At 37.7% G+C, this 144179-nt stretch overlaps 3 protein-coding genes and 2 long non-coding RNA genes across 14 annotated transcripts in view; 3 read left to right on the top strand and 2 right to left on the bottom strand.

Annotated features, from left to right (window-relative positions):
* The window catches only part of HEATR5A (HEAT repeat containing 5A), a 66703-nt gene extending 43740 nt beyond the window's left edge, over positions 1 to 22963 (bottom strand). For 3 of the 7 annotated variants that reach the window (XM_085061937.1, XM_085061939.1, XM_085061940.1), the window contains exons 1-10: positions 22851 to 22963; positions 13852 to 13935; positions 12094 to 12340; positions 10865 to 11076; positions 7243 to 7351; positions 6565 to 6714; positions 6131 to 6302; positions 3961 to 4121; positions 1188 to 1443; positions 1 to 61 (exon numbers count right to left, since the gene is read on the bottom strand). The exon at positions 1 to 61 is cut by the window's left edge and continues 95 nt beyond it. In XM_085061937.1, the coding sequence (XP_084918063.1) occupies positions 1 to 61; positions 1188 to 1443; positions 3961 to 4121; positions 6131 to 6302; positions 6565 to 6714; positions 7243 to 7351; positions 10865 to 11076; positions 12094 to 12219 (1247 nt within the window). In that variant the 5' untranslated portion in view covers positions 12220 to 12340; positions 13852 to 13935; positions 22851 to 22963. Of the gene's footprint in view, positions 62 to 1187; positions 1444 to 3960; positions 4122 to 6130; positions 6303 to 6564; positions 6715 to 7242; positions 7352 to 10864; positions 11077 to 12093; positions 12341 to 13851; positions 13936 to 22850 lie in introns of those variants that run through there. The other 4 variants (XM_085061938.1, XM_085061942.1, XM_085061941.1 and 1 more) reach the window with 4 other exon arrangements.
* A 52-nt stretch (positions 22964 to 23015) lies between these two features.
* On the top strand, positions 23016 to 28212 carry LOC146436213 (uncharacterized). Its single transcript, XR_014852575.1, has 3 exons — positions 23016 to 23288; positions 26932 to 27243; positions 27296 to 28212. It is a non-coding gene; the product is annotated as an uncharacterized LOC146436213 (long non-coding RNA).
* Positions 28213 to 30914: 2702 nt separating this feature from the next.
* On the bottom strand, positions 30915 to 40325 carry DTD2 (D-aminoacyl-tRNA deacylase 2). Of its 2 annotated transcripts, none has more exons than XM_085061935.1 (3): positions 40172 to 40325; positions 33214 to 33283; positions 30915 to 31268 (listed from the first exon to the last, which is right to left on the bottom strand). In XM_085061935.1, the coding sequence occupies exons 1-3, from the start codon at positions 40274 to 40276 to the stop codon at positions 30943 to 30945; spliced, it is 501 nt and encodes a 166-aa protein (XP_084918061.1). In that variant the 5' UTR covers positions 40277 to 40325; the 3' UTR covers positions 30915 to 30942. The 2 variants fall into 2 exon arrangements, with proteins under 2 accessions (XP_084918061.1, XP_084918062.1); XM_085061936.1 differs by having other exon boundaries at positions 40214 to 40309.
* Positions 40326 to 40343: 18 nt separating this feature from the next.
* On the top strand, positions 40344 to 46987 carry LOC146436211 (uncharacterized). The gene is made up of 3 exons (XR_014852574.1): positions 40344 to 42719; positions 45666 to 45738; positions 45858 to 46987. It is a non-coding gene; the product is annotated as an uncharacterized LOC146436211 (long non-coding RNA).
* A 6849-nt stretch (positions 46988 to 53836) lies between these two features.
* Positions 53837 to 136386, top strand: NUBPL (NUBP iron-sulfur cluster assembly factor, mitochondrial). 3 transcript variants are annotated; one of them, XM_085061931.1, is made up of 11 exons: positions 53839 to 54036; positions 54928 to 55075; positions 59361 to 59395; positions 70276 to 70366; positions 82499 to 82538; positions 82629 to 82719; positions 103907 to 104000; positions 116791 to 116876; positions 122378 to 122498; positions 126432 to 126514; positions 135366 to 136386. In XM_085061931.1, the coding sequence occupies exons 1-11, from the start codon at positions 53896 to 53898 to the stop codon at positions 135426 to 135428; spliced, it is 993 nt and encodes a 330-aa protein (XP_084918057.1). In that variant the 5' UTR covers positions 53839 to 53895; the 3' UTR covers positions 135429 to 136386. The 3 variants fall into 3 exon arrangements, with proteins under 3 accessions (XP_084918060.1, XP_084918059.1, XP_084918057.1); XM_085061934.1 differs by lacking the exon at positions 126432 to 126514 and having other exon boundaries at positions 53837 to 54036; XM_085061933.1 differs by lacking the exons at positions 59361 to 59395; positions 70276 to 70366 and having other exon boundaries at positions 53838 to 54036.
* Positions 136387 to 144179: the final 7793 nt, after the last annotated feature.

The raw sequence follows: 144179 nt of genomic DNA, 5'->3' as shown, positions 1-144179 counted from the left end.
CTCGCTGTTACATCTGTTGTATTAATTTTTGTTTCCAAGTTACTGTCACTCATTGCAGCATCTGATAACACAAGAAAATCACTATGAAATAATTACCAAAATCAAACAAACAGATGGGAAAAAGGCTTTTGCCAAGAGAAGTTGTTTATATTACTAAATGAGCTTTTACCGTTACCATTTTTATTACTGAACCATTTTTATTATTGTTTTCATGAAGGGTTACCTTCACTGACACAAGTACATTTCTTTTACTGACAGGATGGTGCAGTAAGATCTGTGAGGGAAGGAATGTAGATAAATAGAAACTATCAAATTGCTTATCTTTACGTGATGGGGAACAATAGCTAGCAAGAAGCATGCTATCATCTGCCCCACCAAAAGTGACTTGAAGAAGACATGCTTTGATACAACTTGCCAGATTTTACTGCATCATAGGAAAAAGAAAGTGAAGAACACAATGAAATTTTGCAAGAGCAAGCAAGTGAGAAGGTGGAGACAAGGAATGAAGAGTAAGGCAAAAATATGATGTTTTTTGAAAGTTCATCTTTTGAGATACAAATGATTACGTCCGTTTAGACATAAAACATTTAGATATTTAAATCAGATACAACATGCAGCTGTACACCAGAGGACAACTGTCCAGGGTTCTCTTTCTTCTCCTCCACAAGGACAATGCTGAAAGATCAAAAGTTTTTTCTGGATGCAGTGTACACGACCTTATCATGCAACAGATCTATTTTCTCCGGGAGAAATGCTCATTTTTTGATTAAGAACAAATGCTTTTTTTTGACCTTCAGTAGTGTCAGCTGCTCCAAACAGGAATGCAGGATCTGACTAGACATCCATTACCTGCCAATCTAAATTACTTTACAACACTGCCTGTATATTATTACTGCATATATTTATTATTTTATTTGTTAATGGTTAAAATCACATTTGCTGGGAATGGAGTTTTACAAAATCTGTTTATACTTGTGTGGGTACACACATACAAAAACACAGACACACACAAGTAAATAACCAGCCCAAGCTAAAAACAAAGCAGTCCATCAAAAGCCCTCTACATTATCATGGTAATAAATCGGCACTATATATTCTATTTCTGCAGTCTCTGGATTAGGTAGTTAGACAATCACTTAAAAAGACAAAAACAGAGGCCCAAATGGATAATCTTGTTAGACCCATACCCACAACTTTCTTCAGTTTCCAGATGGCCTGACAAATCTCCTTGGCAGCTGCAATCTGAGCCTTTTCCCCAAGCAGGCCTCCTACTGTAGCTCGAAGGATGAATGAAACACAGCGGCGACAGCCGATAGCATCCATCGGACTCTGAACAGCCTTCGGGTGAGACTGAGACACAAGATCTAGAATGTGGGATAGGAAGGCAGAGAAGTTCCTTTCAAGCCATTGTGCTCCTAATGTAGAGACAAATATCACATATGCCTGAAAGAGATTTGAAAGGAAATGTATTTTAGAGCAAAATATCTGGAAGGTCACTGCTAACTAACCTACATTGCCACAACTAGAACAGTAAACTGAAATCACTTATACAATTATGCATCCATAAATCACATACATTCTCACTTTTAGGTATCTGCAATTATATATTGCAAATACATATATATTATATATATAAAATGTATATAAATGTATAAAAAATGTATATATATATCTATATACATTTTAAAAAAAAATTTAAACTACTACCAAAACTGTTATGGGTCCCTTCCAACTCAGCATATTCTGTGATTCTGCACTAGTAATACTGCAGCCTGCTTTGACTGTAAGTTATTTTGCTTGCCCATGTCATTTCATTCCAGAGTGTGAGAAATGGCAGTTTACCCTGCACCGGCACTTGTTATGTAAAACATTGTGTTTGGTCTCACTGAACAACAGCTTCCAGCTATTTAACATTCTGCACATGGAACCCAAATTTAATGTATGAATGCATTTTAAGAACTACTGTGTTACAAAACTATAACCCATAACCCAGAGAAAATGTGGTTATTAAAGGGTTTGAATCAGGGAATATTTGCAGCCCCCAAGCACTGTTCTTCAACTCAATGAATTTTAATTGTTTGCTTTGCAATGGAGGTACCATAAAAAGACTATGTTTGTCATCACAAAGAGAAAGAATGCAGAATCACTTTACAAATCTAATCACCACAAGACCATTTATTTTGCCACATAAGCTCCCCTACAATTGCCTTTCATGTGTATGTATAGGATTTTTTTAATGAATAGATCAAGAAAATGGAATAAAAAAATCAGTATATGCAAATAAACACAAAAAATTCCTCATAAGAAAGTTCACAACTACTACTTATAGCAACCAATTTCTGTATTTGCCTCATACATACTTTGTCTTGTGTCTAACATTAACAAAATTACTCATGTAAAAGGAAGTGAACTACTGTAGACAAAATAATTACACTATTAGATCCTGTTAGCAGCTTATTGTCCTTGACAAATACTACTTCGGCTTCAAAATGCAGCAGTACATTACCCTGGTTTTACAGATTTGAAAACTGAGGAATTTAACAGGATAAAGACTTGTGAAGAGTGATACTGCTACAGCTTCATTTTAAACTCTGTCTTGAACGAATGTAAGATCTTCCATATGTAAGAAGTCACCTTCAGTGACTTTCTTATTTTTTAATTCATAATAAGCTGCAACTCACTTACTGATCAATACATTTTATAACTGCAAGTGTTTTCTATTCACAACTACTGATAAATTCACAATTTTCCAAGCTTTGCTTAGAGAAACATTGCATTATTTTAACTGTTCTGGTACAGCCTGAGAGTACCATCTAGCACAGGTAGTATCATTTTAACATAGAAGTGCATGAAAAAGGAAACAAATTCCAAAACCCAGTACAATAGTTAAAACATTGAACTGAGATATCTGATATAGTCCTGGAAATCTAATAAAACTACCATGTATATAGAACACCCTAGGAATCTCTGGCATGCATTTTCTAGGCAAATAGCTGTCAAGCTGTAATTGTTCCCCAGCTTTTCTGTTCTCTCTGCCAAAAGTTAATGTTTCCACTCAGCATGACTCGAGCACAGAAGACAATTTGTGAGCACCTTCTAGCTGTTTCAGTGCAAAATCTGGCAGCTTGTATCAGTAATTCAAGCTAGTTTGAAGATCTTTTGCCCTGCAGAAGTTGAAATGTACTGAAAAACTGCCTTGCTGGCAAAGGAGGTTATGGTATAGCTGTGGGACTGTAACATATTAAAACAATCACAGCTGTTTTGATACATAGATGTCCATCGTGACTTTTAGTCTTGATTCACAGGTTTCATATTTGAATAACTACAACTTAGCATGTTTACATTTAAGATAATATTTACAGGATTAAGCCAACCTGATATTATCTGAAAAATTTATACTGTTTTTACCAGCATGCACTAACTATATGGTCTGACTTCAGTCCTGTTCCGTTAACAAAATTCTACACTTTGAGCATCCTGGAACATAGCAAAACAGATGCTGGGATTTTTCCACTGAATTCTGTTTTCCATACTTTTCATGCACTTACTCAAAGCAGAACCATTCTTTCAGAACTAGACTTGTAACTCCCTATAGAGCAGGAAACTATTCCAAGTTCAAAGATGTTTTGTAACTTCCCTTTTAATTTTCAGACATAATGAAGTAAGTTTTAAATTAAAAATTTGAGGAATTTATTTGTATCACTCATTTGAAATCCATATCATGTGAAGCTTTCACAAGTAGTACATATTTAATTTTTAAAATTTCAAACTCTCAGGTAAACAATAAGTAACATGTAACCTTTTTTTCTTACATGTCTCAAGAGATGTAAATCCTTATTTTCAAGTATATATATTTTACCACAGATACAAAAAAAGGATGAAAGAAGAGATATATGCAGATCAAAGCAATTACACAAATGTTTAGCAATCTCAGAAAATCATAACTAATGTAATCCAAACCTGGGTGACTCCAACTCTAACATCTCTGCTGACTGAACTGGTCCCTTTCAACATATCACCACTGGCTCGTAGAAATCCACAACTTCCACGCAGAAATCCAGTTCCCAATAGCTCCATCACATCTTCCAAAGAGATTCTTCGAAAGTTGTGCTTGGTGTACACTAAGAACAGATGTAAATCTTTAGAGAAATAGCACTAACATTTTGCCATATTTTAGAAGTAGAGTTTCAACTCTCTTAATTTTGGAAAAAATAATTTGCACAAATTCAGTAGCACAATCAAATCCAAATACTGTTTGAACATTACTTCACAATAGACACTAAGACATTTTAGCACACAGTGCTCCAGCACAGCACAATATTTCTCAAGTTTTTTTACTCTAGCTACCTTTAAGTAGTTTAAGCCATTACTTAATAGGCATACTTACATTTACCCTCTCAGTATTTACCATCTATGCTTTGCAAAAATGTCTGTAAGGTCTACTCCTACCACCAACAGCTTCATGAAAGCCCTGGCTCTTACATATTACAGCTTACCAGCAAAGACAAACTCTATTCCAAACTTCAGACAGGGCAGATACCCTTCTGCTACACTTAGCCATGTAACAACACAGCTACAGGTTTTCTTAGAAAAAAACAATATACCTTAGCATTAAGATAGCTCTCTAAAAGAGTGAGAATAAATATGCTTACAATTGTCTAGGAAAATTATTTATCTCCAATTCCTATTCCAACGCTTTATTTCTTGATAAAAAGTTCATTTAAAATACATGCTGGGACTTGTATGTGTAAACTTAGCACGATGACAGAACACTGTGCAAACTAAGTGACCTAAAATTTTCACTACATTTTTCATTCTCTTTCAAGGATTGAAACGCGAAAAGGAAGGAGAAGATTTGAGATAAAGATGTCCAGAAAAAAAAAATTTAAAAAACCCTCAACATCAGCAGGTTATCAGATACAATGCACAAATTTCAGGATTACAAATTTCTTCATGTACTGCTACCTCCGCCTCTCCCTCAACCCCGTCTAGTCCCCACCTAGCTTCCATCCCACTTAGCTCTAACTTCTTTTTAACTAAAAATAACCAAAATAAGGACAAAAATCCTTGAAATAACCAACCAAATAATTTATAAGCTTCTTATATAACCTCATCTTAGTGCTTTAGAAATAACAAGTACATTGCTTACATAGATTAAAGAAAACTAATGAGTCTATAAAGAGGTCAGAATATTATTTTTTTATTTCATTGAGAAAAGGCAAGTGTTGATTTTATTTCTGTAGCACAGTAATTCTCTCCAAAAGATTTGAAGGGAAATACTTTATAAACCAAGTCTTCAGCATCTACAATGCAAATACACAGCCTCAAGTATTTTGAAAAATGGTAAGTTGGGCTTAAAGGCATGTCATTTTGTCATTTGCTGCTTACTGCACTGAAAGTCTTCTCTGCTGCCATTAAAAGCAGTACCAACAGTCTGAATCACACTTACCTTGCATCCTGTTATGTTTTGTTTAGATTACAGTTAGATATTTAGATTGGGGATTTTAAGATTGGACTAAAACCACTCAGTCTGAATCACACAAAGTATTGGAGACTATAACTTTGTGCCAAGATGCTTCATTTAGTTCAAGTACTGTCTGAGCAAAAACTTACATGGCTGTTGTGTGAACAAAACTGTCTGCTAATTTCTGCTTCTGATCATATTTATTCTATCCACTGACAATCCAGATGTTGTATCAATTACTGCAGAAAAACAGCTTGAAGGTCTCCTCAACTTTTCAGTTTGACAGAGACACTGCCTCAAATCTTAGTTATTTCTACACTGCTAAATTAACCTTGCTTTTATATTCCCAGGGTTACTAATTTCTCTCCATACAATAACAATCTTATAGTGGAGAAAAAGTTTTACCAAATACTTCTCCTAGTCCATTATTTTATATAGATAGACAGATATGTAAATAGACAGACAGACAGATAGATAGACAGATAGACACAACCAAAAGCAAAGCACTTCACAAGAAAAAAGTCACAAAAAAGATCAAACCAGAGATATGAACAGTTGGAAGAAGCTTCAACGTGATTTTACTTCAGGCTTCAACAGAACTTGAGTTTCTTATCATCTGAAAGATTTTTACAGATGAGGAATCAGAAAAGAAAGTACACACTTTACCTGTTGTCTGCTTAGATGTTAGAGCTCTCGCCAATATTGTGCCTAGAAGTTTTGAAACCGCTAATCGTACATCATAATTGGAACCTTCAAAGGATTTAAAACATAAGGTCACAACACTGTCCAGGTCTGTACTCCACATAAATACTGCTTCATTCTGAAGTTCAAGAAGACACTAGACAAAAAAACGGAAATAAAAGTGTTTTGACATGAAAAAGCACTCAGTAAAAATTTTAGTTTGCTACATAATACACTGAATTCTCCCTAATAAAACAAGCACCTTGCTTCATGCTAAAATTACTTTAATTTTTTCTGCTGAGTTAATATCAAAGAAATAAAGATAAGCAAACAATGTATTTACTTCTGTGTTCATTATTCATTCAAACAGAACTTTATGTTTAAAGGAGCTAACTAAAACAGCTATTGGAGTAGTTTACCTTTGCAGCAGCACAGCGGACAGCCATGGATCGATCTGTCAAACACGATCGGGCAGCTTTGTAAATATCTCTATGACAGGGGATAGCAGCAGCTCCTAAACCATTTAATATATTTTGCAAACTAAGCATAATTTCATAACGACCTTGAGACTGAAAGATGAAAAAAAGGAATGTTAAACTGTTGTAACCCTAAGTTCTTTGGAAATACAAAATGCCAACAACTGAAATAGGTAAAAAATGGGTGGATCTTTTAGAGATCTATTTATGCTGAAATAAGTTAAAGCAGATAACTTGCCCTAAAACTCTGCAAGCAAATGAAAATAGTAATTCTGTGTTCTGTTGAAAAGTAATAATCACAAGTGTAACACTCAAAACATAAAGTATGAAGTATAGAAAAAATGCTTTCATTAGTAATGAAATTAAATTTTCTAATTTATCAAGAAATAATACTTTTACTTTCATGAAATCAGATTAAAAAGGCTGTGATCCATCCTTTTGTAGTCATAATCCATTCACTCTCTAGTACTTCTTTAGAATTTAGACACTGATTTTTATATGACTTTTTACAATTTTTTTTCATAATTTGGTATCATGCATTTTCTTATTCATTGGTCCAGCTACCAACAGTAAAAATCCTTTTATTTTTCCAATCATTTTTTAAACATGCTGTTCCAATACCTCTGCATTCTTCATTGCTTTAAGCACATTCCCAACGGTGTCAGTAAAACTGTTTCCCAAAATTCTTCCCAATTTTTTGTATAAATAGCCCAAGCATACCACCGCAGCACTAAAACAAAAGCAAATCCAAAGTTGCATGAAAATGGATGCAGTAAGAGATGAAAGGGATTAAGACACCTGAAGTAATTAATGGGCAAACAGTAAAGTAAGTAAATAGGATGTCCCACAAACGTAAGTGGATGATCAAAAGGGAAAAAAAAATGGTCTGTATGTAGCACATACACTCTAGAAGAAATGCAGATAAAGGGTTGCGAAAATAACTTGGATAATACAAGTATTCAGGTAATACAGTCTTCCAGTACATTTTAAAATATGAACACAATTTTCATATCCAGCTTTAAACCTTCACATTAATTTCTTACTAAGCATGCTCTGTGTGGTGCTACAGCAGATGCTGCCAGAACTAGTCAAGGACAGGTTTACTTACAGCTTGATGGTTGACAGTAGACTGCAAATGGTCTAGTTACTACAATTCCGCCATTTATGTATAGCAATAAAATAAAACTATAATCCTATGTAATTTTTATTGCAGACAGATTCCAAATTTAGGATTCAGGTGAAATACCTGGACAGCTGGACTCTGTGCGCTCATTTGCCTCGGCTATAGCAAAAGCAAAAAATGCTAATATTGAGAAAAAAAAAAAGAAATAAAGAGTTGCCTAAAGAAAAAGCAATTTCCTTTGAATAACTAGTTAATGAAACACTTAGTTTTTGTATTGATTGATCAATAACTAAACCAGTTAATCTCATGAATACAAGGAGAAAAGGAATTATATCTTTAATCAGCTTCCAGCTCTTTTCCAGACCTACTTAAATATGCAGACATTGCTCAGCGTCCTGTTCAATAAAACATTTTGCTTATTCCCCAACCAAATGCAAGTTCTACATATATAATTTTAAATTCTCACACTGAATATATTCTTGATTAGAAAAACATATTTTATATTTACAGTAATTCTCTAAATGCACAATAAGAAAAACCAAGCCAGTATTCTTTATGTCTTATCATACCAAAATACTACTTTTGTTTAAATCCCATTTTTTGTTATTGCTTTTATCCAACTCAGTACACACAAAAAGTTTGGATTTAAATTTTGTTCATGGTGTGCTCCGGCATAAAATTACAATTTTTTCATTTCACTTCTAAATTGAGCATGTGATAGTCAAAGGTACTCTCCTTAATTAGGTTCAAGACTAAATAATATTTATTTTGCATCATAATCTGAAGAAGGAATATTTAACAAACATATACAAACCACACAAATTAGAACTACCTTATTACATTATGGAATAACCTGCAAAATGTTGTACAGGTTTGGCTATAATGCTCTGTGCTTAAGCATTCTATGAAAGATTCAGTGTTGAACAGTGATTTCTAGCAACAAAGTGGCCATATCTGTTGATAAGTAACATCTAGTCTACCAAAAATGAGAATCCAGTTACTTCTGCACATCAACATTCAAGTTTTTATGACAGTTCAAAGCATAGGACTGAGGGACCTCTTCTACATGCCTTCTGGGATTGTATCGTGGCTCTAGATGTCCATTGTCTTTTTTCACAAATGCTTCTTCCCTAAGTCCAAACGGTATTAATTATGAAACCACTTTAACTGTCAAATTGCAAACAACAGCCAGAAGTTTCCAAGGAAATCTGTAAATTCATACAAGCTTTGCAGGTAAAAGCCTCTCTGCCCATGTTTTACCTCCCTGGCAGCACACCTCCATCTTGATATACAATTCCCTATAAAAGATATATCTAAACTGTTTACTCACACATTTTTCCTTAATAATTGTACTTGGATAAGTTCCAAGGAAAATCCAGAGCTGAAGTACTTAAACATGCTGCAAAATAACAGCTACGAACGTTTGAAGACCAGGCAAATACTTGTAGTTTAAAAGCAGACCATGTGACTATTTTAATAACTTTGTAATTTACAAGTAGTAAGGTGCATTCATGCTGCATGACTTGTTTATCTGATCTGGTATAGCATTCACATCACACTGAATGTTAGTAGCAGATGAGCACCTAACTAAAGTTGTGCTTGAAATGCTTGCCTAAAACATTTCCATCTTCCACCTATATGAAAGAAGAAAAATTACAATTTATGAGATAAGAGACCAGTTCACTGGAATCTATATTTAAAGGAGTTCCCAGGTGTATCAACATATTTTGAACACTGACGGTGAAGTGTTGCTATGAGACAACATGGGCATGCATGCTGAACAAGGACAGATGGCAAACAAAGACAACACTTTAATCAAGATGGAAAAAAAAAGCAGTTTTTCTACACTGAACACCATGTATTTCATATACTTGCAGCCCAGGATGAAAGATTTTACTCAACAAACCATTCTGTAGTTCCAATTATTTTCTGTAACCTGTTGTCTCCATGTCAGTTCTATCACAAATCCCTTTACCAAAACTTTTTTGAGGTAAATAATATTTTATGGTTCCCTTTTTCTCCATGTCTTTTTTCCTCTCCTCACCACTGCTTACATAGCCAGGAACATTCTGAACACTGCCACCTCTCTCTCTCTCCCCCAGCTACTACTCTGCATTCTGGCTTTGGTTATCTCCGATTTCTGCTTTCCTGCCAACCCCCATCCCTCCTTGCTGAGCTGACATCTTTCCACTTCCTCCAGTGTGGCATATTGCAGCTGAAGCAAAGAACACCTGCAGAGCTCTGTTCCACACTACAACTCAACTATAATGTTAATGCATATCACTGTTAAGAATGTAGTATATAGTATATAAGTTACTTAGCAAGACTAAGAGCTTTTATAGTAAACTTATTCTTAACTCAAAAGACTGCACAAGAGGGCAGCTGGAACAAGAGTGAAACAAAAAAAAATGGTATTAGCAAATACAACTGACTCTTTGCAAAATCTGTTTCCAGGAATCTTTACTTGGATTGTCAGAAACAGGTTTAGCATGCAAAGTAAAGGAGGAAGACAGATTCTGCTCTGCTTTTGATACCATATCATTAATGCACAAGGATGTTTTACTATCTCATCTTCACTACTTCATCTTTAATTTGCTTTACTATACTGAGAGATGTGCATAATTTCAGGAATGATGGTTATTCATAACATTTCCGCACCAAAGAAAGATTTGGTTTCATTCTGAAGTAACAGTCCATGTTTCTCTGCTCTGTTGGTTAGGCTTCATATATTTAGTTACAAACATTTCTGATGTTTCTAACTATGTTCAGTTTCCCAGCTGGATTAAGAAATGTAATCAGTAACTCCCTCTTGTCCCTGGAGTTATATATTTTACAGCTCTTCCTAGCACTATTATTACCTTCCCCTAGTTTTTCAAGCACATACCCTTTCATAACTGTTATCCATTGTTGGTATTCTCCCTGGCCTGATTTTCACTTGTCTGGCTGGAGACCACCAGGGGTCTTCTACCCTTTTGTTTCCTGATGCACACATACAACATGCAGTACTAGCACAATCTTTGTTTTATTACGTATTTTGTGGCAGTGAACTCCGATGCACTTCACCACTTAAATCTGTCTCATTATTACTGGATTTGAAGCTTGAGGGTAAAACACACTTACAGTTTTGTAGGCAGATAACTTGGTGAGTCATCTTTACTCCGAATGAGTTCATTGCATTTGTCAATTGTTTGGTAAACAGAAAAAGTGTCTCCAGTGCTATAAAGTACAGCTAAATTCTTGGCAAGAAGCCGTCTGGTAGGAGGTCCTGGTGAATTGTTTAATAAAGAAGTCAATTGTTCAACCAGTTTCTTCTGGTTTTCCCTTATATCAGCCTGGAAATCAAAGGAGTTACCAGTTAAAATTCAGTTAAATTTAGAAATTAGTTACACATAATTAATGTAAATCACCTTTAATTTTCATTATTACTATTCTGAAAATGACATTCTGAATTACAAATTAATATTTTATTGCATTTGTATACTTAAGACATTTAAAGTCCGTGACTAATTTGTTCCTCTTAAAAAACCCAACACTTTTTTGAGAGCATGATTATTTCTAGTAGCATTTCAAGTGTATTATCCCTGTGGTATTTCTACACTTACATCTTTCTAAAACAAAGTTGCCTTTTCTTGCCTTTTTTATGCCTGTTTTAAAATAAAAGAATTCATAGATATATAGTAAGTTTAGTAGCCAAGAAGAAATTTAGCTGAGTTTCAAGAACTTGAGCATTAGTAAAGAAAGAACTATCCTTAAAACCATCATCTAGTCTTATATAAACTTTTTTAATACTTTTTTTTAAAAAACAAGAACCTGGCACTGTATTTAATTTACATATTTTCATCACAAATAACAACCCTTAAATAGCATTATTTTGGTTTGTTTACTCTTACATGTCTACATAACCTATTTAATATACACTAAACAGTGAATCAAACAATTGGAGAGTTGGCTGGAAACAGATCTTCTGTCATTTGACTAGGAAAATTAAAAAAGAAACAACAAAGAGAAAGATGTTACATTCCTGCTTGGTAGAGAAGCATCAAATAATTGTGCAACGCTAGGTGGAAGCATGACTGACATTCTTCTTAATAGGGCTAATAATATGAGTTAATTGCACTAATAATATGAGTTAAAAATAATTAAAATTCCTTTCATTGGACAAGTGGCTCTGTCACTAGAAGGGCTGTGACCAAGATTTTATAACATTTAAAAAGCTGCCGCTAACACTGAATATACTTTCATTCCATGTACGTGCAAGACATAAGGCAAACGACATTGCATACTGCTCTTTGATTTTAAACAAAATAACAAAAATGCATAATTTTCTTCTGAAGTCTCATGACACTTACTCTGCTAGTCACTGGTAAAAGTTTTTCCAAAAACTGTAACCATTCAAAAATGAACTCTGCTTTTTGAAATTCACCAAGCTGGTTATATGCTTCTTCATTAAGTAGTAAACTGTGAGCTAACTCCATTCCTTGGAGTTTTCCTCAAATCTCCCAACACTCCAGAATGAAAAAAATCCAACAAACTACCAAAACTATGTTAATCAGTGTTCTTCCTCATTAATATCTGGTGAATCAGAACTTTGAACACCTAAACAGAAAAAGGAGAAAAAAAAAAGTTAATAGAGAGTCAACAATCATACCATATATTATATTCATGCTTCATTTACTAAAAGGAAATTTTCAAAGGATAGCCTAATATAAAATATAAACTACAGCAGTTTTATTTAGATGTCTTTAGAAATATCTTATGTTTTTGAAAATGAGATAACAGTATTGATGTAATATGTCAGCTGAAGTTAAATATACTTCAGAATATATCAGAGGGGTTCCCACTGAAATGCTGGTTTTCCTTCGACTTGTTTTGTTCTACATGAACTGAGGTTTTCTAGTCCTTGATCACACATATACCTGAAAGTAATGACCAGCTGACCCCAAATATAATGACTTTGCTATCAAGAACAAAGTGCAGCAAAAGCCACAACCAACAATTAACAAACTCCCATTAATTATATTTGCAAATATAAATGCTAACATACTATTCAAATACTTTAGGTATCCTTAATGCCAAGCAAGGCATAGAAAAAACCCAGAATTTCATTGCTGAACAAACCTCTAATTACCTCTTTTAGAAAAAAACTGTCAAACCTAAATCTGAAAAAAGACTGTTTGAAAACTCAAAGTTCAAAAGAAGTCATGTTTTAGTTATGTCTCTAAGACTATTTTAGGAATTTCCACATTGTTGATAAGCAAATCAAGATGAAAAATACTTCTAATGATATCTGCCCCCCTCCAAATATTTAAATGCCATATAGCCTCAAAATACAGAATAGAATATTCTGTAGGCTTCACAAATAAAAACAGTCAGGAATATTCTGGTAAAATATCAACTGTATTTTAAACTCCCAAGCAAGTTATCCTTTCCAGAGGTCACTAAGACTGCTGAATATAGTTTTTCCTATGCAGTAATAATATTACAGTGTAAATGATCCGTCAAACAGTAAATGGGCAATATGAAGCATTGGTAAATAATTCAGTACTCATGTTGTCATCAAACACAGAGCACAAGGTTACCTTTACCACTTTCTACACATTTCTATGCAATATTTACTCACAAAAAAAATTAGTCACATTTAATTTACTATAATGAACTGTCACTTCAAATCTACTTGAAATATCAAGCAGCTTGACAAGGCACCATACTATAAAATGGCAAGCAGATATAAATATAGATAGCACATTGTACCTATACATATTTTGTCTGCCTAGATACACAGAACATTCACAATTTACCAGATACCTCACTCCTAGGACACTTGCAGAATTTAGCTCTATCCTCACTTTTTTTTTTTGAAACTTACAAAAAGAAGTAGGATTACGTATAGAGTTTCATCACTGCTCAGGATAAAAATTACATGTACACATCACAAACACTCCCTTTCTTCCTTACCCAAGGCCTGTTCTAATGTCTACTATCTCTAAACCACCTAATACCACAGCAGCTTATCCAACTTACATATCCATCTCAGGACTGCAACTCACAGTTGTTTTCCCTAGCCAGAAAGATCGTGGTTTGTTGCCAGACACTGGCACTTAACTTACCTAGCAGATAATTTCTTGTCATTGTAAAAACTGTCTCTCTGCTGCTCCAGTCTTTTGGATAAAGGATGTTAAGAACTCAATTTTCTAGGAAAACAATTAATACAAAGATCAATGTTAAGAAAGAAAGCACAGGAGATACAAGTGTCATTTCTACAGAAAACGAGAATTCCAGAGTCTTGCAATACCAACGATTTTTATTAAGCAATAGTTCACCCAAATAGACTGAAGCTCCATAAATGTTATTAGCTCCTTTTGTGCTACATTTAAATTTGGCACACCCACCATATACACCATACAACTGGGTTCATTTAACTACTGAAAAGACCTTTATTATAACTGTTTTGTTAACTCAGTTTAATTCTAAACCAGTAAAAAGTAAGTTCAAACAGCATAATATCATAATAATTTTCTAGAAAGATTATCCAACAACCAGGAGAACTGGCAAAGGTGATTCAACTGCTCTGAAAAATCCAGGTACAATGCTATAAATACAAGACATGAGGACTATCAATTCATTCTCTTAGCCCCCAGATATAGCTTTAATGTTAGAATTCATGGGCAAAATCATTTCCTTTCAAAACCCATTCAACTTGAACTGATTCTGGCAGGACAGGTTGCATGTTATTTCAAAAGTATTCACTTTTCAATCACTCTTCAAAAGACTGATGCTGAAAAAAACCAAAACCCAACATATAGATATAAGAGTATCCCAAACTTCTTTTAGCCTGGTGAACCAGTGTTCAGCCTGCTGAAGAGAAGGTTCAAAGTGACCTAACAGCCTTCACAAGGGAAGTTTACCAAGAAGATGAAGATGGATTATTTACTTCATAATTAAAACAAGGAAGCTTCCCTCTTGATAGGAGAAAAAAAAGGGGGAGACTTGTGTTGAGAAACTGCCGAACTTGCATCCTCAGGGGTTTCTAACACTTGACTGGACAAAGCCCTAAGCAACACCATCTGAAGTTATTGTAACTTGTTTCTAAATGAGACACTTCAACTGTATAAGCACACATTTGCAAAAACAATCTAAATTTATTTATTTATTTTTAACCTAAATTAAAGAAATAAAAAATGTTCTGGTGTGGTTGATCTTTATAATGAACACCTGCTAACACAGCAGGAAACACTAGCATTTCTCAAAAGAAAGACTTTTAGCACTGAATTGCAAAGGCTGACTACTTATGACTCAAGAATTAGTTCTGTAGAAACAGAACTGTCCATGCAGAGAAAAAAAAAATCCCAGACCTGATCTTTCCACTGCTGGTCAACAAGCAAACCTTGATTCCATGAACCTGTACAGAAAGCAATATACTCTCTACCCTATGCAAAAAACTTATCCCACACACTTATTGAGGCTCCCTTCAATAAGCTCTAAGCCTGCACACCAGGGATACTTATGAAGCTTCAAAAGTAATTATAGAAAAAGGGCACATGCATACAAACTTGGGAGAAGAAAGGCAAGAATGTAGGCCATTAAGTTCTACTGCAGCATATTGGTTTTGCAGAGAACAGAGCAAAAGGCACAATGCTCACAAGGCTCTGCAAAGCTGAACACAAGCACAGAACATGGGGATGAGCTGCATTTGATTAATAATTAACATGTCCTTGTTATGTACACAAGCTGTTCCCAGGCAATCTCTAAGTGCAGAAGAAAACATCAAACCCAAAGGCGCCTCTCCAGACACGGCATCCTAACTGGAGGTGCGGTACAGCCATGCAGTGGGCTGGGCAAGCACCGGGAAACACTGAATGTTATGTCAGCCACTGGAGCCGCTTGGCCATCATCACGCACCAGTAAATCGATGAAAGTACAACCTAAGCATGTAAAGCTGCACCTCTGTTGACATGAGACCCATGTTTAGAAATACTGAATTATTTGATAGTGCTTTTCCCTGGTGTAGTAATTTCGATGCTTCTAAATATGAAAGAGAAATCTGGGGAAAAAACCGTGAAATTTAATTAAAAGAGATGCATACAGTGCCATCAACCAAAATGAAAAGGCATACATGCCTGATGAAATCCTCATTTGCCAACCAGCATGATGCACTGTCCTTTTAGTATGGTCTTTGGGTAACTGAAGCAATTACAACAATTACTTTCCCATCAGTACTACAAGAACAGATCAATCAAAAAGCCCTCTTTTTTCCCTGTGAGGTAAGTTTAGCTTACATTTTTACTGTGCTACAAAACTGGCATGAAGATTTCTTGGATAAGACAGAAGTTGTTCCTACTCATCATTAACAAAAGAAATTTCATTTATCAATTGCCAATTTGACAAGCAGAACTCTTGAAGAGTGGTCAGAAAAGAGCTCAGGAAAGCTCTTGGAGCAAGCACTAGATGGAACACCACCCTGTAAATCGAAAGGAATATAGGGTAAATCAAGCATTAAAAGGCAATGGCAATTGAGTTTTTGAAGTTCCTGACAAACCACAATGAGAAAAAAGGGTCTTGTAGTCTTCTTTAAATAAAAGGTGATCTGAGTAGCTGCCTTTAGCAACTGTCTTTCAAATATGAAAACCAACAGACCACCCATGACAAAGTTATAACAGAGTAAAAAACCCAAATAGATCTGTTATGTGCATCAAGTTTGTTCCGAGCTAGGTAATCTCTTCAGGCTTTAAAAGCTGAGGGAAGCAGACCATAGACTGCTGTGTATCTTTCACATGGCAGTCTCAGTCAAAAATTATAACACTACCAATGAAAAAGCTATGAGCAATAATGGCAACTTAATGAATTTTACTTTTCCTCTTCCTTCCAAATCTTGGCATATTTTGCTTGTGCACAAAAAGAAAAAAAAAAAAGGTACAAAACCAAAAGTACTTTGCAATAAAGCAGACTCCCAACTGATCTCTCACTAAAAAAATCAACCTTTAAATTATGACTCATTATTTCAGTGAAGACCAATACAAGTAACGGAAACTACCACACTGATCAACTTTGTACTTACGAATTTATTTCTTTTAAAACTTTTCACATTTGATCTCTGTTTCAGCAGTTTGGTTCTCTTTGCCAGGAACAAGTGCTGCTCAAAAAACCTCAGTTCTCAAGCACGATGCTCAGGTGAGGATCTACTGCACCATCTACATGAGGGTCTAAGTTCTTTATACCTACTATGTACTGAAGAAAACAAAGTGCCATTGAACTTGCCTTAATAATTATTGACATTTTTCTAATTTCAAAACTAATAACATAACTCCACATTAAATCTGAGATAAGATAATAAACCTGTGGATTCAATTTTGTACCAATGACTAATGTAGCAGACATGCAAATGTCTATTATTCCTCTAAGAAATTACTGCTGTTACGCATTGACAGTAATGAGTAACAGTAAAAAAAGAATAATGAATAACAGTAATGATTAAGATGAAAAATGACCAGCAATAATAACAGCCAGCATTTTCATAACAGCTGCCATTGGGCTGACTACACAATCAATGCCATAGCCATCCCACTGCTGAAAAACAGAGCTGAAGCACATTTGTTAGCTTCCATCTGACCCTCACCGCACCACAGTGGTATTTTAACTGACTTCAAATCCACGACTTTTTCTTCAGAAAGCAAGATTTACTATAATCTGCCTAACAAGTGAACCAATACGTTTAAGAGAAAGCCTTCCAGCCTGACGCGTTTAGTTCTAGCCATTAACAGTTGAGATCGATGTTACTCCTGCAGCACTGTTTTAAAAGTTTAATGGGATGATCGTTAGCAGTGCATCTGAGCTGACTGCGTGGAGAGACAGCGACGCTCAAGCCTTTGTTGCACCCTTGCACGTACCTGTTTAGTGTCTCCCAAACGTAAACAGAACTCCTGCCCAGCTCCATTGGACTTATTTCCGACAAGAGAAACTGACTATGATGGTTTTTGCCGGCTGGGCGGAAAAACCTTAAAGCGCCAGCCAAATTCAGCTACTAATGAATGAAACATAGATCAAAATCCAATAGTTACAGTGCACTGTTTATGCTAGTAGGCAAACATAAACAGGCACCCAGGTCTGGAGAAGGCAAAAAGTGCAGGATGAAACTCCAGGGGCTTCAAACGGGAGATATGATTGCCCAGGAAATGAAGAATTCAGTTATCTTTAGCTGTAATCTGGCTAGAATTTACAGCACACACACAAATAATCTAATTTAAATAAACAACTATAGAATCTCAGTAATTTCATAAGGAATAACAAAGAACTACAACTCCAGCTTAAATGAGCTTGGAGTTTAGACACTGGGAATATACTGGAGAGAGAATATTCAACAGATAAAGGAATTTATAATTATTGGAAAGACAGGGCAGCCTTTGTTTACTTATTGACTTCTACAAACTACTACCAACTAACTCAAAGAAGCAAAGCCCGTCTCAAAATCTTCAGTTAGAGGAGGCAAAGCTAAATAAAAGCATCAGTGTAAGCGAATCAGTACTTCCACATCCCTTGTGTGGGAGGATCCCCATCATTCAGCCAACTTGTACCTTTTTTCTATATACACAAGCCTTAAATTTTTGCTCCACAGAGCTACATGAAGCAATAGCAGGTAACTGCTCGACCCAACCTAACAGTGACATACTTTATGTTCAACAGTACTAATCACTCTTGACCTTTCATTCAATCAAATGAAAAAACTGGGGATTTCATGTGCCCTTTTACTGCTTTCTTGTACGTTTTGTCAAAGAAACATACAAGCAAATGCAGGAAATTTCACCGGGACAAGAAGAAGAGAAGGGAGGAAGAGACAAAGAGAAAGTTAACCCCCCTGAAGATTGTTTCTTTAAGAGAAACACTGGTATGTTTGACTGATCAAATGAAGATGAAGAGAATTAAGAAATCATGAAACCAGAGCCCAGTCTTTCAATGCATACACACACATACTTCAATTTGTCACTGACTGGTCTCATCAATTTGAGCCAAATTACTCCTTGGCATCAAACTGACAAGGTCTTTTCATCCAAAATTAATACATGGCCATAAAAATCGCAGGTGTTTTTCAGAGTTACATTGGTCAGCAGTAGGGAAATTTGAAGCCAAGCACAGAGAAGATGGGACCAGCAGAGACGTTTGACAGCAGTTTGCAAGAACAAACCACAAGAGAAAGTCATCACAAGACAACAACTCAGAGCACATGGAAAAGAATACCAGGCCACAAAGGAGAAACTTTAAGGCCTTTAAATCGAGCAGAATTGCAACTCCTAAACCAAAATTTTGAGTGCATTAGCATGTGAAAACCACACCAAATAAATCTCACGGTCGAGTACTCATGTTTTGTTGTATATGCTATGCTATAAAAGGATTCAGTTTCCCTCACAAATCTTCCTTTTTAAATAAAAATATGTACACATATGCATCACATGCTTATCCCAAACAGCAAAAAGCAATGAAGACTCTGTCTGTCTGTGAGAAACAAAAAAATAACAGATGATTGCAAAACCATCCACTTCCTCTAGTTACTGCTGAAGATTTCAGACTAGGACAACTTCCACTTCTATTGTATTTTTGTATGCAATTATTCTGCTTAGAAAGATGATCCTGAAAGCATAGATGTTGAAACAAGACACTTTTCTTCACTCTTTCCTCTTAACAGTGCTCTGGATGAAGAAATTAACCACAGGAAAGCTATGTGTCTATTCTCTCACTGAAAATTTGGTAGCATTTATGCAGGTACTCGTTAAAGATTCACTCCAAGTGCATCTCCATATATTGCATCTCCACATATGTAGGTCTTGCAATGTTCTCACAGCGTTTCAGGCTGTAATAAAGAACAAATATCATTCAACCCAAACAGAATTCTTGCTACTTTCATTTGTGTTTCAAAACAAAGGGGTTGTATTTTGATGTTTTGTGAACAATGATGGTCATTCAAAGTACTTCTTTACTCCCACAGGAACAGTTCCAAATGACTCGTTTTCCTACCAAAATGCTTATCAAATGTTATTGATTTCCAAGTTTCAGAGGAATTACCTTGTATCTGAAAGAGCAATAAAGCTTAAAGGCAACAAAGACCCAAGTGAAATCTATCAGAATTCTTGCCCTGGGCTTCCTGGTTTTAAAAATATTCACTCCAAGAATGTGACCACCCACAACCCTCATACATAACAGTGACATTGATAAGAACTACAACACAATATACATTTGCTGAAGTGTGAAAGAACTGACAATACATATCTTCTAGGAATGTTGAATGATTTCTGTGAAATTTTGAGGACAAAGCTTGACATAATTAGAGAAAAATACCCTGAACAAAGTGCCTGAAAATGCAAAAGCTGTTTTAGCAATGTAAAATATTAAAGACTTCTAAAAAGATTTTTTGAAGACATTCAGTCATCATCTTAAAACATACATACACTTTGCTTGCATGTTTCTTATCATCACTTTAATTTTTATCTCCACATAAGAAGCATTATTCCAGGAAACCAAGAAACAGCAACATTCAGTTACTGAGAAATATAAACAGCCATTTCCTAGGCTTCACAGTGGGCACTACTGGCACAATCCGACCCCTCTGGCCCTCACAACTCTCAAATACTATTTAGGTTAATTTCTGAAAGTTTCAGTCAAAAGACAAAACTTGGCTCCATTGTAGGGACCTCAAAACTTTATTTTGTTTACAGTCAACCTGGCAAACTGCATATAAATAATTAAACAATGCTTCCAATAGTCAGAAAAATAGTCAGTGTAATATCTGGTACTGACAAAGTGAGTTGAAAACATTTTCTTTTTCCCCAAAACTGGACTAAGTAAATTTCAAAAAGCAACAACTTGCTTCAGTCTGAATAAAAATGCATAGAATGCTTTGGGTTTATTTCTTTGCAGATTTGAAACCTGGCATGATAGCAAGGCAAGTGCATGAAAACAACAGAAGCATAAACATCCATCTACAACAATTTCAATATATGACTGAACATAGCTTTAGTCCTGAGAATGTTGTAGACAATACTGTTTATCTAATACAGACAAAATATACCAAACTAAATATGCTGACAGGGTAGGTCTGTTGTTTGTTTGGGGGGGTTTTGTCACAATGACAGAAGTTTCAGGAAATGAAACTATTTGTTAAAATGTTAAATTGACTTACACTAGGTGATACATGCATAAAGATTATCCAAGGTGCAGGCTGATTTTTGCTACCAATTTTCCATCAAGGTAAATGCTGAATCCAGTCTAGCTTAGCATTAAAGTAGGCCACAGGGAATTTTTGTTGAACATATCCTGGAATCTGAGAATAGTATACCTATTTTTCCTGAAAATCATTATAGTTTTTACTACGATTAGCCTTCAACTGCACTGAAACACCAACACAGAAATTTAGCAGCAGCAGCAGAAGCCCTCACAGATGCAAACTCTGCAGGAGACTTGTTTGGTGGAACAGAGATCGCTATCCGGGCACAAATCACTGGCATAATTCACTGCAATGGTTCTTTCTGTAGGTATTTTACATGGCTGTTCCCCAAAGAAAACTCCAAAACAGCTCAAAAAATGTAACTGCACAGAGATTTCATGCCTTTTTGGTCTGCAATATAGATATAGACCTACTGTATGTCTTTTTAAATGTTCTACCACCTTAAACCCAGTAAAAACCACAAAGGCAAAAACTGAATACAACAAACATCCCAAACAGAACAAACAAACCTGAAAATGTTTTTGTGAGAAGGTGTTTCTAATCTCCCACCTCATTAGGATGTTCTGAATCTTAAAACAGAAGATCATCCTGCATTGATTAATAAAGTTTTTGATGTGTTGGCATACAACATTATAAACTAGTCAGTAAGTCAGATATTTTACTGACTACAAAAATAACCCTCTGTTAAATAATCAGCACAAGTTTTCAACGTATGGCTAGACTAGCGTAACATTAACCTGGCTTCCTCCCCCCCACCTCCTTTTTTCATTGTGTCAAACCGTCAGGAAAAGAAACCCAAGCTCCACGCAGCACACAACCAGAAGTAATCTATCTTCTGGGTATCAATTGTTATTTCATACATGAATTGAGAATATTACATATCATGTAGCAAAACACTAAAGCATACAATATAGTTTGACTATTTCTGAAGACAGGGAAAATATTTCTGGCATGTGAGACTAAAATAAATGCACAGTTTATAGTCACAACTGCAAACACCTAATACTATAAATCAAACCCCAAACTCAAGGAATCATTACAAACAATGAGTCCAAAATTCAAAAGATATCAAATTTCACTTACAGAAGCACAGAGCTGAACTCACCTTAACTTTTATCTGCCTTCCTCATCTCCTATCATCCTTCCACCCATATCTCAATAAACTTTACTCTTAACTAAACTTACGACACCCATTACTCTTTCCTTCATTCAAAAACGTCAACACTAATGCAACTTTACAGGCTCTACATCCCCGCGCAAGGGTTTTACCAGTTACATGGTGTAAACTCAATCGCTGTCCTATCCAGACAACCAGGAATTCAAACTGCAAAAGCTTAAAATAACATCTTCAGATACCAGAATGTCCAATATTCTGGACATTCCACCCCACCCCGAATATTCCTAATTACCAAGATTTATAAGCAAATATAAAACCAGACCCCAAAATCACGGAACCTCGGTGCAAGTGAATGGCAAAGCCCCGCGGCAGCCCCAGGATCGGTCTGGCCCCGCAGCAGGCAAACCCCGCTCGCCCAGCCCGACCCTCCGGCGGGCCGCCCCGCCGCTCCCCGTGACACCCGCCCTGCCGCCCCGCTTCCTTCCCTCCCTCCCTCCCTCCCTCGCGGGGCGAGACCTGCCCGCAGCGCCGGGAACGGGACGGCACGGCACGGGCTGGGCTGGGCTGGGCTGATGGAGCCCAGGAGCCGCCCGGCCGCCGGCTTTAGACCCGCTCGTGTGTGTGTCACCCGCCGACCCACCCGGCGGCTCCGGGGGTGATCGAGCACTTTCGGGCGCAGGCCTCGGGCGGGCACAGCCCCGCAGGACTGCCGGCTCCTCTCGGCCCCGCCACCCCTTCGCACAGCCCTGCTGCCCCCGGCCTCCCTCAGCCCGCGGTACCTGCGGCCGCCGCGCTCCCGCGCCGCTCTGCGGGCTCGGCCCGTCCGCCCGCCCTCCTCCGGCGCGGGGGGGCGGCGGTCCTGCGCCCGAGCTGCCGCCGCCCGCCGCCGGGGAGGGGGGAGGAAAAGGAGGAGGAGGAGGAGGGCGACTCCGGTGCTCAGGACTGTGCAATCGGGCCCGGAGCCATCGAGCGCCCGCGGCGGCCGGGAGGAGGGCGGGAGCGGCGCGGGGAGCGCGGAGCCCGGGGCGATGTGCCGAGGTGCCGGAGGGGACAGAGCCGCCGCCCCGGGGCGCTCCGAGGCTCTGGGCCGCTGCGAGTCTCCGCGGCTGCCGGGCGGTGAGCTGCTCTGCGCTAGCGGAGCACAGCCGGGGCTAGCGCGCAGCGCTCTCGCAGCGAAAACGGCAATAAAAAATTCCTCTCGGTGATGTTTTGTGAAGGTAGCTCTGCTGGCACTGCTGGAATGTGTACCTGGCTATGATCAGAGTGTGCCATGGCTTCTGATTTCCACTCCACCCCGCCGGCATCCACATCCGTAGTTCCCCGGCAGGGCCCCTGGGCACTGCACAGGACAGTAACAGGAACACGCCCTTCGCATGAAGCGTTTGTCAAACCCAGCTTTGGCAAAAGTTGTTACTCCTGGGCTTCATTAGCGTAAACTGTGATCCCAAATCGACATGGAATCCCAAGTCAAGGAGTAATTCTGTCTTTTACAGACACGGTCGGTTGAAGCTCCACCAGGAATTTCATCTGATTGCTCCTACTGCATAGCTGGTCCAACTGGAAGAGGTTGCTGTGGCACTGGGACTTACCTCCACCCTTCCAAATTTTCATTAGCAAATTCACTGGTCACGAGAAAATTTCCATTGGAGAGATTTTCTTAAATGAACTCTGTGATCAGTTTAAATTCTGTCTTAATAAGAGGAAAGTGTATGTCCCTCAATATTTTTTTAGTTTTAAAATAAACGAACAATAATGCTATTGTAGTTTTGCAGCTGATCCCCAGCCATGTTTGGAATCTGGGACCCAGATTTCTCTCCACAAGCTGTGTTTTCTAGGACTATCTTCTTTAAACTGGTGCAAACAGAATCTCAGAATCATTAAGACTGGAAAAGACCTCTAAGATTGAGTCCAACCTTTGACTGATCACCACCAAGTCAACTACACCATAGCACTAAGTACCATGTCCAGTCATTTCTTGAACACCTTCAGCGATGGTGACTCCACCTCCTCCCTGAGTGCTCCATTCCAATGTTTAACGGCCCTTTCCATAAAGCAATTCTTCCTGGTGTCCAACCTGAGCCTCCCCTGGCACAGCTTGAGGCTAAGTCTTCTTGTGCTATCTCTGGTTGTCTGGGAGAAGAGGCCAACCCGCATTTGAAGAGGGGGAACCATTGTAGTGAGGGAATAATGCCCAGGACACATAACCATAGGAGCTCAAATTGTGTCTAACCCTTGCATAAGCTTGTACATTCGACTTCACACAGGTTCAGTATGTAAAGTTAACATGCAGTGGGATCGTCTGTGAACATCTGTATTCAGTTACGCAGATGATGCTGCTGAGAAATATTTCAAAGAGCACATGCTGAGCTGCCTGATTACATTGTGCTGTAGATGCCATGAGCACCAGGCTGCGTTACCTTATATGGACACTGGTTTCATTTTTACTAAACTGACTGTGATAAAAAAGCACTGATGCAGTGACCTTTAAAAAAAAATTCTGGCAATGGATGTGGTAATGAAGAATATGCCTGACACCTGAAGCAGGAAATTATTTACATATTGTATTTCACAGAAATGAACTCTATGAATTCGTACTGATGTAAAGGTGTTAACCTGTTTTCAAATAGAACGTACGTTCCCAGGAAACAGTTATTTGCTAGGTTAACCTCATTTTGATCAGGAGCTGAGCTGCTGCTACTCATACCGTGATTTGCAATTCACTTGTGAGAAAGGTCAGCTGAACAATTTATATTCAAAGACTGTTGGTGTTACGACTTGTTCCATAATGAACTCCAGAAAAACAAGGGGTCTCTGGCAGTCCTGAGGTACCAGAACACACCTGGCAATATTTGTGAAGGATTGATCATGTTTAACTCAGAAACAAATAAACAAATCCAAATCTAAATAATATAATTAATATTTTTTGAAGATTATTGCTGTTATCATCATTATTATGCCTATTATTCCCTCTGTTAAGGAAGCAGGCAGAGACCCACTCAAAATTAGTAGTTCATAATGCTGTTACATGAACATAGGGCAAGACAAAAACATGATTCATTAAAAAGTGAAGACTTGCTCAGTTTTTCCCAAGAATTATCTTGCCCAACCCCCCAGGACACATGATATCAGATCTAAGTAATGCTTTGTTAATGCTAAACTGATATGAATCTATTGGAATAACAAGGGATATTGATGCAGTATCTCTGGGTACATCAGCTTACTCTGCCAGCAGTGCTTACATAAGGTTAAGAGTCTGTGTTCACTGGATTTATAGCTAACCTTAATTTATAGCTAACCTTAATTTTTTATTATTATTTTTTCCTTAATTCAAATTACTATCTACTTTAGCAATTATGAATGCCATTTTTATTTTTCCCCTTTTCAATCTGAAATTTAAAAAAAAAATAGCTGTGCAAATTTATAGTAATCTGTTCTAAAACAGAAAAAAAAGGACAGTTAGATGTATTCACCGTGTATTTATTCAATTTTCTCTTTCCCCATTAGTCCTGACTGTGCTTCAATAACAAATCACTTAATAAAATAAGCAACTGGCAAATAATTGAAATGCACAAACCTACTGATTAGTTTTCTCATTAGTCTATTTTGGTAAAGTGGGTTGACTGATTTAAAGCATGAGTCAGTTCTGCCATACAAATTCCAGACATAGTAGAATATCTATACAGTCTCAAATGCCTCTGAGCTAAATATTTTCATTCTTTCAGCTTCATAATCCTCAGTGACTGTAGAGGAAGAAGAATGTATGCCTTTGAATTCAGTGGGACTGTCTATGCATGAGTAAGAATCACAGGACTAGGGGCCTGATTTGAAGCAAATGTAACATCACCAAATAATTACATAGCAAACAAACCCAAATTCCATTATCTTTTCAAGTAATTAAGAAGGAATGTCTTTAGATTAATTATAAGATTAACAATTTAGTTTGATTTTCTGGAGGTATGTAGAATCCAATACATTTTGGCCGGTCCTAGCTGTTGAAATGCTTTAGGTACCAATCTTCCTTTTTTTACACATTGAATATAAAAAATAATGCACAGTTTTATTTTATGCCACAATACCGCTAGGCTTCTCTTTATTCCCAACACAGTTCCTTTTTGTACTATTACAAAATGCAAAGCCTGAATCCCTGCCAAGCAATTACACAGTCCTGCTGTTATTTTGCATCCTAAAACGTAAATAAAAGTATTATGCAGGCCTACATAATGTTAGATACAGCTACCAAAATGGAAGTGGGAAATAAGAAAGTTAGATCTAGGGACAGATTGCCAGCTAAATACTAAGGCCTCCCAAGAACCTTTCACTGTTAATCCAAAACTTTCATTGCCAATCTCTTTTCTAATGGAGTGCATCCAAATAGCATTAAGCTCCTTTCTTGCACATTTTGAACACATACTGATGTAATAGGGCATCTACTGTGGCACTTACACCAGAAAATACAATTAAAGTGAATGGAAAACTATTTTAAATTCAGAATAATGAGATACATATGAACGAGAACGGTAAGACAAGAACGGCAGTTACTTGCATTTCCATGCTGTCTGGATCATTCCTATTTTAGAAATACTATGAGGTGTTATTTGTACTGATACCACACTGTGCATTGAGGTACTCAAAGTGCTCTGTGGACATTAGTTCAAGTCACATTTGTGAGGCAGAGGTTAAAGTAGGAGGGAGTGAAAGGCAAATTCCTGTAGCTCCAGCAAAGGTGAGGAGAGGTGAAAGCATACTGCCTTCTGATGGAAAAAGATAATCAGAGATTATTTTTTGCTTTTAGTGAAAGGGGAAAAAACAGCGGTTTTAAAACTGTTTTCCCCCCATTTTTACTCTCCCTTTGTTTCACAGATGGAAAAAGTGGAGCAGAAAATTGCTTTGCCCAAAGCTACACACTGGCAGTAATTGAACTAGAAGACAGCATTGGTTTAAATAAAAAATGTGCAATACATTCATCCTATTTGGGCTATTCTAACTGCTGTTTCTTTCTCTTGTCCACATACACGATTTACTTTTCAACTGTATTTGTGTGGCACTTCTGGTAACAGAATCTTGGGAGGATTCCCAAACTGTGAGTTGCTTTTAAGGAGCTTCAAGAAAATAAGCTCTCCTTTCTGTTCTCATCCAGCGATTGTGACCCTGATGTCCAGAATAAAGCAGCTGGTGGATCTCCCAGACAATCCAATCCCGTCCCACTGTGAAATATATCTAATAGAGTGATGGTCATTGTTTCATTCAATGTATGGTCTTAAGGATCAAGACACTAAAAACAAAAATAGATAGCCATTTATTAGGTGCGAATGGAGATGCAAAGTTAAGAAACGAAGTCAATCACAACAGAGGTTGGTGGGAGACCTCAGGTAAAGCCTGTGCATTTGGGGAGACCACTCTAGCTCTCCAGCTTCAGAAGATAAACAATGTGTTTGAAGGAGTCCATATCAAAGAGAATAATAGAAGATAAAAGCAAAAAATAATGGAAATTTGAAAGAATCATCCCTCCTCCAAAGAAGATGTTTTTGTACCAGAGGTGAGATTGAGGTTCAACAGATCATACTTTTAAATCCAAGTAGATGTGGAATTTTATTCTCAAAGAGGAGCTAAAGAGCAGTCATTGCATTGTGTCACAATGAAGAATTTTTGTGGAGCTTTTGTGGTAAGTGAGATCAGACATCACAGATGCATTAAAAGACCTGGTGAAAAGCACCACAAAGGCTGGCTAATATTCAGCAGCCCATCAAGTGGCTGCCATTTCAACATGGGGAAGCAACTGTCTGCAGAAACTGTTATGTGCAAAATCTTGTTATGGGCAAAAAGAAATCCACCCTATGTTTAAAGTCACACCAAATTTATTTTAATTGCAACCGTAGCAATTTAATAAAAGAATTTTTACCAGTCCAAATCTAATTATTGCAGAAAAACAAAGGAAATAAAAATAAAGCAATTGTATAGAAAGTCTCAATAGTACTACAGTAAAAATTGTTATGCATGCACTATTTAGTACCTACCCTTACCCCTTTTCCTGGCGTCACATTTGCCCTTTCACCTCCTTGTGGTTTCCACCTGGTAGAGGGAGCTCAGTGGACCATCTGTTTATTAACTTCCAGTTCTGGATGAATATTTGTATATTGTAAATTTGTATGTTGCATACTCTATGTAGCAGCAGAGGTAGAAATTTCCAGAAAGGGCATGGGAAGGAAGCAGGAATACTGCTGACTAGAAAATAGGCTATTGCACCTGAACTCATTAGTGAGTGTTTATGAGCCCAGTTCATAGTCCACACATGCTCAGCTTCAACACACTGGGTGGGTGCGCTGCAAACAAGGTCGCAAAACCTGATATTACAATTCCTGTGTGGCAGCTGAATTAAAGGCATAATAGCATAAGGATGACTCCTGATTTTCTAGGTTATTTCAAGAAAGTGGAGAATATGAAGCATCTTCTAATAGATATTCTCTAAGTATAGAACAGGGTAATTATTTTAGTTTTGTCTAGTCATAGAATAGAAACTATTTAAAGCAGAGTCAGGTCATCTGTTTCAAGCATATATTTATGGTTGAAAGGAGTGAGTATTTGGCTTTGAAATAGTAATTTTAATCAATTTTTTTTATCAGTATGGTCCAGCATGTTATTCAGAAATGGCTTCCTTCAGTAAATGGATTGTGAATCAATAGTAGATATAAATAAAGCAGTACAAAGGGCACAGCATTCAACAAGCTGCCAATTGCTGGAACAGAAGATGGCAGAAATCAGTATTCCAAGATGGATACACAAATAAATCAGAAATGGGCAGATAATACACAAATATCCACCTTTTTACAGAAATTTCAGACTTCTGTCTGGTCCTAAAAACCACTGAAATGTACATTAGTTTTTATGTGCTTTATTCAACTGGCCACTGTGAGATGAAGTTTGGTTTGAAGTCTGTTTTTCATTAAACGTTTTCAAGCTTATCCCTATTAGAAATCACAAAGTTCTTTAAACATAGAGACTGAATTGCTAGGCTGCCAAAGATCTTTCTGGAGACAGGAAGAAAATTAAAAACTGCAGACTTTGTATTACACCTCAAAGGATCAATTCTTGAGATATACTAAATACCCACAATTCCTGTAAGGTCTGTGAAAAGTGGTGTTACTCAGCACTTTTTAGGATTTGACCTCCAACAGAAAGAGAAATTAAAATGTTTTTCCAAGCACACAGATCATAATGAATTTGTATTAGTCATTTGCATCAGGACAATCTTATTTAAATGTCGCTAGTAGGAACTTCAAACATGACTCATATTGTGTCTATCAAAACTGTTAATTATTAATGAATAAATGTCATTTGGGACCCAATAAGTAATATTTCCAGGCCATTTATGTAAATGGTTGTTTTCAACTGTGAGAATGTCAGCTGCCAGGAATTCAATATCCTTATTTATTTCATAATTATTAATCATATATTATGCTAACCTGAAAAAATCTCATTACTCTCTTATCAAAACTACGAGCTTCGTATCTGTTAAAAAAAAAAAAAAGTGATTCTCATGGCATAGTTTGGGCCTGCAGATTACACATCCAATGTTTTTTACAAAAATAAAGATAAGGACAGAGTATTTGTAACTACTGGCCTACGATTAAGGATTGTACAAGCTGCCACCCTCACTAACTATAATATTTTACATGTCTTCCAGAATAATTTCTTACTCAAATGGCAATTCTGGATAATTGCTGCAAACCATATAAATGTCTGATTTCACTTTGAACCCTTCTAAACCATAATGCTGCATTAACAGGATGAACATATTTCAATCAGTTTTGAATTTGCCACATTTTAATATAGCTGTTCTGTTCTTACTGCCTTTCAAGACAGAATTTCAAGACAAGAGCATCTTCTTAACACCATCTGTTAATAATGTTTTTAACAGAACTGCATAGGGGGTCAGCTGGTAAGGGGGCCCCAAATGTACCAATACTGTCTATATAAGGAAAGCCAGTCTTTGCCTGGCAGATTCAATGGACAAAAAGCTGGAAGGAAGCAATAGGGGCAGAGGGAACAATGGGATAGCAGCATACATTGTACCATCTTTATTTTTGTTTTCATTTGAATGTTTCTGTTCTTTTCCTGAGGCTCTGTTATGAAAGAATTGAGTAGACAGCAAGACCACAGTAACAAGGACAAAGACCAAGCCATAGAAGGCAGCCTATCAAAACACATCAGAGATTTCAGAATGCAAACTTCAAGCAAGCAATTCAGTGATACTGCTGGTTTCTAGATGTGCCTCACTTATTCTTCCCTGCATAGCTCATGAGCAGTCCTGTACTACCTTAAATCTCCCACCCTTACACACTCTGGTTTAGGGGGATGGAGTTTCTTATTTAGTACCTACTCTCTAAGAGGCTAAAAATTCAGTGAATTTGTGTTTTCAAGACATCAGTTAGTTAAGAAAGCACTGTTATTTTATATATAGAAAACAGAAAGGCAAAAATTGACATAAGTACATCTACAGTATTTGACATAAGTACATCTACAGTATTCTTTTTTTATCTATAAACCACTTTCTCAAGCTATAGATGTAATACTTTTTTCATTATTTAGGAAAACATGACTGCATTATCCCATTTTTGTTAATAAACCTTTTGAATTATTGGGTCAATATTGACAATTATTTTGAGCACACTTTGGATCCATATGAGCATAAACCACACTCATTATAGCAAGGCAGTCTCAAGCATCCTTCTATTCAATGGGATTGGCAAAATACTGAGTGAAAGTCTTTTTTACACTGTATCTCTGAAGGCATTCAAGCACATAAATACTTATGTGAAAAAATGAAAATAAGAAGATGACACCGGTACTGTATTCATGACACAATTTATTTTTTCAAAATTCAATCAGATGAGTGTAAGGTCCATTTGTATCCAGTTTTAACACCTGCCTGTTTCCATACGTGCCATGCTTGACACGAACACCAGCTTCCATGCATTTGGCATTGGCAGCCAGTTCTTTTTCACACAAAGTCACAAACTTAGAATAAAGTTCCAACCCTTTTTCTTTTTCAATGTTTGCGTGATACTGCATCTTTCTTCCCTTTGGTTTACCCCCTAGGGTAGCTTGTGGTATGATGAGTACATCGCCCGGTAAATCAAGAACAGAAACAAACTCGCCGTTTTCATTTTCACTTAATTTAACATTCAACAGCATATTGACTGCAAGTTAAAATAAAATAAGAGTTAGTACAACTGAAGTGAATTAAACAGGACATCATAAACAAGGGCCAACAAATATTTTGATGTGTGACAAACTACTGAGTAAAAGAAACTGTTTATTAATGAAATGAAACATGGACAATCAATAAATACCAACTAATATGTCTGAGTATTGTGAGGAATGGGAAGGATATTTATATTAATATCATATGTCTAAAGTTCTGTTTTTGAGGGAAATTATTGGCTATCTAAAACCCTTAAGTTGATCCTAGTTGGATGCCCCTAAAAGAACTCAGGATCCAATTAGTGAGCCTCCTTAATTGCTTGATACTCAAATAGGCAGCATCTGGACAACACTACACATTGCAGCAGACACCATCCTCAGTGCACTTTGAAGAGTGCTCTGTCCTGACTCTCTTTTCACTCTGGTTGCAGTAGTTTGCAGCAGGACCCAGCACTGAGCTGAGCTCAAGGCACAGCTCCACAGTTTGGTTGCAAGTGGAGTGAGTGTCCTTCAGTGCTCCACTTCGAGACATGCAGCTACCAGTTTGTCACTTGAGAGGAGGTGGGCAGGAAGGTCAGAAGCAATTTGGCTTATAAGCCAGAACATATAAACTTGCAAATAAAATCAATGCATTTACTAACATTAGATTTCCTGACGCTTCTATAACAAATCAAATAATTATCCCAATTCTGTAAAAGCTTGGAGGATACTAGTCACGCCTCCAAACCCATAAATGTTTAATGTTGTTAGAAGCAAAAAGAGCTGAGTTGTGATTCAGGAACCAAACCCACACATTTAAACAAAATCAAAATATATTTAGGAAACAATATTCAGTAAGACAGGCACTCAGGAAGGATGGTCCTAGATAAATCTCCTTATAGGAAACAGAGCTTTCTTTTTCTGGCCTGTTTGAGCTGCCCCACAGCTGAAAATGCAATTATTCTTAAGTAACATTCTCATGAAACTCTCACAAGCACAAAATAAATTTTCATGTCACAGATTTAAATATTTAGCATCACAGAAGGATTGTGCCCTCCAAGACCAAGAGAGAACCCCCCAGGAGTTGCTCACAGCATTTTCAATAGCACCTGTATTTGTGCATTGCTGGTCCCAGGCAGTAGCCTGACTATTGTTCCCCAACCTTTAGCCAAATCACTAGTATCAGCCACCCACAGAAAAGGGGCACTTTTGTCTGGAATATGGGGCATCAGAGAATTTCCCAGGTGATCCAGTGCTACTGATGGAGGAAAGGAGGGAGAAGAAATGACATAAAAGTAAAAAAAACCCCAAACCAGAACAAAAAAAAAAAAAATCAAGCCAAAACAGCACTGGGTGAAGACAGAAATCACTACTATTTGACCTTATCCACAGTATCTTCTCTGCTTCAATGTAAATGTTAAAGTGCATGTGGAGAAGACAGGAATTGCAGATGATGCTATTACTGCTTCTGAACCAGAAAACTGCACTTGAAATGCTAACAGTGTATGTAAGTACCACTGAAGTGAGATGGGAAGGACACTTTCATTATCCACACAACTCCCTCTACTGGCTATGATTTTTAATATGCTGCACATACACTGAGATCAGTGTTATAATACTTATCAAATCAAGCCGTGAACTATTTGAAATTCAGTTCTGTCCTGGACTGAACCTGTTGCCCAACACATGTAATATATTAAACAGCAGGTGCAACATTTTCTCTGTTTGCTAGAATGTTATAATGGGAATTAGTTTTCTAGGTTGGTCATGAGCAGACAGACAGAGATAGAGGCATGGACAACTGTCAAAAGAAACAAGACAGACCAAACTGTTCTTTCAGCCAGGTGACCGATTTAGAATTATGCCATCTCATGGCTTGTCCAAATGGTTGCTACCTTCTCTGCCTCTACTGTTTTTCTCCCTTTTAAAACAATACAATAATTAATATGGATTATGTCATACCAATTTTTGGGACAAGATCCTCATCAGCACCTTTGAAGAAGCATATGTAGATAACAAGCCCTCTCTGGATCTACAAAAGATTACAGAAAACTATGTCAATGTTTCTCATTGTCTACTATGCATGCTTATCATTAAAACTGCTATCAAAAAGGACAAAACCACATAACAGACAAAGGTTCAAAGAGTAGTTTTAGTTATTTAGTATAACTTCAGACATAAAGTTTACACACCACACTGTAGAAGCTTATAAGATATATAATGATTATCCGCACAATGCTTCTATATACAATTAAGACAATTTATTATCTTCATGTGAAGCCAAATTTAGCTGGAATGTATAATGCACAGTATTAACATAGACATGGTGACAAGAAGAACTACTGTACTTAAATCAAGCATAAGAAATAATTTAAGCTTTTTTCCTATAAAATACAGCTAAAATAATTTTCAGTGTGAATTATTATATTATTTCCAATTAGGAAACATGACAAACACCACAGGACTCGTCAAAGAACTCAATTTTATTTGATGTTGTAAGTAATCTAGTACAATATAATTCTGAAAAAATCCACAGAGTCTGTTAATTAAATATTTAAACATAATGAACAATGTGAAGCTGTTAATAATATTATAAAGTTATTAGAAATACTATTTATCAGCTTGGGTAAAATCTAACTGGCAAAATGGAACCTTTCACCTGATTGGTATAAAGGATATGCCATTTCCTTAGCATTCAGAGACACTACTTGTAAGAACTATTTATTTGAGGGAAAAATTAGGCCTATACTGAGGAGAAAGCACAAGAAAACTCTTATTTATCTTTCTGCTCGCTTGGTTAGTTCATGAGGAATGCATGAGCAACAACCCATGCTTCACTAAGGCAAACTGATAGGCTCTGCAGCCAACAGCAACTGTCTCACACACAAGTATACCTGAATGGTTTAACTTCTCTGGGAAAAAAACTCAGAAAGGCATACAGTATCCACAGGCATACATTATGTAAAGAAATCTCACTGCTGCTTTGTCATGAGTAAGTATCTTTTTAATTTTGTTGGAAGAAACACAAATGCCAACTTGTAAAATACCACTGAAGAGATGTTAAATAGATTGGGACACAAATGCATTGTTAATATCAATGTTATCAAAGCAAAAGGATAGAAAATGTGAATAGTTTCTAAAAAATACTTTTAAAGAAAAATTTTCCTGTATTTGCTTTTTTCCCCTTTAAATGATAAAGGTTTTTGGTGAAGAAATCTTAGCTATTCACATGAGATTTAATCCCTTTGTTATTGCAGGGATGAAACAAAATGCTCAAGGCAATGACTGAGAAAAGCTATGCCTTCTCAACCATTTTCTAGTGACTAACTTCTGAAAAAAGAGAATGCTTTTTGTAGCCAAAATGTCACATGCTGAGAACTTTCAAAAGCTCTAAATGGCTCCCTACAAAACTCATTTTGACCACTGCTGAATATTATACAGATTCCCAAATGACTGCCATATTTTATAAACACTGCAAGAAATTTGATGGCCTGAATCTCAAATGAAGTTTAAAATCATCTGTTCAAATAAGGGAGAGAAATGCAGGCTGCCAAACATTAGCTATCATTACATGGTTATCCAGAAACCGACCAGTGTCAGGATGTCAATAGATAATAACAATGCACATACAGCTACTAATAAAAATATTTTTTATAAAATAGGCCAAATGCATTTACATTGTATACATGTGACCCCAGCATTAGACTTAAGTGACTCTGTGATACAGCACACATCACAAAAAATCGTTTTAATTCAGACTTGTGACAGTCTTTTTTCTGCACAGTCTGTCACAGAAGTAACAATATTCTCAAGCAGCTCATTTAAAGAGACAAAAAAATAAGTAACGTCACCCCTGCAAATCCTAAGGTCAGACAGATAAAGTAAAATCATTCATGATTTTTCCAGCCTCTGTCCTTATTTGATGGGTTTTTGAATAAACTATTTACCACTAGATGAGACATGCACATTGAAGAAAATTAGAGGAACAGGAGGTTAAATGAAAAAAACAATTAATTCAGAGACAAGTTAAAGATGTTAAAGGATGCTTCTATTTATACTGCATGTTTATGGTCTTCTAGAACACTTTACAACCATGATATAGTTGAAAACTGTGCAACTATTTGTAAGCTGGAACTTATGGTTTCAACTGTGACTGAGAAATGTGATTCAACACATGCAGCCATGTTTCAACTCTTTGTTAAGTCTTACTTTGTTCTTTAGTTTCCTTAACTGAAGAGAAGATGTCAAATTGAATGCAATTACAAGATAAAACCTAATAATAAATGTGGTGGTTTTGATTGGCCCGAAACATCAGTAAAGTATTTTTAACATCTAGGAGAAATTTGGACCCCTCAGAAGTTGTTGTGGTAGGCCTGGGGAAGTGTCTGAGAGGTGGAAAGTAGCACAAAAATAGCTCCTGTGTGTCCTGAGTGAAAGTTCTGGAAGTTTTTACATCAAGTCCAGCAGAGCCAATCTCTGATGGCTCTGAAGGTGATGGACATGCTGCCGGCCACGTTTGGGCCAATTAGAGATGCTAGTTATGCCTCTGTGAAAACATATTTAAGAAGAAATCAAAACAAGGTAGGCACGCACTTCTTTGTAATTAGAAGAAGAGGAGGTAGAAGTAAAAATATGTGAAGAAAAAACAACATAGAGACACCAAGGTCAGCAGAAAAAGTGGGGGAGGAGGTGCTCCAGGCGTCGGAGCTGAAAACTCTGCTAGCCGTGGTGAAGGCCATGGGGGGAGCAGGAGGTCCCCCTGCAGCCCATAGAGTCCACAAGGATGCAGAAATTCACCCACAGCTCACACCAGAGGAGCAGGCGGATATCTGCTGTGAAAGGAGAAAGCTGTGATCCAGCCTGGAGTCTCATCAAAAGAGTTAAAGCTACAAAGGCCTTGCAAGGGAGAGAAAGGTCTTGCTCCTGGCATGGAAGCAGCCTGGCCTCAGCTCAGGAGAGTCTGCACAGCAACCTATGGACAAGAAGACTCATGTTGCAGCAGAATTCCGGCAGGATGTTGCTCGTGAAATCAGACCCACGCCAAAGAAGTTCCCAGAGGACTGTCTCTCATGGGAAGGACCTGTGGCTAAGCAGAGAACCCCTCCCCCTGATAGACTGACCCCTCACCCTGCCCCCTGTCTGTGTTGTTGGTTTGGAAAGAGGGAAGTGAGCGGAGGGACTGCTTCCTAAGAGGGAGGGAGTGAAAGCAAAAAAACTGTCTAGAAAGAGAAAGAAATAAATAGAAATAAAGAGTATTTGTAGTAAAAAAATTGTGGTAATGAATAGATTTATAGACCTGCTCTGTAGACTGAGAAAATATCCCACACCCTGCCCCCCTACCCGAGCTTATTAGTTAAAAAAAGGAAAGGGGGTGAATAAAAATGAGTTCGTAAGAGAGAAGGGGTGAGTGAACAAAATAGTGTATAAAAAGTTTATTTTTGCCTTGCATTTATTCTCCAACTCTGTTAAGTAATTAAATCACTTTGGAACTTTAAGTTTGGAGCCTGTCTGCCCTTTCTTCTGTGTGTCCTCCTACCCATGTCCTATCTCATTTATCTCATGAGATTAGTGTGAGTTTTCACAGGTTTTTTTCTTTAGCCTCTCCTGCACATCTGCAGCAGGAAAGAGTTGAGGTGCCTGGCGTTCAGTCAAAGTCAAACCCTGACAATAACATATATCAGTCTGACCTTCTATCAGTGTTCCAGGCATCTTAAGACTTGTTCTTATTGCCAATGTAATATGTAAACCTTTTGAACCAAAGCAAAACCATTGCCATTGCTGCAGGTCCTCTATAACCTATCAAAGTCGAGTTACTGCTCCTCAGAGCTATATTTAATTCACCAAAAATCAAGCAAAATAACACAAACAAGATCATAAATTCAACATGCTGATGTGCAAACAGCCTCTGCAGGGAACCTATACAGTGACAGGTGAGCGTTGGACAGGGAAACTGTGCTCTATGTGGATCTACTGTTAGCAGTAAAATGCCTACAGAAATAAACCAGCAAAGCAAGTTACTGCGCAACATTGGCATTTATCATACAGCTGTCCTAAGTAATCATCAGATCAGGCAACCTGCATCATGAAGGGCTGAAGTACCCAGCCCTAATGCCATACAGACAGCCTTAGCAATGCTGCCTCCAAATGCTGCTTTTTAGCTCATTTGCAGGAGAAAACAATGAACTGACTCCTTTCTCACCTTACTTACTAAATATGCCCATCTGCATTTTTCAGGATTTCATTAGCAAAACTGAAATATATTCTGCAAAATATTATCTCAACTCTACCTTTGTTAAAATATTTTTTCCCCCAGGAAATGGCAATGGATAATAAAAGCAGAGATACTTTGTAATCCTTAGAAAGCCAGTTTGTGAAACTAACTTACATAAATTATTCTGTGACATTGCCATTTCAAGTTCAGATTTACTACCCTCTGGGAAGATTTCTTCATATTTCTTAAATTCAGTGCAGCAAAGAGAAATTACATCATCTGCCACAGGTCACAGAACAAGTCTGTGCCTGGTACTTTGCACCTCTTTTTGCTATAGTAACCAGAAAACAAGTCAAGGGAAATAAGATAAGGAAAAGACAGTTTTCCTTGCATAAAGGGTACCCTTTATGCATAAAGGGTACCCTACCTACACTTATATGAATACTTTATACTTTTTAGCTGAATATTCGTTTTATCTTTCTTTTCTCCCATAGTTACAAAATACACCAAACCTCACCTTATTTCACTCCTGCATTTAGAAGGAGAATTCCTTCTTTTTTTTCTTTCTAAGTATTTTGCTATATACATAAACCTTCTATGGAGCCTATATAACCGAAATTTTCCATAAACAAGACATCCTATGCCCAATAACCCTTAACAGGCCAAAAAACAATTATGGAAACAGAATGAAGGCAGTGATTCACGTATAAATAAAAAGTACATTCCTAACCTTTCTGCAGATAAAGAACATCTGCTCTGAAGTTCCTAAAGTACCTACAGGGGTCTCTTACAGCTCAGAAGCTATTCAAAGCCACCTACATAATTTGCCATTTATAGTATGCTAGAAATGTCTCAAGGTGAGGACCTACTTTTAAGTGGTCATAAAACATCAGGAATATACTTGTTGATGTAAATCATAGTTGATGAGGTCTGTATTTTTTTTTTTGTGGTTCTCTATTGACATGCATATATAGGGAGTAAAATTACCCTACCAGAAAATGTCAGCAGCAAAGTTTCTTTCCAATGACCTCTAAAGTAGTCATACCAGAGAAAAATATGAACTTCCCATTGGCTTTTTTTCCTGCATGGTGAGTAGCTCTTGTTAAAACAGACGTCTCTTAAAAAGCCCCAGGTACCCGGGAAAGATTCTTAAGTACCCACAACATATATTAGTAAGGTTCATGTCCAAAAAATATCTCCTGCTGAGACCACCCAAATTTCTTTCAGACTCCTTTAGTGCTCTTAATTACTTTTCTAGTGATTTTGCTTAATATGTTAAAAATAAGTAAGAGACATAAACTGCATAACCTCCTTGTAACAAAATTATTCATATCTCTCAACCACAACATGTACCTTTTCAGACAGTTTAAAAGAAAGGCAGCAAAATTACATTTCTGCTTTTATTTACTAGATCTACACTTTTGTGATTAGCAAACTAGAAATAGGTTATTTCTCCTATAGTTAATTTATGCTGGGCTAAGCAAATTTTATTGCAATTAACCTTACACTGAGAGGCTAATAATGCAATACACACAGATGCTCTACATCTGTGAAACACAGTAGCTGTGAGATTACACCTATTTCTTCCCAGTAAAATATTCTGGCTTCCCAGACCGTGCTGCAGAAACTAGGTCTGCCGGCTTCACCTGCTCCTTCTGAACAAGCAGAGAAATGTTTCAAGATAATGTGAAAGACAAATAATGAACTCTCTTCAGATGTGTCGTATGAATGCATAAGCCCTTTAAACATGCCAGAATTTTTACTTTTTAAAAATCATGCAAGTGACTGGATTAATCTCCTTCTGTTTTAATAGCTTTTAAAAGGACAAAAGACAAAACCAAAAACACCCAAGGGCTAAACAGTTGACAATGGCAGAAATTAGTTATTCTAGTGTAGGTAACTGGCAAGCAGTGCCAGCTCCAGCAGGCCAGGGCATTCCAAAGGGCAGCCTTCGTGCTTTGGCTAAGTGTCCTGGGCTGTATGCACAGCACACGGACCAAAGAGTCTGCAGGCCTACCTACGTCTCCCAGCAGAAGACTGTGAGAGAAAAAGGGGGAAAATACAATGTTTTCCTCAACCTGTGTGGCGGTCTGCACCCAAAATTTCTTTTTTAGTTAGTGACCTGGAAAAAAACAAACAACATCAGAACTGTTGCTGCCATAGTCCCATTGCTCCGCCCGGCCCTTCTTCTCCAGTGTAAACTATCAGACCACAAACAAAGCCGACAGCTGAGCCCACCAGCCAAGCTGTGAAAGCGTGTGTACGGAAAGGAGGAGCACCACAGACAGAAAGGAAGGAAGTGTTTGGTCTGGGCGCAGCCATGCTCCTGAAGGGACTACTGCCTGCAGAGAAGCCTGTGGAGCACAGGGAGAGAGAAAGAGCGGCAGAGAGAACCCGCTGGGCGCCGAGCCCAGCCTCCTGCTGCTCGTCCCTTTGCCGAACGGACTGAGCGGAACCCCTGGGGATAACCAGGGGGCGAGGAGGGCTCTGCAGAGGAAACCAGCGATGAGGCTGTAAAAGCGCCGGAATGGCAGCTTAGCCCGAAAAGGAGCAGAAGGTGTTTCCCTCACACGTCTAAATGCCCTCTTTCCGCCCGCCGGCGCACGCGCGCAGGGCACGTCCGGAGCGCTGTGCTGTGCCGCGCCGCGGGGACAAGGGGCCATGCCAGGGGCCATGCCGAGGGTGCGGGAAGCCCGCGGCCCACGTTACCTCCACCCACTGCGCCTCGCAGCCGCTCTCGGGCGGCCGCACCTGCAGGCGGGCCGAGATGCTCTGCTGCAGCAGGGCCCGGGCCAGCACCGGCCGCGCCGCCATGGCGGGCCGCAGCGCGGAGGGCGGGCCGGGTCACGCCTTTCCGGCGCAGGAGCCGCTGCAGCTCGGGACTCCGCTCCACGGGCGGTGGGAAGGGGGAGGGTAAAGTGCACATGGGCCTTCTGGTCTGTTCTCTCCACGCAGGGGGCCGAATACAAGCTTTGGAACGGAATTAAACAAAGTGTTTCTACAGTTCTGCTTACCGGTGCCCTAACAGCTAGTAGGAAGCAGGCGTTGGTTTCTTATTTTGATGAGAAATGAAAGATCTGCTTGCCTTCTCGTGGGGAAGTGTTACGTGCTTGTGATGAGAGCAGTATGCTGTGTAGTTTATGCATGAAAAAGAAAATCTGAAGATTTTCTGAAGAAAATGGTTTGTTACTTTTGTAGATTCCTTGTGGTTGAGGTGCCTGAGATCAGTCTGCCAAAGTGGAGCATTTCTCTTCAATGACACTGCATTGGAGCAGAGGGAACAGAAAGCTCAGTTAAAGGGCATCTGGAGAGTTAGTGATCCAAATCACCTGGGAAATGGAAGTGCATGGTTTGGAAATGAGGTCCCACTGCAAGTGTTTCTTGTCTTATCTTCGAGGTTTTTGGCTACATACCCCAATACTCCTTGAACAGCTCCAAAACTTGAAGAGCTGTGTTTTTCTCCCATCTGCAAATCCTGACAGAGTTGTGAATAATACTGGCTTCATCGAAGTCAGGATAGAATGGTGTGTAATTCAGTATCTCTCTCCAAATTCATTTTATGACTGAAGATTTTATTTTCTCAAGTATGTTTAAAAGATAATATATAGCAGTGTGAGTATGAAGCTGAGTTTTAGTACCTGGACTCAATTATAGAGTAAGATTGCCAACGATCACTATTGCAAAGCAAGGGCCAATATGCACTTCTGAATAATCAATGCTACACATAGGGATAAATTCAGCCTCTATCTGTCATTTTAGAAGAAGATTCTTGATGTGTGCTCAATGAGCTTGCTCTTACCAAAGCAAACCTTCATAGAAGAATAGGAAATTGCTCCAGGTGGTTATTGTATAAAGTAGCTGATTTTTGCTAGCTGTAGGGTATTATAAAATATGAGATGTTTTTATTTAAACTCAGCTAATTTTATTTAAAGTGCTTTCTGTTCATTTACTTGAGAGCTGTATCCCCAGACTCATTAAGAAGAGTTTAATGAGGTAGAAATCAATTTAAAATGAGAGGGTTTTCCATATATATTTGTGATATAAATTGATTGTTAAGGAAAATGGATTTTGCTGCAGTCTGATCAAATTATAATCAGCATATTAGAGAGGAATATTAATATTACAAGGATATGGATGGTTATTTGTTGCAGTGCCATTGTTTACACCAGGATATGATAGAGAACATTTATTTAAGTGCGAGTTTCAATACAAATGCCTGTGAAACATTGCATAGAAAAATTAGAATGACACCACTGTTTATAGATTTTTGGTGGAATAATGTTGTATTTTCCTTGGGAAGCTGTCGGGTTCCGTGAACCTGGGACTCGATTCAGGATCAGGGTGACCGGTCCTCAAAGCCTTCCCAAGCAGCGGCGGCTCGCCCTCCGGGGTGGCGGGTGAAAGGCAGGGGAAAGCTGCGCTCCTGCGGGAGCGGTGGAGGTCTGGAGGTCAAAGGTGGTCGCGAGAAATGTAGGCAACTCTGAGCAGAGTCGAAGAAAGTTTTATTGGAGGTCGGACAGGGAGGCTCAGAGCGGGTAGGGAGGAGCTCAGAATGGCGCTGCTCTGCGGTGTGCAGCAGGTTTTAAGGTAACGGAGAAGGGGAGGGGGGGGAAACACGAGATGACCAATGGGGTACATGGAATGGATGACTGACACAGGGTTGGTCCAATGGGGGCACAGAGGGGAGGGTACAAAATTTGAAAGAACCAATGGTTAACAACTTAACTGGAGAACAAAGGAGAAACTTCTAGAACAAAACCTTATAGGGAACTGGGATGGGGAGAGAAGCGGGGCCAATTGCCAGGCGCGCTGGCGCATATTAACTGTCTTTGTGGCGAAGATCCCTGGGAGTGCTCTTTTGAGTCGCCGTGACCAACTCAATTCCACGACTCCTCTGGGGCTTCACCGTTGTACCCTGAATCTGAGGCGCTCAGCTGTGCTAGGGCCACCGCAACAGGAAGCCAAATAATTGTTACACATTTAGTTTCTTCAATCTGGCCTATTGTTAGATTAAAGGCCTCTCTTTTTATACCAAAGAATGATAGTAAATTTGTTGGTTAAAATTTAGGCGTGGATTTGACTGTGGTTTTTACATAGAAAAAAACACCTCCTGACATCTATAGAATATATTCATGCATAAAATATATTGGTATTTTTATCAGGTACTATATAAATACATTTTTCTGCATGTTTTAGATTTAACAGTTCTCCCAGAATATTTGCTATATCCTCTCTGCTTGTTGTCCTGGATCTGAAAGTAGGTATTTTGAGAATGGTACCCAGAAGATATTTCTGGTTATTTTCACATCATTTTTCTTTCAGAGGGGCAGATGGCAGTCTTGCAAATTGCAGTGGACATTTGTTTTTCCTTACCCTTTGTGAATGGTCATGTGTCTGAGTTCAGGAAGTGTTTGGACAGCACTCTCAGGCACATGGTGTGATTCCTGGGGTGTCCTGTGCAGGGCCAGAAAATCGACTTGAAGATCCTGATGGGTCCCTTCCAACTCAGTGTAGACTGTCTGCGACGAGGGGAAAGCGAGACCACAGACCCAATATGAGTGATGATCATGCTTTTTCCGTTTATTTTACTGCGAGCGTGGTTTATATATTGTTACAATTGCTTAGGCACTACTTCATTGGCTAAATACAAAAGATACAATTCGAATTCCACTGTTGCTATTTTAGGATACTCTGCATTCCTTTCAACTCCAAGTTCCCACCGGTACTTTCCATGGTTTACCCCCCCAAAAGCCCCAAGGTCTGTCCTTGGGCTCCTGTCCTGTCTGCATAACTTGCTCTTATCCTGTCTGCACGACTTACATTTGTCTTGCTACTGCGGCCTAGTTGGCCTGAAAGGCCTACTTAGGCAGCTCCTGGTTCTGCTCGCACAATATTCAGGACTTCCAGAGAGTCATGGCCGAGATTCTGTAACCATTCTGTGACAACTGTCATTCTGTGATTCTATGCATTTTTGGAACAAATCCTTTTGTCAAGAGGTGGGTGGATGCTGGGAGCTCTGCCTGTGCGGGGACTTGGCTTTCTCCTTGTCTTTCAGTACCAAAATGATTCAAGTGATTGAATTCTTCCCTAGGGATGTTACTTTTTTTTTTGTTGTTGTTGTTAATACTAAGTTTGGCATCACATACCATTTGGCAGGAACAGAAGTTGACTGGACCTTCGAAGGGACAAGATGTATCTGGGATGGTTTTTCCTTTGTCTATGGTGTCTGAAACATGATCAGTGGTCTTTGATGCAGCTATCACATCAACAGAGTTGCCCCTATCTGTTTTGAAGAGAAACTATACAAAGCTGCAGTGGCACTTAGATAGCAAAGACACCAAGTAGGTTGTTGGCAAGGGTTATGTCTTGGTAGAACTACCTCTTTTTGGACAGATGTAGCTGAATGGCTCCAGAGTGTCAAGGAAAGAATTAGATTTCAAGATTTCATTTTTGCTATTCCCAAATTTGGAAGTCTTCCCATGCATACAGATGAAAAAAAAAACCCAAAGAAGTTAAATCACTTAGAATCATAGGGGCCTCTGCTGGTGTGAAGGGTGAGACAGAACTGGTGGGCAATGGACATCCTTGTGGCAGCTGTTAAAGATTACTGTGAAAAGACTCATCATAAGAGAATGGCCTGGAAAGTGGAATTTGCAACAATGAATTGCAAATTTCTATCACAAGGTAAAGATATTTCCACAAAATAATTTATATACTGGGATTAATGTTCAAATAAAGTACAATTTTAATTCGGCCATGTTGTAACAACAGGTCAATTCCTCAAAGAAATAAAAAAAGTCATTGCATATCTTTCATCCAAGATGTTTAAACTGCCACAAGACAGCTCAGAATGTTAGTGTGATTTGTTTTTGAAGTAATGTTTATGATCATAGATCTTGAACTAAGCCAAATCCTTCGCTTTCTGTTGGAGAAATGGGATGACCCATTTTTCCTCTCTTTTTCTCCCAGTTTACTTACTTTGTTTCTCTTTTTGACCTACTTGCCTTATCACAAATAGAACAAGTAGGTTCTCTGGCTCTTATATTTGATGGTTATTTTTGTAGCCTATTTTTCAGTCTAGTTCAAGACCCAGTTAAGCTTACTGCAGCCTCAGAATTGTTAGCTGAATTGCTGATTAGCTGGAAGAGACAAGGTACTGCTCAACAGCGATGTGCGGGCAGAGAGGATTAGCTGGTGGTGTTGGAATAATTTTACTGTCTAAGACATGTTATGATGACTGTCTTTAGGACTGACTTATTCAAAGTACTCTCCAGAGGTCAGGAGTATATCTGCTTCCCAACCATCATCCTCCTTCCTCCAGAGATATTTAAATAAGAAGAGCAAAGAGGGTATGAAGAATTTCCCTAGGACAAGTCAGACAGCGGAAATGAGCAGTCCTGTCAGTCAAAGACCACAATTATTGCACAATGCTTGTGTAGAGCTACCAGAAACAGCTCTTCCAGAGAAGACATAGTATGGAGGCTATCATCCACTTTGCCTTCCAAACTGCCCCCCAGGTCTGTTTAGCATTTGAAAGAGCCATTGCAGACTTCTGGGGGAAGATGATTGAGAGGAAGATGGTACTGTGATTTTTATGTTTGTGCTCTGCACCACACCCCTGAGAAAGGTCATGGCTTCTTCAGTTCCACTTCTGTAGCATCAGAGTTGGTTCACCTCTTCAAGTCTTCCAGCAGAGCCAATTTAGTGTCCCCACAAACATAACAATTGTTTGCAGTGAAGGCTGGTATTCCCATTGTGGAAGTATAATTCTGTGATTTGAGCAGTTGATTTTATCTCTGTTTAAAGAAAGCAACAAAAATTTAATAAACTATTAAAAATAGATTATTGTTTTGTTTAGTTCTTCATATAATTACAAAACAGACACTGAAATGTGTTATAGCAATCAAAAGTTATTTAAATTTCTGAAAAAAATAACAGATTCAGTGTGAAAACTGTCAGATACAATTACTGGTTTTTATTGTGAGAAACAGAAATTTGGATCTATGAGGGAAAAAAAAGTAGCCAGACAAAAGACACACAATATGCTTGGTTACTGTGATTGCTTAAAGGAAGTAAGAACACTAGTAATCAGCTTCTTTCTCACTTGGTGCTGGGCATGTTCATTTGCCTGTGACATTTAGCAACTCTGCTTTTTCCTGCTTGGATGTCTCCTGAAGCAAACCTTTATCTGTATGATTGACAGGCATTAATGTTAAAAGGACCTCTATATCATGCTCCAGGGGAATCAACAGAGCAGTGGGAGTGGCCTGCCAGAGGTATGTACGATAGGGTCTCACTGTAACGTGGTCTGCTGGTTAGAAGCAATATGGTTTCTGGCTTCTTTTTTAATGGAATTTAGCTAATCTCATATGCCCATATGCTCTTTCTTGTGCAGAGCCAACCTTGAGTTTCAATACCATGCTCTTCTGGAATTCCGAGGGAGGTTGTACAGAGCCATGGAGATGACTCCATGAGGAGTCCCTCAAAGGTCAGCCGTTTTCTGCTCTCCTTTAGGAATGGTGCTGCCAGATCTAGGTTGATCCCTGCAGGCACATCCTAATGTACTTGCTTCCCCGGTCTCCTGAGTTTGGGATCTGGGTTCTACACAGCAGGAGCACGTGAAAACATCTTGGGTGTAGGATAATACTGACTCGATGGTGGGAAGAAGCACCCAGCACTGAGCTATGAAAGGGTAACCTTATGGTCACAGGGTCTGGAGCAAACAGGGCAGGAGTAATAGAGCTCAGTGACAGTCAGCAGCTGTGCAGGCTCTGCCATCCCTGAACAAGCTCAGTAGAGCCACCCCGGCCAGCCTTGACCAAAGTCAGCTTCAGTTTGTGCTCTGTGTGGAAATGCTGACCACACATGAGCTCAGAGCCTGGCACTGCTCTGGTAGTGTGACAAATGTACTTCAAGCCCATGAGCTAACCCATGCCTGGCTGATGTAGATGGGTGTTGCAAACTGGAGGAGGAATTTAGAACAGGCACAATGGAGCATAGCTCCTACATTCTTTATTTTCCTACGTTCAGGGTTGGTCTGCTGCATCCAAGGTGGATAGTCCTCTACCCCTGCCATGTAAAGGAATTGAAGTCTGTTCTCCTCCCTAAGTACTGCTGCATCACTGCTCTCTTCACCTTATAAACACTTTCACAATAGCGATTAGTACTACAGAATGTGGTTGTGTTAGTTAATCCCATCTTTTTCCATCTTCAGTAAGAAATTTTTATGGTAATATGAGGATGTTGGTATAGATAAAAATGCATCAATATCCTCTAGGAGCTTCCATGTTCTCAATAGATGCCATGTGTAACATCAGAGTATTGGCATAAAGCCTCATGTTATTATTAAAAATGGACATGAAATGAGATGTGGCTTTTTCTGTTCCTTTCACAAACAGTATGAGAGTCATTTATTATTCTTTCTGTACCTGGAGGACTCCTTGCCTCCAGTTACTGTTGAATATGCAGGCATAATAAGGCCACATGTCATTTTTTTGCATTTATATGGACGACTTTCAAAGTAAAACTCACCACAGCTTCAGGCCAAAAGCTTTCTCCTTGAGTCATAGCTCCAATCATTTTTTCCCCTCAGGCATACTGATCCGTAGCTAGTCAGGGAAGCATGCACACAAATGATAGGTCATTAGGAAATTCTCGGAATGGCAAACCTCTGAAGTCATCCCAAGCACTATTTGCCATGCATCACGATAAAACAACCGAGTTTGAGGAGACACTAATTATATGCTTAGTCTGCCATTTATCAGTTGTTGAAGCTGTTGTTTCCAGAACACAGCAACCTCTTTTGCAGCGTAGTTCAGCAAGATTGCCAGAGCACAGTGAGCCAAGAAGGGTTGACGGATTTTGGCATTTCATTCCCGTCAATGAAATATTGCATTGTAACACAAATTGGTACCTCACTTTGCCATAGTGCAGCATCATATACTGATACATTGATATTGATCTATGGGCTTTTCTTAAAATTATATTTTGGAAACTAATTTCTCTTAGAAAAAATGGCAACTGTAACACTCAATCATATACCATCAGCCTTTGATTTTTTATGATTTGTTTCAGTAATACAATAGTTTATATATAACCCTTTCATTATTTTAACCCACATAAATAGAAGATGATCTTGGGAGGAAAAAGCAAATGTTTAGTATAGTGAGCTAAATAATAAAAGATTCAAAATTCTAATGAATATTCATGGATTCAAATAAGATAATAAACATGTCAAGAAATGATGTGGCTTCCTGCTATGACTTCCAGTGTAGATTAACATGTTTCAAAGAGCAGTGTCAAAAATCGTTTTTTAATTTTTAATTTTCACACTTTCTCAAAGCACAAATTTTTTTAATGCATGTTTCTGAACTCATTTAGGATCATACTACTAGTGTATTATTAGATACCTCAGAGGCACTGCAATGATAAGATTTTTCACATAATCTTTGACTGGATTATGTTTTTTTTAAATTGCCAAAGAGTCACAGTTTCTTTTACAAAAGATGCTAAGTTGCTGGTACAGAGTGGAAGTGAAACACTTTATCTTCAATATTTGATGTTATAAAAGAATAGAAAACCAGTATTTGGTATAACTTTTCTTAAAGAGCTTTTTATTTCACAGATAATTCTTGGAACTGCTGGAGGCTTACATTTTTATGATTAACAGGATAAAACAATTACTCTGTAACTTATGATATTTTAATATCAATTACAGATAAGTAGTCTTTCCTTGGATACTCTGTTGCCCATAGGGAAAAAAAAATAATGATGTCTTCATAGTAACAGTCTGAGTAAGGACCACATCCAGATTAAAAAAATCCTTCATTTTAGTGCCCACAAATATGACAAATTTTAGCTCCTGTTACAGAAAACACAAATCTAATGCACTCTGGAGCTTGCGTAATGACTCAGCTCAATTTCAGGTGAACTTCCAGGCTACATCTGTACTAAGAATCAATAGCAGGAAATATTCTTGGCCACTGCAACTCATCTTTACATCCTGATGTAGTTTTGGCCAGGGCTTGCTCACTAACAAAATTCTGTTCCTGGTTCAGCAGTCAAGGACCAGTTAAGAATCTCTGTCTCAGTGTAAAACCTTGAAGACTTACTTACCTTCACAGCTGAGGATTAACCAGAGGATTGTGTTCCAAGAATCAGTGCTCTGGCTTCACAGTGATAGAGTGCCTCGCAGTTCTACACGACAGTGCTTCATACAGGGTGCACTGACAAAAGAAATGTTCTTGGATCACATTTATGTTCAGCTGAGATTGGTCCTTGCACACCAACCTCTGGAGCAGGTTGCTGTAATTGTGTAAGGTTGTCATAATTGTGTAAGCAGTCCATACACACCCAAAGTTTATTGGTGCCTTCTGAAATACCTTGCACTGCTACTGCAGGGACTTATGAGATAAGTATTGAATGGCTATGGAGCAAACTGGTTTAGAACTGGTTTAGAACATTAACCAGATTTTAAAAATAATTACTGAACATCAAACCCAGTAAAAGTGGACATAACGTTTCAATCAGCATCATTGATCAAATGAAATTAATTTGCTACATAGAACTTGTTTAGGCTCAGGGTTCTGATGTTAACAAAAATGCTTCCTGTAAAACTGCAAAATAAACTTGTTACTGAGAAAAATGAATGAAGAACAGAATTGAAATAATTTCAGAAACTGAAACTGTGAATGTCACTGTGACTCAGATCAGTGGTATCAAATGGTTTATTGAAGCTTTTAGGACAGTCACCATCTTTTTTTATTCTGTATTTGTACACTCTATAAAACAACAGGACTCTTTCTGCCCCTGAGACTCTTACCATTGCAATTTATCTCCATTACTGAAAAAAAAAGGAGGAAAGAAGGAAAGAAAATGCCAGTGTTCCTTCAATGTTTGTAAAATATATGGCAAAGATTACGAATACTTTCAAAACATTTGTTTTTATCTTCAGGTAAGGAAATACTGTTAATTTGTGTTAATTCCATTCATGAAAGGTATACCTATATATGTAAGGTACCTAAGAAAAATTGTGTGGCTTTGTTACAGAAAGGCATATTCAACAAAAAAATCCTTTCATTTTCTGCACCACTTCCTTAAGGTTGGAAAAATTGCTGTAATATAAGCTGCATCTTCACTGTGATGTGACTGTTACTATAGAAAGCAATATTAACCTGAAGAACTTGATGACTGACTTAAGAAGAGTCTAGTGACAATTTAAATAAGGTTTTCATCTCTTCTTGACTGTGAAGGATGCAGTGATTAAAATTCCACAGGAAAGCAATATACAAACTAAATTGGTTTCAATTCTTCCAGACCTTCTTCCTCATTTAGTGAAACTGAACAAAAGCAAACAATTTCTCTCATGGTTTAAGATTTGGCAAAGCATTCACATCAGATGAAGCTACTTATGTGGTTTTATATTTATTGGAAATACTAATACACATGATAAAGACAAATTAATAAATTGTTACTCTCTCTTTTGTGTTTTCTTTGTGCTTGTTAAAGGTGTTGCATTTTCAAGTACTGCCATATATAATAACAAACAGAGATATATTCTTAAACAAGGTAATATTCTGTATGAAAACTCAGGTGAACCTGCCTTTTTTGTATGTATATTTGAAATCAGAGTCCGTTAAAATCCCTTGAGCCAAATTTACTTTGCAACAAGTGGGCATAACTGCCTTTATATCGGTGATGTTGACCTTGGTGTCTAAGTCTAGCAGGAAAAAGACTAGAAGAGAAATTCCAGTGAATGACAGAGAGGTAATACTGTGACACAGAAGGGCTCTCCTCATATATACCTACAGTTGTTTCCTCCTCTAATGTGTGACATTCCCTATTTACATGTTTTTGAGATGTGCCTTATTGATATATCTGGAGCCTGTTACCCCCAGGTATGTCACTGTGTCCCTGTGCACGAGCTCTGCCAAGCTGACACTGGTCTGTGTAGGACCAGATCAGTGTCTCAGCATTAAGTAAAGTAACCTGGAAGTTGCTTTAACTTCCATATGGAGCATAGCAAAGATAAAACAAAGAGCTCACACTGGTAGGCATTTTGTCTTGGATTATTTTACAGCCTGATATAGTTTGTCAGCCCCACTGGAGAATGCTGGTTTGGCAGGAGTATGAGAGCAGCTCTAGCATGGTGTCAGAGCTGCCAAAGGGAGGAGGTGGCAGCTATCCTGAGACACAGTGCAAGGGTTGAGCCAAGAGGTAATGCTAAGAGCCCAAAGCTCACTAGCCAGGGCAGAGCCCTGAACCAAGTAATTATCACCATGTGACAAAAAATTATAAAATGCATCATTTTAACATTATTTATCTTAAAGTCAAAGGGGTGGCCAACCAGCCAGGGGGAAAAAACCCCAGAATCTCAGACTTCCATGCCACACACACACACACACACACACACACAGCTAGGTATGCAATGGTATGTCTCTGTGGCCAAAGATTGCAGGCCTGGTCATGAAGCTAAAATGACTCCTTGGTTATGAAGAATCTTTCTTTTGCCATTCTTTAATATAATTTCTAGTTCAATTTGTGACTGAAATAGATGGCTCATATGAGAAAGAGTTTGCAGTTACTATATTATTAATATGGTACTATGAAGACACCCAGAAATGAGAATGGATACCTTTTTTTTTTTAGCTACTTACATTCTACGGCACACAAACCAACCTAATTATCTACCAAGTAATTTTTCAAGTGTTACTTAATTTTTAAAATTTGGAATAATTTTGGCAAGAAACATTTCCTAGCTATACCTGGATACCCTTAATTGATTTTGGGTAGAGAGAAAATATATTTAAATACAAGAGAATCTGATTTCAGACAAAAATCAGTTCTATTTTTATCATATTATTGTTCAGTCTACGAACATTTACAGTCTATGAAACATTTTCCTACATGTACTTAGAGAAAATGTTACCATTTTGCATTAAAATTAAATATTGTTTCTTTCATTTTGTTGAACTTTTGAAAAAGTCCAAAGTAGAATTTTCTGAAAGATGCAGAGATTACCTGTAGTTTCCATCAAGACTCAAGCCTGGCAGTAAAAATTTTGTTAATTTTTTGTTGCATTTTCCTAGACACATATTTTAACACTGTATGTGGGTTGCAATAATATCTCAGGCAAACAACATAGAGCAATATTTTCAGATGTTTAAATAGGAAACCAAGAGCAATTATGACAAGTGTACAATCCATAAAATTCTCTTCACAATTAGTAGAGATGGTGAAACACTACTCAAACTGCAGTTTTTATTTGGTATTTAGTGGAATTTAGTATTCCACTAAATTCAAGGCATTTTGAAAGTGACTGCTGTATTGCTGAGCAAGTTGATCCTCTTTCTAATGGCCAGGTACTACTTTTCATACTCCTATTCAATACAACCTACAGCCATGTTAGCTACCCTACTAACCAGTGCCAAAAGAAATTATTCAAACTAAAAATATTGAGGATTGATAGCTCAGTTTTAGTTTGTGCTAGATCAGCTTTACAAAACCCCACAAAAATATTTGAGTATTATTCTCGTCAGTGTTAGAGCTATTCTCAAAACGAAGAAGTGTGTCATACATTTTCGCTATGTTCTTTTCTTTGTAAAGACTTTGAAGGAGCACATATCTCAAGTGTGTGCCTACCCCTGGTCCCACAGTACCAATTCCATTGCTGTGAGATGCGCAGTATTTTGTGCTCCAACACTGCCTCCAACTGCTCAAGGTAGAAATAACAATTATGCACATTTCCTGCAAAGCTAGAGGTAACGTGGTTTCCAGAGGCAGTGAAAAAAAGCCCTGGAGGCACATCTATATCAGTTTCAAAATGAACTGGCTTGTTAGTTTTCAGTATTCTTTTCCAGTTTGGTTTGACAGTAGCGTAAATTATTGGGAAATGATTTGACTTCTTCAGGTGTCTGTGTTAGTTACGCAAAGCATGCTTATGTGGGTACATCAAAAATGTAGGTTGAATGAGAATCACTCAAGGATAGGAAAAAAAATTTAGGATTGTAATTTATGTGTTGTAACTGAGCACTGGAATGTGCCTTTGGAAATGGTGAGGCTTAGCAGAATGCTTGATTAGAACTTTTAATAATATAATTTAAAAAGTAGCAATTAAAATGGTGAAAATTCTGCTGTGAAAGACAGGAAATGTTTATCATAGTAACACTTTTAACTGAAGTAAAATCCTCTGATCCATTACATATTACAACAGATACCAACAAAAGACACTGTCTACACTCTATTTTATATTTGCAGACTAATGACCTGAAACTGCTAAGATCTGAATTATTTCTATAATACCACTTAGCTGAATAAGGACTATTCATGAAATTGTAAGAGCAAATAATGTCAAACCAATCTAATTTCCTTCCACAATGTGCTTGCAAGCCTTGCAGGTGGGAGAGTAGCAGTAGATGATGTGAATCTTAAAGCTTTAAGCAAATCTCACATGACATAAGGAACAGAGATGTGGTTTTGATTTACTGAGTGAGAGTAAACTGGATGGAAAACCAAAACTATCACCAGAACCATGATCGGTGCCAAACAGTAGGCCAAGAGGCAATAGAAAGAAACTGATGCACAGGAAGTTCCACCTGAATATGAAGAAGAAAAACTTTATTGTGCAGGTGACCGAGCACTGGAACAGGTTGCCCAGAAAGGCTGTGGAGTCTCCCTCACTAGAGATATTTAAGAACCATAAGGATGCAAACTTTTGCCATGTGCTCTGGGATGACCCCGCTTGATCAGGGAGATTGCACAAGGTGGTGGCCTTCCAACTCGACTGTGTTTTTGTTCTTTAGTATTATTCAAGAAACCAAACCGACCAAAAAATCGAAATCAAAATACGCAAAAAAGACCCCCAAAAAACAACCCCAAACAGGTGGCATCTGTCTCGGCTACAGGTCTCTTTGTTCTTTTACCTAATGATCCAAAAGAGGAAATGGGATATATTTATTTTATTTGTAGAGGACACAAAGCAAGAGGGGACCAATCATTTTGCGGACCAAGATGAGCATTCAGAAGGCACCGAAGAGCCGAAGGAGCACTACTACAGAGAGCGCCAGAAGGAGCCTCTGCGGGGACAACGACAGCACTGTGAGGGATGAGCCCGAAGCAGTATGCAATGCGTGCGGTCACAGGGTGTTGATTCCTCGGCCCCAGTTTCCTTACAGACAGCGGCAGGGCTCTGCTTTCCGTGACGCTGCTTCCCAGTGCCACCGCTCGGCGCGCTCGGCAGCAAGGCGCAGGTCGCTTCCCCGCACCTCCCGACGCCACACCTTCAGCCCTCGGCAAGCTCTGTGCTCTGCCCAGCGCTGCCGGGCCCACCCAGCGCCAGCCCGCCGGCGGAGTAGCGGGCGGGCGGAGCGGCGCGGGGGGCGGGCCGAGGCGCGGCAGCACGGCGCCATCTCAGCGCGCCTGGGGCGGCCGTGGGCATGGGAGGTCCCTCCTGGCTCTGGGCGTTCCGCGCCGCCCGCCGCCTGCCCGGGGCTGGCGGCGGGAGGGTTCTGGCGGCGCGGCGGCGCGTCCCGGGCTGCGCGCTCGCCGCTTGCGCCGCTCCGTCCGCCGGCTCCGCGGTGAGTGAGCGAGGCGGGAGCTCCGCCGTGCGCCGCGGCCGCCAGGGCGGGAGCGGAGCGGAGCGGGGCGGGGCGGGCGAGGGGCGGACTGGGCTGTGCCTATGCTTGCGGGCGCACCGTGGAGACGGCAGGCGGGACGGCCTGTCCTGCGGGGTTGCCGTGGCGGGCCGTGTCCTGCGGCAGCCGGCTCAGCAGCAGCGTCCCTGCGGCAGGGGATGCCCTCGCTGCAGGCGTTGGCGGCGGGGGCCGGTCTGGAGGATGGATGGGCTCTGCCCCCTTTTTATCCGGAGCCGCGTGCACGCGGTGGGAGCAGCGCGGCGCTCCCCGCCCGTGGCAGTACGGCTGTGCCAGCCGGAGCCGGTGGGACGCTCGCTGCCTGCGGGGATGCTCCGCTCGGCTGCTCCGGCCCTCAGCAGCGGGACTCCGCCTGTGGTTCTTCTGCGCTCCAGCGCACCCGCACATGGGCGGCCCCTCAGCACCTCGGGTTCCTGCTGCTTCGCTGTTTGCTGCTTTGGTTGTGCCTGAAACAGCTGTACCGAAAGGACCGCTAGGTCTGATCTGTTTCTTAAAGCTTCCGGCTTTTAAAGCAATGGTTTGGTTTGTTTCAACACATTTCCATCCCCGCCCCCCCCCCTTTTTTTCCTTTACGTGTTAAGATCAATCGTATTTGAGTGTTTGACAAAAGGCTGTGTGACTGGGGATGTTTTTAAGCAGCCCCAGTCCCTGCCTGCCTGTGAAGCAGGCTCCCTGTGGGAGAGCCCCTGTGCAGAATGCTCTTTTAGACAAGTAGTGAAAATGTCTCAGTGTACAGTTGGGTTCCTTCCTGTCAGTGTTCTCTGTGAAAACTGCAGGCTGGTGCATATGCATTCACTTGCTTTCTGGATTTGTTAGCGCTCAAGCTCTGGGGATGAGGCTCTGAGGGACAGACGTGCTCGGATCCTGTCACGCGGGCTGCCCAAGCAGAAGCCCATAGAAGGAGTTAAGCAGGTGGTGGTTGTGGCTTCTGGAAAAGGGGGAGTTGGAAAATCAACAACAGCAGGTAAGGTTTCTTTTTTTTAATCGTTTACTTTGCACATTTCCTAGTACTTTCTATGGAATATTTAGGTGCTTGTGTCATTACCTTGTCTCTGGGTTCCACTAGCACTGCCCTTCACCTCTGTCAAGACCCATTGCAGCCATTTAGAATCTACTTGGGTACAGAAGTCTTGGCTTTAACTTAGGTGTGAATTGAGCAGATATCTTTGAAATAATATCTTTGTAATAGTGCACTGCCGTCCTGAGACATCAGGACATCTTAAGATGTGATGTAGGCTGAGATGAAGGGGATCATGCGCCAGTGCAGTGACACTGTTCCTCTTTACCTAGCAGCTTAGGTGTGCCTATACAGTGCCTTTCTGTGCTATGTCAGCATAGTCTTGTGTTCTGTAAAACATACTAATATTTAGAAAGTTTCAAGATCAGGACTCTGTTCAATTTGCTCAACTACTTGTATAGGTGTTTCATAAACAAAAAGAGAAACAGTATTTATAAATCACACAAACTGATCAGAGCCTTGTGAAGCACATTGAACTCTTCTCTCAACTCCACCATTAGGTTTTGAATTAATTTTTCTGTAACTCTGCCATTCCTAGGTGGTAAAATGGGATAGTATATAGGTTACCAGTACTGCAGAAATTTACTTGAACTTAAACAGATGACAGAATGAAAAAATGTTGTGCCAACAAATGATGTGGTCTTCTTACAGTGTTGGTGGATGAGGGAAGAGTGACTGGTGTCATCTGTCTGGAATTCTGCAAAGCATTTGGACTGTCCTTCATGACATCCTTGTCTCTGAACTGGATGGATAGACCACTTAGTGGATTAGGAATTGGCTGGATAGTTACATTGCATCCAGGACTAGGTCCCCCAGCATAAGAAAGATCTGTTAGAGGGGGTCCAATAGGTGCCACAAAGATGATCAGAGGGCTGGAGCACCTCTCCTGTGAAGACAGGTTCAGAGAGTTGGGGTTGTTTAGCCTGGAAAAGAGAAGGCTCCAGGGAGACTCTTAGAGCACCTTCCAATATGTAAAAGGGACTTAGAAAAAGGAAAGGAGCGTGACTTTCTCTGTGGGCAGATAGTGATAGGACAAGGGTAACCAATTCTAACCTAGAAGTGGAAAGGATGTAGATGTTAGGCAATAATTCTGTACTGTGAGGATGGTGAAGCAGTGGAACAGTTTGCCTGTGCAAGTGGTGGTTGTCCCATCACTGGAAGTGTTCAAGGCCGGGTTGGATGGGGTTTTGTGCAGCCTTGTCTAGTGCAAGGTGTCCCTGTCCATGGCAGGGGTTTGGAGCTGGGTTGTTCTTAAGGTCCTTTCCAACCCAAATCATTCTATGATTCTGTGACACTGAAAGTAAACTTGGTTGAAAAGGTCTCTGTAAAATGTTAGAAATTTGTTTAAAGATCTCTTCCCTAGGAGAAGAGTAATCGTTCAGTTGAAGGATGTCTACTGTTCATGTGTTGTGAATAATGTGTGGATATAGGTCTTAATTTATAATTTTGTTGTTTGTATTTCAGCCATGCTTGAAACCAACTGATTGTCTAATAAATTCTAGAGCTGACTAACTGTGATATCTGTACTAAAAGTAATTGTACTTAAAAAAAAAAGGAATTTTTTTTCATATCTATCTGCTATACTATAAATAGGATACACATACATGTAGAAAGACATGCAAAACAATTAAAACTTGCATTTCTTAACCATCAAAAGGTATATCATTCTAATACATAGACTGATTGTTGCAGGTTACTAAAGATACCAAATACCTGTTCATCAGTGGCCAATTTACAGCATGAGCATAATTGGAAAAGTAAATTCAGATTATTCTCCTCATATCTGCAAACAAATATCTGAATTTAAGTTCTTGTAACTGGCATCTGTGTGTAATCTCTACATGAAATATAACACATGTATAAATAATACTTAGAGCTGGGAGTTCATTCCTACGCATTTAAAAATAAAAAATCAGGGTTCAACAAGCATTAAATAGGATATTGGAAATGTAAATGAACCATTCAAATGTATCTGTATTTGACAGCCTTTTTTAATGAATGTTTTAATTCCTAATATTGAGAAGGAAATCTATATTCTTGTTTATTATAATGAGAATAAATTTCATGTTTCAGATGAACAATTGAATTTCAGATCACTTGTATAAACAAAACTACTGCATGGCATTATTACTGCATTATATACTTTAAATTATATTCTTCTTGCTTGAGGTTTGTGGGGAACATGTTTGGTGACAATTCTTCTGACACATTTTGAGAGCAGGAATCGGAAAGCAAGGAAACTAGTAAGCACCTCTAATTCCTAAAGCACCAAAGAAACTAATCATGAGTCTTGTTGTGTGTATGTCAGAAGGCCTGTCAGGACTCTTGGTTTTGTTTTTTCCATTATAGTTATGTTTCAGTTCCTCTGTACCTCCATTTCAGGAAAAGAGGATCTGCATTCTGATCAAGTTTTTCAGGGTCATTCCTTAACCTGTTGAATAAAACCTTCTGTTTATTGCATATGACTTTCATGTTGTATTCTCTGTTGCTTCCAGTGCTTTTTGGTCTTCTGAAATCAATTTAGTCAGTGATTAGAAGAAATTACGTTACAGGAAAAATATTTTTCAATGTACGTTTAAACACTTTGATTGTCTTTTGTTGTTATTTCTATTTGTCTAATATAAGTGTTGGTTTGTTTGCTATGTTTCCTGTCATTTTCCTTTGAAGTTTCTGTTCTTCAACAGCATTCTTCTGTATTTATGCCATCTGTCCAAAGTTTGGAGTTAGTTTGGCTTTTTTTGTAAACCTTAGGTTTACATGCTACGTTGTTCCTACTGTCTCCCTTCTTTCCCTTCAGTAGTCAAATATACCTTATTGAAGAAGCATTGTGGATCTTACTTCCATTTTCATACATGAAAGCTCTTTAAGAAGATAGATGTGTAAAGTGATTTTAAGAAAATGTGTTTCCCTTCTTAAGACAAGAGTTGCAGTTCATTTTTTTCTTTTTATGTTTATAATTGGTTTCCTTGTTTTTTCTCTGTATCTGTCATTTGTAGCTTGATCTCCAGGTTTCATGACACGAATTCTCCTCTGATTTATTTGGGGAACAGTTAATTGAGGATCTGCTCAAATAGAAAATTGAAGAATAAAAATCTGTGTACTTTGTTAGCTTAGGAGTAGAGAGGCTGTGTCCCTCTTTGAGAGTGCTGTACAGTTGTCCTTGTTAACCCCCAACTGGTTTGTTTGAAGAAACTTAGCTGTCTTGGTGTTAAGTTCTTCAAGAGAGGAATCTGGCTCCCCAGCTTCTCAGAACTTTTGTACTCTTCCAGCAGAACAAGGCTGCAGCGTACCTTTCTTGAAAGACTGTGTGGGCGTACAGCAATATGTAAAGGAAACAAAAGATGTAACCCAATAAAGGGTTGTGTGTGTTGGGTTTCTTGCTGTGTTTTTTGTTTTTCTAAAACATGTAACTTCTTGAATTATAAAAATTACTATTTGTTTATACTGAAGCTTCTAGGAGGATTTCCAACATAATTGAAGCTGGAAAGCCATTAAAGATACCATTGCACATGCTGTTTAGTTATGAGACTCAAGTATTGATGGAAATGTAAAAGCTGTAAACAAATAGTCTTTTTAGTTGCTTCATCTCCTTTTGTCCTTTTTTTTTTTTAGTTACAGATGCTTTAAGGTAGATGTGACTTCATTTTCTGACTTGAAAATCAAGTGAAAAGCATATACTGCACCTTCTTACAGAAAACATCTCTGTTTAATATATCACATGAAATCAAAAAAAGGGATATGATAATATTTTCACTTATTTTAATACTTACCTAATTTCTAGTTTTATGCAAGTTCAATAGAGAGTGTGGTGAAAGTTGCTAACAGTAGGGTAAATTTAGTTTTGTAGTATAATGTCTACTTTAAAAAGAAGGTACTTCCAAAAGTTTTTTTTAATGTTATGCTTTGGCAAAATACTGTGACTGTATTTTTATTTTGTAGTGTTTTCTAGAAACTGAGAATCTGCAAATTTTTGCAAATTAGCTTGAGTTTGTTTGCTGGTTAACAAACATGTACTGAAATGTAGGTGCCATTGACACTTTGCAAATATTGTAGAGATGCAAGAAGCTGAGAACCAAGATATTAAATAAGTGTAATGCATTTGTATTTTCTCATTAGCAATGATAACATTCTCAAAACTTATTTAAGAAATAAGTTTTCCTGCACTTAATATTAATATTTATTATTATTTTTTACTTTTTAATTTTTTTGTTTTTCCTCTTCTTTCTTGCAGTAAATATAGCCCTTGCCCTAGCAGCAAATGATTCGGTAGGTGAACATTTAATTATAAGCCTTAATGTGAGATGTGTGTCATAAATGAAATGGTTACTGCTGAGGCAGTCACATACATTTAATGTATTTCATTTTTTGTACTTAGTTAATTTCTTGTTTTTGATGGGCTTTTGAGTTCCTGTCACTTTGTTTATATTTTATCAGTACCGTGAATAACTTAGTAGATCTCATCCTACCTCTGGATTTGGCTCTGTCCTTCTCCTGGTGTGTCACTGAGTTGAACTGCAATTCTGCAGGGATGTGTAGATGTCATAGAGGATGCTTCTGCAGGTTGAAAATAATAAATAATTAAATTCTATCACTTCAGAACACTGACTTGAAAAAAATAGGAGTTAGTGCTGAATAGTGTCCAAAACATTTTTTTATAGCTCCACAGATTTACTGTTTCTGGAGAAATTACGTGTAGAAATACTTTATATGTAAACAGCTGCTAAGGAAAAAAACCCCAAAAACTATGTATTTTCCCTTAAGCTTGGAAATACAATTTTTTGAGTGATTTCCCAGTTTGGTATTACTCAAGCTGTTACCTGTACTATAAATAGATGGTGGGAGCCATTCAAGAGTAAAAACCACAGGTGTTCATTATATCCAGCTGCTGCTATAGACTGGGAGGAGTTCCATTGTGCACGTTTATTGCCACACAGGTAAACTCAGAAGCAAGCCTCCTTTGCAGTAGGAGGGTGTATAATGCAGGTTTGCTCATAAAACATTAAATACAAAGTATCCTCAAATACTTTAATCAGGCAAATGTAGCATCTTTTTCTTGTTGTAAAAGACAAGTAAAAAACAATAGGTAGAAGGAGCGAGAACTACATGCAATCTGCAAGCCTCCTGTAGGAATTTTGTAAAAGATTAAAAAAATTTCCATAGGCTCAGTCACACTTAATAAGAAGAATGTTTGAGGCTGTACAGTTTGTGATGGCATCTGATCTTGTTATTTCACAGTTTTTAATTCTGTGTTTTTAATAGACTGTTGGAATAATTGGATCTCAGAAAAAAATCTGTCATCTTGAAAAGCAAAACTGCTTGAATGGTTCCTTCTAATTAACTTTAAAACATGGCATTTGCTCTAATACTTTTGCAAAACAAATATGGGTCTGCAATGTGCTCTGTTTTGTAGGATGGTCATTAAGTAGCTCCAAGGCAACCATGTCAACTAATAGCACATAACTTTCTCTACTAGAATATGTGTTTTTAAGATGGTGTCTGATTCTTTTCAAACATGCAGTTTTATGCATTAAAAAAAAATTTAGATAAAGCATCTCTTAGTAATTCTGACATACACAAGTGTGTTAATTTGAAAACAAACCAGTGGGATATTGCACAGCAGGATTATAAATTTAATAGGAAAATTAAAAATAAGTTCAGTAATACAAGGAAAAGTGCTGACAAAGTCAGATACAACCTGACACCCTGCTAGGGTGGTGGTAGCAATCCAAATGCAATGTTTGGTTGAAGCAGTGATCCTGTGAAGGTCTGGTCTCCACCTGAAGGTCCAGCAGTAGCTCTTGTCCTCTGGGAACCCAGTAGACAGGGCTGCCTTGGGTAGTTCCAAGGCCAGGTTATATCCAGGTGGGAATGCTTGGCTCCTCCCTCCTGGGTGGAGCATCTCACAATAGGATGAGATAATTCCATGAGTCATGCAGTGGGTCCTTGATGGCCCATTGTCTGTTATCAGGGGTGAGTCACAGCAGGAGATAACAGCTAATGGCCCACAGCTGGTGCTAATAGAATACTGAATACATCTATATTGTAACCTAGGACAACAAGTTTTGGGATTATGCCCTTTGTTAGTTCTGATGTTACGATTATGTAGTGGTGTGAAGTTGGAGGCCAGCATCTATCGGGTTATAATCAATGACGAGCAGCTGAAATTGATGAAGTGGCTGTGAATTGTGTGAACTGGTGGTCACAAGTTAGCAAGCTGTTACAGTGGTGAAATTGTTCATTGATGTAGTTGCAAGTTAGAAAGTGTGAAATTAAGGTGGATGAAATAAGCAATTCTCTTGTTTGCTGAAGCATTAATATATTTTTTCTTTTGTGGTTTGTTTTCCTTAAGATAATGATGGCATCACGTTTATGTTTATGTTTAACCTTTGGGCTTGAAGGTTTGTTTATTTGGCTACTCAGTTTGATTTCAGTTCGCTAATTTTGTGAGTCAAGGTTTTGAAATGAAAATCTCTGTGACCTTCTTCCAGTCTGGGACTGTCCAGTGCTCTAAATTCTAGAGATCATTACAATGTTCAGTTTTGTAATGGTGAATGAAGTAAATAAGGAGGTGTTTTATTGAGGGTCTGTTGGTTCCTCCTGCTGAATTTTAGAGTGAATTTCTTTGTCCTCAGATACGCAGCAATGGATGCCTTTATTTTACATTTAGTAACACTGGTTGTGCTTCACCTTGCCATGTTTTTTTTCTCTTCACTGCTATTGTAAATTTAGCTCTCTCAGAAGAAGCAGTAATGGTTGTTAGTAGATCAGAGCTTCAGGAGTCCTCTGCAACTTCATTAACAGTGCATATGTCTCTTATAAACAAAATACAGATTTGTAGAGACTGATGTTGAGCTTGATGTACTGCTTAAAGAGGGGAGGAAAGGACTTGTGGAGGAAAATAGGTTACTATGACTATAAAAGTCTGGGATTCCTTCATTAGTCTGTGTTACAAGTTCTATGCTTTTAACTCAAGTGTTCTTTTTCTAAGGTAAAACAGGTTACAGGCTATTGACAACAAATGTTTTCTGGTGAATGAGATCTGTGAAAGATGCTGCCCTCTCGGAGGAGATTAGATTAGATTCTTGATGCTTGCAGTAACAGCTGTGACATCTTATTATTGTTTGGTGTATCATAAGATAAAAGATTAACAGTCAAAGCATGAAGGATTTTTTGTCCTCTTGATAAAAGAGAACATCCTTCTATCTTTCAAAAATCTACTTTCTGTAGTTAAAAAACAAAATGAGACCCCCACTGTTTCTATTGATATATATTTTGAATTTTTTTTTAAATATGGAAGCTTTTCCAGTTATTATAGTGATGATCTGAAATACTGAGGCCATCAACAGAGCCTTGGACATTGTCATGGGCACACGGAGTTGTTGGCAGAGCTGGGATTAGAATTTGGGAGTTCAAAGTCTTGCATGCTGGTGCTCAGTCTGTTTGGCATATTTTTATCTCATGGTTACAGAGTAAATAATTCAAGACAGGAGTTAATTTAGATGCCTAGATACCATGTCCAGGACTGAGTAGGTTTTTTTGGGGAGGTTTTTTCCTTTGGTTTTGTTTTTTGATTCTAAGCCAGGGAAAACAAGCAGGGCAGCCTCTTATCCCTTCCTAGAATATTAGTTTTTTTGGTACCCTGGGTTACCTGTTGTAGATGGATTAGTTAAGAAATGTATAAGCTCTTGGGCCTGTACCAAGGCCTGTAAATCTATATGGTGTTCTCTCTGTGTTAAGAAATAACTTTAAGTTTTACCCTTGTGTCCTATTGTTAATTGCTTGCTTAGTTTGACAGCTGATTCTTTTCATTCTTTTGATGTACCAGCAGTCAGTTGTGCTCCCCTAGGAGCACTTGGGAAGAATTTTTGGGTTTTGTGCCAGGACGATTCGTATTCAGACTAGAATGACTATTTATGAAAGCTGCCTGGCCAGAGACAATTTATTATAGTAGAAACAAGTTGAATTAATAGATGGCAGCAATAATAGGGTAGGGATTGCTTGTTTATGAACAGAGTATTTTAGCGAGCAAACACCAGCTGTGCATGACTAAGGATGGCACCAGTCCAGTTGGGAGGCTGTATGCTTGTGCTGTCACTATGAGGCAAGCTCCCCAGTCAGATTTCCTCTGGCTCGCCTTTTCGGTTGGGAAGATTTACATTTTCGCCATAGGATAAAATATTTTTTGTGGTTCGAAGTCGGAGGAGCAAGAAGTAAAACCATATGGACCAAGTTAGCGTGTAAGCATAAGCAAGTGGCTTCTGGCTGCAGTAGTGGCGGCACGCGGTGAAGGGCGGCAGTTGTCAGCACTGTAGCCCAGCTCTGCTCCAGGGGGTTCCCGGGTGGTGCAGACCGGAGCAGAGCTGGCGCTGCACGGAGGGCGATGCTGACCCGGGAGCGGCCTGGCCCCGCTTTGGCCCCGCTTTGGCCCAGCCACCCCCTGTTGCCGAGCAACGCGCGCACTGGGCCGGCAGGGGGCGCGCGGGCAGCGGGGCGCTCGGCGGGGAGAGAGCCGCGCTGGGCTCGGACAGTGACAATAAAATTAATTCTAATCTCTTCAAACCGTCTGCTTAAGCAAAACCCACGCATTCGGAAACTACTCAAAAGCCACCCAGCTTACCTTTCTTACAGTCCGGCTTTTTTAAAAAGTATTTGGCTCGTGTAATTAAACTATTTGTCCATCTGACTTATGCATTCAAAGATTACTTTCTTGCTGGTAAGGACAAAATTCCATGTGGAAAAACAAATCTTGAAGAATTTAGACAGTAATGAGCTCCTTCACTGAGTAATCACAGCATGAAGGCAAGTTTTGACTTGTTTTGTCCTCTTCCTATGCAGCTTTTCTAATTGCTGGGTTTGATTTCTAGGCATCCTTAACTCTGTTGCTTAGAGAATCAGAAGACTTTAATCACTGTAGGTTGTTATGCTTTTTTTTAATACTGTAAAGTTTCAATAAAGTAGGAGATAGCAGTTAGAATTGATTTGGTTTATTTTGCAATGATAGCTTAGCTTCTAGATCAATTGAAAAAAAGAGAGAATAAAGCATTAAAATTTTTGGTGTTTTTCAAGTGAAAAATGAGCAAATTTTAAAATATATTTAAACACAGACTTCCTAAAATGTTTTACTTAAATCAGATAACCATATGCTTAATTTGAAGAAAATTTACCTTGTTTTGTTTTGTTGTAAAATATTGCCTGTAGAGTTAAATAACTTCATCCTTAGTCTCAAGTCTTTAAAAGCCCAGTGCAGATACCAGAGAGACTGATGTGAAAGATGGACCATTTATTATTTATGTATTATTTATAATAATTTGACATGCTGTGAAAGTGGAGAGCCATCTTATAGAGAGATGTGGTAATGTTGGGGATTCTGTTTTGGTAATTTATTTTCCAAATGGTTCTGTATTGATTTTTTTTTTCAACAGGATACATAATGTGCAAAAAGGCCAAACAAGGTTGAATTGCTAGTATGCGATTGTTAAGAACATTGAGTAGGAGCTATTGCAGGCTGTTGTGGAAAAGAAGTTGCCAGAGAAGTTCTGTGACTGGCAGAAAATTGGAAACACTTCTTAGGAAGGAAAAGGGCTTTTAAACCAGTAGCAGACTGAGTGTTTAAAGCAAGTTTGCATTTCTAGGCTAGAGTGAGGAAACTGCAGTGGTACATTTTTGGCTTTAATCCAATTTACAGCTAGGCACTTAAATAGTGTGCAGCTGAAAGCGTTAGAGAATTAAGGATTAAAAGATGGCTATTCACTGTGTCAGTATGTCAAATGAGGAATCCATAGCCTGTCCTGATCTTAAAGTTCCCTTTTGTCCAATGTCTTGCTGCTTGCAGTTTGGGATTAGCTTTAAGTCTATAATAACATTAAAAGGGTAAATTGAGAGTCCTGGTGGTGGATTATAAGCACCAGCTTTAAAATAACTGGCACCTTCACTTAGCAGAGCTGGAATTTCTGTCTTTGGAATGGGCTGCAGCTGCTGAATATTGGGAGCACTTCTACTGTAGGAAATTCTTCACTGTACTGAGCAATAACAGCTCATTAACCTGTGCCTTTATCCCTCCCAGGCTAAACACCAGGGAATTCTGGTGGTCTGCAGAGTTTACTTCAAAGTAATATACTATCTACTAGCATCCAGTGGGGATACATATGCCCTACCAAGTATGGAAAAAAAGTCTCAGAAAATATGAGCAAAAACGAAATTAATGCTGTCAAAGAGTCTCTGGATGTTTAGCAGTAACGTAGGCTATGTTGATTAACAGCTATTTATAGAAGCTTTTTGTGAGCTCTTGTTTTTATTATTCTTTTTTTCTCTCTTTTTTCTCTCCATTGGCATGAAATCTTTAATCGGGTCTGTTCCTCAATAAAGCATTTAGCAACTTGGAAGGAATTAATATCACCAGATTCTCTGTTGCACACAGAGTTGTGTGGAGGGGTCCTTTGTGATATATGAATGGAGCTGGTTGCATTTGGTTGAAAATTTGTTACTGGGAAATAAAATTGATTTTGTAGTTAATATTCCATGAAAGACAGAAAAGGGAACCTACATAAAGAAAGTGTAGGGAAGGTCACAACAGTTCTTAAGTATCTGCTCAAATAGCTAAGAGGAGAAAAGATATAGTTCACTTTGTCATTAGCAGGAACTTATTCCACCTGGACAAGGGTTATGTACAGTAACATTTGCCTGCCTAGGAGAATAAACATAACAACAATTTAATACTTTCTAATCCGCATAGGGAAAAGGAGGCAAAATTTACTGGTTTTTTTAGATGACCTCTCTCTGCAAGGACTTTGGCCTTCAACAGCTTCATTTTAATTTTTTCCCCCAAAAGAATTAGATCTAAGTTCAGAGCTTGAAAATTATTAATTTAGAATACAGCTGTCTTCCATGTCTCTATTACTCACAAGGCAGTGTCCAGGTTCGAGGACTAAACTGAAATTTAATTATGTAGAGAATCTTCCCAGAGAAGGTAAAGGAAAGGATCTTTTTAGTGAGGTTATCTATGCCTGTAATTGTACACTGCAAAAAATGAAGCTGTAGAATTGTCATTTCTCAGGGGTGTATGCAAGAATATCTGTTTTATCTATTGCTGTAGCATTTGGTTTTCTTGTAAATGCAGAATCTGTACCTGGTGACTGCAAACTAGTTTTTGATTCTTAGTGTAGGTGAGAGAAGTTCCTAAATTGGAATGAAAACTTCACTATATTTTTACTGGATTAAGAGCTGCAGTGATTATATAACTTACAGTGCCTCATGCAGAATGTTTGTCAGAAATCTTTAGGGAGGTCTAATGGGCAAATTAATATTTTGCTGAGAAGATTAATGACAGTGAAGTAGAAAGAATTACTTAGTCAATGATGTAAAAGACGAAGAGGAGTTATAGGTCTCTGTAATATAGTTCTTTATTTTGTAATTTTTTTTTTGTTTTCTTGAGGTCACCAGTGTTCAGATGAGACCATGACAATCAGTATCAGTACTGCAGAAAAAGCAAATCCTAGCAGTAGTTAGCCTGTGCTAGAGAGTGTTTACCTGTGGTGGGGGGATCCTTAAAAGCATTATTAAGAAGGTAAATGTGAACATTTGTGAGCTTTAAAGTATAGTTTTTGCTGACAAGAGAGTACTTTGGCTCAGCACATTTTCATGTGCTGACAATATGTTTATTTCTATTTTCGTGGTCTCTGCCTGATGGGATTTTGATAAGGATCTTACTCTGCATAAAGAGGTCAATGATCCTGCATGTGTTGGTTTGTGTATTTTTTCAAAGCATCTTGCAGTGACATGATTAAAGCATGCGGGAATGGTTACATTGTAAATTGTATCTCGAGAATTTAAGCTGCAGAATTTGCAGTAAGGCAACCAAAAAATAAGGTCTCTAGAAAGTACTTTCCAAGTGTGATAAACTTCAAGATTGATTCAAACTCTCTTCCACAGCTGGGCAGGTGGAAGGAAAAGGACAAATGTTAACTTGAGAACAGCTGTTTTGGAATTGGTTATTGTTATGCCATCTGGAGAGATGGAATGCTGTTTGTTTAATAGCACAGGAGAGAAATGTGTTTATAAGGAGAAAATACAGCCATAAGAAGATAGTGGAGTTGCATTTTCTGAATCCTTTTCCTGCCAGAGTGCTGAGGGAGGCTGTAGCAGTGGTGGGTGCAGTGCTCTGAAAAACACTTAGTAGCAGGAGGACTATGTGCTTTGGTGTGCTTTAAGCACATTGCATTTCTGTCTGTGTAATTAGTATTACTTATGAAAAAAAAGATTCAGCATTGGTGTGAGAAGTATATGCATATGTCAGTATTGTCAGAGGACATATGAGGAATCTTAGAGCTTTTTGCCCCCTCTCTTTTTTTCCTAAGTTGCCTTCTTGGTTCTGCTTTTGATCCTCTGTAATCTATTCCTTCTGCCCAGATGTTGTTTTTTACCTTGTGTGATGTTATGTATGTCTTTGTAGGATTTGTTTTAATACAGCAATGCTTTGAAAGGTGTGCTGTTTTATATGAGGCATGGGTTATATGGGGAGCAAAACAAATTTATTAAAATTTAATTTAATTTTTAAATTATTTTAACTCATGCATCTGGATTGTATTTCACTTAGTATGACAAGTATCTGGTAATTCTGATTAAGAGTTTCATGTGGTACCATCCAGGTGTGTGCATATTATTTCTTCTCTTGGGGATTTAAAACCTTGTAAATGCTGGAAGAGAAGATCTGGGCTATACCGTGCATGTCTTAAAAAATCCCTTGGTAGCTGCCATAATATTTTTCTGAGATAATTAAACCTCGAGTAAAGAGTTATTGGTATTCTAGGGATATTTACATACTGCCAAAGCAGGAACAGGAGAAGCAAAACTCAAAACCAAAGCTTATGGGGCCAATGCTTTCTGTACAAGCTGCTACTTCTAGGCAGAGTTCACACTTACAGAGTTCTTACCTAACATGTTGAATTGCTTGATGAAGAAAAAAAGTAATGCCTTAGGCTATCTTAAGTGATTGAAAGATTCTTCTGCCAGTGATTTAAAGATTTTCTGAAAGACCTTTCTCCTATAATCCTGTAGAAAGCTCCATGCTTACAGGAACACTTGTGCTTTAGTTAACATGAGTGGTAGAAGCTTGTGAATCTGTTAATTATTCTTTTGTTTGAAGACAATTTTGTTAAACCATATTCGTGAACAAAAACAGTGCATCTCAGAAACAGGAACTTTTCTTATGTTTGAAGACGTGTGTAAGTTTTTTAGAGAAACAGTCAGGTTTATTTTATTAGCTTGAAACAAGGATCATCTTGGCAGTTTGAAGTAGGAGCTGAATTTATAAAGTCCTCTTAGTAATTGAAGGTTGTTTTTCTCCAGTGTGGATGTATTTATTATTTATTACAGGAAATTTTGTACACTTAGATTGGATAATATAGGTACAGTGCTGCTGACTCCTAGGAATAAGTAGCCTGTAGTGGTGAACACCTGATTATGCCCAGGAGGTCATAAAGTCATTCTGACTAGTTTGGGTCATCCTAAATCTTTAATCTGTTTGGGCTGAAAGTAAAACTCTAGTGAGTTGTGAGATCATCGTAGTCAATCAATAGTCACAGTCCTTGCGTGAGGGGGAAAAGCCTCAAAAATTCAGGGGAAGTATGTATGTAGTCAGGTTTAAAACACTATGTGGGTTTTTCAGCAGTTACTTAGTTTCATTTGGGAAGGAATTAGGGGGAACAGCCTGTAGATGATGTTTTGATGGATTTGATTAGCTGATGGCACTGATAAAGGGCCCGAGTAATGAATCTTTCTAATCTGTTAAAATATGCATTTTGTTCAAGAGCAGAGAAGCTCTAATAGTCTGCTTTTGATGTGTTTAAAGTCTTAACATAAAGATGGGTCTTAGTGTTTTGAAATTGCAGCTTTCAGTAGTAGGCAAGGAGAAGAATTTGTTGCAGTAACTCCTGAACTTTGTCTAACACTTCTCACAAGACATTATAAAGAAATAGTGTTAAAAAAACTGTTTTGCTAATAAAAAGTATATTGAATAACTGAACCCAAATTTGGTTGACTTTTGTAGTAAAAACTTTTTTTTTTTTACTTTCTATCTTTCCCATCAAAACTGTGATAACAAAATGGCTTAATATGAGATCTTATGAGACCAAATTAGGAAAGCATGACCCAAAAATGAAGTACACCTATTGAAATACTGACAGTGGAAGTCTCATTTGGTGTTGTTGGAAAAGCTCCTCTTGCTGCCTTAACCTTTCAAACAAGCTCTCAAACATACTTGTTTGTAATTTTGCAAAATGTTGGATACAGTTAGCTTTCTATATTAGAGAAACTTGACATTCAGCACTTTAAAGGGCTTGCTCTTTACTACTTAATTTGTAGAAGTTAGTAATTGGTACTGTGTCTTGCCATCTGTAAGAAAAATAGTTTAATTTCCACAAAACATGTATGTGTATCTATAAAAAATATAGAAAAGAATCTTGTAAGTCTAGACTACATAGTTGAAATAATTTTTATTTAAAGTTTATTGCCTAATGTACCATATGTAGTTGAATAGACCCATTTTTAGCATACTTTTGTGTAAATGTATTTGATTAAAATTTTGTGCCTGCTTAATTAGCTTCAGAGACTTGCATTTCAGTAACTTCAAGATGTCTGCAAAAGTGTACTCTGGCCACTTGAATGGAAGATAAAAACATGTTTTTTATGTTTTTCGCAGTCTTTGCAATTACTAGTATGACTTCAATTGCATTCCTTTGCATATACTTACAAAGCTCACTTTTTTTTTTAACAGTAAAATTTGATACCTTGTTAAAAAAATTGAGATGTTATTTCTGTACAATAGTACTTGGAGTAGAGAGAGCGTTGCTTGTAATGCTTGTTAATATAAAGTCTGTGGTCTGCCTTGGTAAGAAACTCTGCAAGCGCGGATTCTCTGTAAGGATAATCTCTGTAAGGATAGCTTTTGTAAAGCCATTTGACCCAACTTACAGACACTGTAAGGTTTCGTTCTTCAATTACAGTTTAGAGAGAAAGGATACAGTGATAACTCAGGTCTCAAATCCAGATATTATTTTTATTTCTTTAAATAGTGTTGAATTTTGTTCAGCTGCTAATACTGAAAGGAAGACAGACATTTTGACAATTTTTTTTTTTTGTTCCTTACACAGACGAAAGAAGTTGGTTTACTTGATGCAGACATATATGGACCTTCAATTCCAAAGATGATGAACTTAAAAGGAAACCCAGAATTAACAGCAAGTAAGTGGAACGGATTTTTCTTGCTGTCTTTTTTTGTACAGGGATGAACATGGTCCACTCATGGGTGCTTCCTTGGTGTGGCGCAGAAGGGATGCAAACAGAAGATTAAACTGAGTATATTTATTTATTTATAATATTGAGGTTACTTTCAAAGCTAACTTGTACAACTCGGAGCATAATCAGAGTCCTATTTTTTGTTAATCTTGGTCCATGCATTCTCATGGATTTTTGAAGAGAATCTGGAAAGGAAGGGTGTGTATCAGTAGTTGTAAAATTGTAATATAGCAGATAATTTTCAGTTAAAGTAAAAAAGCCACTAATCTAGGGAAAAACATACTAAAATAACAATAAGAGAATGGTCATTACAGTAGCTTGTATGAAATATCATTAAAATGATTGTTTGATCTCTCTTCAGTGAAATGTGCCAGGCCACTTGACTCATTTGTATTTGATGTTGTGTGTTTAGGAATGTAGAGGTGGTTACTTCCCTACCAGAAAGTGAAGACAGTAGACAAAACTCCTAATTGTCCTCCTACTGGAGAAAGTTCAGATTGGCCATACGTGTTGTCAGGGAGGGATCAAGGATGTCTACCAGTTCAAACAGGACATAAGAGGGCTTCAGTGAAGTAATCAACTGCAGTGTTTGTGGGCAGTAATTTCTAGGTAAAAGGAAAGTTAAATATTCTTTCTGCCTTCTTTCATGCCATGATCTCTTTTTTTATCACAGAAAGGTTTGGGTTGAAGGGAACCTTTGAAGGTCATCTAGTCCAACCCCCCTGCAGTGAGCATCTTCAACTGGGTTAGGTTGCTCAGAGCTCTGTCCAACCTGATCTTGAGTGTTTCCTGTGATGGGGTGTCTACCACCACTCTTGGCAACCTGCTTCAGTGTTTCACCAGCTTCATTGTAAAAAATGTCTTCCTTGTATCTAGTCTGAACCTACTCTCTTTTAATTTAAAACCATTACCTCTTGTCCTATTGCAACCGGTCCTGCAAAAAAGTTTGTCCCTATCTTTCTTTTAAGTCTCCACTAAGTAGTAAAATGCCACAATAAGGTCTCCTTAGAGTCTTCCTTTCTCTAGGCTGAACAGCACTGATTCTCTCAGTGTTTCTTCATAGAAGAGGTATTCCATCCCTCTATATAGATTCTGCTATTGTTGTAGAATGTTCATTTGTAACTCATTTTAATTCATGCATGAGCATTTTCATGTATCATCAGTGGGATTTGACTTCCTGGTACAAATGGAAGTATTCTTGCATTCCCTTGTACTTTGAACTCCATTGAGGATGTATGTAATACAGGCTGTGTTTTCCTGTAACACATTTTTTTGCTATGAATTTTGTATTTGAGGTGCATTCTGCGATATGAATGCAAAAGGGATTATATTGTGGTGTTCATATCTCTCCTCTTTTCATTTTTATGTGACACTGACTTTTGTTACTCCATTTTTTTCCTCACTGTCTGAAAAATTGAGTAGATAATTTAGAAATTCTTGGTTATTTTGCTGTGTGTTTTATCAATCTGGACCAAACTTAAATCCATGTCTTCAGCCACAAATTGAAAAGCAAGTTGCCCAGTCTCTTTATTACAGTTGTACAGATCAACTTGCTAGGAGTGCAAGAACTTAAGACTATACTCACTCAGTGTATTGAGCAGCTGAGTTTTGTTTCAGTGATATTTCTGGTTTCTAGATATTTCTGGTAAACAGCTGAATAGAATTCACTATAAGCTTTGCCTTAACATGTTTCAAGCATTGTTAAAAATGCGGAATTCAATATAATAGAAAAGAGTTGGAAGATTTCCCTGAACTGAAACTGCTGCTGTTGTCTTGTAAGCGCTAACATTTTGATCACTGAAATACATTCTTTCTAGTTCTGTGTGGAATGTACAAGTAAATATCAGGATTTAATGAATACACCTTTTTTTGAAACTGTAGAGTAACAGCAATGGAAGTACTATCAAAGATGGTTTAATTGTGAAATAGGAATGGTGTAGGAAACTTTAATTAAACTTTAATGAAGGATTCCTTTAATGAGTGACAGATTGGACAAGCTTGAAAAGAAGTGATTGATCATAGGTGTGTGTGTACAAATATATATATGGAGTGTATATATAGGTGTATATGTATAAATGTATTGATATAAAAACATGTATGACTCGTATTTTGGTATAATGAGGTTTAGTGTCATCTTCTGGTTTCTTACTATGTTTTCAATAGTAAAACAAGCTCTGAAGAAACGTTGCATAGCAATTGAGAAAGCTTAGGCAGTTCTGTGTTACAGGAGTGCATAAACTATAAACTATGTAACAATAAGTCAATTAAAAACATTTCTCATAACATGGCAATTAAAAAAAACCAGTTTGAGATCTAATGCTGTCTTCAGATTTGAAAATGAATCTGTAGAGTAATCCTGGGAGGTTTTGAGCACTCCTGCAATCTTCGATTTCTGTTTCTTCTCTCACATGAAAAGGGATTAGGGATGCCCGGTATCATACAAAATAATTCCATGCAGGAATTATTACTTCTGAATAGAAGTTATTATGGTTATGCTGTAATTTAAGTATTCAAGATGAATTAGGAGTTCTTAGTGAGGAGAGTCTGTATAAATGAAAGATACTACATTAATTTAATTTTGCAAACCATAGTACATTGAAAAGTCTGCAAACATTTAATAGGCTGTCATTCAAAATACTTTAACTAAATGGTCAGGGAAATATTGGTTAATAAGTTCACAACTGAATTTAATTAGCTAATGGAGGATTATCTAACTATGGAATAAATATTAACATCAGCTGCAATATATATGCAGGGCAATGCTAATAGCATAAGTAACAACAGTATTGCTTCTTTCACCAAGTAATTTACTTAAAAGCTGTTTCCTGGCTTAGTGAATCGCATTATTTCTTTTTTTTTTCCTTTTAAATCTGCCATTTAAACTAGATGTCAGAGAGTAAAAACTACAGTATTGCCAAACAAATTACCATTTTGCCAGATAAAGAAAGTTTCTTTATTTAGCTTGATTATGAAGGTTTTGGTGGGTAAATCTTTATGACAGTTGACTGCACTCTTAGTGTTTCAAAACTTTGTTGCCATTTTATGATAGCCTCAGTGTCTTTCATTTCTTAATAAAATAGTATATTCAAAAGATCAGTAATAGGTATCTGTTTTCACAATTTAGAATGAAATGTAATTTCTTAGAGGAAGGTAACGGTGTTTGTGGGTGCCCCATTGAGTCAAATAAAATTGCAGGAGCAATTTGGATTTTTTTCACTGGGATATTTTAAGACTGTGACAGCAGACTCAGAACATGAAAATTTGAAATAGTTGTGTCTGTTTAAAGATGTCTACTGGAATAGTATTAAGGGATTGTGGTGCATTCATTTCAGGGTTATAAATAAAAAATTTGGAGTGGACTACTGAAATAGACAAAGTGTTATGTAGGTAGCATATTCATTTTGGTAACCATGAAGAGCTTCATTGATCTTTGCTAAGGATTTAAATTTAAAGATAGTGCTTGTAGTCTCCAAGTTGTGTTTATCATGCTTTACCAGTGGAACTGCATCGTGATTAATTTAAAAAAACCCCTAAATTTGATTCTTTCAAAAAACATATTTGTTACTGACACTAGCTCTTGATTTGTGAGCAAGTGAATTTTAGATTGTGTATAGTCTAGTAATATGTTTTATTGATTCTGTTTCGAAAGTAGCCTGAACTGAAACCCTGTGTTTTACTTTTGGTGATTGTCGCTGTTGAGCAGCTAGCAGAGTAATGAAAGCACCAGTTCTCAGTGGCAAGAAGGAATGACCTTTATTGTTTTGATTTCATCACATATATAGAGTTCTCAAAAGTCACCCAGACTGGTCAGTCAGAAGCCTTCCCCCAGGCCTGACTGGCCAGGCCTGCACTGTCCAAGTTCTGGGACACTGTTCCAACAACATCCAAACTTTATCTTTATTTATAAAACACAAGAAAATTTCTCATGGGAAAAACCTGTGCTAGCCACAGCTGATGTCTTACCCCACTAGTCCCATGGGTCTTACATGTGACAAAATAATAATTGAGAATGTCATAATTAATTGTGGTTTATATTTTGCAGGCTTTTTCAAATGTGATGAAGTATTTGAAAATTAGAAGACTTCTTAAGTGTTAAATGTTTTATTCTGGACCTTGACTATTGCCCTCAAACCTGTAACAATAAACCTCAAGCTGGATTAGTTCAGCTATTGTTGAATTCACTTGTGGAAAAAATTGATGACCTTTACTTGGAAGGGAGAGGAGGTGGAGGATACCCAATTCTGCAAAGAATTATTTATAGGCATACAGTTGTTAGCTGCTGTTTAAAAAGAAAAAACCTCTAGGGAATTAATTTATTAAAATTTTATTCTTCATTATACATAAATTAATGCAATTATGAAAAGTATAAGATGAGAAATGTAGTATAGTAATTAAAGCCTCTTACTGAGAGCAGTCTTTTTGGATAAATGGCAAATCAAATTTTACCAACTGGCATTCCAATATAAATTACTGAAACACTGTAACCTCAAATAATACATTAGAATTACTTGAAGGCAGATTCGTATTACTCTTCGTGTTGTTAATCCTGCAGTGCAGTAATTCTAAATGGTTTGATTTGGATTGTGGCTAGCAGATATTCATTATATTATAAAGTTTACTCTTAAAGATACAAATGTTTTTTGGTTCAACTTGTATAAAAACTGGAATTGAATTGCAAAATGGCTTTGTTATAGGAACATGATAGATACTCTTTTCATTATACGTAAACAAAAGAAATCAATCATGCTTTTGTACACCGGAACATATTTACCTTTTTGCTTATTTCAGAGGAATAAATGTTTCCATTGCTTTTATCTGCTAGAAGAAAAAATTGAAGGACTGTAACTAATTCTGAATTTTCTCAATATTTTTACCTTGCAATTTCACTTTTGTGCCTTTTTTTTTTCCTTCTGTGGGCTGCTTGCTGTATTCTCTCTTTCCTTGTCCTTCTCTGCAGTACCATGGAGTGGCTTTTCAGAATAGAGAAATAAAGCAGAATATATCAGAAACAGGAAAAAAATGTCGTTTAATCTTTTCCCAATGGAGACCAAAGGCCAAAAGTGACAGTAAGAGTTTAAAAGCTAGCATCTCTTTGCTTTAGCTCATGGTCCTCATCATTTATATACTGAGTGTGATGCCATATGGTGTGGGGATATCCCTTTTGTAACTTGGGATCAGCTGTCCTGATTGTGTCCCCTCCCAGTTGCTTGTGCTCCCCCAGCCTGCTTTGCTGGTGGGGTGGGGTGGCAAGCAGAAAAGACATAGACTTAGCAATACCTAAAAAAAATCCCTCTCTTATTAACACTGTTTTCACCGCAAATCCGAAACAGCCTCATACCAGCTACTATGAAAAAACCAACTCTGTCTTAGCCAAAATCAGCCACAATTACACATAATCCTTTGAACATGGTTTTTTTTTTCCTCCCATGGCTTTTTGCCTAAATTTGCCTAAATTGGGTTTTTTTGGGAGGGGTCTTGATTATAGTATTGAACCTAAAAAGGCTGAATCGATGCAAATACATTGAGTTGTGTAGTTTTGCTTTAAAAGCAATGAATATCCCTAGTTAACTGGAATGTTTTTTGAAGTTGGGTCTTGAATTAAAGCTGGTATGTAGTGAATGTTTGCCCCTTGGGTTCCTGCAGCTCCCTGTTCTGCTCTGCAGTTGTCTGGCACTCTGTTACGTGGCTGACCAGGGCAGTGCCCCTGTCACAGCAGCAAGTCATTGCTCCAGATGACATGAGCTTTCCTAGAGGTTTTGTGTGTCAGGACAGATGCTTTAAACTGAATGTTGGCTTAGTCTATTTCATTCCTCGTGGGTATGATGAACTAAAAGAACCTGCCCAAATTAGTCTAATAAAGCTTTTGATCCACTATAAATAAACTTTTTGGCTCCTTGGGGATCTGAGAGCATTTTAAAATTCGGGTTATTCTAGCAATCGTAAGGAATACATTTGTGATGGAAGGTAATGGCATGGTGCTTAAAACTAGTCCAGTGTTTTAAACCTATTTTAAACCTAACAAGTCAGTGCTGCTTTAAAATGTGACAGAGATGTTACTAAATCACTGTGATTTTTACTTGTGCCAGACTTGCTTTTGAAGTACTGTCTTCCAGCATGCAATTAGTTCTTTTGCTTTTAGGTAGGACTGATGAAGTCATATCTGCAAAACTGTTCTGTTAATGAAAAAGCTTTTACAGAGCTTTGTTTCCTCTGCAGTCTGTCGGGAGGAAAAAATGCATAAAACCTTCTCAGGTAATGGGACTGGGAGACCCTCTAAATACAAGAACCAAATCTCTTGGGAAAAGTTGCATTTCATTATGCATATATTTCTTGAAATTGAACAGTGAGCATGGAATAATGCTCTTTAAGTCTCATTACTAGTTTGCTTTGGTTAAGTATTTGAGATGTTTTCGTGGTTAGATAACACTATTAGTGCGGGATGTAATGGGCAATCACAGCCTTCCTTGTGTGGAGCTCTTCAAGCTTAAAATACAAATTGCAATATTTCTGGGGCAATCCGGCAAATAAACTTATAACACAGTGTGAAATGAAGCCTGAAGTCTCAATTAGTCTGTCACTCACCATGGAATATTCTAGGCTTATGGCATAAGCAGTTAAAACAATGGTTACAGTTAAAGGATGGATTTAAAATTTGTGACTTTGACTAACCTTTTGGTGACAGCATCCTTTGCCCTCTGACATAGATTGGTGTCACTGTTTTGTTTCAAGGTACCCTTGGGCCCTGTTGCTATTCATTGCCCTCCCCTCTGTGGCATTTCTTTCCTCTTAACCGTACTGTTGGTGGAATTCACTTGCCTTTGCTTAGGAAACCAGTGCTGCTTTAAACGTGCTGGAGTCTGGCATCTAGCTGCCCCTTCACAAGGTATGGCTCTTCCTATGCCCTCTGTCAAATCTGCTAGCCCCGTATAAATCTCAGCTCCCTAAGGCATCCACAGTGGCAGGAGACATGTATATATACACAAGGTAAAGCGAAACCATTTTTTTTAACTCTTCCTGGCAAATGTCTCCTCCTTTTCCCTCTTCCCTCCTCCTTTCCTTTCCCCATCCTTCCTTCTTTCCCCTTCCTGTTAGTAGAAAGTGTAAATAGTCTGAATCCTTTGTGTCCTTGACTGGAACCTGGATTCTCCCATCACAGAATGTTGACCTTGGGAGGTGACTTTCAAAACAAACAGCAGATAAATTCCTTATACTTTACATAGTGATTAACAGAGGACACTATGTAAGCTGGAGTACTTGACTTAAGATTGTGATAGAGTATCCTTTAGTCACTGGCAGCATGAAATTGTACATAATTAAAATCCAGATGATGCAAAACTTTTTGAGATTTTGTAATTGACCATGCTGAAAATTTTATTGCAGCTTGTCTGAATGTATGGCACATTAGTTGTGTCAGATAATCTTGTTCAATGCACCAGAATCCACAGACCATTCTGCAGTGTCTCTCTCTGACTAGCGTGGTGGCTGTGTGATTTGTTGTGCCAAACATCACCTGTGTTTCAGGCAGTGAGTTGTCACTGAGATGTGAGGATTTGGGAAAGAGAAATTTCTCATGAAAATCTCTGCTAGTGATGAGCTGTGCAAACAGCAGCAGAACATGTAGCTTTTGTATAAACTGTGAAGAAGTGTCAGCTTGCTCAGATTCTGGTAAACACATGCAGAGGAGTTACAGCATGTGTTTTATTAAAATAAGATCCCATGAAAGATGAAGAAAAAATTATGAGCAGTTCAGAAATGTGCTTTTAAAAATGCTTTTAAATGCTACAATGTTATTTAGAGACAGGTATTATGGGCCATATCTAATGTAACTTTATAAGCCTTTTCTCTTGTATGCCATTTTGTGTGCCTCAGTTTGCTTTTCAAATTTTAAATTCTTTTAAAATGTATTTGGGATTTTAAGGGAAAATACATAACTTCAGCAACATGCCTCAACTGTTGAGATCTCCTAGATGTTTATTAGCTGTGCATTACAAGCTTTTCAGCACTGAAAATGCTCCAAGCGGAGCCATGGCTCCAGAGTCAGAGTATCTGACCTTGGGAAACACAATACAAGTCTCCAAACCCACAGGATTCTTGAATAACCTTGATTCTATCATCCGTGAGGTAATAATTTCCCGCCTTAGAAGCACGTTGTTAGGTAGAAATGTTCATTTGAGGTGGATGGGTGTTATGGAAACAGACTTTTTGTGTAAAAGTAAAGGACTGGGAAATGGTCACATTCAGAGTGTAGCCCAGAGCACGCAGTTGCATCTGTGATGCCAAAACTTCCGTGTTGGTAGTGTGTTTGGAAACATTTGAAATGTGCATGCAAATGGCAGTAGAATGTATTTAACTGGAAAATAGTACAAGTGTTCTGCTTTTTATAGGTTTAGCTATTTAGGCTAGATCAACTTAAAAGCCTGACTTTTCTGCTCAAGGACAAAAATTCAGTTAGGACAGGCAGGTGACTTTGAATATTAAGATTTAATGAAGACAGAGATTATTTGAATAAAGTAATTATTAGAAATCTCTGATCTGCCATTATAGTGGCCAGTTCCAAAAATATCTTGAGTAAAATAGGAAATTTTTATCAGGGGAAAAGAATCTGACCTTCTAATGTTCTCCTCTCATATTTGGATTTTTTTTTTTGGTCTTTGAAATAGTAAAAAAACCCCAAGTTCAGACACTTGAAAACAGAGCAACTTCTCTGCATTCAGGCTTGCTGAGTCAATGAGTTCAAAACACATTTACTAGGGCGTTGGCTGATCCACTACATTAATATTTAATAATTATAAGTTACCTTTGCTCTTCTTAAACAGTATAATGCTTTCTAAGGAGGTGTAGTACAACATCACAATCTTCTGCAATAACGGTCTTTACTTGCCTGATGGCATAAGACTGAATGTAAGCTTCTGCTTGCTCTAACATATTGGTCAACAGACCTCTCCAAAATCTAAAAACTGTATATATAGTACTGTGCATGCTTTCTGTGCTGTACTAATCCTGGTCATCACTGAACAGCTCTGTAAGCCTTTTTAGAGGAGGGGAGTAGCTCAGTTACCTTGTTAGGATGGTCTGCAAAGCTTGATTTGTTTGGGGAGAAAAAGCTTAGTAAAAAATAATTAGAAAATGCATGTTCATTGAGGTAATGAAGATCCATCTTCATTACATCAGTGTTATTCTTCCCCACGTGAGTAACAATTCAACATTCAAACCAGTCCTAGGACTGTTTAAAATAGCAGTCTGCTATAATGCTGTTGTGAATTTGCATGTGTCTGCCTTTTCTAGTGCCCTACTTGATTCTATCAGAAAAGGCATTTACTGACATGTCATTGGTGCTATGCTGATCTTACTGATCTGATTTTGCATGTTCAGAGAAAACACATCAGTCTTGCACTTAGGGCCATCAAGCCTACTGGAAAATTGCAAACTAGGCTATTTTATTTATCTCTTGTGATAGCTGGCATGGTATTGCTGTGTGTTGTGTTTTTAAGAAATCTGTTTTGTTGTGTGTTGAATTTTTGGAACTGTATGGCAGGCTTCTGATAACAGAAAAGCATACTCTAAAAGCAATGGGAATTAGAGATGTTACTGAGATCTCATTAAGCTAAATCTTCTTTACATGTTATGTTTTAGAAAATCTTCTTGAGACCCAGGGTGAAAGAGAAGGAAGGCCTGTTGCTTTTGATGAGACAAGGGTGATTACCAAAGCCCACTGAAGCACTTCAGATTTGAGATTTGTCTTAAGAATGATTTTTAGCAGTGGGCAAACAGTGGGGAGCTCTGCAGTGTTTTGTGTTACTTTGAGAATATACAGAATATTATAGCCAGAATATACAGCAGGTTGTGAATTGTTCTGTGCATTGTATAAATTTGATTAAATCTTGCTGCTCAGAGCATTTTATAGTCTTTGTTGTTAACCAAAGAAAATAAGATGCAGTTCTCATAAAAGAAAGCTCTGCTGTTGAGAAATAAACAGTGCATGTATTTTGAAAACAGAGGCCCCTTTGGCCACTCTGTATGTCAGTGTTTATCTACTCACAGTAACTCCTATTTTATGAAGGAGACAGAGATGTTGGAAGATGTGTGAGATTAGTCTGTGTATCTGGTCTCTATGCAGAAGAAATTGTCCATGCAGGTAATGGATGTTGAGATGTTAGCCTCTGGGTAGAGCAATTGTACTGAACTGAGAAGTGGTTTAGTATTTTGGTGAACTTCCCAGAATAATGCATCTTTTCCATTCACCTTACTCTCCAGTTCCTTAACAGTCAAAGCTTGGCCTCCCCTTTTGGTTTTCTTTTGTTTTGCTTTAAAATTGACCCTATTTCATGATAAAAAATGAAGGAGACCTTGAGTCTGCAGTGATATACACTGTTGCAGGTACTTTTTTCCTATTTCTTTTTTTTTAAACCCTCTCTTAGGTAAATATGTGGTAATTTCTCTCAATACTTCTAACACTATTATCACTTGTGGTGGTGTATATGTGGTTTACAAGGACACCAAAACAGTGCCTAGAGATGGCTCTAGGCTGAAGTTCCAATGTCATCAACCTCTTTATAACTAAACTGTCTTACTGTGAGTGGAAAAGACTGTGATTTCCTAGAAATGCGGTTAGACAATATAATGCCACCAAAATAAGCCCTGACTAAACACTGAAGAGCTGCACAGGAAGAGCTGTATGCACTGGTACAGTGTATCAGCCCGAGCCAATCTTTTTTTCAGTAATAGTTCCCTGCTCATTCCTGAATGCAATAGTCATGCAAGTGATTTGTTTATCTTCCTATTTTATTCTTTTTGATTTGTAAACCAAAGCATCCAATTTATTCTCCACCATATTTCTACAAAATTACATGGCTTGAATGCTCACTTACTTGATTGCTTGAAAGCTTTCATCTGTAGAGTTTAGCTGTTTAATTTGTATGCTCTTAGTTGTTATTTTGTCTGAATTTGGAGTTCAGCTTTGAATGTACTGTTTTTATTTTACTCACATTGTTTTTTTTTTACTATCTATGTATTTTACTTTGGGTACATCAAAGACTTCTGGCAAAATCCATATTATAGTATATTTTATATTGCTTTAAGTATTCTTCCTATTTTCTGCTGATTCCTGCCTGTATATGCTCTTCCAAGACATTGACTAGACCAAATAAAATTCCTTTTGTTCTTTTTTCTGTGTGTGTGCATGACATTTTGAGATAAGGTATGGATTTAGATGGAAGAAACCATAAAGAGGAGTTTCGGCTTTTGCAAGATTTTGTTTTGAATGCACTCCTTTTTTATTGGTTTGTTAGCTTTCTGCTTGCTTGCCCCTTTGCCAGCAGAACAATTAAAATATTCCCTCCCTGTTTTTTTTTTTTTTTTTCTTGACACTGGAGAGCATGGGAATAAAAAGCACTACCCTTGCAATATTCAAGTAAGCTTCTTTTGTTCCTACAGAAATTCTAGGAGTCCTGCAGACTTCTATCAGCCTGAAGAAATCTGGGGCTAATTACCTGGAGCTGCTGACAGTGGGTAGTTTAGGGGTGGCTTTATATGGTATCTCTGCTCTGGGTTTCCATAGCAGATTTAAGAGAAGGAGACAAATTTCCCAAAACTCTGGTATGTTAACAGGAATGCTCTTCTGATTCATGAGATCAGTGAATATGACCATTAAAAAAAAAAATTAAAATCCCACCATCTTGTATGACTTTGGTTTTGTTCCGATATGAATGACTTAGCTTTTAGTGATTCCTGATAGGTAATCTATGCCTTCCAGCATGGGGCTTTCATAAAAACAGATGGATTTTGGCAGCACAAAGTGACATTATATTGTGGGCAAATGCATTGTTATTCTGGCAAAAGATGAATAGTATTAGTAAAATGTAACAACCTAAGATAAAAGTAGAGTCAGATTCATGGGCAGAAAAGGTAAATGTATACATATAATGAAGGGATGAGGGGGGAAAAATAAGCAACTGTTTGAATACGGAAAACTGCTCTTAAAAGATAAAAAAAAAGTGTAAGCTTATTTAAGAAAAAAAGCGAAATAGCCTAAAACCATCTCCCCTCCAAAAAAATTCCCCTTCTTTGCTTTTGTTTTAGAAAATCTAATGAGGCCCCTTAAGAACTATGGAATCGCATGGTGAGCATATGTTTTAATTTAAATCAAGCTTTTTTTCAGATGTGCTTGATATTATGCTGTAAAGCTCAAGTTTTTGCTTTGTTGTTTCAGCATGTCTATGGGTTTCCTAATAGAAGAGACTGCCCCTGTTGTGTGGAGAGGGCTCATGGTAATGTCAGCTGTTGAAAAATTGTTGAGACAGGTAAGGCTTAATTGTGTATTTGTGCTTCAAAGTAATCAGTTTTTCTAAAATGCATTTAACTGATACATGAGTGTCCCTGACATTATTTCGTATGTTAGTGGTGAGCATTTTTGTGTCTTAGTCTTAAATTCAGGTAAGGGGAAAAGTTGATACTTTCATGTTTACTTATACCCCTCATACAGAGCTGTTGTTCCATGCCTTTGATGAGTGAATTACTGCAATTTGCCTTCCTTCTCATTCCTTTTTATGTTTCTTTATGCAGTTGTTAAAAAAAAAGGCATTTTGAAGTTGCCTAAGGATTTGAATGTATAGGTATCTATGCATCTCTACAGCTGTATTCCCTTATGTGCTTGTTAATTCACCAGCACTAAGAATTCTTGGATGGCATTTGACATGTGACAGGTACAGGAAAATCATTAGCTACAATCTCTGTGTAATGCAGATAGATTGTTAGTTAATAAATTTTCTGGCATGTAGAAGCGGGGTGACTTCTTTATTCCGTGACAGATTTTTTTTTCCTTTTATTGTGAATAGACCTGTGAAGTGCTAATGAGACAAACAGCTGAAAAAATGCATTAAGGTTGCATGTTTAGACTTTGAAGTGAGCCAGGTTGTTCACAGCTGACACCCATTCTAGGGCTCTACTGTATACAGCTTGGAGATCGCAAGGTTTCTGTATGTCTTCTTTAAATGCCTCCAAATACTGTGCTCCTTTAACAATTGAAAAGAGTAATTTTTTTCAGTCTTTCTCCATTTTTACTGAATTCACCTCACACGGATTTTAGAATAGTGGCACTCACTGCTCTAGTCAAAAAAGCCATGTGTCTGCCAAAATTTCAGGAAGAATATCTTTGTCTAGAATTGACCTTTAAAACTAGGGGGTATCCATGCCAATAGCTGTGGAGGCTGTTCTGAACTCTTTGTGTGCTCTGTTGCACTGGCCTGGCTTGAGAAACCAGAATGTAAAACCTTGAAGGTAGAGCTAAAGTTAGCACCTGCTGTACTGGCATACTCTGCCCTGGGAGGCTGAAGGCTGGCAGGCACTCCAGGGCTGTTCCTTCAGTCAGTGGCATCCCAGATGGGAAGCGTGTGCCAGCATCCTTGTGGAGGGTAGGGATGATGCTGTGTAATGAGCTCGTTGCTCCCTAGCAACCAGTGCAGACACATGCTGGCCAACCCTGCTGTGGGAACGAGACAAGTCCATTAATGCTCAGGGCATCACTGATCTCCCTGACAGTGAAACCCAAGTTCTGAAAGATGAAAGCTTTACGGCTAAATTTCTTCTGCTCACGTGCATTTTGCTTCTGCATGATGACCGAGATAGTCTTAAATCTGGGCTGGGAAAAGTTTGAATCTCTTCCTTCAAAGAGAAGCTCACAGATCACAGGGTAAACCAGTGGGTCTACATGATGTACAGGTGGCTTTAAGAAAGGAAAGAATGCATTTTCCAGACTAAGACATGCTATTTTGTTTTTAAAAGCTGTAATCTCTCTTCTGACAGTTATCAGCCAGTCTCAAGAACAGGCTTACTTTTAAAGATACCATCATTCTATTTTATATTAGAAATAGTTTTGTGATCTGTTTGGGACTTGAAATTTTTTTTTTTTTTGTTTTCTCTATTCTCGTAGATCTTAGCTATAATCTTTTGTTTAACAGGATAAAGTTGCTTCCAAGAGTACTTCTGCTTGTATATAACTTTGTAAAACCATATTCTTAAGAAATAGCTGTAGTATCTCATTAGCTGCATAGAAAATATTTAAATTAGCTCCCTAATCTAGATTTGTAGTATAAGTGTAAGGAGTCCCTGTGCATTCAGACTGGAAGCTGATAAAATGTTCAGTTCTTAAAATAATTATTCAGCCTGGCAGAAAACATACATGTTGCCAGACTTTTGCATTAAAAGCACTGGTGGTATTCCATATTTGTGTTTATTGTTAGATGGTGGAGAGGTTTTTTATTTGTTTATTGGTATCAAGACTATGCAGTCACTGTGAGTAACTTTGGATGCCTGTTTCTTTTTTTCCATGCAAACAAATCTCTTTTCCAGAGTTTATCATGCTTCAGATACTGCAGTAAAACATTTGAAGTGCTTAGTTTCCAAATTCTATAATGGGGACTTGTAGACTCATAAATGATCTGTGCCTGTAATGAGTGTTTAAATGCTTCTCTTACACTTGCAACATTTTATAATTTATGGAATTCTTACTTTGAAAGATGTATTTGTTAAATATATACGTAATGCTTTTTGCATGTAATTACTGCATGTATTCTCACCCTTTGTAATACAGGTTTGTTGCATAGTGTCAGACTGGTAGATAACAGGCAATAATGCTGGAGCCCAGAGTAGTGCTTGGTGTTTCTCTGGTAATACATCTCTCATGAGCAAGGATGGTTTCTGCACCACATCATATTGTTCTCCTTTAGCAGAATTTGAAGGAAATATGCCTTATAATACAAAACAAACAGTTCAGTATACTGTATTACTTACATTACTTATATATTGATGTATGTGTATCAACTTAGTATATAAATGAAAATATATAGCATATTGACTCTGTAACAAAAGAATTGGTCCATAGAAAAGAAGTGATGATTTTAAACTATTGAAAACTAATGAAAAAGAAATACGTAAGGAAATTATTTTTCACCTGTAACAAGAGTGAATTACAAACAGTAATGGAACATTTAATCTTTATAACATTTAATGGAACATTTGATCTTTATAAACATATTTGTAACTCTTTCCATTAAATATATCTCTGGTTTACGTGTGTTGAAATTGCTCAAAATTTTGTTGTGGCTGAGAAGTGACTTCTTTGCTAACATAACTAGGTGCACTGTAGGCCCATTTACACTTCAGGGTGATCTGTCACTTATCTGGGTTTTAACTTTTATTTCCCTGTCACAGTTATCTTTATGTAAAAAGTCTTTCACCATTGTTAATATTTCTTTTGAATCTTGCTTGCCTGTAGATGACAAAGAAGAGAGTTTGTCTGGCTTTTTTTTAAGTTTGAAAAAACAGTTCTTTTCTCAAAAGGTATAACCTAAGTCCAGGTAAGGAAGTTTTAATAGCTCTCCAGTGTCATCTGTAGCGCTGGGCTTTTTCTATGCTGTTTTCACTTCACAGACACTTGAGAAGCTACCTACTCTTTTGCCTGGTCCCATTTACTCTGGTTCCTTTACTCTGTGTATCTTGAGTCAGTGTGATGGTGATTGTTCAGATGATGGTTCAGATTAAACAAGCTCTCTCAAAATGCATCATCTTGCTGTATTTGTTGTGAGAATGACTTTTGATTAACCTTTAGGCTAAGCACAGTAAAGATGTGATTTTTTTTTGAGAGTCGCCTGAAGCCTGTACTTGAACAGTAATGTGTCTGAAAAGCTGTTGAAATGAGTATCAAGTAGGCAGCTAAGAACCTTAGACATGCAAAGATTATTAAAATAAAAAGACAAGAAGGCAAGCAAAACTTGCTCTCTGATTGGAACTGCCTTTGCAACAGGGATTTCAAATAGTCCTTACCACTGTCCCATGCAGTGTGTATGGTAAGTTTTCTAGCACCACTCTCTTTTCTGTCTTAGGACATTGTGACAGCTGAGTGGCAGAGGAGCAATTAGAAGGGTGCAGATACAATCCTGCTGTATGTCTTGGAATATATTGTGGCAAAGATTCTGGCAAAAAGCTGTGAGAAAGGAAGTGGCACTGTATTGGCTGCCAATTTACTGCCTGCTATAGTCATAGCAGCAATCCAAATGGAGGCAGTTTCCTGTTTAGGGAGTAATCAGTAAAACTTTTAATACTGAAGATAGCAGGTGTTGGTTTCTCTGATCTTAACTCTCTGTCTTATTCTTTGTGTGTTACTGAGTTGAACTATCAGCAGAGAAGGAAAAAAAAATCAGTATTCAGCACACAAGTCTGATTTTCTTAAAAAAAAATCAAATAAAAATGGGACTACAGGTAAAATGCAAGTGCATATTTTAGTATGTAGTATTCTCCTTGTATCTTTGTCATATTAATAGATAACGTTTTATCACTACTGGAAGCAACTGTTGCCTATACAACATGGATTATAGATACCAGCAACTCCTCTTGGAACTAGCCCAAAAATCTGCTATTTTCAAGGCATGAATCCCAGGTTGATCAACACCCTTAAAAGAATTTCTTAACCTGACATGACATTTTAAACTATGCTTTTTCCAGCTAGTCAGATCTTAAGAGTCAGAACTCTTCATTATCATACTGTTCAAGAGTATCCAGAATATTTTGTGCATTGACAGCATCCTTGGTATATTATGGCTATAAAGTAGATCCTCAGTGCTGCTAAGTGTTTGTAAATCCTAAGGGTTCCTTTGATGTATTTGGTAAGGATGAACATGTTTTCTCAGAAAGATGATGAAGCTTTTCCTGGAATGGCTTGATTCTAATGAGTCCCTAAAAGGCTCTTATTATCAAATTGTAATTCCTCCATCTCTTTCTTCTTGCTTCTTTTAGCACCACTTTAGCCTCTGTTTTAGTCAAGGTATGTATTGAAGGAAAATCAAAATAAAACAAAGTTTCACTGGGAGGGATATAATTAGAAAGGAAGAATATAGGGAAGTTAGCAGAAAGCAAGTTAAATGAAACTTCCAATGCAGAGCCATTGCACATCAGCAAAAGGAAATAGAGCCTTGCACTTTGATGCTTGGACAAGCTTTATGCCCTGCAAATTCATGTTGAAAACTGTAAATTAAGCAGAAGAAGGATCAAAATTATTTTATTAGCTGAGCCAGACCTTAATAGGGCTGTGGTGTAAAGATTCAGCCTTATCCTTTAAAAAAACTTGAACTCAGTTTGTGGTTATTTAATTTGTACATAATTTTGAAAATTTTGCTAGCAATTAGGATTTTGTGTGCTACTTTCTTTCAAAACTGGCACCTACCAGAGGTAGTGATGGTAGTTATTATGTAGTGGAGTGTGTGCATATATGTATATGTACTTGGAACTTTTCTGTAGCATAATTCTCTGATGCTCAGTTATCATACATAAGTAGTTGTAGAGTATCATGTTGTCTCTTTGAGAAAATTAACTCCACTGCAGCCAGAACCAGCACACATATGTTACAGGGAATAGGAAGATACAGACAGATGGATAAATAGTCTTTAAAATATTGAGCAGACTGTGGGTTGTGAGGTCTGGGATATTTCAAGAGCCTATATGAGAAAGCTGCCATAAAAGCAACAGTTGAGTGAATGGAACAGTAAAAATGCATGTTTAAAGATTTGGGATTCAAGTAACTTGAAAGCAGAAGTAGTATTTAATTCTTGTAGAGCAAATGCAATGGAGGCTATATTGTTTTGGGTTTCTGATCATTAGCTGAAATGACTCACCTCTATAGAGGAGATTATAGATATTCAATACTATTTTTGTTTGACATTACTTAGGAAATTCCTACATACAGTTGCTACTTGTTTGAGAAATAGATATATAGTTATTGGTATCTTCCTTCCCACCATTTAAATTGGAGAAGTTGCAGGTATGGATTTGGGGCCAAAATTTCTTTAAATGTGGTTTATTTAGGTGTATGTTACTGCTGCAGTTGAGAAGACAAAAATAGATTAAATATTGAGAGCAAATGTATTTATACTTGGTAAAATAGCTACCATGTTGCCATTGGCTGTTTTACTGTGCACATCCTAGGCAGCAGAATGTTCTGTATTTCTGTCTGTAGATGTTAGTCCAATCTTGGCATGTGTGTTCATAACACTCTTGTGTTATATCTCATAAATTCTTCAGTCTGTGAGTATTCAGTTTTGCACTGTCTTGTGTGTATAAATGCATTTCTTACAAGCAGAACAGTGGGGAAACTAGGGGAAAGCTTTTCATATTAGGAGGACCAATGTGCATTTGATTTGAAGCAATAAACAAGAACACTGTCACTGGAGTAGTTAGGTACTACATGCTAAGCCCTCTGCCTGACTGGTTAGTGTGGTTTACTAAGAGTTGTCCTTCGGCTTCTGTTTGTGTCCATGTATGGTCTTTTGCCTTAAATTTTTGGGACCATGGAAATTTCATTGTGTTTTTATATGGTTTTCAGCACTGTAGTGAGTTGTCACTCTTTGTGAGAGATGCACAGACATACAAAGACTAGTATTTTTTACTTCCTGGTATATATAAAATAAATTTATAAAACCTTTTCTGTTTTGAGCACAATACATTTTGTGGTTTTGGTTCTCAACGTGTGTGCATGTGAATGACATGTATCTGTTAAGAATGCCTGAGATTGATGTAAATGCATCACTGCCATTCACCACAGCTGATTTTCTTCAGAACCTCAATCTCTTCTGCAGGTACATACACAATTGCTTAGCTTTTGGTGGTACATGCTACCTTGCATATATAGTCTCCAGCGAAGAGCTACCAAGGTGATACTGGGGGGTGAAGCATGTAACATGCAAAGAGACCCTGAGGAACTGGGTTCAATTTGTTTTGAGACAGTTAAAGGGAGATATGAGCTGCTGTCTTGAACTACCTAATGGATACATACAGAGAAGATGAAAGTAGATTCCTTGTGGACATGGACAATAATAGCACAGGAGGTAATGAATGTAAGTTGCAATATGTAGTAAGAAATGTGAGGGGGTGTTTGGTGGTTTGTTTTTTACAGTTGAAGCAATTGCATGTCAGACCAAGTTGCCAGGAGAGATTCTTGAAACTCTTTTTTTTTGAAGATATTAAGGACTCATCTGGGCAAGAGTCTGAGTAACCTGCTCTAAGTTGTTCCTGCTTTGTGCAGGCAGAGATCCCTGAGGTCCTTCAAACCTAAATTGTTCTGTGAATCTGGGGTTAGTTCTAAAACTGGCATTCCACTGCCTATTTGACTATCAGTCTGTAACTCCATTAAAGCTCAGAGAGAAGAAAATAGTTCTGCCTATCACAGAAATCATTGGTTAGAGCACTCAGTCAAAACCTAAACTGAATGTAGGTGTCTGTCTAATGTCACTGCCTTGATCACTGAGCAAGGGAGTGCTACAATTAAGTGTTGCAGTCAAATGAGCAAGTTTCGACATAATGACTGAAACCATCCTTTCCTCAGTACCATTTCTGGTTTCTTTAGATTATAGAGATGCTGAGGCAGAGGGAGAAAAGACAAACCCAAATAAGCCTTATCTCTTGAAGGAGCTTCCTTAATATGAATGATGAAAAAAATGGAAGAAATAAATTTTTTGGTTTTGTGTCATACCTGTTGTTTTTAAAGAAGTACCTTGATATAGGAGAGATTTGAAACATTCATTGTTGTGCTCTCAGGCACCTAGGAGTTGAGTAGGGATGGCATAAAGAAGTTTTGCTGGAGACTTCTGGCAGGTTTTTTTGCCTTAGCTTTTATAGTTTACTGCCTAGTTTGCAGGCCTTCATAAAACTCAGACTAAGACATCTGGCCATCCTCTGAAGAGCATGGAGAAGCATACACTGATTTTGAATTTTTTGGTTTTATTTTTGTTTGTTTAGTCCTGCCATCAGCATCAGCCCTGAGAAATTTATGGTCTAATTGGACAAAGAAAAATTTGAAGATGGCAGCAAAAATCATCTTAAAATAACAAGTAGAATAAACCTTTTATGTCAGATTTTTTAAGAAAGGCAAGTAGAAATGAGCTCAGGAGTGGACCCTGGAGATACGAATTGAAGGCTACCATGTTATTAAGTATTTGCTAAACAGAAATACTAGTGATACTTATTTATATGAAAAATTTCAAAATGTGTACTACAGGAGAAACCTAATGCCACTCTTCTATTCTTTTTCACTAATAAAGGGGTCTGCTCTTTCTTTCTAGCTGCTGTAGGTTAGATGCAAAAAGGGGCATTGGTATTGCTGCACTGAATATTGCAGTGCCTGAGATGTTGGTGTCCTGCCTGCAGGAATGAAAAGTTAAACCAATGCCTAACATTGGAGCTGGAGCTACTGCATACCTGAGGTGCTGGGAATACATAATTTGTCATTCCCACTGGTACTGGTTTAACTTTCCATTCCTGCAGGCAGGACACCAACATCTCAGGCACTGCAATATTCAGTGCAGCAATACCAATGCCCCTTTTTGCATCTAACCTACAGCAGCTAGAAAGAAAGAGCAGACCCCTTTATTAGTGAAAAAGAATAGAAGAGTGGCACTATCTGAGGGATTATTTTCCCCTCCTGGATTTACCTCCATACTCTTTGGCAGTGTCTTAGGATAATAGGTACAAATCTTGGATTTTAAGGATAGCAAAAACTTGCCATCCTTTGGATCCATTTCTTGAGCAAATTGGCAGAAAATACTATTTTTGCTGTTTTGTCACTTAGATGGAAAATGTCAAAGATGAAATTATTATTAGTGTGGGCAAAAAAAAGTCTCATCAGTAGAAAATTAGTGAGATGGTATTGGTGGATGAGAGGGAGTAGTAAAATGGGATTTAGCTGAGAATGGCACATATTGGGTCAGGAGGAAGACAATAACAATTTGATGGCTCTGATTTTTTTGTAGCTGTATTTTAAACGAATTGAAAGGATGCCCAGAATAGTAATAGTGAATCAATGCTGAAAATTATCCTTATTGTAAATGTAAAGAGCAAGTGAAGAAGGAGCACTGCTGTGAAGCCAGATGATTTTTTTTGTGTGTATGGATTTTATTTTTAACACTTTTTGGTTTAGGAAGGGAACTCTATCAAGAGATGAACATTGAAGGAATTTAACTTGCATTATGACACTAATTTTTTTTTTTTTTAATTAAAGACAGGTAAAGAGTAAGATAGTTCAATGGGAAATTTTAGCAAAAGGGGTAAGAAACATAAATATCTCTTTGTTTGTCAAACTTTGCTAATCTTTTAGTGTTCTAGTACAAATGTAAGAGGATATGCACACTAGTTAGTGTATCAACAGAAGATATGTACCAGAAATGTATTAGTGCAGATTAGCACTGTTTTCCTCTTTTCTGTATTTTGTGTTTTGGCAAATATCCATCTTAGGATATCTGCTAATTTCAGAATTGATATGTGTTTCACAATATTCATATATTCATCCAATTTATCTCCAAGTAATTGAGGCAGATAGTCAGTAGCAGATATTTACAGTTTGCATTTCATAAGCTAAACAAAGCTGCTATATGTATATGCTTATATTATAAACTACCAAGATGTGTTTATATTTGCAGTGCATGATTCTAAAACACAGTAGTCTTACCAGGTGTCACTACAGTGGAAAATTTGCTGGCTTTTCCACATTACAAAAATATTTCTTCTGTTTATTTGTTCTGATTTGAGTTTCCTTAGCCTGAGGTGGACATAAAGATGGTTAGTTCAAATTAAAGTCTGCTACCTTATAGTTTTGGAAAAAGTAAAAACAAAAGGTGAGACATTATTGTTAATGAAAACATTAAGAGCAGTTGCATCTTTACGGAGTTGGAAAGCTTTTCTATTTTTATTTTTGTGATCTAGAGTATGAGAATGAAAAGATACAGACATTTCATCTCCACACATAGGAGCGTTGGTATTATGTATTTGTTCTATTTAGAAAGGTCAAGATCTGCTATTGGAGGTATTTTGAGAAGAGGAGCAATGCTCAGTAATAAATGGTGACTGAACTTTGAGTGCTGAAACTGCACAAGGATATGCCACTAAGACTGCATCTACAGCTGGCAGATGGTAAACAATAACTCTGAATGCTTGTGAGATTTTTCTGAAGTCTTTAATAAGCTTTCCTTTAAATCAAGGAAGGTCACGTTTCATTTCCTTGTTTTATCATCAAAATTATGGAAACTGTTTCAAGGGCAAGATAAGATTTTTCATACCTTAAAAAAGAATTTGTTAAAATTCTTATACTAATTTTTGTTACATTTATCTTGCTAAGACTAAAGGACAAATAAGCTAGTTTCTTCTCTTTTGGAACCCCCTTAAATCAGTGCAAATCATGACACTAATTTCTACACTGTGCTTTAGCTATGATGTTGATGTTTAGAAAAACCTGCTACAGGAATTTGTATAACCATCACTAATTTGCTCATATGTTAATAATCACCTTGAAAGGTCCTGTCTGTCCAGAGAGAGCTGCCTTAACCAGTCCCCATAAGTATGTACATATTTAAAGGAAATGGTTGTACTTCCTGGAGATCAGAAGCTGAGCACTGATGCAGAGATGTACTGTAGCCAGAAGTGTGGGAGATGGCAGAAAGCTTTTTCTTTCCACTCCTCTGGCCCCCAGTTAGAGTACTCCTCTTATGACCCTTTGACTTGAGTGGTCCTGTATGTTTTGGGGTGGGTGTGACTGAATGAATATGGGCTTGATTCTTTCTGTTTCCAGCTGAAGCTGCAGAACCTGTTCTCTTACCTTTCTTCCCTTAATGAAGCAGGATCCATACAGCTCCCTGTTGCTTTATTGGCTTGCATTAACAGCTGATATGAAAAGGGATTATAGTCACTGAAAGGAATTGACAATCATCGAATGAAGTGTTAAGAAAGTCAGAAAAACACAAAAACATTAGCCAGCATCTTACTGCTGAACTGGAAGCATTTGCAGTAAATGTATTTTAAATGTCTTTGAGGATTAAAAAAAAAAGAGAAAAAAGCCTAACAGCATAGTGAGAATGTATTTACAGCAAACATTTCTTGGCCTGGTTCCTCAGCTGTCATGGTTATGACTGTGCAGTTACTGCTGCTGTGGGAACAGCCTGTGAGAGTGCTTTCTTTGCTCTGCTTCCAGTAGTCTCATTTCTTGTGCACATTACGCAGGTATGCATGTGTCTGCTCTCCTTTGCATAAAACAAAACAAATGCAAAACATGCAACTGTTTAGCTGGGTTTGTTGACTAGATGGGAAGAAATGGCAGAGACCTCTTAGTGTCTCGAAATGGTTGTGCTGGGGTTAGATTTTTTTTTCTTTTTTTTTCCCTTCAGGATTTTAAAGGAAACTGTTTTGAGGTCTAAGCTTTCTCTGCAGCAAAGTTCAGAACTTTGTGCCTAAATTGCATCCAGCATCATTCTTGGAAAGAGGTAGTGATTTAAGCATGATCTGAAGTGTTTGATAAACAGGAATACTGGTGGTAGAGGAATGAGGGAGAGAGAAGGGACTGCTTGTTTTCTTTTCTGAATGAAACTTCCATTATTTATGTAAACTTTTTCAGAAAAATAATAGACACCTAATGCTACTCTTCTACTTTCTTTGTTCTCCTCCACTAATAAGAGGCTTTGTTCTTTGTTTCTAGCTGCTGTAGGTTACATGCAAAAAGGGACAAGGGCATTGCTGTGCTGTGCCTAAGAGTTTGGTGTCCTGCCTGCAGGAATGGAAAGTTAAACCAAAGCCTAGGCTGGAGCTACTGTATACCTGGGGTGATGGGAATACATCATTTGTCATTCCCAGTGGTACTGAGGGGCTACTTTGCCCTCCTGAGGGTACTTTCAGACCCTTTGGCAATGCCTCAGCAGAGTAGGGGCTGTATCTTGGAGTGCTGAAGTTTAGAGTTTGGTGTGGAGTAAGTGGAAATTAATGGTGTAAGTTGATGGGAGTAGGCTTGCCAGCTGGAATTGAGCAGTACTGAACATGTTGAACAAGATGGCAACAAGGAAAAGCCTGTGAGCTGGCTCACTTTCTGTCTCTGTCCTGAATTTCAGCCCCTAAATGTAACCTTACTGGACAGCTGTGTGAAGATTTAAAGCCAAAATTGAGCCCACTCTGTTACATGCGAAGACTCTTCTTTCAGTTGAACTTCACAGGCTTATTCTCTATTCATAATAACAGCCTTAGAAGCCTGGACATGAGAGGTGCAAGTTTGGTGACATTATCAGTTTAGCATTTAAGGCTGTATCACCTGCTACCCAGGAGAGTGCCCTGAAATCACATACAGGAGTCATAACCCTCTGCTCTACAGCTGGGAATGCAAGATTCCTGGGGCCAGGACTAGATGCATGAAGGGGCAATGTGACCAGATCTGTGCGGGAAATTCAGTTAAGCTGAAGCTTTAGCTTTCAGGTGAACACCTCGGCTGCTGGCCTTGTATAGGATCATGGTGGCTTCTGTGGCTTATGCATTCTTGCTTCGATAATTTCACCCAGGTTAATGCCACCTGCCTGGGAAATTAAAACTGGTATCTTCCATTTGTAGTTAGGTTCCCTCATATGTCAAATTGCGATAGTAAGTAGTTGCTATTACAACAGCAGAACCATGGGCTTTGAAATACTGGTTTTGGTTTGATTCTTTTGTGTTTTAATGGCCAAGTGTGCTCAGCTTTGTGTTGGGTTCAGTGTTGCCAGTGGCAGGTGCAGTTAGAGTGTGTGTGCTAGATTGGGCTTGTAAGACTTGCTCCTTTCCCACAAATGTGTAATTCATGGATCCCAAATGGGCTTCAGGTTGAAATTTTATGCTCAGTGGTGATTTTCTATTTCTCTTCCTGAGCATTTGGGAGAATGCATAGGTGGAGCTTCTTTTTGAGCACGTTTTTTTCCCATTTTTTAGCCTTTCTTTTTCATCATTTTGATCAAAAGTGGAACCTCGCTACCTCTGAGCATTGATTGAACATTGACACATTGTTTAGCATTTCACATTAGTTTTACCTATTAAATAACTATGAACGTAACTGTATAAACAGCTCTTAAAAATTAATATTGAACTTATATATGTTAAACTGATTGCATAGAGTTGTTTCATTTCTTTTTCTTTTTAATAATCCAGCTTGCATTCTGGCTGTTGGAAGCTGACAGATTGATCCTTCACTCAAACCATCCTCCCATATCTCTTTTGCTCACAGAAAATAACTGCAGATATCCAAGAATAGCAGCAGGTTTTGTACCAGTATTCTTTGTAGAAAGTGATTATTTCTCACATCCCAAGTGATTGACACAAACGTAAAGTAATTGTGCTTAACGTACCAGAGATTAGTGTCATGGGGTTTTCTCCCCTCCCCCTCCCTAACAAAGAAATATCTGCTTTTTTTGTACTATTTATGAAGCTGTAGACTGACTGTGCTTTGCTCCATCAATAGTATCTTTTAAAAGAAAGATTATGTTCTCTTAGCAGAGTGCTGCCTTTGGAATACAGCTCTTACTATGCAACCAAAGTGGATACCCTTTTAAAATGCTTTTTCTGGTAGATTTTTATCCTGTATAAAAACATTAAATCTCATTAAATAAGAATGGGAGCTAAAGAAAAAGCCGGGGAGTAAATGAAAATATGAAAACTGTCCATTGCTTGGCAGCAATCACTGGATGTCCCTGAAATGCTTGGTGTCAGCACCTTCAACAAATGATTTTAATTAGGTTTAGAATACAAGTAACATTTTATTGTTGCAAATTCATGGCTGAGGTCACTGGTGAATGCAAAAGCATGGTTCTGTGGGTATGGCAGTTATTTTGGCAGTCTGTATTTGATGCTTTCACAGATTATCTGTTGTCTAATTGATAGTAAATAGTCTTACTACTCTAGGAGTATGACATTCCGCACATCTTTGAATTGTGGCTATGGTGTGTGTGTGACTGCAAAATATGTGTAGTATTAAAGTTTATTTGTTTTCATTTTTACATCTTCTCGGTGTCTTTAATGCACTTTCTATGTTCTACTCTTTGTTAGGACAATGTATATGCAATTTTTCTTGCTCATTTCTGACCTAAAGACAGTTTTTTTGACAGAGAACATATACCAGTTTCACAATCACAGTCCCATGGTCATGAATCTACTCTGTTCACCTTCACATGTACTCTTGCTTGCATTCTTTTCTAACACTCTCTTATCTTCTTCAATCTTCTGTAGAATTGAAAGGTTCTATATTTTGTGCAGCCTTGTTGTTACTTCTTGTTGGAAATATTGAGTGTTGTACTTCGAGGTAATTCAAGCAGACTTTCCAACACTGATTTCATTTGCAAGGGGTGACTGTTTTGAATTCAGTGTCAGAGGTAGATATACTTGTGAATTTAAGTACAGAAATTTTGGAGGACAAATTTTTATCCATACTTGTGAAAAATGGATTATTAAAAAAAAAAAAGCCAGCATTTTATTATTTAAAATTAGCGTTTCAACTCAAGGCTAGTTACTTAAAAACCTGATAACATCTCATCAGGCAGAAAACAAAGTTCTGTATTGAGATTTACTGTCTTTTGGCCTCAGTTCAGCGGTCTGCATCTACCTGATTCTATTTCAGTTTTCATGTTGCACTATTTATGGTAATATATTGAGAGTTTTCTTCAGCAGCATTTGAAGTGACTTGGATAACTCCTATCATATTACTTTCTTTGATAATCCTTTTTTAGAAGGCCTTAGACTGGCCGCTCTAAAAGTTCCCTTTTCTGTACAATAAAGCATTATACATTGTAGCTGAGAAACAGAATTTTCTGACATTTTTAATCTGATGATTTTTAGTTTAAGTGCTGATTTAAAATCAGTGTTTCAGTTATGGTCTTGAAATGGTAACTATAATAGTCTGTTAGTACCCTAGCAAGGAATTTATAAATTGTTTTTTTGTACCAGAAAATGAATTGAAACTTAAGGAAGTTAAATAGCCTATGAAGCAATTTAGGAACATTGCTTTCCATTGCATAGCTTAAGCATTCAGTCTTAAATTATATATTAGCTTTTAACATCATTACAAAAATATAGGCTGAAATACATATGGGGAGTGGGTTCTTTAATCTTCTCCCTTTTGATATTTGTTGCCAACACTTGTAATATTTCCTTCTGTTGTTATTGTGGGGAAAATCTCATTCAGACAGCTTATATAAATTTTATGAGCTTAAGCTGAGTCCTGATAATACTGCCTTAAAAATGTGTTGTTGGTTTGGGGTTTGATAGCTCAACAGTGATCTTACCTTTGTGTATTAGTAAAGAGAACTCAAAGAGAATTTGTAGCTTAGATGATATGTTTAACATAGCTGTATCAACCTGATGACTAGTTTAATTAGAAGATGGGATGCTAGCCCAGTTTCTTCTGATTTATTTGCCTTTGTGTTACTTAAATTCTGTGCTTAGTTTTACTGCAAATAGGCATGGGAATAGATAGTTGCCTCATTGCATATTTCTTTTCCTGATGTCATTATTCAGTAGCTGAACTACAGGCAGTTCTGTATTGTAGAACTTGGAAAAAAAAAAGATGGTGTGTTTCTGAAGAAAAGTTTCTGCAAGTTATGAAGTGCAGGCTGTGATTCAGGTGTAGAGAGAGCAGCAGACCAATGGTCAGGCTCGCGACTGCATAGTAGAAGTTTGCTTTACAAACTGTCATCTTTTAGAGAACAAACCCTGGGAAATGGGAATCAGAGCTCACAAAAGCTCTTTGTAGTAACGGCTTGAACCTAGAGGAAGGGCCTTTTATGTGTGCTAGTGCTGATACAGTCTTCATCAGAATTATTCCTTTCCAGTCATCCCCAGAGATCATTCCCAGGCTCTTGTGGGCATTCCAGACTGCCCCACAGCTGGGTTCCATCTTCCCATCAAGCTGATAAGATGCTGGCTGGGCTTCCTGAAGAAGCTTGGTGTTGAATGCCTTCCCTCCATCTCCTGGAACACCCCACACAGAATAACCTCTTCATTGTTTTCTGGGAATTGTTTAGTTTTGTTGGTTATACAAGTAAAGGTGACAGAAACTTCAGGTTACTGTGTTTGCCTTCAGTTCTTAAATTATTAAATGCCATCAGGGAGGAAGAGGAGGAGGCAAGTTTCTGTTTTGGTTGTTGAATTGAACCGGACTCTGGCATTCTTCCCACGCATTTATGTCTAAAAGTTACTCTTACCCTATATTGAGAAAGACTGAAAGAATTTCCTTCTCCTTGAGGATATCTTTGTAGCAAACTGTTCTTATGTTTCACCTCCATTTCTCTCTGAACTTGGCAGAACAGACTGCTCAGAAATACCTTAGAACGAATTTGAACTGTTGCAGTGCATCTGTTTTTCATGGTGTTACATTGCAAGGCTTTGAGATTCGTTAAGCGTCAGAGGGGCAGTTGTGTTTGTTCAGAAAGTGTTGAGTTGTGTTAAGCACTGTGGCATATCCTGTTATGATACTACCAAAGAGAAAGTTTCCATAGGGGCTAAAAATCTTCTGGTTTATGTCTGAGGAATGTCTCCTTTCTTTATCAAATACTTGTGAAAATAGATTCAAAATTTGATTAAAATGCCATGTTTCATTATACTATTCCTAAATTATCTGTTTCCTTACACTCTGAAATTACTTACTTGTTCCTAATGACTGTGTGTGTCTAAGTAGCATCTTCTAAGTAATTTTTCAAGGAATTATTTTTAAATACATGTTTTATTTTAAAATACATGGGTTTTATTTTAAATGCATGTTTTATCTGAACACATAAGTCCATGTGAACAGGTATATAAATCTTCATTTAAGAGCATAATTTTTTATCTTTACTTTGTTCAGTTGTTCGCCTGTATTAAATCATTAATATACACACAAAGTAATTAGGAGAGGAAGAGAGAGCTGGCAGGAATAGAACTTAAGCTGCCTGCAGTGTAGCTCTTAATATATTTCTGATACTGGTGTTCAGAGCTTGGCTGGTTGCTGCCAAGTCTGCACCTGCATAATGCTTGATTGTAACTCTGTATGTATTCCTCTTAATAGGAACAAGTAAACAATATCTTCTGTTATTTACCAAACAACCAAACATGAGGATTACTTCAAAGTCATAAGTAGCCATCCCTCTTCTGTGCTAATACTCTATCATTTCTGCCTCATGCACAGAACATGCTCAGGCTTCATTCCTCAGCAGAAATGTCATCTATATCTCTGTGTTCTAGCTTGAGTTTAACTTGCTATTTAGAACCCTTACTCAAAATGCATATCTGGTACTTTGATTATGGATTGTCACATAAACAGAATGATTGATTAAAGCAATTTACATAGAAGCATTCCTGGCGTTTCTGAGCAAGGGAAAATACACGGAACCACGTGGCTCTTAATTACACTGCTTAACAATAAATGTCAAGTAAACCTTTTTAAAAAAAGATGAATGCTCTGCTTAAGGAAAATGCAATTACATTTCTATGCTTTGAAATGTTTTATGCACTGTATACATTAGAGGGGCAAAGACATTAACACCTCTGTACATGCAAAGGTGCTGACAGATTTCAGATGCTACAAGGCAGGCTTTTGTAGTTGTCCACCTATTGCTTGCAAAGGGAACTCATTTACTGTAATGTGCTGTTAATCTGAGCTCATTTTCTTGTGTGAAACCACATTTGCATACAGACACACTTCTTGGAACTCATTGAGAACATGAGGACAGTGGTCCTGATTTGGTAAATTGTTGCATATAAACAAGATTTGCATTCAAATTAGTGTTTTATATCACAGCCTGATTATATGTTTCATTTTAATAATGTTGAGTGAATGGCAATAGTAGATTTCAAAAAGCCACTCCTGATTTTATATTCCAGTTCTAAATTTAATTTAACATGTCTTTCCTCTCTTTCTACTCTGCTGAAATTTAGTAACAGACCTGGAATTTCTTCTCCCATTAAATAAAGTGTACATTTCTATAACAAATGATACAAATTACGTTTAATAATTTGTTAAATAAAAGATTTTCATGCTGCTGTATTCCTGTGGGAGGGTGATGGAGGAGCAGCCAAACATCACCCAATCCTTGCAGAATAGAAGCAAATAAGAGGAAGTCCACAGTAAGAAATGGGGTTATGTGCAAACCAAGTCTGACCAAACCTGTATGTCTAGAGGCTACTGCCCAGGCAGATGTACTAGCTCAGTTCTTTTCAGAAATTATGGGTATATAATTTTGGTGCAGCTCTCCCTTCTGGCCTGAATTACAAATTAAAAAGAAGAAAATGAAATTGTGAGGATAACTAACTCCTTGACTGCATTCAAGATAAAAAACAAGGTTAGTTTTAATTAGGAGTGGTTTTCCAATCTAGTTTGCCACCTGATTTTCACCAGTTCAGCACCACAGCAGTGGCATGACTCAGAGAGGTTTGTGGAGGGTAGTTCTCTCATATATTCAGAACTTACAAACCTTGGCATATTGGCTATGGGTTTTTCTGAACTTGTGGGACAAAAGCCTTTCTTCCTCCTGCTCTACACAGTGGCAAGATGTCCTCTCCACTGTTGTTGGGATGGTGTAGTGTCTCCGTTTTTCTATGCTCAAATTTGTAAGTATTATAACAGAGCACACTTAATTTGATAGACAGCTCATTTCTTCTTGTTTTCAATCCATGAATTTGAAGAAAGTGTGTGAAATAAGATGTTTTCAGTGCCATAACTTAAATAAAGCGTTACAATTTAATTGCACTGTGTGTTAACAGAGTATTTTTCCTGTTGCCTAGCAATGAGATTTACCATGAGATTTACCATGTGCTTAAGATTCCTTTATTAACTTCAGTTTTCAAAGGTTTATAACTTTATTAAAAATCATTACTTACAGGACAATCCAGAAAGTGTATGTTGAATGTTATAGGGTCACTTACTAAGGAAGCTTGAGACAGAAAGCTCTGGTGCCCTCTGATTTCTGTACCCTTTCTCCCCACTGCTACATGGGGTGAATTTCTTGAGCACAATTTTGTGTATCCCTACAAATCTGAATGTCTAGGAAAGGATTTGAGCGCTGGTGTTTGCAGTTGCTCCCAGTAGCATTGCACAACTGTAATGCTTGGTATGTTCCATGATCACATGGAACTCGATGAAGGAGACTAGAGCTTGAAGAGGTTGGAGGAGCAGAACATCTGGTAAGGGTAAAAAGAAAAGCTGTAGGTCAAGCCCAGAAAGTCACTTTGTTTCACAGGAGGAGCTAACTTAAAGTTAGGGCCTACAAGTATATGCAAAACCAGACAGCTTTTAGCTTGAGGGAAAAATATTTTTCATTCCAGTTACCTCTGATAAGGTGGGATTTGGATCATTTTGTACTACTCCATAAGGCAGTGCTGTACATAAAAGGACTTAAATTTGAGCTCCTGCAGAAAAGGGCTGGAAACTATTAAATATCCAAGTTTTTTTTCCAAGAATATATCCAGGAACCAAGTGTTTTCTGGCAGACAAAGTGATTAGAAACTGTGTCAGAATGATAGTAGTGCTATGCCACTCGTAAATGTGTTTCCAGACTGCATCTTGCTGCAGGGCAGAAAGCAAAAAACCCAGTTTATTCATTCTATTCTGTAGAAGCATTTAAGGAAGGGGAATATGATTACTGAAATTCTATTATATATAATATATATGTGGATTTAACAAAAGATGCCAGAATCAGCCTTCATGAAGACGTGGGAGGGGTGAGGTATTTTGAATTAATCCAGTAATCCTTATTAAAAACTAAAAGTGCCTATACTAACCTAGCATTTCAAAATGGTTGTGATTATTATGAAAGATCTGGGTTTGCATATTGAGGCTTATGCAGATTACTTACAGAAAATCTGTGTGTTTAGTTGCAAATCTTCAAGGAATGTGACTTTATTCATGTTGTAAACTACTGCATCTGTATAATTTCAATTTGTCACCTTTATAATGGTTGATTTTTAATTAAGAAACATAGAAATTTGAAGTTCATGCCTACATATGAGCAAAGTAGTTTTTACTGGAAAAGGAGACATTTGTCAGCACTGGTATTTATCTGGTGAATAACTAAGCAGGATTAGTTAAGAAAACCAAAGTAAAATCCAGACATTTTCAGATAAAACATCTTCTCTACCCATGATTGTTTCAGTATGTATATTTTTGCACATATATGTAGCTTTGCATTATGTAGTCTCAATATGATTATGAATGCTAATTGATTATAGAAATCTGCTAGGCATGGGTCATTTTTATTGACAAAATATAGATACTATAGATCAATATCAAATGTGAAAAAGTGCAGTGTTTGCTGTGGTTAACGTAAGAGGCATTTCCTGTTCAGCTAGACTGTCTTAGGCACCATTTAGTGTTCCTGCAGCCTTTGTGTAGAAGAGGAGAAATGGGAGGTGTGCCTGAGAATCCCTAATGTAGACATCTGAAGTTAGAATTTTCAGCTCACCTTCCCCATACATGTTGTCTCATAAGTGCTCTGAAATCTCCCTTCTTCATTAGTCTGCCTTGAAAAATTCTATTTCTCACTGGAGTGCGCAGTGGATTAGTGATCTGGATTTCACATCACATGTGCTTCCCTAGAAGTTCATCATCCATACAAGAACTGAATAAAAATGAATGAGTGTTGACCTGACAGGGTCTGGTATTCCATAACAATAAGTAGGGGACTGGCAAAGTGTTGATTATTTGTTGCTGTTAAAATGACATTTGAGGGAAAGTGTAAAGTACAACACTCTGGTTTGGCATTTTCCTGTATTAAAGCAGCTCATACAGTTCTATCTTGTACACCTATGAATCAGAAACATACCATATAATTCCATTATATCTGTTGGAAAATGTTTAGATAAAGTATAGGTAGACTGTCCATTATATAGACAAGGCCTAAGACCATTTCTGTTCTCATTAAGAGAACATTTATCTTGGTGCACCATGCTCTAGGAAGAGTTTTCTGGCTCTCCTGGAAGTTTGTCATACTAAAAAACGTAAGTAATCACTGCATTTTCATGTTGGAGTCTAATATCTTTAGTGGCTGATCTTATTTAATGTCTAGCAACCATTAAACTTCTTTTATTTTATGATGTCAAGAATGTTGTAAGTCTGTATAATTATACCTGGTTATTTTAATTTAACAAATCTGGGGTGTTTTGTTTCTTTATTTTTCTTTTCCTTTAACACCTCTTTTTCCTAGAAGAAAATCCACTACTGATAGCTCTAATATAATAACAAAGCAGAAAAGGTTCAATATTGATATGTAGTTTTAGCAAGTGATAAGAAGGAAGCAAAAGCAGTCTTAAATTAATGGAAACAATTCCTAAGCAATATTTGTTGCACAAACCCCTGATTTTTAGCCCGAGTTTTACCTAACATTTTCTTCTAACCGATGATTAAGCAGCTGCAAAGTGTTAAGTTATTGCTAAATTTTTTTTTTGGGAAAGAATTCAATAAGAACTATGCCAATGAAATTAATAATAAAGCTGCAGTCATAGTTTTGAGTAATCACCAAAGATTGTGTATCAGAAAAAGAATGTCTTGATCTTGTGCTGGAAGTGTGACTAAGAGAGGATCTCAGCATCATTCTTTTGAGGTGTCCTTGGTTCACTTGTTCATAGTATTACCAGGACTGCACTTAACCACAAAATGCCTTAAATAAAATCACTTAAATTTCCACATATGTTCGTATTGTTGTCTTGTAGGTTGACTGGGGTCAACTGGACTACTTAGTAATTGACATGCCTCCTGGGACTGGAGATGTACAGCTGTCAGTATCACAGAATATTCCAATTGCAGGTATGTGTATTGCTCTACTGTTTCGGAGATTTGAAGTTAATGAAGTTTGGTAGCTTTAGAAAAATCTTATTTTAAAACGTCAGTCAAAAATTATTTTATTTTTTTTCCCAGCATGCTAAGAAATTGTTTTACCAGTTACCTGGTGTTGGAAGCATTATCAGTGATTTTTAACACATTGGCATTACAGTTGTGTTACTTTTTTTTAAGCTAAGTTTTGAAAAGATGGAGAAGTCAGCTGTAACTCTTGAAGGAAAGACAGTCATGCCAAAAATTGCTGTTTTATAGTAGAAAACAATTTCCTTGTTTGTACCTACTACATAGTAAAGCTAATACAATAAAATAGTTTGTCTTCATGATTGCTTTTTAGTTAGACACTGTTAGTTTACAACATTTATTTAGATAAGTATTCGGCACTATAATATGCTGATGCATTGTTTTCCCTTTTCTGTTATCAATTTGACTTTTTGTAGGGGATTTAGTCTTTGACAAATCAATCTTGCTGTTTGCAGGCTGCCCTCCAATCTCTCAGCAAGATGTAGAAATTCTGCTTCTGAAAGAATGCTCAAGCCTCTCGCAAGGTCTAAAATACTGTAATGGTTTATTACCTGTCTGACATGCTTCAACAGAAGCAGTCATCAATAACCAGCATAAACAGTGTTAAGAGCTCAGTGGTGAAAGAGCAAAAGCAATCCTTACAGTCCCAGGATCAATTTAATAATTGCTATGGCTTTTCACCAGCAGGGGAGCCCATGGGATCTCCATTCTTGGTAGTTGTCCAGATCATACTACACAAATCCCCACCTGGCTTTATCTATACCTCTCAGAGAGGTCTCCTAACTAACCTTTTCTAACTAACAATTTTGTGAGTACAAGTTAGAAGGGGTCAGTAGGATTGCTTGCTCCAATTTTAATGGGATCAGACAGGTGTGTGGATACAAACCTGAAATGGTAGCATCTTTGGCTGCACTCATTCTTCCCTGAGTGCTGACAGGCTCATGTGCACAGGCCCTGCTTCCCTCCAGCACTCCTTTGTCTCTGCACTTTGGTGGCAGTAACACACTGAAGTGAATCTGCTAAATATTAAATTGGTTTTTCTTTCACTTATGTGTAGAGCTCTTACCAGACTGTCTGTAAGTGTAATTAATAAAGAACTGTGTATCTCTAAAACTTCATAGGATAGGATAAAAGAGTTAGCTTGAGATATAGGTGGAAGGCAGATCCCTCTATAAGGAGACAAGAGCTAATGGATTTTGGGATATACATCCTGTGTTCACAGCAATACCATTAACAGGACAGCGATGTCTACAGAATTGAAAGGAGCCCTTTAACAATCAGGCTTTTTCCTTAACATAGTCACGTCTCAGCTTCAATCAGTTGAGCATGATAACCACAGTTATATATAGATATATTTGGATATACATATATTTGGAAGACAATTTTTTGACAAATTGTTAAATTTAGTGTCAAGGCTGCATGGAGAGGAGCTCATGATCTTCAGCGATGTCAAGTTCAGAAAAGCTTTAATCTTTTGACATATAAAACTTAAATGTTCAGACACATGCTAGCTCAGCCACAACATTATTGCCCTGGAATTGTTAATAATCATGGGATGTTCTTTCTGCTGTCTGTGATTGTGTTTAGCGATGGAAGAGAGCAAATCAACAGAGTTGTAATAAAAAATACAATGATTCCTTCGTAGGAGAAGTAAGAGCAGGCTTCTAGTGCCTCACTTTGTCAGTGACCTGGAGCACATAATAAAAAGCAAAGTATGATTCATACCCATTTTCTTAAATATAGTGCTTAGTAGGTTGTGTGTGTCAGTAGCAAAGCAGGAAGGCCTTTTACTCCCAGGGTTTTAAGCAATGAGGTAGAACATGACCATGGCACAGAAGTTTTTGGTAAGGTAGAATTTGATTTAATAATGTACATAGGGGCAATAAAATTATGCAGTTGATGAGTTGCAGTTTTGTTAGTAGGGGTTTTTTAAAGTGCAATGGGTAGTGATAATTTCTGTTTACTGCAATGCACCTAAATGTCCTGATTTAACATAGAAAAGGTCGTTAGACTCTTAATCTTCAAGGGATTGTTGTGCCCTTTCCCTGCGGAACTCTGCACTGCTTTCAGGAGTGTGAGTGGTTATGGTGGTGCACTGGGTCCTCTGGGGCAGAGAGGTGATGGAAATTACTTTAATCCTGTATTTCTTCTAAATTTTGCTGACATTTGATTGTGAAAGGTCACGAGATCTTTCTAACTGATAAACTACATAAGTAAATGGAAACCTTAATTTATTTTTGTTTTCATAATGCTTAACATCTTCATAGTATGCAGTAAGTGTTAAAAAAAGCAAAACCAGTTTTAAAAAAAGCTGGATTTTCTTGCCAACTACAGCCATGTTCTCATTTTCCTGTAGATGTAACAAAGTGAAGAATTAAGACTAATTTTTACTGAGTAAATAATTTTTATTCAGTATTTTCATTAGTTTTCCATTTGGTTGTCAGCAACCTGTGGTATTCACACCTGTTAAATCAGGTTATGAGGCAAGTCAAAGTAGACAAGATGTTGATTTAAAAGAAGAAAAGGGAAGCAGGTTTAATACAAAAACAAGCAATGAAGACTTTCCTGATATGCCATAAAAGGAGATATATTCTTGCCCATGTCTCTCTACAAACTCTTTGCTATAGGTTTCTAGCATAGTTTTTTTAGGGTTTTTAAAATTTTATTTCTTTATACAAGTGTATGCTTTTACAACTTCCTAACTGAAGACAGCATTTTTATTTGAATTATGAAATAGCTTCCCATTGTTCCTACAGTTGCTCAGTTCAGCTTATTTTTTTGTCAATCGTATCTTAATAAAATTAGGAGTGATAGCATCACTTTACATTTGTCTTTCTCATTAGTTGGTTTTGTTGACCATGCTGAAGTTGACTCTTGAAATTAAAAAAAAAAAATAAATGTATTCTGCTTTTGATGAAGACAAACAAAGCAGAGAAGGAGCGTTAAGATGTGCAATTCCCTGTGTTCTTACTGGCTTTATGAATCTGTGATTTAGGAAGAATTTTCTCTTTTGTTTATTGTGGCTATTTTTCACCTTCATTGGAAGGACTTTTTTTTGTGTATTAGAGCTTGAACTGTGCTTTCTTCTTTTGCTCGTTACTTGCTTTCTGTGTCTTTTCTCGGAGTCCATAGCATTGCTTAGCATGCTTTTATTTTCTTCAACTTTGTTCCTTTCAAGGGTGTGGAAGAGAGTGGCACAGATCTTGATGATCATATCTTTGGAGCAGTCTACAGAATTCTGTTGGTTTGCGGACTCTGTCTTCATTTGCAATTCGTATTTTCTAAGCCCTGGGTTGTCTTTTACTCTGTTACAGAAAGTATTTGGTGTTGTGCCACTCTGTTCCTTCTCCAGTTTTCTTGGTTTTTTTTTCATTATCCTTTGAAGATGCCTTGAACAGTCATGGTATTAGTGGAATAAATTCTCTGTTTTTCCTCAGAGACAACATATATATCTTAGTTTAGTAAATTTAGAAGTGCATTATCTAATTTGCATGAAAGTTGTTCTTTGATTTGCGTGCATGCATATGTGAGATACAGTATTTGCATTATGGTTCCTTCATTATTAATCTGTGGCTTCCTCGGGATAGACAGAGCAGAATATTTTTATTTTGCCTCTAAATAAATTCACAAAACCCGCACGCATGTTATTGCCAGCCACTTACAGAATTTTCTGTGTGAGAAAGAGCACTGGTAACGATGTTTTGTTTGTGGTGGGTTTGGGCAGATGGGGCATGAAAAACTGCAGGTTTGCAACATCTGAGTGTAAGAGAGACACTGATAGGATGTGTGAAATGGTATTGTGTTTCATTTTACAAGACTGTTTTCCTGCATCACAGGCCCCATAGCTTTATTGAGTCAAAAGGAGACTAGAGGAATACCTAATGGGTGTAAAAGAAAAACAAGATATGTCCTATAATTCCAGTAGTCATTAAAGAGACTATCAGCCCCATGCAACCTTGGCTGGAGCAAAAATTTTGTGTGGGTACTTTTCCTTCTTTCAAAGAAGGTGGAAAAGGAAACTGCTGTGGCTTTTGATTTTATTTTTATTAGTCTTAGTCACCTTACAAGGAGACACATCTTATTTAGCATATTGTTCTTTAATCATCTGTAACTTTATTCACGTTGCAGTCATTCTTCAACAAACTAGTATGAAGAATGTTATGATAGCTTTGAAAATGTGATGCATATTTCTGTATAAATACCACTGCTTCCTTCAGATGCAAATTTGCTTTCCAAATAGAAATCCAGAGTCAAGCTGGAGAAAATAGCTTTGTTCATGTCCAGTTAGTTAATTTGTGTTGAGTTCTACTTCCTTACTTCTATTTCAGTCTTCTGTTCCATCTTTTGCATGAACAAAAGCTCCAGAAGTGGGTTCTTTGTCTTGTATAGAACATGCATGCTTGGAAAGGTTAGAAACATCCTTACACATTTTCCAGCTTTTAAAACGTTTTTAAAACTGGGGGTTTCAGATGATGTTATGATGTTTGCTACCAAGATATAGTGTGAACTAATGATATTATGAAAAACAAGGCTTATGGTTCATTTGCATTTCCTAGTTGCTAAATTGGGAAATCTGTGGGTTTTGATAATTTAGCTGAAGGAGTCATAAGTAAAATTAATAAATACTATTGGAGATGGATGCTTAGCCTCCCTAAAGACTGGGAGAGAAGCTTATTATTCTCTCCCTTTGGAGTGTGAGGACTGTGTAGGCAGCAGCAAGAGCATCTGTTTGAGAGGTGATCTCAGAGCTCTGCACCAGTGTTTCTGCCTCATGGGGAAGCTGCACTGTGGGAGCTGACCATTAAATTAGCTGTCTGCTGCCCTCTCCTTATTAACGTTCAAGGGAGTCAGTGTTAGGGAAGTGTGACAGCTTGACAGCTCTAGAGACCGACACTGTCTCAATTGGCAGAACCAGCTCCAGGTTAATACTGGAATTGTTTCATTTGCTAAAGTTTATCCTTTTCTTTGGATATTGAGATGCTGTAGCAGTGAAAACCATTAAAAGTATGTATCTGCCCAGTGGGAAGCTGGCTGAGACTAACAAATAATTTCACATTTTGCTGAGCAATCTTTTAATAATTACAGTAATGAGTATTGAACTGGGTTTTTAGAGGCAACCTAAAGGTAAAAGGCTTCAAGTTTTATTTCATTGCTCCTAATTTTGTCCATCTTTAGAAAGTAACTTTCTTTTTCCCATATGAAGCACATATTGTTATAATTTTACAATAATAAGCTCTAAAAAGGTTGTTAATAAAAATTAGACAATTAGTCAAGATAAGCAAAGTGAAAGCAATGTGAATACTATTTTTTTCTCTCAAGTTCTGTAAAAGCAGAAGCATTATCATTGCTAGTCATACAGGAAATTACTTTCACCACCTCTCAGATATAAAATCAATATAACACAGAGTTCCTACCATTTTTTTGTTGCTATATCCTATAAACGGTGTAATTTTTCTGAATGTTTGCATTTTTGAGCAATATCTACATCTTATTTATCTCCTGAATGCCTTTTTCAAATAAAGCTGAAATATTTCTTAAAAGAATTTTTGTTAGTTCAAATATGAATTTTCAAAGAATTGTAATTGATAGTATTTCTTTCGACAACAGTGTTTTGATAGATTGTTTTAAATAAAACCAAAAAGCATATTTTTGTCCCTACTGATTAAACATTAAAAGTATTATGTCTATTGAATGTATGTTGAACAGGAAAAAATAGATGGATGCCACCAGCTTAAAGACATTTAGCATTTTTAAATTCTTTATGTAATGTGACACACCAAACTTGCAAACCAGATTATTTATTCATATTTATGTCTGTGTCACAGACTAGGGTGTAGCCTTGTGCACAGCTATTTTGTAGCACTGTGTGGGACTGAGGAGAAACAGATCTTGTAATGTACAAGAACAGGGAGTTCCAGGTGATGAGTAGACTGTCTCTTCAGAAATGAACATTAGAAACAGTAAATGGAGAATTTCAAATCAGCTTTTAAAATATACTGTTGATGTTTTATAAAACTATGCATGATTTAGCATAAAAAAGAGTTTTGACTTGTGTAAAGGTGACTTTTAAAGTTATCTGAAATTGAAAGCAGAGTAGGTATGGTGCTGTTCTCTTGTCTTTGCTGAAAAGAAATGATTAAAAAAGCCCAGTGCTACATTGCAAATTGTGTGTAGCATACAGTTTGAGAAGTGTATCTGTATTCTGTCATTGCTCTTTGTATGCATGTTTGTTTGCCCCTTATTGCACATCTCTTAATTCGATGCAAACCACAGTTGCCAGACATCTGATCTTTCCTTTTAGTTTAATGGTAATATGCAATGTTTTTCTCAATTTCTGAGCTTACTTTCTTCTTCTGTATTGAAGGTACATAATCAGTTTCTGCAGTAAATTTTTGAAGCTATTTTATGGGAGCCATTTGGGCAATAGTAAATTTTACTTTACTGATCTAATTTTGAATGGCAAATACATTTAATATCAGATTTTGATGTAGATTTACTCCTTCTTTCATGCTGTATTTTGTTGTTTTAAATAGCTGCAGGAAAGGAAAGGCATGTTGGTTTAGGATAGATTGAAAAACAAACAAAAAACCCTCTTAGTCTCACCAGTGGGGATTTTAAAACAGTTCTTTGTATTCATCCAAATATAATTTGCAGGCTGAAATAGTTTGCTTCTGTTGTCAAAATAAATGTAGTTGACAAATGCAAATTATTGTCAGGGTTATCTTAGCTTTGGACACTCCTGGTGCTTCATTATGAACTGTCAGACTCAGTAGACTCTGTAAACTTAATTTAGAGACCAAAATGCAGTATGAGTTTACACATTAATATTGCACATTTTTCAATATAAATTTAAATTTCATTCTTGGCTCATGGAGATTGATTTAACAGACTTTGCCAGTTGAAGCTGAAGTGATAGTATATTTAGTGCAAATTCCTTAGATTTTATCATTTCTGAAAAATAATTTCCAGGTATTGAAAAAAATTGTGCAGTACAGGGGCTTTGCAAACTGGGCTCTCTGAGGTCTGGCAACAGTGGCTAAGTGTATGTTAAGTACTAGATTAAATGCAATTGCCTTTCTTGTTTTTAGACCAGTTATTCTGAATAGGAAGAGCAAACTAGCCTAGTGTTCAGCCGGCAATTGCTAAAGGTGAGAGAAATTCCCATGAATAATGGTACTGCATTTTCTCCTCAAGCTCATTCTTCTGAAAAAAGTAAATGGTCAAATCTGCTTCTTGCCATCCCCACCTCCAGGAGAAAAAGGTAAAGAATAAAATGGTTTGGGGAAGCTGATTGAAGTAATCTCACTGTTGTCATTTTTTTCTGCAGTAGAATTACTCTTTTAGCCAATTCTCCTCTTTGGATTAGGACCTCGCATTTAAAAAAAAAATCATATTCATTTGTCAAACAGACTATTTTGACTTTTCTCTTGCCTAGTACAATTCTCATAATAATTTGGACATGATTGGCAAGTGCCCTTGAAAGCAGGAGGTGGAATGGAGTGGAGAAGAAAAATGCTAATTCAGACAGCTAAGGAAGAGTGCAAAGTGGCAGTGTCTGTGAGGGAGTAGTTTTTTGTTTTATGCCTATACTTTGCAGACAGTGCTTGTTTACAGATGTTATTATGAATGTTTTCAGTGTTTTCACTTCACTAAATACAAATTTCATTGTAAATTGCATTAGTGTGGCCTGTGTATTCAGTTTGTCGTGACCACAACCAAACATTTTACCACAGTGAGAATTGCCTTTCCACATCTTTCGCCATGTGATCTGGTGTGAAATGGATGTTATACTTACTGATCAGTTTAGATGAGGGCAGTTTAGCATTAGGGTCACAGCTTTATTCAGCTTGTGATATTCCTCTGCTCAGTGATTTCACTGACAGTTCCACTGAGCGGAAGGAAGAATCTTGCTCTAAGATTTCTGTTCTCTTTTCATGTGGGCAAGTCAGTAGTGTCCTGCTCTCCAACTACCTGCTATTTCTAGGGCAGAAAAGGATGTGTGGCTGTTGGAAGCATTGCGTGTCTGAGCTGTTGTTCAATGACTCCAACAAGAAGGTAGCAAGCAGTCAGGAGGTGTGATACAGCCAGGATCCAGTCTTTATGACAGTTCTGAGCTGTGTTAGGAGTTTGGAGTGAGGATCCTGTCATGGAAAATCACATGCACTAGTGTTACTTCTCAGTTGCTGATTGTAATGAGATGCCACACTCAGAAGCTAAAGGAACTTCTTTATAAGGTTTGTTCAAGGAGATGAGCCATTTTCTAATGTTCATTTATCTCTAATCAGTGCTAATTGAAATTACAGCAACTACAGAAGTCTGTTTTTGCAAGGCCTTTTTCTGCACCTTCAAGTGCAAACTGTGTCTGTAATTGTGAGCACATTTTATCTATGAAGTAAGAAGCAATTTTACATAAGGTCAGAGGGGCTCTGGAGAGATGCACGGTAGAGAACATTCAGGGTTAACCAAGCTATTTATAACTGGAAAATCTCACCTAGAAGTTTGAAATTAATGCAGTCGAAAAGGTAGCAAAAGCTACAAAAGTGCCTGAGTGGTGTGGTCAGATCAGGCCTTCTACAGCTGTACTGAAGCCTGAATGTGGCTCCTCACCAAGAGTGTTCAGTGCCTGTCAGTCAGCAGATTCTGTCTTCATCCTCCAGAACTCTGTCAGTCTCCCTGGTCAGTTATACTTCACAGCTTTTGAGGTGGCACTGTTTGTTTAAGAGGATGATATATGACATGGTCTAATACTTGCGTGTGGTGGGATCCTTAATCATCTGTCTTGGTTGAGGGGCATGTAGCCTGATTCTGAAATCTGTCTGTGAAGACACTGGAGGGGAAAGAGAATATATATTAGGGGGATCCTTTTCATCCTAAGGTAGACCTTCTACATTCCTGCTGATTGGCTGCATTTTAGATCTCCGTGGTTTTTTTGCTCAGGTACAAATTGATTATAGCTAAGGTTTGGTAAGATTTCACCTAATGTTTTGTATCTCAGGGCATCTAATGCAAACCTTAATGATGTAGTGAATATAAGTGATATTTTCTTAACACAGAAATTATAGGCTTTTTCAGCACTTGTAATTTCCTGAACACCAGTCCACTAGAAGGGTGAGTACCAGTGTGCTGTGCAGGCACACCTTTCTTTTACTGAGAATTAAGAACCTGGGGTTGAAAAAGAAAGGCAAGCATCAGTGTCACAGGGAGTTCTATCTCTATATATAATGTGTCCTAAGGATTAAAAATACAATTAAGTTAGTTTTTAGTCGTACAGTCTCAGCTGGAGTCCAGTTCTGGATCCCTCAGTACAAAAGAGTCATGGAGCTCCTGTAGGCAGACCAGCAAAGGACTATGAAGAATAGGAGGTGGCAGCATGTCAGTTAGAGGGAGCTGGGACTGTTTAGCCTGGAGAAGACTGAGAGGGGATCTTGTCAATGTAGATAGGTATCTGAAGGGAGGGTGTTAGGAAGAAGTAGCTATGTTTTTCTTGGTGGTGCTGAGCATTAGGAAGAAAGGCAACGGGCAGAAACTGAGGTACAGGAAATTCTATCTGAACATGAGTAAGAACTTGTTTAATGTGCAGGTTGTGGAGTCTCCATCACCAAAGCTATTCAAAAACCATCTGGACAGAATCCTTACTAACATGCTCTAAGGGATCCTGCTTAAGCAGGGGGATTCCAACCTAATCCATAACAGATTCTGGGTGATTCAGTGAACATATATCAGCTTTTTGTCAACTGAAATACTTTGATATTAAAAAAATAAAAGGAATGCATGAACAAGTAGATTAGTCAGTTAAATGTAAGTATGCTCTACTTAGATTTCTACTCTAGATATCCTTAGTATGCTCAAGGCACAGAAACTATTTTTTACATGCAGTTGCAAATGCAGAATTTGTATGTTTCAATGTGTAATGTGATGGCATTATAGTTTTCTGCAGCTTCTCAGTTCAATTTGTCAGCCTTAGTTTGCCTCAGTCAGACTCTTGTGTAAACGTTGCACGTATTGCTTCAAGAGGCATACTGCGTGCATGAATTCAGTCATATTTCATTACTTTATTGATCAAAATAACTTCTTTACTGTTTGATATTCCTGTTAACTGTGTAGAGTCAAGATAGCAAGGAAAGCGTAGGCTGCATTCTTTCTTGCTTATCATTTGAATCGCTTTCCGAATTAAACATATGCAAACTTAATTCAGGGAGGGGAGCACTGTGAAAAGTCTCATTTGCCATATTTGTTTGCTAGTAAAGGAAATAATGCTGCAAATAATTTGAATTCTTGAACTTCAGGTTGGATTTGCTGGACTAGTAGTTGTACCAAAGAAAAAGAGAAGATATTTATTTTATGTGGCGTTGGTATAAGTCAGTATGAGCTGGCTGTGAATAAATTTTGCATGTAACCAGCTCAGAGTAAAAAGGAGAATAGGAGAGAAACATCTATAACACATTCAACAGCAGCTTTTTGAGCATGTTGGCTTTCATTCTGTGGAAGAAGCCATGCAAATTGTCCACGAGCATAATTTAAACTCATATATTTCAGAAGCCAGAGGTTTTTTGTACAGACAGTTTGTGTTTGTGGCAGCCCAAATTCTGTAATGTGCGATTGGATCTTTTTGGCATTTTTGCTTTTTGCCTTTGGATGAGAATTTTTTAGTCAAAAATATCTGTCTGTTAAGCTGCCTGTGGTTCTAATGAGTATTTTTGTCATGCATAGTCTTCGTCCCTCATGCCATGCCAATTACTAGATTCTTAAAACAATTAATAGTGAACCAGAAAATATAGACTTCAGTCTTGTTGACTGTGTATTAGCTTCTGTGTGAAGATCTGGGGAATGCTGAGCCAGCATCTTCACAGAAGAGTGTGAATAAAAATGTGAAGCAACTAACATGAGCATATACACACAAGGCACATATTTCCAATTTTGTTTGGAAAAAAACAGTAATAAGCATTTTTTTCCAAGTATTGAAAGATCTTTGTTTTAAAAATATGCAGAAAACTCAGGACACTGAGTCTAAATTATTTACTTGTGGCCCGTGCTTTTACGAAATGGTGCATTCATTCTGGGAAATTAACCTTACATTTCAATGCTGCCTGTGAAGTGTAAGCCTGCGTTTGAAGTGAGGAGCTAAGGTGACTTCAATGTAACTGAAAGGGTTACACATTATTCTTTGTGATGCCATTGGAAACAGGTTGGCTTGGGAATATCAGCTAATTATTTGGATGTCAGAGTTTTAGCAAACAATAGGGAAATTTCATTTGCTTGGTACATTACATGTGCTGTTCAGTTTTTGGACTTGTGTATAATACTGTGTAAGGCAGAGATTGGCAGCTTTTCAGGAGCGAGGTGCCAGATTGTATTTTTCTTTCACAAATTAGAGGTTAAGAGTGCTGGTTGAAAACATTGAAACGCGCTGTCAGGCGGTGTTTGGAAACGGCTGGTTGTCAGCAGGCAAGAGCCCACTGGCAGTAGGTGGATGGTGCAAGGGGCAGGGCTCCCTGTCCCAGGGCTGCCAGAGCCAGGAGTGCTCTCAGAATGCCAGGGCTTCTGGTACTCCGCTCCCTGCCAGCGATGCCAGGGGTGTGTGCCTCTGGAAATCTACCCACCCCTTCCTTTGCCATGTATATGCAGAACTGGGAACTGCAGGCCAAGTAGGAAACTGTCCCAAGCATCTAGAATTGTCTGTTGTAACTGCTATTAATGTGAAGTTTGACACAAATTTCTTGTGCGTGGTTGGCATAATGTGACTCTACAGAAATCTTTTTGTAAGAGACATTTGATGCTAGATGGTCAGTGTGAAACCAAAGCTAATCAATTGACCGATAATGCTCCCTTGTACATTACATTTTTCCAAAATAGGGACAAGCATGAACAGTTTTTTGTTGCAAGTTTTGAGGAAATTATATTTGAAACCCCATAGCATTTGGAAAAAGATGCTCTTTGTGAATTGATGCAGAATATTCAGATGTCCGTATTGGTTCTGTATGCTGTATTAATCAAGGAGTAACAGGGTAATACAGTATAGGATTACTGTATTACCTGTAGGCTTACTTGCCTTTAGAGTCTAACTTTGACAAAGATCTCTAGCTGTTTTATATGCTTAATGACTCTTGGGAATACTAATTATCAGGTGACCTGGAGCCATGTCTGAGCAGTGAGCAACACTACACTACATTCAAACCTAGTGCAAGCGTGCAGGAGTTGGCCTCTTCCTTTGTGTTATCATTCATACAAATGCACTGGTGTGTGTAGTGTGACATGGTTCAAGAAAGCCTAGCAGGTCCAGAAAACAACAGTCTGATTACAAGCAGGTGCCTCCTGATTTTAGAACAAGGCTTATTGTTAAATTAAAAGCTTTCAAAATAATTATGGCATGGGATTGTTACTGTGTAGATATTCCCAGAGTAACACCTCTGCTGTCTGTCAGCATATGGACCATTGTCTTCTATCCATGGTCATATGATACTAGATAATTTTTCTCATTTAGAAAGTATAAATGGAATATATAGAAAATACATACAAAAAGTTATGATGAAAGCATCTAAAATATTTTCATCACTTCGTATCGTATCGCAGTTGTTTTGATCATTGTATAATAAAACACCTGGGATCATTTTCTTCCTTAAAAGCATATAAATGTGCGATTACTTTGAATTTAGTAACATGTACTAAGTAATCAAAATATTTAGAGGTATAATTAATAATATGCATTTTAATGGGGTTTCATATTTTCTTTTCCCAGGGGCTGTGATTGTCTCCACTCCACAAGACGTGGCATTATTGGATGCACGCAAAGGAGCTGAAATGTTTAGAAAAGTCCATGTACCTGTAAGTCTCTACGTGAAAAATACCAGTAGATTTTTTTTTTCCAAATCGTAAAAAAATTTCCATAAACAGCAGTAGGTGAACATTCAGAAATCACTTAAATTTAATAAATTCTTGTTAAAAGGCTTAGAATCCATGTTGTGTCTGTGTCAGGAACTTGCTTTAACAGGAAGGAGAGAATTTTTTGAGGCTGAGGTCATAATAATGATTGATTTCTTTTAAATCTGTTTAATCTTGTGGAATGGATCAGATTGCTAAACAGAATATCTTATGAAGTAATGTGTGCCTTTCAGTTATGCTGTGTGTCCTCATTGTATGTCCTCTTCAGCACTGTTTGTGTTGGTGCTTAAATTTTGTGAAATGTAGAAAAATCATTTATTGGTATTTTTTAAGAAGCCAACTCAAATTTTTGTGGAAATATGCATATATCTAGTTATTTTGCCATTTAAAGGGCTCTATAACTATCATGAGAAGTAGAAGACTGTCTAATTACTGTATTTCATGAGGTCAATAGCTCATATCTTAGCTTAATTTTTTGAGAAATGTAAAATTAAAGAATATCTGCAATTAGGAGAAAATATTAAACAGGCTTGCAACCTTGACTTGATGTTTTCTCTGTGTGCTACAAGTTGCTAAGTAACTGAATGTTATACTCTAGAGTAGGTTTATGTAGAGATTCATTTTTACTTTGAAATGGGCAGTTGATGAGAAAATATAAATTGAAATGCTTCCTTATCATAAACTGTAAGGAAAAAAAGATTTTTTTTTTGCCTACTTGTGTGAAGATTACTGTCACTCTTCCGTAAGAAAGGAAATTTCTTTCATAGCTAATGCTTTGTTAATTAAAAAAATGCATAAGAAAGGTGAAGTGAATGCTTTCCCTTATTTTAAATTTACAGAATAGCTTAACAAAAGAAATACTTTGATGAATTCCTTATTACTAACTATTCTTTAAGCATATTTGCGTCAAAATGAAAGTATTGTAGCATTTATAATTTGCTGCCGGAGGGAAAACAAGAAGAATAATGTATGGAGCATTTTGTTTTGATTTTATGTTTGGGTTTGTTCAAATGATGTAAAATTATTTTCTTTAATTTAAATTGTGTTTAAGTTAGTACTTCACTGATTTTTCCTTCTGTTTTAATGAGAAATGACCAAGATTTCTTTCCAAGAGCGTTTTGTTCAATGTCCTTTGAAGAGAATTGCCTCCAAGAAAATCATGCATTCTAGGATAGGCTTGGCTAATACTAACTTGACTACTGAAAGATAAGATATTAAGTATGATCTATTTTGGTTCATTGGAATTATCAGATCTTGTTAAATCAAACGAAAAGTAACAATGAAGCTGTTACACCACCTGTTGAGTTTGAATGCACTTGAACCAGTTATCAGGTCTTACCCTTTTCACGATGCTGCTTCACTTTATTCTGCCCTGTATGTACATGAGTAATTTACTTCAGTTGTAAAGCAACTGCTGTCTGTACACTACATTTCTAAATGTCAACTAACTATGAGGATCTAAAGAAAATGTAGGGACATAACTTTTGATGGACAACTTTAGACCTGAGGTTTATGTCAAAGAGATGGAATCTGTGGGTCTGTGTTAAAATTACCTATTCTGATTACATAAATAACTGATCTTTAAATTTCTAACCTCTAAAATCGTTACTCTTTCAGAAAGTGCTTGCAAAGAGCTAACTTTTCAAAGAAGCAGAGAGTCTATAGGTTGCTGAACTCTTGAATATGCTTTCTCATATTTAATGATCTGCAGTCTCTCCCATGTGCATACAGGCCTACATATTCCACCCACTGTTATTAGTTATCAAAGACTCAGATGACAAATGTAATATTACTGCAGTAAGGTCACAATTGTTAATGTTGTTTGTTTGTCCTTGATTGAAATTGAAATAGAATGACTGAAGGAACTAATGAAAATCTGGCGAGGAGAGTTATCATTAAAACCAGGATTACAGGGCAAAATTCGTATTTTCAGTCATATGATATAGTCATTAAAAGAGGAGTGACATCTCTTGTGCAGTGGAGTGCAGCACACCTACACTTAAAGTGAGGAAGGAGTTTGTGAAGTGGTGCTGACTCCTATCACAGCAAGTTTCAACATTCTTGTCTATTATGTGAGTTTGCCCAGTGTTGTCTTACATTCCTGAGGGTGACTCAAAGTGAGTAATTTTGAGTATTTAGGAAAAAAAATTGCCTATTTCCACCTGCTGAGGCTGAGTTCAGTTCATTATAGTTTATCTTATCAATTTTATTTCTGAAAGAAAAGACAGGGTTTTAGTTAAATCTGCAGCTTTTCTGGAAGTCTCCTTGAATTGGAAGGTTATGTTTCGGATTTTGCAGATTTCAAAAAACTGCTTAGGTAAACTCAGCTATGTATTTCCTTCTGAGTTATACTGAAATTGCTTATTTGGCTATGTTCTTGCTGGTATTTCTGAAGCATCCAGAGTAACCAGCCAGGATTATGGCTTCATGTTGGGAGCAGATACTAGAGGCAAAAATGGCTCATTATAAGAGGAAAGGTAGGAAGGCAGAAATATTGTGCATGTTTACTTGAAGCACTGCTATGTGAAGTGACTGACTGATGGTCGTGTAGGAAGTTGATGGCAGACTGAAGAACTGGAACCCTGGTCAATTCAGTCCCTGTCAGATTGAAGTCAGACCTCAGCACCGCCTGTCCTTAAGTACAGTGAATGATTTAAGTGGGTTTTTCAAGAATTGTCTCCTAGTGTAAATACAGAGAGCTTTCATTTTATCACTCTATTTTCTTTAACTTGGAAGGTTGTATATTTGGATTTAGGCATGATTTATTGTGTAACCAAAAGCTGAGCACAAGAAATACGTAAACATTCAGAAACTGAATGTTTCTTGATGTGACAATGTGCAGATAATTCATAATGAAAGGGTTTTCATTTCCTGTTATTTCTTGCCAGATGCCTCTTCACCCTTTAAAGTAACGATTAGACTAAATAGACTACAGCTCCATGCTGCTACCATAGGTTAGCTCCTGTACTGTGTTTTCATGTCACTCCTGAGCCAAGATTGCCAGGCTCACTAAGGACTAGAATAGAATGCACTCACACTTATGGGGTAGTTTGTGTAGACAGTAACAGCTGCTTTGAAGCTATTACAAGTCTATTATTTGAGCAGGGAAATGAGAGTTATTACTGACTTCATTAGCAAGACCTATTACTTTGTAGACTTAAAAGCTCTGAAGGTCATAAGGAGCTCCTTTCTTTAAATATATGTGCAGAAATATGCATGGTAAAAATACACTTCAGCACTAAATTGTGTGTTTGCAAATGTTCTATATTTTACTTAGTATTTTTAAGTGGCATCTTAATATTCCTGAAGAATATTACATATTATTAAATATGCACTGTTCATTGGCTGACAAACAGGACCAACACTGAAAAATAAAAATTGAGTAGTGCTGAAATGTTATTTACTTTCAGTAAGATTTGTTTAAATGGAAACAAAAAGGACAGTGAATAACACCTCTAAAACTGATACAGCATTGGACATATAACTGTATCTCAGCATTTGTTTATGCACTGGCAGAAGGACTTCTTAGGTTATTAAAGTATTAACGAAACAGCTGTAATAACCTTTAACTACTCACAAAACAATAGTAGACAACATAACTTTTTCTTTGATTCTAAATTTGATGAATCATAAATGTTGTATGAGTACTCTGAAGAGAACAGAAAGTTCAAACCCCAAGATACCTGAAAATTAATTAAAGTGTAAAATTCAAATTACTTTTTTTTCCCCCCTCTACTGTTAGAAATGGTCTTTCTGTATCCTGGTGAAAATAATATTTTTCTTTTGTCAAATAATACTCCTTCCAGTGTCTTCCAGTTTACCAACACAGTGAAAACTCCATGACTTGACTTTAAGGAGAGCAGGATGAATGCCTGCTTAGAGGTCATCTGTAAAAGGCTGTGGCTGTAGAGATCCCTTTTTACCATCCCTGCACCTTTTACCCTTGGACAGGTGATATTTCATGCCTGTCCTCATTTAAGAACTGAATGATAAAATTACCTGTAATATCGTGCCGGTAAATAGAAATGTGTTCTGGCAGTCCCTGGGAGAGAGTAGAAAAGGGGGAAAGTCAGTTTGAGGTGTTAAATCAGAAGTAAGTAAATCTTTTTAAATATTTCTTAAAATGTTCCTTGCTTTAAACCCTCTGAGACCTTTACGTAAGTAAGGAAGATGTAGCAAATATCCTTTGTGGTGGTATGAAAAAAACATTTTTTGATAATTTTCAGCTCACAGCTAAGGAAACTTTTATTAGGATATTATAAATAGCATACTTTTTTATTTTCAAGTTCAGTGCCAGAAGTTGTACATTCACTTCTAATTAAATAACTTTATATTTGTTGGTTGCATTGAATATGGTGTTTCCTCTTAGATATGCTTCATTAGCATAGTGGATATGTTTCTCCTCTAGTAGCTAGAGCACCTTGTTCAAGCACAAAACTAGAAGGCTCAGGGAAATGTAGAAATACAAAATGCTGCAAATTATATAACAATATAAATTATATAGTAATTTTTAAAACTCAGCTATAGTTTGTGTGACGTATCTAGGTAACATATAAATCTAAAAGAGAAATCTTGCAACATGGAATCTCTTCTAGCAGGTGTTCTGTTCATTAGCAGGTGTATAGAAGCTTTCACCCTGTAGTGTTTGAGCACTGTTTTCATCACTTCTGGAAATTCTGCTCTGCCTCAATGAAGAGTTTTGTTTACTATATGAATAAAATGAGATCAATGCTATCATTAGCATTATTTCACGTTGTGAAAGAAGATTTTTTGTGTGAATGACTTGGCAAATTTTAATTTGACATATTTTGTAAGGATGACATTGAAAACTGGCATCAACAGAAAGGTACCCAGGATGTGCATATTAGATTTTTATGCTGTGGGTTTTGTCACTTAGTTTCACATAATTATTCCTTTTGTTTGATCTTTAAAATGTGTTTCTGCTCTTCAGAAGAATAGCAAATCTGGTTCTTTTTGAAAACATTTCCCTACAGGATAACTTATAAAAATACCTTAAAAGCATGTCTGATTGTGTAATTTCTTGTAATGGTATGTTTTTATTTTGTCTTTCCTGAAACTGTGAAGTACAAAACCGTAAAACACAGCATGAAAATACTTCCACTATTCAAATTTCGAAAATGAAATGCTGGGAGAGTTCTTGGCAAGTTAGGATTGTGCAAGAGATACTTTTTGTTACAAATAAGGCTGTTAATCTTTGAGAGGTATAAATGTGAAAAACTTGAAATAATGCACAGACGATGGTGCCACTGAGGTGGCTAATAAGAGCTGATAATGATGTTAATGAGTCTGATTCCAATTTTAAATAACTACTCTGTGTTGATTCTTAGTCAATGATCTATTCTTTATTGTCAGAGATGAATAATGGGAATACCAATGCTTGAATGCTAGATTTGAACATCCTTTCCTTTGCTTTACTTTAACAGGTTTTAGGACTGGTTCAAAATATGAGTGTTTTCCAATGTCCCAAATGTAAGCATGAGACACATATTTTTGGAGCTGATGGTGTAAGAGATCTAGCAAGAACCCTTGGATTGGATATTTTGGGTAAGAATATGGAAATGGTTTTATTTTTGAAGAAAAGTTTAATGGTGTACATGAAGCATTAACTGAACTATGGAACTGCATAATCCTAGATTACTCTATATTCAGACAGTGTTCAGGTATAATAGAACTAATAAGTAGTATGCTCTGTTCCTTGTCAGTGTTGTAATGGTGATGTTGACTGGATATGAAATTTCTTGATTTGCATCTTAAATCTCTTGGTATCTACAAACAGTCCAGAACATAAATTGTTTTGATAGCAATGTGCTGTTTTGCCTGAAATTCATTATGTTATTTATTATACAGCAATTTTTACAAAGAACCAAGAATTCTATTTAGTCTTAGGACAGACTAAACTCTGTCCAGTAATATAAATAAATGTTTTCTAATTCATTTCCTTTAAATGAAATGAATTGTTACGTGTTGACTTGGTGGAGACCTTATGGCAGCCCTCTGATACCTAAAGGGGGCTTACAAGAAAGCTGGAGAGTCTTTGCAAAGGCAGACAATGATAGGACAATGGAGAATTATTTTAAACTGAAGGAGGGTAGATTTAGATTAGATATTAGGCAGAAATTCTTTCTGTGAGGGTGGTGAGAGACTTGTACAGGGTGCTCAGAGTTGGGGATGCTCCATCCCTGAAAATATTCAAGGGCAGATTGGATGGGGCTCTGAGCCACCTGGTCTACTCGAAGGTGTCCCTGGCCATGGCAGGGGTGTTGGAACCAGGTGATGTTTAAGGTCCCTTCCAATTTAAGCCATTCTGTGATTAGCTATGATTAAGCTTTCTGACATGCCTGTAGGCTAAAATAGGCATAGATCTTTAAAATATACATTACTGTTTTAAAAAGTCATGGTTCAACCTGTGCAGTAAGTAAAGAATATAACACAGCATAATTAAGTTGGCAAACGAAGTAATTACATGTGCTAATGATGTGTTTCCATGTATTACTGTAATTATCTCAATGATTTTCCATACCTAATTCATTAAAAAGAACCAGGAAGCTCACTTAAAAAGATCAACACAGAAACATGAAGGTCTGACACAGACTTAAGATTGCAAGGCAACACATAATTAAAGACATGCTTTTGGGCTATCTTTTAGTTTTCTGAATATGTAATGAGTTGTGATCAGAGCCTAAGGGGACTTCTGCAGCCCTGGGTTATGTGGATGGATGAAAATGCTCTTCAAGCAGTGGAATCAGACATGAATTTAGATACACAGGCACAAATGATGTAACATACCATTGGTCCCGTAGGTGGTTTTTGTTATTTCCTAGGTGTGCAGAACTTACTGATCGTGATTGTATTTAATTAGGAGTGATGTGAGACATGTACAGATGTAGCAGAGGATACATGAGATGTATGAAATAAAGCAGAATGAAGTTTATCTTCAAAGTGCCAATGCAGAACTAGACTAAGATTAAGAATAATGCTGCAAGGGTTAAATTTAGAATTTCAGTGCTTGATCTGATTAGTACGCTCCTCCTTCCAGGGATGACCATTATATAATAATACCATATGGTATCGTAAGAATTACTGCTCACAGATTTTACGTTAATCCATCCCAAATGGAAGTTTTATCTCAGTATTACTTGAATTTTGCCCCAAAATCTTGAGGGCATGTTTTTACATATATATCTGTAAAATACATGTATTTAAAATTAGTACTTCTGAATTTATTTTGCCTGCATTTTCCAACACCAATGGCTGTTCTGTTAGTTTAGATAAGCACCTAGTCCTCCTTTGAAACCTGACAAGGTAGCATCTGACAAATTCTTCAAGTAAACAGTGTGCAGGATTGAAAAGTATTTTCTTTCTGCCTGCTCAGAGTTGGCTGTCATTAGTATTACTGAGTACCTTATTTTTGTTTGTTACAGAAGACAATTAGCAGTTGCCAAGTCACTTTCAACTGCAGTTCATTATTTCATGTAATTCTGATTGTCTTGTTTTTTTACTGTTCTCGAAAGAAAAGTGCAACAGGGGTTTGTGAGAGACTTAGTACTGCTGATTTTTCTCTCCCAGTCTCTGAAAATTTTCTTCCCAAGTTTGATGGCTGTAACTGTGACCAGAAGGCTGTACCACTGATGATACTTGATGATACTGAGACGATGATTTCTGTACCTTCCATCCTGACCTTTGCAATTCTGAACTTTTTAAATTCAGTCTGGTTTCTGACCAGTAGCAACGACTTTTAGTTTTTTTTAATTCTTTGTTTTTACTTCCTACAATAAATTTAAATTATTCTCTTTCTTTGCAGTCAGCAGTAGTTGTTAATATCAGAAAAATGTACAATGACAAGTTCCCATTACATCGCATAGTGAAGAATAATGCAAAAGTTTTATCTTCCTCAAACCCCTATCACCCAAACAGCTGTGCAATGGTTTTGATGTCTTCTGCTTAAATAACAGAATTTTGATTTTATTTTTTTTTAAATTAAGAATGCATTTTTCTTTATCTTCTGACTGCACTTCTGTTCATACAAGTCCTGTTATTCTTCTGTAGTAGCAGCATATCTTTGTAAGTCTGAGGAGGAAAAGAGAGAGGCTGCCATTTTGTTATTATCTGAGATTTTTATTAAGCTGATAGTGAAGAAGTATTTTTTCATTAACAAAACATCCTTAGGAAAAAGGCAAAGATTAGTCCCTACAGAAAGTAAAGGTAGGAAGTGAATGTAAGGGAGTTTTACAGAGTTACTGTTATTCCATTAAGAATGTTTATGGTTAAAAAAACTTTCAGAGGACTCCCTGATTTTTTAAAAAATGAATTCATGAACACACTTTTTGCCTAAATTTATTCATGACTGAAATAGATAAGAAAAACTTAAACTTGAAGAAAGTGGACTGTAATTATCATAAATAATAAAGTTTTTCAAAGATTCAGCACACTAATCATGGAGCCACAGCTTTTGGGTTTGCTATTTGTTTGGTTTTGTTTGTATTACTGCTTGCTTTGGATTCTGTTTTTTTATCTCTTAAACTTTGTTAATTTTCAGGCAGTTTTTTTAATGTTTCTTTTTCTGAATACATTGAATCTTGGTAATTTACACTGGCCTTGGTTTGAGTTAAATAAAGTGCTAAAGCATGAATTAAACTGATACAGTTTCTGATATTTTAGGACTGAACTAAGGTAGGCTATTCTGTCTGCATCCATCCATGATGTAAAATAAAATGTAGTTGTGTTTTCCATTAAAATAAGGTTGGTCTTCAGTTCACTTCAAAATTATTTATGTAGCAGTGACCTAAACAGAGAAATCTCCAAGTTTTTTTGTAGTGCTGAAATCTGTGTTTCAGAAAGTATGTTTCAGACTGGAATAGGGCTGCTAATTGATTCTCCTTTAGAACGTTCTTTTCCTCTCTGACAGTTCCATGCTCATTATAAAAGCAGAATATAAAGAAGATTTCTGTTGGAAAGAAGAATGAACTGAATAGTTGTCCACCTTTGACTTAGATCCAAGGCCTAATAAGGACAATAACAAATGTTATTATTTGGAAATTAGGTATTCAAAGAAGTCTCTGAACAGTGATTCAAATCTTAAAACGCACTGAAAAGAATATATAATGAGGAAATAGGCTGAACAGTAAGTTGCATGATGAGCGATTGCCTAATTCAGGCAATTTATTTAATGTACACAAAATAAGTTGTATCTCAGCCTGTATTTTTCTATGTGTTTGAGGCAAAAAGCTCTGCCTTATCTAATACATGACTGAAGTATGGTCTTTTCTATTCAGAGAATGAAAAATCCAAAATGCATTTGGCATTATTCATTATGGATGTAAGGAAACTCTACTGCAGTCAATTTTAATTTTAAATGTTGATTTCTGGAGATTAAGCAATTCAAAGAATATACTATACTGGAATTTGATTTCAGTTGCTTTAGGGTTGTTTTAAAGACTCGTTTAAAGACATATGTGTATCTTGGTGTTTTTGATGCAGGAGACCTTCCACTGCATGTTAATATACGGGAGACGTGTGATTCAGGACAGCCTGTTGTGATCTCTCAGCCTCAAAGTGATGCTGTAAGTTTGATGCACTGCACTTAAAACAACAGAAAGCTCTCCTCTGAAAGTGCTTAGAGAGTGCTGCTTGTTATTGCTGTTTGAAAAGAAAAGTGTATCTGAATGGAAGTCAAGGAAATAAAAGAAGGTAGTATCAGTAAGTAACTCAGGCTCTTAATTTTGGAATGCTGGTCATCTGTTCTGCTTCTGTGGGTTTGATTTTGTTTGATTAGGCTGAATCATTCAGAAGAGAGAAGATGTGATCCAGGTCCTGGCATGCTAAGGGGAGGAAAGGTCAGTGTCAAGCCTCATGAGACCTTGCAGCTAATGTAGGTCCACTAAAACTGTCAGTTGAGACTTTGGTAGCTGAGCCTGGAAACTGTCAAAGGGTCCTATCCAAAGGTGTTTGGAACAAAACTTCATATTGTCTGTACCTGGGTTGTTTTCAGCAGGAAGTGGAGCAATTTACACACAAGAGGAAATGGATTTTTCAGTGCATTTACCATAACATTTTATTGTCAGTGGGAAGTATGAGTTGGTGAGGTTGTGGAAGTCGAATACACTAGTGTGTAAAGAAAAGAACAACATACATAATTGTGTTAATGCTGATAGAGCAAGATTATCCTCTGGATTATTGTCCTTCTTATCTGCTAGAGTTTGTCTGCCAGGCTCTGTAGGGCAGGATGTAGTGCACAGTATATGGCATAATGCAGCCCTGCTTCTGCCTGCCGTTTAGATGTAAGGATGTATAGTGAAAGAAGTGATGAATGCTGATAACAGATGGTAGAATCAATTCAAGATAAGGTAGACTGTACCTGTGGAACATTCGAATATTGGTAGCTTTTTTAGTATCACGATTGCTAGGCACACTCTGAAATGCTTTTTTTCCTTCCCAGTATTTTAGAAGGAAAAAAAAGGGGGGAGGGGATTAACATTGTTAATCCAGTGTTTTTAACATACTGAACGGAATTCTAGAAGAACAGTGACAGTCTTAAAATGGTGATTTTGTTTTGAAAGAGAAACAGCAGCACTATGGTGTGTTGACTTCTAATTGAATGCCATATTTTTGCTAGGTTTGGGCAAGGCCTGTGCTGTGGAATAATGTAGTGATCTCGAGTCCAGGTCCATTCGAAAAGGATTCCCTGTAATCCACATGGTAGTTTTTGTCTGGGAAGTTTGGTCACCAACATGAGGATTTGAGTGGATGCATGGCTTTGGTCACATTTAAAATAAATTTAAAATAAAACAGCTGGGAAACTAAAATGGGAGGCTCACAGCTGTCAGTGTCTGAAATCTGTAATAACCAAGAGTCTGTAGCCTGCTGGACTATTGATCTAAGAATTCAGTCATGTAGGATAGCGTTCTGAAAATAAAAAAGACAAGAAAGTCTGTTGTGTTGCCATCTGTTCCTCCTTGAACTATGTTCTTGATAACAAAAGGATGGTTTATAATCACCATTTGTGGCAATTAAGTTAAATATGCAGAGGAATAAAGATTGACAAATATGTGTGACTCTGGGGAAAACTCTTAATATCCTTCTCTGCCATTGTGTCTGTGAGATAACCATTCTCCTCTGAGAATGTATTTTTGTAAAAGGTCACTAATCTCTACAGAATGGATAATTTCCTTTTATCCCTGGCTTGCTTCTCATTTTAAAGACAGAAAAATATTGTTTTTCTCTTACATTTTCAAAGAAAAATTCAATTCTTAGCACATAACTGATGGTGGGAGAGGTCATATAAGGTCAGATTCTAATCTTTAATACATGACAGTCATCATCATGTTTCTCAAATAAACTGAAATTGTGGCTATTCAGGCAGGAACAATCACAACTTTTCAGATAGAGAACAATGTCTGCTGAAATTATCTCTGCTCTTGTCCCTTAAATGTGATGGGGATTTTCATATAAAGTTCTATGCTGATTTTGTTAGAACACACTTAAAATCAAATACTGACTCATAGACCTGAAATAATACCTAGCTGATTCAAGCAGTAGGGAATAGGTATGGTGATTGACTTCTTAGAAACCCAGCATGCTGTCACACCTTCTAAACTCTGTCAAGCCTAGAATAAAAGGGTGTTTCTAAAATATGTCAGTTAATACATTTTTGCTTACATATCTGCCATGGGGTTCATTTTGCCTTGCAGATATATAAAAGTATAGTTCTGACTTTACACTAGGATTTCAAAATGTCTAAGCAAACTTGTCTAAATTTATTATTTTGAAGCTTAGATGTAGTTGGTGAAAATGGGGTTTTCTTTTCACAAATGACAAGGAAATTACTAACAACTGAAAAAGAAAATTACTTTTAGAATGGTGCATATGTGAACTTAAAAAAGTTCTTCCTCAGGGAAGGCACAGAATACACAAGACTAATCTGCTTATGGAAAGGACTGACAATAGCTAAAGGATATGAAGGTTTGATGGCTGGAGTTCTCTTCTGGTAAAGCTTGAGTCAGTCCTCAGGGAGAAATAAATAGTGCTAGTAAAATTATTTTGCTCATGGTATAACATTATCTGTGTTAGTGTTCCTGTCAGCTTAGTTGTTTAAACTGTGGCTTTTTCTTAATACTCCTCATTGACAAAACTTTGTTATGTGCTGTAGAAATGGAATATTGCTGTACTCGCATGTCAGCCTGATGCAGCAGCTGGGAGTGACCCAAGATCTTCTACAAGAAGCTAATGATTACTTAGTTAAGTCAACAGTGAGGACTTACCTTCTGGAGTGAGATCCTTCTGGAGATTAATTGAGCATTTTTCCCCTCCATCACACTGTGGAGGTGGATTAGCTGACTAGGGCTCCATTTCTTTTCTTTCTTAAACGTATGAAAGAGTCACTGGACTAGTAAAGGAAAATCAGGAATGCTGCTAAAGTCGTAGAATAGGGGAAAAACAGTAGGGGAAAAGGTAGAATAGGGAAAACAAAGGAGGACTCACTGAAACCAGGTGAAATTGATTATACTCAGATGTACTGGAGCTTCCTATGGACCATGGGAAAGGAGCCAACAGCAAACAGGTGTTTGGAAGAGGCTTCCTGAAGGTTGCAGATAGGAAGACTAGAAGCACAGCAAGAGATATAGAACATGATTAATTGCAGTGGAGTTATTCTTCCACCAAATGAGTTGTTTAAATGCCCAATGAACTCTCCATCACACTGGGAGAAAGATAAGTAGAGGTTCCTAAGAGCTCTTCCATCTATGAGTGTAAAGCCCGGAGAGTTGTGGAGCAGTTGGGGGTTATCTTGTGAGGAATTCCTGCTAGAAACTTTTGGGTATGCCACAGCCTTGATGGCACAGTGCATTTATTTATACCTTGGTAGAACAGACAGGCTGTCTGGCTGTTGAGCACCAAACTCCCACCTGTCTTAAGGTCAAAGAAGCAGCTCAAACAAGTACTAAATACATCTGCTGTACCGGTGTGTCCATTCACACCCCATATATATAGGTGAAGGATTTTGAGTCCAATCAATTGCACCCTGATCTACAAGGGAAGAGAAAAAACCCAGTCAGGTGGAAAGCAGGGGCACAAGACATCAGCAGTCTGATGAAACAAAGCAAAATAAGTCTGTTTAATAATCCCTTTTCAATTAAATCAGAATGTTACAAACATTACTGTGGTGCTAGCCAAAGAGACAACTGAAATTTGTATTCAGAAACACTTTTTCTGTAGAATTCTTTTGAAAGAGTGATATGTAAGTAGGGTAAAAACATACAGCCTTTTAAAGATTGCAAGAAGTAGCTGGAGAGAAATTGAAGTACCGGTAGCAAATAGTCATAGAATCCTGTTTGATGGTTTAGCTGTCATCAATAATTTCATTTAATGAGTGGTCAATCCAGGGTGTGATATTTTTAAAAGAAAAGCAAACCCCAAAGGAGGCTGCATGATATGATTTATAATATGCCTTATCATCAAGGCTTCCTTTGAATGATCACAGTAACATTTGATATGTGTAGGTTCAAATCCTTCATTCAGGGTGTAGGTAGTACAATGCATCATCAGACCTCATTTATGCTTCTGTCTGCTGAAGAAAATGCCAAGTGGTAGGACAGCCTGTTTGAAGGATGTTACTGTACTGCATTTGATTTGCACTGTTCTACTTACCCATGTTTTTTGGGCAGGAGGTCTTTTTAGATGTCTGTAATGGCACCTTGGGATAGCAGTATTGCCCAGCTGGGGCTCTCTCTGAGAATGGCTTGGCTGTTAAAACTCCTGATACATAGGATTAATAGGAAATTTCCCATGTGCTCTAAAGAGTTTTCTTTGAGATTTTAGTTTCATAAATCCAACTTACTTACCCATTTCCTCCATTTCATGTTATAATGTATGGATTGACTTTTATTGTCTCAATAAGTTTCCTTTTCTGAGCTGAGACTTCATTGTATTTTGGCAAGAGTTTCCAGTAAATGCAAAGAAGAATCTTACGGTAGAAGATTCTAGAATCTGCCTCTGGGCTAGAATCTGCCCAGAGGAAGACAGAGTGGCAAAGGCTCTGGACCTCTTGTAGCAGTCAGGAATTTCTCTGGGTGACATGAAACTTTTATCTGAAGTGGACTCATTTAAAACTGTGCTTATCATCATGCTTTTAGTGCCTTCTGAGTTGACCACAGTTAAAATACAGGCATTGGAGGGCAGCTCCAGTCATGTGAGGCTGGAGCTGTGTAGAAGTAACAATTTCCATGGAAATTGAAGCTATTTAAAAACCTGATTGAACTGGAAAATGGAACATGGTTACTCAGAGAGCACTAACAACAAAAGTTATCAATGACTGGCTGGCTGCGAGTATTTTCATGTAGATGGTAGCTAGATCTAGTATTTGTCCTTATGATAGTCACTATTTGATTAGTTGCTCATGTTTGCTACTTGCCTTCTGCAATTAATAAAGTACAAGCCCTAACAGGTCAGTTGAGCAGATTTAAATTCCTTTTCCTTCTTTACAGGTATAGTACTATCCACACCATTTGATATTCCAGACAGTCAGGACTTGCACAGATTCTCCTTTGGATTGCAGGGCTGGTAAAGCACTTAATAGTCTCAGGATTTTGTAATCACAAATAGACATTAGACACCATGTCAGTAATGGGATTTATATCCTCTAGTGTACGAGGTCTACAACTGAGTGATGGGATCAGTGTATGTTTTCTGATTTGCTGGTCTGGAGTTGTTTGTATGCAGTGGTTTGGGTGAAGGAAAATGTGATATCAGCTCCTACATGCTTTGACTTTGTTGATTGTAACTTGGGTTCTGTGTTTGTGTGGCCATTGCACCAGGTACTGGTAGCCACTGTGGTGAGCTGTTGGCAGGCTAAGATCTGCACTCCAGTGGAGAGCAAACCAGCAAGTCAGGCCAAACCAATCCAGTCCATGGGAGCAGGGCAGAGTCAGCCATGACCTGTACAGTCTGCAGTAATCTTAGCAATGATGCATACTTCCCTCTCGGGTAAGATTTTCAGGGAGAATGAAATGCCATAACTGAAAGGCTATGTTTCCCTAGGATTACTGTAGGGATTAATTGGATCAGCTAGTAAAAAGTCTTGCAGTTTAAATCTACCCCACATCTATTAGCCCATGATAATACAGATTCATTACACAGTAATGAATCAGGATGTTCTGACAATTTAGGTCAAGTCAGACTTCTCACTGCATTTCCTGGTGAACTTCATTACATGTTCTCTGTTTCCTGCTCCACCATCTATGCTGTCATCAGCCACTTCAACATCAGCTGTGCCCCTGAGGTCCTAAGAACTGTGCCCTTCTGGCCCTGTTTGTACCAGTGTTTGAGAGGTGAGCAGCCTCTCGTGTGGCTGTCTCCTGGCTTTTTTTTCGCTCTGTGAACTTCACCTTCCAGCTCTACCTCTGCCCTTCCCAGTGCTGGTCTCAGACCCCATCAAGGCAGTGCTCATGATAAACAAGTCTGGTCTAGTTTTAAGGCATTCTGTCTCCCTGTGGACTTCTTCGTACTCATGAAGTGGGGGGAAGAACTGGTACGTTGTTAATAAATATAAACTTGTCCATCAGCAAAAAAATGGTTTTCAGAAAGTCTATAAACCATTCCTATAGCGCTTTCAAACTTAAAGGGAATAACTGACCTGAGAAGTTTGCTTTTGCCCTTTTAAAATGAAAATGGTTACAAATGATGAATAAGAGCTCATCCTTTACTTTTTCTCCACTGGTTTTCCACTCAGAAAGGAAATAGTAAACGCTGTCCATTTTAAGTTGCAACCCAAGTTCTTTTGCGTAGAAATGGTGGATTTAACAGCTGAACTGAGCTGTGCTCTTAGTCTACAGATGCCACATTGATAAGTTAACGAGTAGGAGAAATCATTCAATACACATAGGGTTGTTTCTAGGTAATGCATGTTGAAAGCCACCAAGATTCCATTTAGACCTTTCAGGTATGTTGATTGATAAAGAGGTCCTTGCTCATAGCTAAATGATTTGTTCAAAGGTAGGAAGCCAAGGCTCAAAATATTTTTTTGGCAAAGCCAGGTTTCTGGTAGAGTTCTGTAAGGACATGTATGAGATACTGGTCTGTTCAACGGACTAAGTAGTGGTCCAGGAAAACAGAAATCCCAAAGCCTAGCAGGCAAGACCATTTGCTGAGAACACCATGTCTAGGTAATGCTGGCATCCTGGTTGTGAAGAGCTGCACCAGGAACCTCCTGTTGCAAAGTGGCAGATCAGCTGCTTGGCAAACGAGAGTCAGTGTAATTGGGAAAGTGTTGCTCAGACACTCATTAACAGCATTTTGTCAGTAAAGTATCTTAAGTTTATTGAGACCTTGACATAAGATAACACTTATACAAGCAATCGAGTCTGTTTACAATGGATTTCTAATTTTGTGTACAATTCGGTCAACTCTGGAGCAGGCAAACAGCCTGGGCACTGTTTAGAAGGGACCAGATTTTGTATGCAGGTTGTTAATTGACTCATTAGAACGCATGAATTGATCAGTGCAAAGTGGGAGCTGCCTGCGGGGCTGTTCAGGATAGTTCAGAACTCCCACCTGGAGCGCCCTACACCAATTAGTCAAATTCTTAACTGCAAAGGCAGCTTGACTGCAGTCAATCACCTTATTTCGAGTTTGTCCATTATCTCGTGTAGGTGAGTGGTTGGCTGGGGAGTAGCTGGCCCACCCAGGGAGTTAAGAGCTGAGTGAGGTGAGTGTTGCACACAGGCTGTTACCCAACTGACTGCAACTGTAGCCATAGAAGTTTGAAATTTGTGATTGTGAATTTAGTTCTATAGTTCATTCCCATCGTTCTTGACGCAAAGTCATTCATGAAAACAATTCTACCTTGGTGCATTCCTTACAAACTCAGAAAATTGTTTGGCTTTAGTTTTAAGGGGATGTGGGCATTAAGACTATGAGGTGTTGAGGGCAGTAGTGCCAGAAAAGAAAATCCTACAAGCCAGGTGCAATCCCTATAAAAGAGGAGACACGTGAGCAGTACGTGGCCCTGCAAAATGCTGACAGCTCATTCAGACCAGTGACAGTGGTTGCTGGCGGCCTTGGTGTGACAGACTGACCTTTTTTTCCTGCCCCTCAAGCTCTGTCCTCTGGCATGTGTCAGTTTGTTTGCTATTTTAAAGGCTCGTCAGGCATACAAGGTCTAATTTGTGGTTAGAGCCATCCTGCAGGAGACAGGGAAGATCAGCATGGTAGGGAGTATTGTGTTTGGGGAAAACAGGGAAGGTTGTCAGTGTGGCTCTGTATGCAGACTTGCTGGAGAAGATGAAGTAGATGGGTTACCATGTAACAGAGTAGGAGCAGAGGAGCAAGCTCAGTTATGGGACTCTGCTGTGTACTAGACAGACACAGATCATGATGCAGCAGCTGGAAATTGAAGTGTGATAAATTCAAATTATAGATCAGGTGTGCGTTTTCCACAGTGGAAGTAATCAACCTCTGGAATAATGTGCAATGTGTATATACATACACACAAAGATACTGTTTTAATTAGTAATTCTTATACCAATATTTGAGATCTTTAAAAGATGTTCTATTTTGACTACAAGTTGTTGAGCTTCATATGGGAATAATTTGGTTTAATTTTGTGATTTGTTCTGTGTTTGACTTTCTGCTGTGTTTTTATATATATGTCCTTTGACATTAAATCTGTTAATACTTGCATGTTGGACTGATCATGGTCCTAGCTGTGTCATGGTTTTTAGAGATTTTAATGTCAGTATGCTTACTTGGATTGTTCTCTATAGTCCTGCAGTTCTGTGCTGTTGTGCCCTCCAGCTCAAGGTGTCTGACCAGATGCCACAGATTGGTGTGAAAGAGATTTAACTGTATGGACTCATAGTGTTGCAGAATTAGTTCTCTTCAATACCCGCTTCAGTCTTTTGGAAAGATGTCTTTTTTGAAAATACTTTCTTTTTAAATGTCTGTGTAGGAAATTCCATTGTGATAGTCTAGTCTGTAATGAATTAATTGTCTCTAAAAAAAATTTTTGGATATTGTTATTTTCTTTGATTCTCTATCCTGTGCACAGTGCATCTTGGTTGTCAGGATAGGGGAGGTTTGTAATTAATAGTACCTGTGGGACTAAAGAGTCTATGTCCTCTACATCACTTCTCTTCCAGAAGACTATTGACTCTGCTGTTAAATTGTTCACTCAAGTTCTATTCTCAGAATAATACCCAAGTTAAATTTTACAAACTCCCCAATATTTTATATAATACTTGTCCTTATTCTCTGTATTAATGCATCATTTTTCCTGAATACAGGCTAAGTTGAACCCACTTATTTAAATTAAACATCTTTGGTTTTCTTTACGTGTGTGAAAGAACAAATACCTAACTAATTGTGAAATATGCCTTTTTATAGAAGATGGAAGGCACTCAATATATGTTTCTGTTTTTGCAGGCTAAAGCCTATCTAAAGATAGCTATGGAAATAGTAAGAAGACTACCAGTACCTTCTGCTTGAAGCATTTACCACTGAAACTTATCAAAAAAGTGATCTTTGATGCAGCCAATGCAGAAGAGTCCTACTACCAAATTATGTGGAGGCCATATGTTAGTTCCAAGAACTTCTTTAGGAATTCATTTACCAGAGGTTAAATTTTGATTGTGATAATTACTGTTTTTAAAGTCATTGTTTGGCCATGTCCAAATGGATTCAAGTATGCAAATGATGGCAGACGGTATTTAACTACTGAATTGTAACACCATCAAGCAAGAAGGGATGAAGTACGTTTTTCACGTGTGTCCTATTTTAAGGTCAAGAATTAAAAACAGCCTCTCCATGCAATGAGAATGATTAGAGGTATGCCAAGGCATCAATCCTGGTGAAAAAATTAAATTTTCGATTCTCTAATTTCTTTCCATTTTGGTTCAGCTTTTTACATGGTTAACTATCAAACTGACCTTGTTCTTCAAGATTTTAAGAAACAAAATCAGTTGTGCAGCTCCTGTACTTTTGAGTGTTCGTCTTAAAAGGAAATCTTAGAATTCCACATATGCTCTGAAGAGTTCTTGTGATGGATGATGAGCAAATCCATTCGTTATTGGATGAAGTTCGATCGTGAGGCAATTCACAGTTTAGTGGAGAATGGATTACATGACCCTGAGGCTTATTTCTTGACTGTTTTGCATTATAATGAACCCAGACAGAGGACAAGGTAACTGAGGTCTTCACTGAAAACCAGATGTTTTTCCCTGACCTCAGTTCGCCAGGGAATGCCAATGATCAAGATAAATTACATTTATGATTGCATATTCCTACTACAGTGCAGCAACTTGGAATTTGAATATAAAGGTATATTTTTGAAGTAAAGAAAAATTTGGTCTTCAAACTACATGGCCTTCTGGTTTGTTTTTTCATTTGCCTGTTATCTTTATTTTTGGATTGGTGTGTGGAAGTAAAAGATTATGCCTTCAGGGAATGAGTTTTCATTTACAATTAGATGTTTGAGTTGACATTTAGGCTTTTCCATCTACACAGTCAAGTATGGGTATCTTAAATATACATAGTAACCCTACCATACAGTGAATTTAACCATACTAGGGAGTTCTGCTATTGAGCTCTGAGGGACCAAAGTTTTCTCTGTATTCCAAGTACTAAGTCAGAATTTTGGATGTAGTTGTTTTTTCCTACTAAAGTGATGCAACATAAAAACTTGGTGTACATTTACATTAGGAATATTTAAATAATATGTACCCAGAGTTTACATGAAAAATCTAGACACAGGTGATGAGTTGAATTTCAAGCTTGTATGATTTTGTAAATATGTAAATTGTATAGTTTGAAACTTTTGATTTTTTTGCTTCAAGTCAGTCTCTGAACCTCCTTCCCTGCACCCTCCCCCATGAGATTTTATATCAGTGGTCCACTTTTTAAGTAGTGTATTATTGTGGTCTGTAGAATTGACAAAATACTCACTTCCTTTCATTTGTCTGATATATTTTGGAAAAATTAAAGCTGGCTTTGTGTTCTGCCCTTTTATGCTTGATTGATAACATTTTTTAAAATTAAGTTTTATCTCTACATATTCATTCACTTTGCTGTACATATCATAATTGTTGATATACCTGTCTGTAAATAATCCTGTGATGGTTTTGGCATAGTATAATCTTATATTTCAGTGGAAAAACTGGGATTTCTGACTGGTTTTCAGCAAAACACAGTGATACAATCTTAATGTTAGTATTTGAAATTTTCATTCTGTTAAAAAGTTTTTGAATGTGTCTGACACCCAGTTCGTGTTAAGACTGGATGAACAATCAATATACAGATAGATGGTTGTTTGCCTTCCCTTTTGTTTCTTTCTCATTATTTCTTGGGTTAGTTGAAGGATGAAATTTGCTTTCAAATGTTCTTTTATTTTTACTCCTTTTTACCTTTTTTTTCCCTTTTAATTAAGTACTGTGGTTTCGCTCTGTCAAATCTTTCAACTGCAGAATTATTTTGGATGCCTTTATCAAGAAATTATGTTATAATGATTAAGCATAGTTTCTGTGCCAGTCTGAAAATTCATATTTAGTTAACAGTTTTGTGGAAGGATTGCATGGTGTCTTAACACAGTGCATTTCTTGGCTTTCAGAAGTTTTGCTTTTAATGAAACTGAAAGAAGATATAGAATTTTTTGTGCCAGTTAAGTATTTTGCTATAAAATTTTTACTGCTGTGTTCAGCTAATGAATTGTTCGGCCTGTGAGGCTATGGTGTGTGCCATAGTTTAGGTGCTAGATTTCTCACAATGAAATTTTAATTGTTATTTGAAGGTATGAGAAAAACGTAGTTTGCAAGTCAGTTTTTCTCTACTAATTCAATTAGAGTTCACACTACAACCCATTTTAGTTGCTCTGATTGGTGATCATGATTATGAATTAATATTAATGCAGAGGAGAAATGGCAGGAACAGGTCATTTCAGTAAACTAACAAATCCCCCCCCACCCCCGTAATTCTGCAGTTTTCCAAACAGTTGGACTCACTTGGATCCATTTCAGCAGGTGGAACTCCCTTTATCTTTCCCCTGGTAAGTGTGGGTTTTACCTGAACTGACTCAAACTCCCTGTTGGGTTTTGCATGCTTATGATGGATGTAGTTGGTGCTGATTAGAAAAGACTTTGATCTGAGGCAGCTGCTGCATGCTGCTTTGTTGGTAAATTGTGTTCAGGCTATTACTGGGCCCCCTAATGTAAGCCAAAGGCTGCAAGCAAGGGGGAGAAAAGGGGAATAAAGAAGGGGTGAATCTTACGCCAGTGGGAACGTCTCCACGTTCCAGAGAACCTGCCATTAGAGGGCTTGCAGGTGCAGGAATGTACAAGGGAGAATAGCAGCATCAGAGCAGCAAGGAAAAAAGGCCTTTCTGTTGCTTAGGTGAAAGATTAAAGAGCTGTGAGAGGCTCTGTGGGCTACAGAACTGATTTGCAAAGGTTAAGGCACTGAAGATGCCATGTGACAATTTAAATCTTGGTACTTACGCAGCAATTTAAATTTTGCAATTTTGGTACTTGTGTGCAAAGCTTTTTACAGAGCATCCCCAGCTCTGAGACTGACACATGAGCTCAGTACCCAGCTACCCAAGTCACAGGAACTGCTCCTGCGCCTCCAGGTATCGGTGGGGGTAGGATCTCCATGCTTGTTTTTCTACTTCTTTTTGCAGTAGTTGTGCAAGAAACATGTTTTACACCCAGCTTTGGTTAAGAAGATTCAAGTCCATAGTTCCTAAACATAATGGAGGTCTTCAGTCACTTGGTTTAGTCTTTGCTGGGAACCATCATGGAATGTTCATCACTCCTTCTGGATGAAGCTGTATCGCTTGTGGAAGAAATAAGGAACATAGTCCTAATCACAGCTAGGTTGTTTTATTTTTCTTTGCATAATGGCGTGGGCTGGGCTTTGATCTTTGTTCCCAGCCTTATTGATGGCTTTTATCTAGTGAGTCTGTGAATAGAATTACCAATTTTTAGGCTAATGCCTGGTATTTTAGCTGCTTACAGATGTGAGATAAAGGTCTGGGGTTTTGCTTTTGGATTTTGATACCCACATGTTATTTTATTTTCTCATAGCCACATCTGGGCTCATATTGTTGTTATCACTTTTATTTAAGAGAAATACTTCCTGATGGAGATGGCTGGGGGAAAAACTTCAACATAAGAATGGTTGACTGTAAGATGAATCTGAATTGCTGATTTAATTTCAGAATTTGCTTATAATAGAAGGAGTTACAGTGATGATTATATTTTATTTTGGCAGCATTTCAGCCCAGGCACTGCTATATCAGTCACATATCACAATGCAGCAAAAGAAAAAATTTATTCCCAAAGTAGTTTCCAGGCTGAATTTAAGATTTAAGACTTCCCTTTTTTTTTTTTTGTTTGTTTTTGTTTGTTTTTTTTGCAGGCTCTGTTTTACATTATGAAGATACTAAAGTCAGAGGAAAAAAGTATATTCAAAGGTCTGTATTTTTCCATTATCTTTGTGTATTCAGAGAGGATGGATGTTTTTCAGCAAGAAGAGGACAGGGACAGTGTGTCCTTCCGTATGCACCTATTTGTCTCAGTTTCTCCATTTGTATGAGTCTGGATCTGAATACCCACTCTAATCAATGCAAATAAAGGACTTCTCCTAGGGAGTGTGTGAGTCTTCGAACAAGCTAGTGGGGGGGAAGAACATCTGCTGTCCTTTGACATTGTTTTGTGGACTTATTTATTTGAAGTGTTTTCCCTCATACCACTGGGATTTTCTGAAATTTTTGTTATTTCCTGTGGTCCAGAGGTTTTCTTTTTCCTTTGAGAGAAAGGCAGGAGACTCCCCACACTTGCCTCCACCATGTATGCTTCCTGTTACTAAACAAGGTCTCTTTTAAAAATACAAACTTGTGGTTACTTTTTCTGAAAAGTGTTAGTTTATGACTTTCTAATGTTCTTATAAGCGCTTTTTACTTTTAGGGACTATTTCTGTTTCCCAAATTAATATGGAAGAAATGCTATAATGTATTTTTAAAGCCCAGTTTGCCTGCATATCTAAGAGAAATAAATAGGGTGAGAAACAATCTTATTTAGCCAAACCCACATTCTGTGGATGTAATTTTGGAGTGTTTGTCCACTGTGTAAATGTTGCAAATATTTTGTATCTCAGTAAGGGAAAGTGCTAAGTGAACTGAACTTCAGGAGCCAGAACACTTTCCTGCTCAGCTGTGGGCATTTGAGGGTGATGTGAGAAGTGTCTGTAGCTGGTCAGATAGGAAAGGATGAGTTTCCACGTTGATTTCTTGGCTGAAATGGGAAGTATCTACATGTCTTTCAGAGGAAGGATTTCCATATAAATGGGCTTTTGTCTGTGACATGTTGAGGCCTCCTATTACATTTCAGATGGAGTTAGGAGGTTTTGGGTTCCCACTCTGCACTTTCCTTTTCCCACTCCCCCTGGAGCCTATGGGGCCCAATGGTTATTTTGGAGAGTTAGTTTTTAAAGCGAGTGTTAAAAGGCTGGGAAAATGCACCTGCTAAACATCTAGGCTTTGAAACCAACCCCATGCCAGCACTACGGGCATCTCTTTTGCAATGTCTTAATATCCCAAGCTTTTAAAAAGCCTCTGAATTGTGGCTTGAATTGTGGCTTGTTAGCACTTTTTTGTAAATCCATTTCTTATTAGCACAGACAGTGCTACTTCACTTTTGGCTTAATTTCTTGACAGTGTAAATCTCTTTTTGTGAAGCAGTTTTCCTTGCTATTGGCAACACATCTAGAAAGGTACTCCTCTGGAGAAAGAAATGACAGGGCTGTTTAATGCTGAATACCTTCTTCCCTGTAGTGTTAATATAGGAAATTGTAGTCACTGTCTCAGTGAATGTCGTTGATTTTGTTATCCTGGTGGGATATACGTCTTCATTAAAACAAAATGAAACTGCTGATAAAATGCCTGTTAATTATTTAGAGCTTGCAGTTTGTGAACATTGAAAACAGTACACTAGAGTAATTAATTTAAAATACTCCCATTTATAGATTTTTTAAAATATGTTTTTCTGAGAAAGTAACAGTATTTAGGATGTTTTGACAAGCTCTTTGCTGTTGAAATGGATTGTTTTCCCCTGCCTGAAAAGGTCTGCCATATTCACAAAGAATATGACTCAGACATGTTACATACTATTCCCTATCAGTGCCTGTCTGCAGAATTCTAAGTATGACTCTGCAGTAGCAGGTGACAGGAGGGAAGAGAGATGACGTACCAGTATTTGCCTGGAATGACCTCATGTCAGGAAGCAATAGGAATTTTTTTGGCACAGCAAAAATATAAGCAGGCTTGTATTTTTAGTGAAGGCAGGTGGGTCGGGGCAAAGCAAGGGATGTTTGATTAGCTGGTAAATGCGACTGGCATATGAAAGGAAATAAAACATTATACTCTCAGAAATAAAGTGGAAAATGTATCTTTCCCACTTCTGCTATAAATGTACAGCCATGTGACCAGATACTGATCCTGGTGCTTCAGAGAGGTGACAGGATTCAGCAGACCACCAGGAGCCCTCACTTATGACACAGTTTCTGCAATTTGGGAAAACAACTGAAAAATGTATTTACATGTGAATAGTTGAAAATAGTTGCTACAGAATGTTCCTTGAGGAATGGGATGTCTCACTTCTTGGTCAGACTGCTTCACACCAGATAATGTGCCATCCCAGAGTGGTTGTTTATTAAAGTTAGCATTTTAGCTGTCTTTTCCTCAGGAGCTGAAGTTGAATGCAATGAGAAGATACATAATCTCTGCAAAGTACTTCTTCTCACATTTGGGAGATACCATGTGTCAGGAAAATTTTTAATATCTTGCTGAATTATTGTACCTGAGCTTAATATGCAGGAACTTGAAGTTTCATTCTATTCCACTCATTTTTTTCTATAAGAAAGGTTTCATATTTCCATTTCCAGCACTCTACTACTGCTGGTTCCTCAGATAAAGATGAAAAGATTTATGTACAGAGGCTTCCAGAGGGAGTTTCATGCTTTGACGTGAGATTATATCATCTTCTTTAAAACAAAATGGTCAATGATAGAGTCATTCTTTATTTGCTCTTTAGTTTTTAAGAACTACAGCCACCAGAAGGGAAGATGCCAATTGGACATGATTTTAGGTAGTCAGATTGGAACTCTTCTAACCAGGCACTAATAATACCTTGAGAATACGAACCCAAAAAAACCATCAAGCTCTTTGTGTACATGAATTTCGTTATTTAACCTTACTGTCATTGGCATGGAAAAAGTAAAGAACTGTGGCAGATAAAATGCAATCCTTTGATTTGAAAATCAGATGAGTTAATGGTCATGGTTAAGGATCATGAAAATACACCTGTTGAACCCAGGTTCTAGGTGCAGCATGTTCTTGCACTGCCCTGGAGGAGCCAGCAGCATTTTAACAGCAGTTTTTGCCTCCTAGGTGAACTCCAAACTCATTCTGTGATTTGCTGTTGGGAAAAGTCACACCCTGAAACTATGTCAGCATTGAACCTTTAGACTGGAGATTTGCATGTCCCTAGCACAGGAAGTGACTCACTGAAATGTTTGTTCTTCATATTGTGATCTACTCTCCCTGGGAAAACAGGGATCTATTTACCCCATAGACTGTTGGTGCTTTTCAGCCTGTGCCATGTCCCTGCCAGGGCTGGCGCTGGGCAGTGTTTGTTGCTGCTGCTCTGTTTGCAGAAGGATGGGTGCTGTGTGTGACACTTGGGAGCCATGGCCATGTTCTGCACCTGGAGCAGACCTTGCAGTTGGTACAGGCTCTGGTCTCTGATTTGATTTGCTTTCCATCTGAGTAGTGCTGTGTATCTGCAGGCAGTGCATGACCCTGTAGTTCTAAAGTGTTACCATTCCCAGGATAAAATCCTGCACTGAGAATGACCCTCTGGAAATGGCACCTTACCTTTGAGACACCACTGCTTTGGGAAGAGCTCTGCATGGGCCCTGGGAGAGAGTGGCAGAGCTGTCCACCCTCATTAAGGACTTATTTGGGCCTGTTGGGACAGAGGTAGCTAAGGGTCAACAAAATGGTATGAGGAAATAGCCTGCCATGTTGTGTTTGAACATGAAATGAGAGAAATTAGAGAAAATACAATGGAAGGCTTGTGGCTCAAGAAAAGGGCACAGAGAGATCACTCACTGAATACAGTCATGGGTAAAACAGACACAACTTGGGGAAATTAGTTTTATTTGTTACCAGTCAGATCAGCATAGGATGATGAGAAATACACCCAAATTTTAAAACATTTTTCATTCATCATTACCTTCTTCCTGGGGTGTACTTCACTCCTGAATTCTCTACCTTCTCCCCAGCTGCAGCACAGGATGACCAGGAATGGGAGCTCCGGTCAGTTCATCACATGTTGTCTCTGTTGCTCTTTCTTCATCATGGGGAGGACTCCTCACACTCTTCGCCTGCTCCAGCAGGAGGCAGGCATCCAAAAACTTCTCCAAAGTGAGTCCTTCCCACAAGCTGCAATTTTTCATTAACTGCAGTGTGGGTCCTCCGTGTGACCACAGGTCTTGCCAGGAGCCTCCTCCAGCATGGGCTTCCCACAGGGTCACCTGCTCCTGGATGGGGTTCTCCATGGGTTGCAGGTGGAACTCTGCTGCACCCTGGATGTCCATGGGCTGCAGGGCACAACTGCCTCACCATGGTCTGCACCATGGTCTGCAGGGGAATCTCTGCTCCGCTGTTGGAGCATCTCCTGCCTCTCCTTCTTCACTGACCCTGGTGTCTGCAGAATTTGCACATACTCTCTCTTCTCTGGCTGTAATTTGCTTCTGCCCAATAACACTTTTTTCCCCTCCTTAAATACATTATCCCAGAGGTGCTAGCACTGTTGCTGACGGCTCGACAGTGGCCAGAAGCAGGTCTGTCTTGGAGTCAGATTTCCTGATTTCCACTGGGGTTCAACTGCAAAAATAGGAGTATACTTTTGTTGGTTTCTGTTTAAGTAACTAAATTTTGAATAAACCTTTACTATTCTAATGTGCATTTGTCCAGCATGACTTGGAGTAAATATGAAGGTGGTTCTAACTCTGTTATTGGTCTTCAAGTTATTTTCAAAGTGTGTTGTTCATAATCTTTAAAATAACTGTTTTCTTTTAAAAAGTAGAAGTGTTTAATATGTTTGACTAAGAAAACTCAGAAAACTGCTTATGACACAGTTTTATAGTTTCTGATATGGCATATGAAATGCATATTTTCTATAACCT

The sequence above is a fragment of the Lichenostomus cassidix genome, chromosome 5, assembly GCF_008360975.1.
Source record: "Lichenostomus cassidix isolate B80296 chromosome 5, HeHo_3.0, whole genome shotgun sequence".
In the NCBI taxonomy this organism is placed as follows: Eukaryota; Metazoa; Chordata; class Aves; order Passeriformes; family Meliphagidae; genus Lichenostomus; species Lichenostomus cassidix.
Note: the sequence above shows the minus strand (reverse complement) of the source record. Positions and strands in the feature narration are given on the sequence as shown.

Bases quoted from the DNA above. Each gene is read 5' to 3' on its own strand.
- NUBPL (XM_085061931.1), top strand. From the start codon at position 53,896: ATGGGAGGTCCCTCCTGGCTCTGGGCGTTCCGCGCCGCCCGCCGCCTG. The intron at 82,539-82,628 runs GTGAGCATATGT...TTGTTGTTTCAG, and splicing joins AAGAACTATGGAATCGCATG to CATGTCTATGGGTTTCCTAA. The intron at 126,515-135,365 runs GTAAGTTTGATG...CTGTTTTTGCAG, and splicing joins CTCAGCCTCAAAGTGATGCT to GCTAAAGCCTATCTAAAGAT.
- DTD2 (XM_085061935.1), bottom strand. From the start codon at position 40,276: ATGGCGGCGCGGCCGGTGCTGGCCCGGGCCCTGCTGCAGCAGAGCATC. The intron at 33,284-40,171 runs GTAACGTGGGCC...AATCTTTTGTAG, and splicing joins GCGAGGCGCAGTGGGTGGAG to ATCCAGAGAGGGCTTGTTAT. The intron at 31,269-33,213 runs GTATGACATAAT...TTTAACTTGCAG, and splicing joins GGATCTTGTCCCAAAAATTG to TCAATATGCTGTTGAATGTT.